The sequence below is a fragment of the Athene noctua genome, chromosome 2 (assembly GCF_965140245.1).
Source record: "Athene noctua chromosome 2, bAthNoc1.hap1.1, whole genome shotgun sequence".
Lineage (NCBI taxonomy): Eukaryota > Metazoa > Chordata > Aves > Strigiformes > Strigidae > Athene > Athene noctua.
In genome coordinates this window covers 122,602,329-122,724,224 of record NC_134038.1, presented here as the reverse complement: position 1 = coordinate 122,724,224, position 121,896 = coordinate 122,602,329, and the positions used below count along the sequence as shown (strand labels likewise).

General features: G+C 43.6%; 3 protein-coding genes and 1 long non-coding RNA gene across 4 annotated transcripts; 2 read left to right on the top strand and 2 right to left on the bottom strand.

Moving 5' to 3' along the window:
• The first annotated feature begins 10,236 nt into the window (after positions 1-10,236).
• Positions 10,237-11,157, top strand: PTF1A (pancreas associated transcription factor 1a). Its single transcript, XM_074897969.1, has 2 exons — positions 10,237-10,864; positions 10,955-11,157. Exons 1-2 carry the CDS (start codon positions 10,237-10,239, stop codon positions 11,155-11,157), a joined length of 831 nt encoding a protein of 276 aa, XP_074754070.1.
• Positions 11,158-36,080: 24,923 nt separating this feature from the next.
• C2H10orf67 (chromosome 2 C10orf67 homolog) lies at positions 36,081-72,765 on the bottom strand. Its single transcript, XM_074897494.1, is given in 10 exon segments — positions 36,081-36,915; positions 51,828-51,892; positions 55,400-55,458; positions 56,590-56,734; positions 66,145-66,167; positions 66,170-66,290; positions 69,369-69,443; positions 70,166-70,327; positions 72,617-72,708; positions 72,711-72,765. Coding segments are annotated over 8 exon segments (687 nt in total). The 3' UTR covers positions 36,081-36,915; positions 51,828-51,892; positions 55,400-55,444.
• Positions 72,766-83,834: 11,069 nt separating this feature from the next.
• On the bottom strand, positions 83,835-86,142 carry LOC141957031 (uncharacterized). Its single transcript, XR_012633046.1, has 3 exons — positions 86,005-86,142; positions 85,378-85,514; positions 83,835-84,587 (listed from the first exon to the last, which is right to left on the bottom strand). It is a non-coding gene; the product is annotated as an uncharacterized LOC141957031 (long non-coding RNA).
• A 241-nt stretch (positions 86,143-86,383) lies between these two features.
• OTUD1 (OTU deubiquitinase 1) lies at positions 86,384-89,175 on the top strand. Its single transcript, XM_074900150.1, has one exon. It carries the CDS (start codon positions 86,618-86,620, stop codon positions 87,956-87,958), a length of 1,341 nt encoding a protein of 446 aa, XP_074756251.1. The 5' UTR covers positions 86,384-86,617; the 3' UTR covers positions 87,959-89,175.
• Positions 89,176-121,896: the final 32,721 nt, after the last annotated feature.

Genomic DNA, 121,896 nt, shown 5'->3' with positions numbered 1-121,896 from the left:
GTTCTGCTTGTCCCAGCAGCTTGACTCATATGGAGAAGAGGGCAGGGAAAGGTGATTTGGATGATAAGGAACAGGGAGTCTAGTCCTGAGCTTGCTTGCTTTGCCCTGGCAAAAGGGGAGCTGGGAAGGAATGTGGCAACTCTATATAAGCCTAAAGGAAAATCCCGTGGAGATTGAGGTCTTTCATGGGATCCCACACTCGCACAAGAGCAAATGGGAGGAAGAAGTCGAGGGAGGACGTTAGAAAACAGAAGTCTCTAGCCCACAGAATGGAGCAATGACTGGAAAACCCTATTTCTATTTAATCTAGAGCTGGATATATTTATGGGAGAGATGATGTAACACAGTTGTTTACTGGAATGAAGTGCCCTGTTATCCACAGGGATAGGACTCTTAGTCGTTGGAAGTTGTTGGGAATGAAAAAATTAGAAGCGAGTCCCAGTGCCTCCTGCCAGCTGGTGCTGGGGAGCCTTATAACCCCTGCCAAAGCTGTACAGCGTGCAGCTAGCGTGTCACCAGCAGTCACCGGCTTCGTTTTGTGTCACCCGACCCTTCTGCAGTTAGGGCGCCGGTCCTGGGTGATTTTTCACACAAGCGATCCTCTGGATCGGAGCAGAGAGTTGTCAGGACCCGGCCTCGAAGATCCATTCCCCCCTCCCCACGAGTGGTGTTGGAAGATACGGGCCTGTCCATCAGACGTGCTTTTTGCATCCTGCTTTCCTCCCGGGGCCGTGCTTACAAATCCCCCACGGCGGGGGAGGGGGCGTGGGCCGCGGCCGGTACCGCGGCGGGCGGACGGCGCTGGGCAGGGCTGCCCCCGCGGGATGATGCCCCCGTAGGGGGCTCTGGGGGAGCCGGTCCCTACTCCCAGGCTGCTGCCCGCCCGTTCCGGAGGCAGCTCCCCGCGGGGGCCGCCCGGGCTTGGTGCCGTTTCATTCCGCCGCGGTGCCCCAGAGGAGGCCCAGCGCCCTCCCGGCCCAGCACGACCAGCACCGGCCCGGCCTCCCCCACGCCACCCCACGCCACGCCGCGCCGCGCCGCGGCCGCCTCTTCCTCCGCGCTGCCCTGGCCGCGGGCCCGCCCCGCTCGCACCTGAAGCGCTCCCGCAGGAGGAGCCGGGCGGCAGCCGCGGCCCCGCCGCAGCCGGCGGAGCCTTGAACTCGGCCATCTCCCTTGATTTAAATTATATTAGCTTTGAGCCCTTCTGTTGTCGGGCCAATTTAGAAGCGGATGAAACAGTAAATTGTTGGTGGAAACGGAGGCAGCTTTGTGCTTTGCCAAGCAGGTGCCTGGCGGTTTTAGTCAAGGATTGGTAAATTTACAAGAGTGCAGTGGACGTGCCCTGCCCGGGCTATTGTGAAATTCAGGGGCGAACAAAGGAGAACGTGAATATTCACACAGCCGCCTTTCAGCGTGTGGCATTGCTCCGCAATGTTTAAAGCGCTGCGCTTTTTTGTTGTTGTTGTTTAGGAAAAAAACCCCACCAACAAAACACCCCCCCAAAAAATCAGAAAGTACCTGTTTGCGTTTTAAAGCACATGGAAATCATCCGTGAGCAACCATATAATTTGATTTGCTAAGCAATCTGCGAGGCGATTGCACATCATTTATAATGTTCATTGAGCATTTTGCTTAATTGTGTCTCTTTTTGTAAAGGAAGCACAGCCCCCTCCCGGCTGCGGCCGGCACAAGTGGCCAGATTCCCATGGACCCGCAGACAACCGCCGGCCTTGCGCGGGGGCTTTCCCAAGCGGAGCCCCCCCCGCCCGTCGGGGGGGGCTAGAAAGGGGCTCAGGTACGAGCTCGCTGTCTGAACCCCCTCCGCTCGCCACCCGCGGCTTCGGCAGGTGCTGGCCGTCGGGGCTGGCGGGTGCCCGGCTCTCCTCTCACCGGGGTGCTGCGTCCCACGGGGGGCAGCCCCGGGCTCCGCAGGTGCGGGACAGGCCCGGCGGCACCGGTGCCGCCACAGGGCTGCGTCCCTCTGCCCGCCGAGCCCGGGAGGGGAGCTCGCGGAGGAGACCTGAACGCGGCACCAGAAGCGGAGCAGCGACCTTTGATGCAGGGCCTCGCTGGAGTCCCTCCACCCCGTGTGTCCGTGCGTGTGTGCGCCCGTGTGTCACGTGTTGTCGTGTGTCGTCGTCGTCCCCGTACACCGCACACCCCCCCCCCCCCCGAAGTGCTTCACGGTAGCTGGTCGCAACCTGCGCGCAGTCCGGCGGCGAGTCCGGGAGGCCGTAGGGGCGACTCGGAGCATGGAGGCACCGGCCGGCGGCTTAGCGGGACCGGGGCGAGCCCCTGGCAGCCTGCGGCCTCCCGCCTGGACACGGCCGGCGCGGTTCCGGCCCCTCCGCCGAGCGGGCTGAACCGGGGGGAGCGGGGCTGGGGCCGGCAGCCGCCCCGCGGGGAGCGCTCCGACGGAGGGAAGCCGCCAGCCCGCCCGCCCGCACCTTTTGCCGGCCGCCCAGCCGCACCATATAATTTGATTTTCCCCTGTGCCCGCAGATCGATTGCAGCTCATTTGTTACATTCAGCGGCTCCCGGGGGCGGCGGGGGGGGGGGGGAGGGCGGGCCGGGGGAGCCGCCGGCACAAGTGTTGGGATTCCCAGGGGCCGCGCCTGCTCTCCAGCTTGCTGCGCTGGCACCCCGGCCCGAGCGCGGCCGGCGGAGGGGGGGTTGTGGACACGGTGACCTCCGCAATCTCGGCTTGAAAGAGCCTGAAAGACGGCTCTTTATGGTGCATTACCGGCCCAGCGCCCAGGTACCGGCGCGGAGGGGAGGGCGCGCAGCCGGGCCGACCCCGGCCCCAGGTGCCTCCCCCCCCTCCGCCGGGCGGGCGAGAGCCCGGGGCCGCCCCGCCGCCTTTGTGGGGCCGCCGCCCCGCCGCGCCGCGCTCGCCCCGGTAGCGGCGCCGAGGGGGGAGCGCTTCTCCCCGCTTTATTTATGGGCTTCACGTGGCGGCGGGGGAAGGGGCGGGCTCGCCGCGGCCGGCCCCGCTCCCTCTGCATCCCCCGGGCCAGGCCCTGCGCGGGGGTCCCGGGTCCCTGCCTCCGGGAGGGCCGGGGGTGCTGATGGGGCACAGCACGGAGGCGGTGAGGGCCGGTGGGCCTTCGCTGGCCCGCGGGAAGCCAAGGAGCTCCCGCAGACGTCTCTGCAAAGCGGTTTTCATCCTCCGGTGTCTGGCAGAGCGCGGAGCTGCCCGGTGTGCGGTAGGGCCCCCTGACGCCCCCAGCGGGGTGTGCGGGTTTCCTCCCCTCGCCTTCAGAGAAGGAAAGTTGTATAAAAGTTTATCACCAGGAGACACAATCCACCAAGTTTGCACTGAGCAAAACTTAGTTTAAATTATGCTTTCAATGGTAAAAAGACCTGAAATGCTGCTGTATTTTACAATTAAATGAAGTACCACTTCAAATCAGGAATTGCTATAGGGTTGCAGGTTTTTTAATCCTCTCCTAGTAAAATATAATTTGCATGGATAAGAAGCATGACCAGCAGGTCGAGGAAGTGATTCTGCTCATCTACTCCACTCTCATGAGACCCCACCTGGAGTTCTGTGTCCAGCTCTGGGGCCCCCAACATAAGAAGGGCATGGGCCTGCTCGAGCGGGCCCAGGGAAGGGCCACGAAGATGATGAGGGGCCTGGAGCACCTCCCCTGTGAGGACAGGCCGCGACAGCTGGGGCTGTTCAGCCTGGAGAAGAGAAGGCTCCGGGGAGACCTTATAGCGGCTTTCCAGTACTTCAAGGGGGCTACAGGAAAGATGGGGAGGGACCCTTTGTCAGGGAGTGTAGGGATAGGACAAGGGATAATGGTTTTAAACTGAAAGAGGGTAGATTTAGATTAGATATAAGGAATAAATTCTTCACTTGTGAAGGCGGTGAGACACTGGCACAGGTTGCCCAGAGCAGCTGTGGCTGCCCCCTCCCTGGCAGCGTTCAAGGCCAGGTTGGACGGGGCTTTGAGCAACCTGGTCCAATGAAGGTGTCCCTGCCCACGGCAGGGGGGTGGGACTGGACGATCTTTAAGGTTCCTGCCAACCCAAACCATTCAACAATTTGCTGGTTCTATGGTATTGGGCCAATTCTGGTTCAGTCTTTCAAAACCCTCCTGCTTCCTTTCTGCATCAACCATCGCATCTCTGAAAGAGTGCAGCACACCAAGGAATCCCAGTAGGTCAGCTGGTGAGTTTTATAAACTTGAGGAAAAAATAGCCATACTCGGTATTTGCCCCACTGCGGCTTTATGGACCCGAGACCTCTTGTTTAACCAAACACTGACAGGATGGAGGTCAGGACTTAGGAAGAATATTGGGTAGTGCCTGCATAGAGGAAGGGGGAACTCTCCCAGCTTGTCTTTCCACGCCTGTGGTTTCATGGCATTGAATCAGCAATAGGAGTCCAGAAAAATATGCAGGTAACGTAAGAGTAAGAGCTGGATTTTAGGCCTGGGTGGGAAACCCAATAGACGTGGGGATCTTAGGGGAGCTGGGGGTTTATCTTAGCTTTAGCTAACATGTTTCATTATTCTGGAGTATCACATGAGTTTGGAGCTACTTCAGAAGACTCTGGACTGCAAGGCAGCGTGCTGGGTGTGGACCTTGACCCATCACCCGTGACTCCTCTCCACCTTGGCCCTCACTGCTCCTCAGTTAACTCCACCTTTTGCCCATTTTCTCTCTCCTGATTGTTCAGGGCAAAGTGTGGCAGAAAGTAGAAGTCGGGGCCTGTATGGATGGGGAGCATTGGAGGTGGTGGCAGGGGAGCTCGGGGGCAGCTGGGGGGCCCCAGTTGCCTCTTCTTGCTAGGGGCCAGTGTGGGGCTGCGCTCCCCACGCAGCATCCCTGGGGGCTCCGCATGTGTGGAGAGGCAATGAGGATGGGTTCTGCAGCTCCTCACTATGGGGCTCATACCCTGGTGGAGGGGCTGGGGACCAGCTCCCAGTCTTGTTCCCATATGGGTGCCCTGAGGGAGCTGCTGGCTGCCCACCCGACCTGAAGACAGCCAGACGCTTGGGTGTGTGGGGAACAAAGGTGTCTGTGGGAACTGGGGCAGATCCCTGGGAGGTGCGAGGCCCACAGGGGCCCGATCCCTCAGGCCTGGCCCGCCGTGCTCAGTGCCGTGGGCACTGGGGCGGTCAGTGAGCCGGGGCCTAGTACCCTCCCACCTTGGGTCAGAGCATTGCCGGGCGTGGTGCGTGCTTTGCAGCCCGTCGGGGCAAGGGATTGCGTCTGGTGCCCGGGCCCGCTTCAGCCCCCAGAGACCCTGAGATGAAACCTGTCATCAGGAAGGAATGGGCGCCAGCATGGCGGGCACGCTTCTCGCCCTAGAGAAGCAAGAGACGCTGTGACTTCCCAGCTGCGCTGTGGCGTGCCTCACCCACAGAGGAGGTCTTTACAGCCTTCCTGAGCCAGGGTCGGCCCTGTCCCTTGGTGAAGGCTCCGTCCCCTCCATCTACAGCACCGAGCAGCCTGGCAGAGGCAGGCCCGGAGGAAAGACCTGGCAACCCCGGCAGCCTGGGTCCCCTTGATGCAAGGTGCATGCCCTCACCTTATTCCCCCAATGCGGGGTCATTGAGTGGGCCCATGGAGGGTCGCGGAGTGGGGGTCCAGACCCTGCAAGCCACCCTGCCCCGTCTCCATGTCCTGCCCCATCTCTGGACCTTCGCCCTCCTCGTGCCCATGAAGGCGGCTGCCAGCTGGACACGTCGCGCGGTGACTGGCTCTGGAGGGAAGGCCATGTGCCCCTTGGGGTCCTCCCCCACTGCTTCCTGCCCTCGCAAAATGTAAATAACAACGTGTCAGGCGCTGGTCACACACTTTCTTTGCTGGGGAGTGGCGTGGGCAGGTGTCATTGCCGCTGTCCCTCCTGGCGGGCGGGAGGGGGCCGGGTGAGACATACGGGCAGGACAAATATTGAAAGAATGGCGTTTGCGACACAGGCGGGGCTGGCCCAGGTGCGTTGCCGTGGCCCGGGCTGCGCTGGTACCGGTTCCCAGTTTTCGCAAGTTGCCTTTTCGTAACGTCTTGGGCAACCCGAGAGGTTCCCTTCGGGGACGGTCCCCGCTCATTGCCCCAAGGCGGATGTACAACCCTGGAATCGCTCGAATTTTAAAGCCGTCCCTGCCGCAGGGCGAGGGCTGAGCTCGGCATAGCGAGGGAACCGCGGTGTTTCCCTGCCTTCCCCCCCACCCCCCGCACACGCAGGGCGCCAGCCGTGCCCGGCGAAGGGGAGAGGGGCCGTGCGAGACCAGCCCCACGCATCGCACAACTTCCCTGGGGCGCCGCTCGCAAACTTTCCAAAGATCTTCTAGGTCTGAACGGTTTCAAGACAGGCTCCAAGGCCCCGACTCTTTGGAATCGGTGGGCTCCCAAAATATCCCTCTGCTTCCCCCAGCAGCGCGCTCCCGTCGTCGGGAGCTGCCAGGCGGCCACAGGGCGCCGCGAAATGCTCGTCGGTCCTGACGGAGCTGCCCCGCAGGGACGGACAGACCGCAGGGGCCGGCCTCCCAGACCACCGCCCGAGCTCTGTGGCCCGCTGGTGTCGTGCCACAGTAGTGTGACATTCCCTGCCCGGCGCTGCAGGGCCCACGCTGGCGTATCCACGCGATACCGCCGTGGGCCAGAGCAGAGCCCCACGGACTCTCGGGCACGCACGGTCCGTACCGCGACAGCAGGGATCCTGCTTCTCCTCCCTCATCGGCCCCTCAAGCTGTCGGGCTTGGCCGCCGGGCAGGTGCTTCGCCGCCGCCTTAACGAGAGGTGCCGTGGGGCCCGTCTTGCTCTCGGGGACAGGGACAGCCCGTGGCCAAAGAGCTGCGCTGGGAGAAGGCTGGTGGCAGAGGCTTTGGGGGGAAGAAGAGCCTGTTTCAGGGGCGCTTGGGCTGTCTTACCTGGGGGAGATGCTGCCGGGCGGGCCGTGGGTCAGCGTAGGAATGTGTGTGACTGCGTGTGTATGTGTCTCGAGTGGGTGCGGCGGTGACAGGGGCGACTCGATGTGGTTTGCGCATCGGCTTTGAACTCCCCGCCTGCAGCCGGAGTGCGGCCCGAGCGAGGACTCGCCACCCCACGGGCGACGGCTCCTTGGGCATGCCGGAAGGGAACAGAGCCAGCTCTGCGGCCAGGAAATCCCCCCGAAATCACCTCAGCGTTGTTAGGATTTAGGGGTTTGCTTTCTTCTTTTTCCCAGCGTTTCGGAGTAGGAATGACATGGATCCGAGAGGACTTCATCTACAGTGTGGGCTAGATTTATACTCGTGCTTCTAGAGCTGACGCCTTCACCCGTAGCGTTCATTCCCCGGCCGCGCTCGCCCCGTGCCAGGCAGGGAGGGAGGGGGACAAGGAGCTGCCGCATTCTCTTTCGCAAAAGGAGATTCTCCCCCGGCAGCCGTGGGGGAGGATGGGGCAGGCGTCCCGGCGTGCCCCAGCGGGGACCGGAGGGGCGGCGGGCAGAGCTCCTGTCCCGCGGGGTCCGCGCAGGCCTGGGGCCGGGCCGCCGGCGGGTGACACGGGACAGGGGCGCGGGGACCGCGCCTCGGCTGCGCCGCTGTGGGACCGCCTGCGGCTGAACTGGAGGCTGCGGGGGGTCATGGCGGGGGGGGGGGCACCCCCCCATCCCCCCCCAGCAGCCTCAGGGGCCGGGCACGGCGGGTCCCTGCTCTCCCACCAGCGCCTCCCGCTCGGCTGGTGTGGGGACGCCACGCATCTACACACACATTCCCCCCTGCCCCCCCCTCGGCGCTGGGGAGGGCAAAGGGGGGCGCAGGGTGTGCTGGCGGTGTAAGAGGGCGGTGCGACCTCCCAGGAAACCCCGGGCCGGGGAAGGGGAGGCACAGCCGTGCCCGTGGGGTGCCGAAGCTACGTTTGCTTTCCCAGGCGCGTCCCTCAGGTGCTGCGGCTGGGGGGCAGCGGGGGGGCTCCCTCCCGCCGCGCTCCGCGCCGCTCGGAGCGCTCCCCAGATTGCGGCGCTGGGGAGGCCGGGGGAGCCGGTGGAGCCCGCCCCGTGCCCTGGCCGCGCAGGGTGCCCGCAGCGTCCCTGGGCTGCATGAGCACCGTCACAGCCCGGGAGGGCGAGGGAAGGGGTTATTCCCGGCACTGGGACAGGCGGTGCGGGAAACACCCCCACGCGTTAAGGGGCGAAGGGCCAACGCGGCGTCGGAGGCTGGAGCGGCTGCCCGGGGCGGGGCGGGGGCTGCGGAAACGTGGCTGGCTCAGCCGAGGGCGCAGGCGGTGGCGGGGGGATCCCGCAGCACCGTGCCAGAGCCTGGGAGGATGGGCGGCCAGGAGCTTGGGTTTTGGCAGCGGTGCGGGGTGCGAGGTTGAGGGACAGTGGACAGGAGTCCGGACGCACGGAGAGCCTTTTCCACCCTGAGAAACGGGAGAGGTTCAAGCGTTATATCCCTAAGGGAACCACCGAGGAGATGGAGCAGCAGCACCGGCGGCCCCGGTTTTCGGGACCAGACCGGGTAAAGCCCTGAGCGACCTGGTCCGGCCTCGCAGCTGCTCCGGCTGCGAGCAGGGGGGAGCGCTGGAGCCCTCCTCGGGTCTCTCCACCCTGGGCTCCCACGCCCACCCCATGGGGAGTGGGCAGCACAGCAGGGCCCGCCGGCCTGCCGGCCCCTGAGGCGGAGGGGAGCCGGCGGGGGCTGCCAGCGCCGCAGAGGGCACTGGCCGGCGATGCCCGCAGCGGAGACCCGCGGCTGGAGGCGCTCCCCGGGCCCGCAGCTCCCGCCTCTCCCCCTCATCCACCTCCCCCTGCCCCCCCAGTTCTGGCTGGACGTGAACGGGGAGCCGCTTCGCCGTCGCATTGCCCCTCGGTGGGGAAGGCACCCCTCAGTTTCCCCGTTCCGGGAGGGCTGCAGCGGCCCCCCCTGTAAGCCAAACCGACGGTAACACCCCGGCCACGCGTGGGCGCGTCCCTGTCTTCGCGCGAAGCTTTCCTCCTTCCCTCCTCGCCTATTCGCGTGGTCCGTCCGCAGACAGGACTTCCCAAGAAGTGGTTCTCGCAAAGCTCTTTGTTCCCTCCCGTGACTCACGCGTTTCCCTGTCCTTATCACGGCGTCGTCCGCCGCTTTGAAGTCGGGGTCATTTATTACCCTCCCGGAGCTGGCCCTGTCTTGCTCTGCTGATAGAGCGGGGTCCGTTTCCACTCGGGGTTTGATCTCTGCCCGGGCTGGGGGCACACTGCAAAGTCACTTTCGATAAAACTCGACAGACTCTGCCGGGCAAACTGTTGCAGCGCTAATGACAGAGATAATCCTCCGCTAATCTGCCGGGTAATCCATTTCACCCCAGTGAGAATCTGTGAGGCTTTCATCAGTGAGAGTCACTCAGGGAATTATTAACCGGGCCTCCGCCAGGCGAGCTCGTCCGGAGAGGACGAGGGGAGCAGGGAAAGGACCGACGCGACGCGGCCGGGCGCAAGAGCTGACGTGATGCCTTTAGATGTCACGGTAGAACCGCCTTCGTTTCAAACGCCGCGAGGAACCCCGCGACACCGAGCCACCCGCTGCCCGCCCCGACAGCGGCTCCGCCGGCGGCGGGGGCTGGCGGCCCCGCTGCGGGAGCCAGAAGAGCGCTGGGGGTGGGGGGAAGCATCCGCGGGGGTGACCCCCTCCCCGGTGCCCCGGGGTGAGCTAAGCCGGTGGCTACCAACGCGCACCTTCGGCCAGCGGCCTGTGGGGAGAGGTGGCCGGGGCGGACCGGGGCTGCTCGCCCGACGGGGCGGGGACCGACGCACGGCCGCGGGCTCCGAGCCCGGCCCTGGGCGGGGGGGCTCGGCGGGGGGGCACCGGCGGGGCCCTCCCGCTCCCCCCTCCCCCCCTCCGCCCCCGGTGCCCGCCGCGGCGCCGCCCCTCGGCCGCCGGGAGCGCCGCGGTGTCCCCCGACGGGGGGGGACCGGCCACCCCCCCCTTCCCGCCCGCCCTCCCGCCCCCCCCGGCGCTCGCTGATTGGCTGGCGGCGGCGGTCAGCGGCACGCGCCCGGGGATGTCGTTATAAGACTCCTCGCGTGCCGCCGGCCGCGCCAACCGGCTCCGGCCTCCTCCCCGGAGAGCGGCGGCAGCGGCCCGGCCGCCCAGGGGCGGGGAGGGCAGGGCAGGGCAGGGCAGGGGCGGGGGCCCGGGCCCCGCCGCCGCCGCTGCCGTCGGGGCGGCTCGGCCAGCGGGCCGGCGGGAGTGGCTGCAGGCGCGTCCCGGCGGCGCTGCCGTCCCGTCCCGCCCCGTCCCCGCCGGGGCCGGGCGCAGCATGGAGACGGTGCTGCTGGAGCACTTCCCCGGGGGGCTGGAGTCCTTCTCCTCGCCCCCCTACTTCGACGAGGAGGACCTGTTCCCCGAGCCGCCCCCCCGGGACGCGCTGGCCGCCGAGGGGCTGCTGGAGCCGGACGTGGACTTCCTCAGCCGGCAGCTGCAGGACTACTACTACCGCGACGGCGGCGACCCCGAGGGCGGCTACCGCTGCCCGGCGCCGGCCGCCACCTTCCCGCCGTCGCCCGGCTCGCCCGGCTTCGCCTACGAGTGCTGCGGGGCGGGGGGCGCGGCGCTGCTGTCCCCCGAGGGGCGGCTGCAGGCGCTGGGCTCGGCCAAGCGGCGGCGGCGGGTGCGCTCCGAGGCGGAGCTGCAGCAGCTCCGCCAGGCCGCCAACGTGCGGGAGCGGCGGCGGATGCAGTCCATCAACGACGCCTTCGAGGGGCTGCGCTCGCACATCCCCACGCTGCCCTACGAGAAGCGGCTCTCCAAGGTGGACACGCTGCGCCTGGCCATCGGCTACATCAACTTCCTCAGCGAGCTGGTGCAGTCCGACCTGCCGCTGCGCAGCGCCAGCAGCGAGAGCCCCAGCCAGCCCAAGAAAATCATCATCTGCCACCGCGGCACACGTAAGTGGCGGCCCGGGACGGCCCGGCCCGGCTCCGCTCTCCGCAGGAATGCCGGCCCCGGCAATAACCCCCCCGCCTTTCTCCCCCCAGGATCTCCCTCCCCGAGCGACCCCGACTACGGACTCCCCCCGCTGGCCGGTCACTCGCTGTCGTGGACCGACGAAAAGCAACTCAAGGAACAAAACATCATCCGGACAGCCAAAGTGTGGACCCCTGAGGACCCGCGGAAGGTGAACAACAAACCCTCCCTCAACGACATCGAGAACGAGCCCCCCTTCGACTTCGTGGCGTGAAGGCGCCGCGCGGGTGGCCCCCGCCCCGCCCTGTACATGCTGTATGTAGAGACCTCTATTGTAAATGTAATTTAAGATTCAGACTCTAAGGGCAATCAACTTTATTTATATATTTATTACGGAGTAGTGATAGAGGTAGAATCGTCTGTTTTGAATACATAATTTATATAATTTATCCTGATTTTTTAAAGATATGCAATAGGTTTATTCCACCAGCACCTTTTTTTGGGGGAAAAAAATATGCCAGAACCTGTGAAAATAATTTATTGCCGCACGTGGACTCTTCCTGTGTTTGTTAATAATAAACCCGGACTGTACCTTGTGGAGCAGTGTACTTGTGGGGGGTGCTGCCGAGACCCCCCGCGCGTCCCGAGGAAGCCCCGCAGTGCAGGCGCGGCCCGGCCCGGTCTGGTCCGCGGGGGGCAGCGGGGAGACCCCCGGGGCCGGGGGGCCGGGAGCGCGCCCCAGCCGGCACCCTCCGCCCAGACGGCGGCCCCACTCCGCCCCACCGCCGGCTCCGGCTGCTCTTATAGAGCCGGGGGGGGACACTTTCCCCTTCTCTCCACCCCTTCTGACGTCCTCTCCTGAAGTGCTTCCAACTGATGTCTTTGTCTATCTCTCGGAGGTCCCTTCCTTTCAGCGCTTCTGCTCCGCTCCTGGTTTCCAGCTGAAACACCCGGGGCCCGCATCGCCAACCTGGCGTGTGTGTGCGTGTCCCCCACCGCTGCCCTGTACCCCCGGCCCCGCCGCCACGGGGATGGGCGCGCTACCCGGAGCCGGACAAAGCTCTTCCCAAAAGTGCCGGGGGGGGGGGGGGGGCAGGCTGGGGGCCGAGCAGGCTGGGCCCCAGGGGGTGCGTGGCCCCCCGGCTTTCCACGGGCCGCGCCCCGGCTCCGCCTGGGAAACAGCCCCCGCAGCCCTCGCCCGGAGGATGCCGGGGGGAGGAGAGGGGGGGCGAGGGGGGGAGGCGAAGCCGTCGTGCAACTGGTGGCAGAGTCGCTCCGGCAGCCCCAGCTCAGCGTGCCCGGCTGCTGGGGGGGCGGCTGGGCTGCACCTGCCCCGGGGGCGAGGGGAGGGGGCGGCAGGGACTGGGCGGGCCGGGGGGGCTGCAAGTGCTACCGGCGGGCCCGGGGGGGGCGGCCCGGGGCTGGGGAGGGGGCTCGGCCCGGCGCCGCAGGTGCGGATTTTCCCGTGGCAGCCGCGGCTCAGCCCCGACGGCTCGGCCCCCGGGAGAGCCCCAGATGCCCGGGCCGGCCCTCGGCCGGGGCAGCGCTGTCCCCGCGCGGTGCCCGGGCGGATGGGAACGGCCCGGGTGAGCCAGGGGATAATTATTACTCATCATAGACCGAACATCTCTGCCCCCCCCCGCCCCCTTTTTTTTTTTTTTTTTCAAAGCTGCCGCAAAGTCGGAACAATATGTTGCATGCATGCTAATTGCATTAACCTAGTTAGACACATTTCGTTCCCTAGCGCGGATGGCATGGATCTCTTCCAATAGCAATTAGGGGAGCTACTTACCCACACAAACACGCCGAGGCTGGACCGGGGCGGGGGCAGGGGGGTGTGTGCTTTGCTTATCTCTTTGCTCATTTTTAGTGCGAGCCCGGACTGCCGGCGGGGCTGACCGGCTGCGAGCCTCGCCCCGTCCGGCGGCGGGCGGGAGGCGGGCAGCACCGGTGTCATTGAACTTAAACGGGGCTCTTTGAGCGAGAAAAAGAGCCGACCTATAATTCGATCTTGTCCTGTATTAGGACCTCATTAAACACAGAAAGTCGCTTTTGCACAAATGCTTCCATCAGGCATGTAATCTCATTACACTCATTAGAAAGTCAAATGTTAGTCGGACTTCAGCTTAATTATAAGTTATGGAAGTGTTGTACCGTTTCCTTCTGTGTATAGCCCCGTCCGTCTCAATTGGCTTTGGTGATGCGGTCCCCCACAATTAAAACACTACAATCATTGTTATGTGGCACCTTTTCTTCGGCGTGCCACTTTTTTTTGTGATTCAATGCTTCAACACATCCTTTAGTATGGTGCAGATGAAGCGGAAGAGCCGGCCTTCGCATGTAAAACACCAGGGTCTCTATCTTGTCACTCTCCCGTCTTGACTTGGCAAGTCCCTTTAAACGCAATCTTCAAAGAGACTGACAGCTCCTTTTGACCGACTCATCATCCATTCACCCCAGCGTCGCGCTCCTGCGACAAAATCCCGCCGCACAGGGCAGGAGGAAAGCGCCTGTGCAGGTCCCCCGGCCCGGCGGGACCCGGCGGGACTCCGCGGGTCCCGCGAGCCCGGCCCGCAGCTTTTTTGGGGGAGGGGGCTGCTGGTGGGGAACACGGCTCGGCGCGGTAAGGACCAGCGTGGGGGCAGGCGTGACTGACAGCCACGCAACGCCCGTTCCCAGCCGCCTCTCCCCGCGGCCGTGAGCGGGGGGGGGGGGGGGGGGGGGGGGGGGCGGTGATGGCTGCACCTTCCAGGGCTGCCCCCCCTCCCCACGGCGAGCCCCGGGCAGGGGCTCCCCGCCTCCCCCGCGCCCCCGTCACGCCCCCGGAGCCCCCACCGCCCCCCTGAAAGCCCGCACCGGTTCCCGCGGGGGCCACCCCTCCCCGGCCGCTCTGCCCCGACGGCGCCCCGGCGGGACGGGGGAGGCCCGCCCGGGTCCCGGGACCAGTCCGTATCCTCCCTTCCCGCCCCCCCCCCCCCCCGCTCTCCGCATCCCCGCGGGGACTGGGGGCTGCAAAGCGGGGCAGGAGAGAACAAAAGTGGGGGAAATGCCCAGCCTCGCTGGGGGTGGGAGGGTGGTGTCGGAGACACTGTCAGCCCGCTGGCTTCCCGCAGGCTGCCAGGAGGGAGGCGCGGGCTCTGGGGGTGCGGGCCGGCGCTGCCCTCCCGGGACCGGCGCCACTCGCGATGCTGCAGGTGAAAAGCCGATGTAATCGTCCGAAACGGACAACCCGGCATTTTTTAATAAAAATGAAATAAACCAAAATACGGCAACAAGACCCCCGCCCCGAGCCCGAAGGGCTGGAGGCGTCGGTCCGCTCGCCCGCAGGGTCGGCGAGGGGCTGGGGAGGCGCGGGGCCTCCCGAGCAGCGCGGTGCGCGGGCAGAGCCGCCCTGGGCACTGTGAACCCGTCCCGCCGCCGTTCCCAGGGCTTCTCGGCTGCTGGCAGTCGGGCGAGCGCCCTGCGAGGGATCCCCAGCCCGGGCTCCCATCCCTCTCCCATTCACGCCTCTCTCGCTGGCACCGAGGACCAGCTGCGAGGCCGAACAAACACCAGTTGAGTGTCCCCTGGTAAACCTCCCGCTTCCCAAAGCATCCCGCAGCCGGTGGGAATGGTCCTAAATAACTCCACGACAAACCGCGCTGCCGGGACCTGGAAGCGTGGTCGGGGGGCGATTCCCACGACGGGGCCGGGGTCTGGCCAACAGGTGCTCGGGTTTGGCGGAGGGCGCCGGGGGAGCCCGGGGAGGCAGAGCCGCCGCTGCCAGAAAGCAGCCTGCTCCGGCGCCTCCGGCTTTACATGGCGTGGAAGCCGCAAACAATCGCAATGATATCTTTATTGCTAGGTTCATGTCCTGGGCTATAACATATCAATCCCTGTCGTGGTTCTCTCGGATGCACCTGGTATTTCAAACTTGTTCTTTTTGTGCTTCTGGGTCCTGGACTGCAGCTGCCTAAAGCGAGCAAAGAGAGAGGCCCTTACAATGTGTCCAAGACGTGTTGGCATGGTTTGCTTGTCTTTAATGTACCATTAACTATTGTCTTTACACAATATGGGAACTGTAAAGCATGACATGTGTTATAATAAAACACATTTTCAACGATACACTTGGACTCGGCGCTGGGATGCAAGCAAACAAACAGGCCCAAATCTTGTTTTGTCTCCCTCGCTAAGCCTACTGGCAATTAAACTTAAGACCACTGCTTTTCCCCTGATCAGCCAATTAAATTTTATGTCTCCTAATTTTTCACATAGAAAAAAAGTCTCGGTGCCGGCCCCTAAAGACATTGATTTTCTTGCTATCACCTGGCGCTCAGACCTTAGTTCCATTTATCAAGAAGGGAAACGTCAGGCGTTACATAAAGTGACTCTGTTACCATAAGGCTCTCACCATCCTGCCCCATTGTTTTCCCTTGTTAATAACTCATTACCAGGATTTAACAAATCAACCATTACATATGTTTTGTGTCTCCATATTTTGATCCGTACGATTAAGCAGATGTTACGATTGAAAATTGAAAAGTCCAAGGCTACTCTCGTCTGAAAGAAAGAGGGCAGCCTCAAACAACGAGCTAACAATGAGATTCAGAAGATCTTCAGAAAAACATTTACGACCAATAAACAGACTCCAACCTGCTCCATTTCAACCATTGTGCGCCTTGGGGGAATAATTACGCTGAATAGGAAGAGGTCCGCGGGGTTTTCAATGCCAAGCCCACAGGTGCGGGGTGGCACGATGAATGATCCGCCTGATTTTTGCCAGGCTCAAGGGCCCTTCTCCTGGCCGGGCGAGCAGATACGAAATATTGTCATTTCTTTTAATTCACGGCGTTACTCTCAGGGCGAACAAAGGGGCGGGGGATGAATGGCTCCGGCTGCCGCCCCGGCGCGCCCGGCCCGCCGCTGGCCTCGCCGGAGACCGCCCGGCGGGGACGAGCGCGCCGCCGCCGCCGCCGCCGCGCCCGGGGGCCGCCCCGGCGGGCACCGAGGGGGGTCCGTCCGCCCGCCCGGTGTCCGTCCGCACCCCCCCCCGCCCGCCCCGCGCCCGCCGCGGCCCCGCGCCGCCCCCGCGCCGCCGCGCGCCTCGCCGCGGGGCCGGACCCCGCGCGGGCGCGCGTGCGCCCCGCCGCTCCCCGCGCCGCCGCCGCGGCCGGGAGGGGGCGGGCGGGGGGGCTCCGCGGCGGGGACGGCTCCCGGCCGCTGCCCCCGCCGCCGCCCCGCCGCCGTCGGGGCCCCGGCGGGCGGCGGCGGGCGGCGGCGGCGGGGCTCTCCCGCCCGCCGGCCCGCGTTGCGCATGGAGGTCTCCAAGAGGGGGCCCGGCTGCCCGGCGCCCCCGGGGACAAGGGCGGCGCCGCCCCTGCGCGGCGGCCGCGCCGGGGGCGGCCCCGGGGGGGGCCCCGCGCGGAGCCGCCGCGCCGCGCCGCCGCGGCCCGTCCGGCGGGCGGCCCCGCCGGGAGGAGCGGGGCTCCCCCCCGGGCGGCTCCTGGGGCGTCGGCGCCGGCTCCGTAGGCAGCGCTCGGCTCTCCGACCGCGGGCGCGGCGCCTGCCCGCCCGCCCGGCGCGGAACCGGCCCCCGTGGGGCCCCGCGGGAGCGCCCGCCCCCCCCGCCCCCTCTGCCCGCCGCGCCCCCGGCCTCCGCCCGCCGACCCGGCCCGGCGCGGCCCCCCGCTTTCCCCGCGCACCTGCTCCGCGCAACCCGCAACGCCGAGCGGCTTGGAGAGGGCGGGGGAGGCCCGGCCCCGCCGCGCCCGCCCCGCTCGGGGAGGCCCCGCGGGGCAGCCCCGGGGCGGCGAGAGGCTCCGGCCGCCCTGCCCGGCTCTGCCCTGCCCGGCCCGGACGGGCCCCGGCTGCGGCGGGCCCCCCCCCGACCCTCGCCGCCCCGGGGATACCCGGTCGGAGCGGCGCGGCCCGGCCCCGTCGCCCCGCCGGGCGGGGGCTGCCCTGTCCCCGGGGAGAGGCGGCGCGGAGGGGTCGCACGGGCGGGCACCTGCCGCCGCCCCCGCCCCGCGCCCCGACGGGCCCCCCAGGCCTCTGCCGCCGCGGAGCGCTGCCAGAGGGCCGGGCCGAGGGCAGCCCTCGGCGGCGGAGCTCCGCGCCCGCCGGGCGGGCGGAGGCGGCTTCCCCTTCCGGGAAATGTCGCCGCCGGACGCCCCGACGGCCGCCCTGCCCCGGGAACGCGCTGGGGGGCCTCGCCCGGTCCGGGGCGGCCGCTCCCTGCCCCCGCCGCCCGCGCTCCGGCCCCGGGGAGAGCGAAGTCGCGGGCGAAAGCCGCCTCCCGGCCCCGGGGCGGAGGGGCTCCTCCGCGGACGGCGGGCGGGGACGCCCCCGGGGCGGGACGGGCGCCCCCGACGGCGCCGGCCCCTACCCGGGCGAGGCCTCGGGGAGCTGCCCCTCGCCGCAGAAGCGAGAGGTGACCCGGGGCGAAGCGGGCCGGGCGGGGAGCGCCCCTGCGGGTCCCGGCGCGGCTCGGGCAGCCCCGCTGGTGCCTGCCCGCCGCCGGTGGCCCCGGGCCGGCGGAGTTTTGGGAAGAGCGGGAAAGCACGGAGCCCTCGGGACGTGTCAGGCCCGGGCGTGCCCGCCGGCGCGGGGAACGGCGGCGGGCGCGCCCCGACGGCGCGGTCGGCGTGGCCGGGGGCTGCGCGGAGCCCTGCGGCCCCCCCTCGGCGCGGCACAGCCCGCGACACTGACCTTCCCGCGGGGGGGACCGGGACGCGCCTTTCACGGAATTAGCCGCACAGGCGTCTCGCTATGACTTTTGTTCCCCTCCGCCGCCCGGAAACACCGCGCCCGCTCCGCCGCCAGTCCGGCCCGGCCCGGCCCCGACGGCTCTCCCAGCGCCCTGCCCCGACAATGCCACGAAATGCATCACTGTCACCGCCCGCGGGTGACAGATGAGGCGAAGGCGCGGAGCCCTCGCCAAGGTCAAGTTGAAGATGCCGGTGGCGGTGTGGCCGCCGCCGGTTGATGCCGAACAAGGCCCGGCCCGGGGCCTTCGGGGGGGCCCGCCCCGACGCTATATTTTTCCCTGCCCACCCCCCTTCCCCTTCTCCGCCTGGGCTTCGCCAGGTGTTTCTGCGGGGGCTTGCGGAGCCCGAGGCGCGTCCCGAAGGGACGGGGCGCTGCGCGGTGCTGCGCGGGGGGGCGCGGAGCCGCGGGCCCCCCGGGGCCAGGCCGGCCCGGGCCGTGCTGGGGCGGGGCGGGGCGCGGAGCTCCGGCCGCGGACACACGCGCGGTCGCCGGCTTGAAATAAACTGTGCAAATCTCTCCGGGGTGGGTTTTACCCCGCGTTCAGCAAAAGTTTTCCAAACGGAGTCTGGTTAAACAAACACTTCGCCCTTCTCCCGCTCCCGCTCTCCCTCGCTCTGTGATGATTGATATTTTTTATTCAGCCAACTTTTATTTACCTTGCAAAAATGTTGGGGACAAATGTGATAAATTACAGATATGCAAATTTCTTTGAATGGTGTTGTAAGTGTGTCTCGCTGGAGCTGAATAAGTCCTTGCAAGTCGGTCTGCGCGCACTCAGGACCCCAGGGAGCTGATCAAAGCACCCTTTCTCTTTCATCCCCAGTATTCTCCTCCAAACTATTTCGATACAATATGTTTCCATGATGCACTTAATGTGCTAGGGACACAGAACTCATTACAACCTAGCTAGTTCTGCCGACCCCTTTGTTCAGAGGCATAAAGTTAAAAAAAAGGAGGGGCGGAGGGGGGGAGCGCTGCTAGTTGCCAGCTTTCTGAAATGTTAAAGCATGCGTCATTTTTCACCAGGTCTCGTCTTGATATCCTCAAAAGACAAACTATGAAACCGGCCTCAGCCCTTTCTGGCATTAATTACGCTGCTGTCCAGCCGATCTGTTTTTCCTATTATATGCATTTCTCAGCAGGGATTTTTTTTTTTTTTTTTTTTTTTGCAAGAGTAATGCAGCTGCAAGCCGAAGTATGAATGCGTTTTATCGGTATAGAAAAAAAAAATAAGTGGAAAGGCTGAAAAAGATGTCAAAGCTGATGTTTTTTCTTGCTTGCCCCACGTCTGAGGCAGCGGCTTTGGAAAAGAGTTTTGGATCGCCCTGTTACGCTAATTGTTTTTGCCTCGAATTGCCGGCTTCTTAGAAGAGAAAAATCTCAGCCGCGGGCTGCTGAAAGCAGGTTACATGTTTACTGAATTGCCGATGCGCCCAACAAACATTTTTTTGCCGGGGAAACACTTCCAAGCATTTGGGGAAATAGCTGGAAATTAGCAGCCCCGAGTTCAGGGCGATCCATTTCAGACCCACTGTGAGGTGGCGGCTGTTTGGGGAAATGACTCCAGCGGGATGACAGTAAGAAATAAACTCTATTTCAGCGGATGGCGCGTTTGTTTACGAGGTTGATTGGTTGACGGAAATGGCTGGCAGCCAGTTCTGGGAAAGATTCCAGACCTGACTCCGATTAACCCTCTCTGGTGAAACTCTGCTGGAAACCAACTCACCAGCAATTGCCATTAATCTACTTACTAATTAAGCCAATTCATTTCTAAAGGAGAAAAATTCCTTTCTTTGGCCAAACTGATGGGAGGAAATTTGAAAGAAGCGCCAAACTGTGTAACTGTAATTCAGCCAAGGACTGCTAAAACAAGGTGTTGATATATAGCTGGAGTTTTAAAACAAGTTTCTAGGGCAACAATCCTTTGGAGACGGTGGTATATAGTGCATAGTAGATGAAGCTCGAATAATGGTGGACTGCAGTGTGCAATTGTACGGACATTGGTTGGAACCGGGACTGCTTTTCCCAATTAAGCCACTCAAGGCTTTTGCTCCTAATAATTTATCTGCCCCGTTTAAACGTTTCAGCCTTGGGCGACAGCTACAAAGAGCATCTCTGCCGGGACACAGGGAGCGCGGTTGTGGAAATAGCGTCAAACTTTTGCCCGGCGTTGGCGACGGCACCTCCGCTCCCCCCGCTCCGGGGTCTCCGGGGTCAGGCTCAGCCCAAGAGGACGCACGGACACCGGGACACCCGCTGCCCTTGCGGCCCCCCGTGCCGGCGAGGACCTGCCTGGGGTCCCGGCGGCGGCAGCGGTGCCGCTCCGGGGGCTCTCGGTGAGGCGGGGACACATTTTATCCAGGTTTCAGCTCTAGGCGAGCAACGCGTAGCTCCCGAACACACGGTCTAGGCCCGGGAGGCAAGTCCCGGGGCCGGGAGACCCGGGCCGAGGCCGCGGGGGGGTGGCCCCGAGGACAGGGTTCTATTTTCAGAGCAAGCCGCCACCCCCGTCGCTGCTGGCAGCAGGGCACCTGCTGGGGGGTGTGGGGTGTAAGGGCGGGGGGGGCGCTTCGCCCTCCGTCCCGTCACCTGCGGGAGGAGGAGCGGCCCCGGGCCGCCCGCCCCGGCCGCCGGCCCCGCCGCCAGCACCCTGCGCGCCCCCGTCCTCGGGGCCTGGCCCCAGCCCAGCCACGGGCGCCCGACACCCCGGGCAGAGCCGGGGCGCCATCACCCCTCGCTTTGGCCTCTCTCACACGTGTGCCCCGCTCTTCCCTCTCCAGCACCCGCCTCCGTCCCGCACCGCTCCCAGCGCGGCCTCGTCGGGGCCGGGGCCGCCCCGCTGCCCCGCGCCTCGTCCCGCCGGTGCCAGCCGTGACCGGCAGCGCCGACGCTCCCAAAGCGGTGCTGAGGGGCCGATGGCCGGCACAGAGCGGGGAAGGGCAGGGGGGGACTGCTCGGTGCCCAGCCACGGGCCGCGGCCCCCGCCGCACCCGCTCAGACCGCGCACCCCGCGCACCCCGCACACTCCGCACACCTCGCTCCCCCAAAGGCCGGGATCGGCAGATTAAAGGTCGCAGGCCCCAGGGTAAATGGCGTGCGAGAGACGACAAATTCTAGTTTAGTACAAGTGTAATCGTTCCCTCGTGTTTCGTTTACTGTGGGTATTTTTTGGGGTGTGTGTGGGAGTTGTGGTGGGTTTTTTGTTTTGGTTTTGGGTTTTTTGGTTGTTGTTTGGGGTTTTTTTGTTGTGTTGTTTTTTGTGTTTTTTTTTTTTTTTTTTTTTTTTTTTTTAAGGTGCACGGCGGCGAAGGACAATTGCAAGAGTAACAAATTAAGCGTTCAGTGACTCCGTCTCCGGACAAGGCGGCAATGGTCAAAGCGCTCGGCGGGAGGTAGGAGGATGCTGAGCCTTGGACACGAACAAACCACCCTCCCGGAAAGCAGCAGCCTCTTGTCATTTCACTAAAATGACAAGATCTCGTGAAATACACGGTACCACCAAGGGCTGACGGCGGAACTGTAAACACAACCTGGAGAGGAGTGGGGAAACCTTTCCTCCAGCAGCTGACGGCAACACTGAGCAGGCGGCTCTAGGTAGCCGGGTGTGCGTTCATATCTCCAGCAAACACTCAACTTCTTCATTTAAGTCTCTCTCTGAGATCATAAAAAATAGGATGCGATATCCTAAAAAGACTAATGACATTTCACAGGTAATGCAATTTAGAAAGAAACACTTCCATGTTTTCTTTTCCAACAATGTGCATTTTTGTAAACTGCTATAAATTGCAATTCAAAAGCCCTGATCTCGCCATCCCCAATCATTTTTTATACTGATCAAATGAATGCAGATACTCCCATTTGGGAGGGGCGACATGACATTTCACTTGGCAGTTCTAAACAGGTCACGGACCTTTCACAGACCCTAAGGCAGTGGGAGGGAGCTCTTTACGAAACCGTGTAACCAAATCAAACCAATGGTTACCCCTTTTCAATACCATTGGAATGGTTTGCACAATGCTATTCACATAGCAGCAGAGAAACTGAAAGGATGGTCATCCAATGGAAATTTCTTTTCTTTTGTTTAAACTTGCAGAGCTAAAAAAAAAAATACTAGAAAACAATTACTTTTTGTATGACAAAAAAGATAAACACTTCTGCGTACAGCCGTCCGTGTACGCCACGGCCCTCGGCGCGCCTAGATGTTTATACACATATAGGCACACATCTGTGTGTGGGGATGTACATTTATTGGAGATGTTGCTTTGTTTGAGACCATAGGCACAAAGACACAACATGGCTGCCCTGGAGATGACCTATTGCTTTCAAGTTGCTTGAACACATCAGAATTTCCATTGTTGAGGTTGATTAATTGAAACTGATAAGTTACCATGAATAAAGATTGTTTTTCTGTTTAATGTGGTGGGCCTGATTTGGTAAATGCTTCATTCATGTAGCCTTGCAGTGCAGCATATGGGCAAGATTCATTCAGTATCGCAAACATATACAATTTATTATGCTTGTATGGTCACGACCAAAAGGCCTTTCTATTTTAATGACAAAGTTTGAATGAAAAATTCCATTTAAAGAGTCACTAACATTAAATGCGGGTTTGTAATTTATTCGTGCTGCCGGCTGCCGGGGAACCGAGCGTCTCGGCGAAGCGGAGGCGCCGCGGGCAGGAGGAGCGGCTGCGCCCGTGGCCCGGCGCCGAGCAGCCGCTCCCCGCGGGACGTGGCCGCCCCACGCGCGGCGGCGACGCTCCGCCGCCCCCGCGTGTCGCACGTCGCCGACACACTTCTCGCCGCCGTGCCCGGGCGCGGCACCGCCGGCGCCGCTCCCGCTTCCCTCGGTCGGCGCTCGACGGGGCGGACGGGGCTGGTGGGGAACACCCGCCCCGGCCTCCGGCGCCTCCTCGCCGGGCAAAACCGCCCACGGGCCCACGGGCGCCTCTGCCTGAGGCGGGAGCGGTCAAAACCGGCGCGTCCGCCCGGGCCCTGCCCAAGCCGCCGGTGGAGTGGCGCCCCGAGCGCCGCGCTGCCCTGCCGGCGCCACGGCACGGGTGAGCGGCCGGAGGGGGCTCCCGGGGCCCTCTCGCAGCCCCACGGAGCGCACCCCGGCCCCGGGGGGCGGGTGTCCGCTCCGGCCCCGGACGCCGCCGCGGCGGCGGGGGCAGGTAGAGGGTGTGCGAGGAACTAAAGGTTCGCCTGGGTGTACAGGCTCGCACGGGGGGTTGTGCTGGTGCTCCCGAGAGAAGTCGAGCGACGCTGCGGCCGAGGGGATTTTGCCTCGACGTTTGAAACCCCAGCCTTTCTCCTTGTAAATCTTGTAAAAGTTTTCAGTATAGGCGACTCTCAGCCTTGACCTCCCTCCTGCTTGAAAAGTCCGCGTAATTTTCTGCACCCTCTTACTCTCAAGCAGCCCAAAACAACAAAGCCTCACCCGACAGGGATAAAAGATCAAAGTTGAAATGGAGATGCGATGAAGACCCGTCAGGAACTACTGTGTGGGGCAAATCACTGCACTTCACTCCGCGTGTAGGGGGCGTGTGATCCTGTTCCTGCCTATTTGAGGGGATTTGTAAAACAACATTTAACAAAATCAGCGTATTTGACAGCCAAAGTAGAGCTTATGCACCATCACAAGTAAGTAGTTAGGTGTAGGGTTGAAATTTATGAAAAATCCCTTGAAAGAGCCCTTTCAAGCATTTTTTTAAGAAAATATGACCTCTTAACCTCTTCTTCCCCGATTGACAGAGTAATTTGAAACAGAAACAATGTAATCTATCAAAATAAGTTGTGTTACTTCTGTAAATCAGATATTTATGTTTGAGCTTTCTCTTACTGACAAGCTGTAAAGGCTCACTGTTATTCCAAGGTTTTATCGCTGAGGTTCTTGTCTTTTCTGCTCATTAAGCGTCTGTCTACAGATTACAAAGTCAATAGATGCAAACACCGGACTGTGAGAAAACTCTCCCTGAGTACATAAAAATCAACAGCAGTGGATGCTATACAATGGGAAGCATAGACGGTTTTAGGTGTTCGGTTTTATCATCTTTGAACAAGGAAGAGGGTAAATATTGTGGCAAAATTTCACCTTCCAGTGTTGCACACTTCCTTTTGCCATTCCTCAAGGTGGATCTCTATGCATCGCCATTTCTTCACGGCAGATTTAAGTTTCAGTGAGACATAGTTTACAAGTGTTTTGAGTTTTCTACCCATAGCCACAGCGCCAACCAGGCGTCGGACCTGGATGGGATGACTCTACAGCTACTTTTATGGATTATCCTGTAAAGGGGTGACTGAACCCAGCGAGGCTCTTTCACTTCATTAAAAGACTGAAGGATCCTGGGCCCTGGACGGGATTCCTTCAGCTGTTGAGAGGTGCCTCTAGGTTCGGATTTTCGGTATTTCCCGCCCTAACGAGTCCAAGTTATTTTATACATTTTTTAAAAAAATGCTGTAATTTATACATTCCCAATATTCCTTTGTGCTCTCACGTTGAAGTGAGACTAAAGTAAAAAAACCCAGACAAAACTCTCAGCTTCAACCCAACCCACATGAGAGGGCACTTCGGTATGAGTAAGCTGAGGTGCACAGCTGGATGGGTGTTGCCAGGCTTTTACCAATCGAATATTAATTCCAATAGCACTCTTAAAAATCCGCAAGCAGTATTTTGGACCTTTTTTAAAATTGTCAGGAACAATTCTTCCCCAAGCGTTCCCGGGGACACCATCAGGTGTGTGGTGGGGAATTACTCGGGGGGGATCCGATGCCGCTGGCGGGAGCCGCGGCGCTGATGGCCGCGGGGACGGGACACTCGCCCACTCGCCTTTAAGGTCAAGCACGGCCGAGAAGCAGCAAGCCAGGCGCAGGCTCAGAAAGAAGAGGTAGCAAATCCCGCCCCGTCCTTACAAAGTAGGGCTGTTTACAGGCGTTTTTAAGAGGAGGAGATGGCCGGGGTCTCGCCCGCGGGAGGGGCGCGGAGGCGGCCGCGGGCGCGGAGCGTGTCTGTGGTGCTGAGCGGCGGGGCGGAGGGGGTGCAGCGGCCACGGGCGGCGGCCTGAGGCGGGGACTGGGCATGGGGGTGGGCGTGGGGTGAAGTCCACAGGTGTCTGGTTCCCTGCGAGGGGTCGGCGCTCGGGAACGCGGCCGGACCCCCCTGGCCGGGGGAAACGCTCGGGTGGCTCCGAACCGCGCCCGCAGCGACTGGCAGAGATACACCCCACCTTCACACCCACTGGCGGTTCCCCGATTGCCCGGTCCGCACGATAAAAGAGCTGTTACGTTTCAAACTAAGTGGAATCGACGCGCTCCCCGTTCGCGCCAGCAGCGGGGTAGACCTGGCATCTCCCCTGACACGCCAGTCGGCTTTGGCGGGGAGAGAGGGGGGTAACTTCGGACAGGGTGTGAAACCGTCTCTGACTGATGCTTTACGGCTGGCACCTCATCTAATTCTCCTGACTTAACTCTCCCTGACGGTACTGCGTGTTCTTGTCACTCACGACCCACTCAGGCATACGGTGCTTTCCCTCGTTCTGCCCGACACCAAACAATCCCTTCCCGGAGACCTGAAGCAGCCTCCGCCGCAGCAGCAGCGAAGATTTACACATGGGGGGGTGTGTGACCAGCGAGGCTGTACCTATGGCTTATATTTGTGACTACTTTACAGAAGTAGCAAAGAATTAAAAAAGTTCTATTTGAAAAAAGAAAAGGATGTAGGTGAGGTGGGGGCAGGTGGATGAGTTGGAGCCTGCTTGGGATAAAGAGGTTTAATATGTCTCTTAAGCGTTTGTAAAATATTTTGTTTTGCAGGACATTGAACTAGAATATGATCTGCTCTTTTACCTTTACCTTTTTAGCTTTAAAAGGGTTTAACATTAGACATAATAAATTTTAAATAAAAATATATTTGTATGGAAATATTCATATTGAAGCTAATAAAGTGACAATTACTTTTACTATAAATTCTATTGTATTATTAAACTTGTATGTGGAGGGAGGCAGACAATCGGCAGAAGTGGTGCAGCACTTGAATCCCAAATTCAGGAACTTCAAGAACAAATAAGGGAAACAGTGCACTTCCTATATTTTACTTGATTACTCGATTCAGATTATCATACATTCCTAAACTCCTGTTTATTTTTTTTAATGTCTTTGCTTAAGTAATTATTTATTTCATTAAATGTCAGCAAACTTATCCACAGAAAAAAACACGCATTAAGGTACTGTGCCATTTTTTGTTTTAATAACAATTTCTAAGATGAAAAAAGCTCCAAACAATGAACTCACCTGAGATTTACAGTAATTAATTCTACCTCAGTATATGCAGTTCATTGGATTTATCCACCTGTGTGTGGATGCAACCAAGAGATGGTTTCATTGGTGCTTTGATGTGGAGCACTGAAACTGTTCTCACTTCCATAATGTTTGCCAGTGTCCTTAAAATTTCACCATTTTAGAAAACAAATTCACATTCATTTCACTAAGTGAAAATTTATGAACTGATGTCAGTAATCTTTCCATAAACTGACAGCTTGCAATAAAATCAATCAATGATATTTTAAATAAGAATCACATACCTGAAGCATTTCTTTATGTTTGCACCAGTTACAAGGGCTTCAGTATCTTGAAAAGAAATTCTAGCTTGTTATTCTTGACATAAAACTGCTAATTTTAAGATCAATTACTTTTGTACCATATAGATATTTATTTCTTGGACTGGGGTAGCAGTGTTCAAAGTATATTTCCTTGGAAAGCTCAAACATACTAGTTTCAGTTTGGAATTTATCAGTTTTTCTCCCTGAACATCTGATCAGATGAAGCAAATCAAGCAAATCTGTTCTATTATTGGAAGAGTAAAACCTTGCCCAGTTTTGGACAGACGATCTACTGTGTTTATTTAATAGTTTAAAAATCTTATTTCAATAACCTCTATTTTCTGACTGGCACTTATTCATTGCTGTTGTTCATTAAGATAGGCTCTCTTTCCATTACTGTAGATATACCAACCCAAGAATTTAAGACTGGGAACATACGGAAGCCCTTTTCTCATCCTCAGCTCACACTTATCACAGGCTCTGGGAAAAAACATTCTGCTTGGGTTTTTTTTGAAAAGTCTTCAGAGGACTGAGAAGGTGATGTAGGGGAGCAGATTGGACCATAGGGTCCTGCATATGCACATGACAGAAATTAATCTGAAGACAAAGAGTCACTGATAACTTTCTTCTTTTGGTGTGTGCTTATACACACATTGACATGGTTTGTGACTTCAAGCAGTGCACCTCTTAAAACTCCATATACCCTGAGGATACTCATGCAGTCAATACTGAATAAGGACTCTGGCACTGCCTTCCCATATGCAGCATCATGTATTAATACTTCACAATAACACATGTGGAAATGAGATGTTCTGCAAAGAAGCCATTTACGCCACTTGAGTTCTATCCATACATACCATGACAGCTGAATGTTCAAAATATTCACAGAAAGCCTGTGGCAATAATCCCATGAGAGAAGAAAGGTAAAGGATTTTGCAAGTGTACCTTGCAACTAAAGTCAGGTAGGTCAATATTCAAAATCAAGAAGAGGTGAGAGAGAGGGGTCTCTTTCTTCTTTAAAAATTGTTAATTTTCTTTTGTGTCTTGTTCATTCCACCAGCAGCTGTATCCATCACAAGAGGGGGTGTAGGGGTACAAAACAGAAAATTCATATGGCCAAATAGACTGGAAGCCTTCTAATAACTCACTCGGGTATGGAAGCACGGATGAAGCGGGTTACTACAGAATATTCAACACAATTGTCAAGAAGAGACTTTGCAGGGCAGAAGAGTCATTGATAAAATATCAAGGATTCCTTCAGATTATCCCATATCCTCTTTGAGGGAAAACTGTAGGGCAGATATCACCCAGCCGGTATGGGTCTATAACTGAAATGACATTATATAGCACTGGTAATTAGAACAATTATTTCTGTATAGCTTCAATTATGCATGCAGACGTTACACTCTACAGTCTAATCAACTATTCATGAGAAAGATATCAAGCTCAGTGCAGAAGTCAAAACATTATTATATGTTGTAGGAGTCTTCTGCTGAGTTGCAGTTTTCAATATACTCTTTTGCATAAATGAAGTGATGCATTTATTCTGTTCTTCAATCACTCTAAGTTTCAGGGTTCAGGTTGCTTTAGAGGAAATTAGTCAAGAACTTTTTTTTCCCTAATAATTTTCTCTAGTTCAGGGAATATTTTCCTTTCAGTAGAATTGATGCTGCAGTGAATATTCTTTTTTGGCTAATACCTTTGTTTGGCTAACTAATACCTTTTTCTTTCAAAAGTGCTGAAAACAAAACACAGTACAACATCAAAGAAAGCCAGTCCTTGGGGTGGCATGTAGAAACTCAAAGTTTCTCAGCCCTCTGAAGCATTTTCTAGTGAAAGAATTCAGGCTACAGGAACATCTTCTGCTAGTACTTAGTGAAAAATAGTTTGCTGCTTTAAACTAAAAAGTCAGAGCAAGGCATACTAACAGCTTATGTTCTAGAGTCCTCTGACACCAGAGATGGGTCCTATGAACAGTGAGATCAATTCATGCCCTACCCCAGTTGGTCACCTTCTGTACTTCAACAAATTCCAAAAGTATCCTGAACTCTTAACTTCGACCCTCGGTACATATGAGGTCTAAAACAGCTTAGAGCAGACATTTATAAATGTAATATAAACACTGAGCATCATCAGAACAGGATGAGCAGACAAGCTGGTCTTGTTAAGACAACAATTACTGAAGTATTTCAGAAATAGGAATATTCTCAATCACATTATTTTCCTTTGTGCTCCATGTTTCACTGCTGAAGATAGCAACAATTCTTTCAAATCACCACAATGATGTTGTCGCTGAAGGTGTAGATTCTTTCTAATTCAACAGTCACAATTCAGTGGATCACCTTTCAGTATATATATATATATATATAAAAATTCTCTTTTTTTTTTTTTTCATTCAGCCAATATTCATTAAGAGTGATAGGTTTGAAGAATTAAAACAACTCCAGTTTACTATTCTGTAAGATGAAACGTGCTTTTGGCTTGCTAAAAGAAAGTGGAGGTTTTCTATGAGTTCTTGATCACACTGAAATGCAATTGCATGCATGTTTTCCTATGCTTTATTTGAAGTCCCATAACTTTCCTCTTCCCCTGAGACTTTGGTAAACAGAAGTCTATGAAGACTGATAAATAACATTTGGCACCTAGATATGGGATGGAGTAATAGATTGCACTTGGAAAAATCACGGAATCATAGGCTTTGTTATGTCTGTTTTTTCTCTGTTCATCATCTGTGAAAAACTCAGGTGGAAATTGCTGTAGTAATGGTGGTAGAAAGAAGTTAACAACCTGTCAAGGAACATTCCAGATCTCTCTCAACAGACTAGCAGTTTGCTGTACATATTAGAGGTTGAAGAAAGGAGAAAAGGAAGGATGACAGTTCAGAAGTCCTTTTGCATAGATGAACTGTCTTTTTTTTTTTTTTTTTTTTTTTTTGAGAGAGAGAGAGAGAGAGAGACTGATACAACATTTGTCTCAAATTCCCAGAAACATTGGCAGTTACCAAGAAATGTTAGAAATAGTGCCTAGTTGGACAAATTCCTGCTTGGTAGGTATCTGCAAGGCTTATGCATATGTTAGATGGTCTTTGTAGGGTAAAGGAAACTAGCGTGAAACCTCCAGTCACTGAAGCAATCAGACTTTTATCTGCATATTGAGAACAGAAACCACCCTATTTGCAATGAGTCATAAACACTCAAACATCCCTACTTACCTAGTCAAAATAAAATGTTCTCTTAGAGGCTGCCTCCAAGCCTTCTGATCCCACAATAACAGAATTGTGTCTCTGAGACAACCATGCCTTAACTTAAAATTTGGAAACAAAGAACTCTTTTCCCTGCTTTGCAAAGACACCATTGCTTGAATTTGGGTCAGATAATATAGTGACCGACAGCATGAATGCCACCAAATGTAATAGATTCAAGTCCTTTTGAATGTAACTGTCTCTGTTTTCTTTAATTTAATTTCTTTCTTGGCCCTCTGCATGGGGAAAAATTTTACAGAGACTGACACTGAAATCATGCTCCAAAACCATACAGAGCTAACTTAGCTCTTTGTTCATAGCCTTAGCAAACAGCTGACTAGAAGAAGGGAAAAGGAGATGGTTAATCAGAAAGGTAAAGTACTGTGACATACAACGTATTATCTTTTTCTTTGTGGCTGCCCTTATCACTATTATTTATCAATCGCAGCACAGCCAATGCTAGCTGAAAACCAGCAAAGATGACTAAGTGTTTCCAGGATCATGTCTGTTGCAGGAACTGAGCCTGTCAGAAGAAAACACCATACCCATGTCCCCTCTACTCATTCCTAAATAAAAGTAGCTTTTACATACAGAATCAGAAAAAGGGCTGGAGAATAGCTATAGAAACAGAACACAAGGAATAAAATAATGCCCAAGGTAAAGGCTTACATTGGTTAAAGTATGTAACAAAGCTAAAGACAAATGTTTAAATTATATGCGTGCTTTTAGAGATAAAATGTAGAAAAGGTAGCAATTCTCTACATTTATAAAGTCAGTGAGAAAAACACGTTCGAAGAATTACATCAAAACATTTAAGAGTGCATACTTGGTTTTAACCATAAGAATAGACACTTAACTAAAAGAGTGCTATCCACATGCTTGATCCTAAGCAGATGCTTTTAAACATCTTGCTGGAGAAGGAATCATGAGACTTGGGTAAAGAAACTGTGATGCTGTTGTCAAATCCCACTCAAACGAGGGAGACAAGTGACTTAGATTTGTAAATCCCCAGTGGAGTGGACAACGATGAGACAAGTCTCAAAAGTCCAGACATTTATTAATTTCCCACAATGTACTAATTGGCTACATGATAATTGACTAAGTATATAACGAATGGCAACTGATATAGTATGCCTTGTGTTACCTGATGATAATAAAGAAGTGAAGTGAAGCAAAGAAGACAGATGCATCCTTGAACCCTCGTTGGTGGGATTGATGCAGGAACCCATTGTCCACTCCGTTGGGGATTTACAAATCTAAGCCACTTGTCTCCCTCGTTTGAGCAGGACGTGACACGCTGTGCATCAACCCCCCCCGCCCCCCCCCCCGCTAACTAGCATTACAAGAGGCGCAATGAACAGTGCTGTGTTTAATGGTCATTACTCTTTTTATTTTTTAATAGTAGAGATATTGAAGAGAGATTAATATTACAGTTTTGATGCATTATTGTTCAAGTATGGTGTTGATACCTACCCCAGAACATACAAAACTAGAGGTTAAAAAAGTTCTCACAGTGTTCTTCAAATACACGTTTTCATGGTGATATTATTAGAATTCATTATTGAAATGGAGTTAAGTTAATCTGTGATTTCTCATGGAAAGAGATGGCATATATCAAACCCTTACAAAATCTTACAAGAAAGAGAGATCTGGAGAAATATGATCATGTTCAACCATATGCTAAGCAGCTAGAAATACTGAAATTACATAGTAGGTTACTATGCATCACAAATTTCGGACTCACCATCTTCAAACACTGTCCATTTTTGTTGCATTTAGAAGTCTAAGAAATTAATCTTTGACTTCCTTCTGCTCTGCTGTAGACTGGGAATATATTGGGGGCTAGAGGAGAAATATTTTCTTATCAAGGTTGATTAGAAGCTGTTCGTTGACTAAATAACTAGAAAGTCAAGTTACAGCTAAATTCATCTGAAATCTAGGAAAAAGAAATAAAATTAAAACTGTTCTTAAAGAAACACTAAAATACTATAAAATACAGAAATGAGACCTATATAAACAATTCCCATGCTTAGCTTAGTAATAAGTGCTTGAAAAAAATGCCCTGAGAGATATTTCAGCTACCAGCATTTGAGCCAAACCTAATATGGCCTTAATTCTTGAGAGACTATTTTAGGGCCTGACTCAATTTTAATTAAAATAAGTATTTCCACTGAGTTTTGAGAACTGGAATTGCTTCTTACCTGTCCTTTCTGCAGGATAGAACATGATGAATTTAACATTTGCATGCATATTTACAGAAATGTATATTTACATATTTACAGAAATGTATATTTATATATTTCAAACTAATAGAGACAAGTCTGTATTTCTGTGTATCTATTTCTGTAAACAAAGCTGATTGGCAATTTATTATGAAATGAATAAGGCACATTTCTATCATCTTGCTTATGAAACTAGTTTTATTCCGTTCAATAATTTAATGAAGGTCATGTAATCATGGATACAGTGAATTTGCTATTAAACACACTAGTGTACTATGTAGACTATGAGTACCCATGACTTTAAGCACTTAAGCATCTGATATTCCTCTAAAATAATTTCACTTTTTAAAAAGAATTGCTAAGATATTTTCATGTTCTTTTCTGAGAGAAGCATCTGAAAGTCAGTTAACCCTTTGCTATTAAATGTTAAAATGGAAAGCTCATTATTTTTGTCATCTTGCTATCTTTCCTGTAATTACATATAACAACCTGAACAATATCTTATTCTTCACTAGCCTTTACTTAAATGTAACTTTTTTCCCACCTGAATATCTTCTGGAACTGTGTTGGCTGATGGATCCCTGTCATTTTCTGTCATAAACAATTGTATCATATAGGCCTTTATGTTCACATTACATTAGATATCAGAATTTCAAAAAATAATCTCAGTTGAGTGACATATAATTCTCATAAAGATTTCACCTGTGCTCACAAACTGGTTATAGAATTCTCTATCCCCTGAAGTAATCTCATAATCTACCCACCGAGGTTGAGGTATTAGGCTTAAAAGCTAACAGGACAAATTAAACTCTTACTGGTTAGGCAACTGGTGGTGTTCATAACTTTAGAAACCCACTCATTTCTCATTTAAGTCATTTTGGTCTTCCCATTTATTTCAGTATTGGATGAATCAGGCTTACACTGGCCTGATAACCCCTAAAACAATGCTACGTCAGTTCATATGCATATGGTTATAATTAGAGCCACCTAAGTGTGTTTTTCAGGTTGGTTGGTTTTTTGTTGTTTTGTTTTGTTTGTTTGGTTGTTGTTTTTTTTTTTTTATTTTATTTTTTATTTGCAGCTGGCTTTAAAACTGAAGCTGGGATGCTTTTCACAAATACTTGTTATTGCATGCATTTGAAAACAAAATATCAGAAAATTTGAATGCGTTAAATATTTAAAAAAACCCCAATAATATAAAATGCATGGCAATAATCATAATTTATATTGTAGAGAAATGGGAAATTCCATATATGTCTGCAGCAAGTCATTGTCTGGCATTAAGAAACACTTCCTTGGAAACAGTCTTCCATTATGCAAATGATAAACGTTGACTCTTGGATATATAAAAGTCTTATCCTATGCTTCACAAAATTGTCAAAAATTTTATCAAGTACAGAACATATTTTAACATTTATGTTAAAAAAAAAGAAGTTACATAGCAAAATCGAAGGCAAATATAACCCAGCTCTGAATCCCTTCATATCTCTTGTATCATTTTCAACAGAAACCGGACAAGCCACCTGTAAGTAACGTGCTGATCACACACTAAACACATTTCAAGAAAGTGTAGCTTAAGGCATATAAGTGGATAAGTGAGAAATCAACATTAATAAAAGAATTTAACAAGGATGTAATATTTGTTGACTCGGAATATGGAATTGACATGACTATAGAATCATTCTTAAATCAAGGGAATATGTTTCAACTGGACTGTACCTGAATTGTACATCTTTTACATTGAGAGTTGAATATATTTGCAATTAAACTTGATATATGACTTTAACCAGGAAAAAAAATAATAGAAAGCACTATTTTAATACAACTCTGTGTTTGAACATTCATTATGTTAGTGATGATGTACTCAAAATGTTTTCAATTTGACAACTTCCATCCTTGTTCATTCTCCCTGAAATTCTTACTATCCTGTCAGAACAGCACAAAAACATTCCTACACACTCTGTATGAAGGAAATAAAAGTAATTCTTCCATTTAAGACCAGCTGCAATGCAATAAATTAATTTTAAACATTTACACCTCCCAATTCTGTTTTGCCAAAATCATTCATATACTGCAGATGGATGTTATGTTTACCTAGTGATGTATGACAGTGGAGGCAGAATCTATGTCCTATTTGTACCCACAAATGATGTACACAAGACTGTACTGCATGCGGCTGAGCATATCCAACTTTGGCAATCTGCCTCTGTTGGACTTACCATTTCATAATTTTCACTATCATACAGCATGAGCTGGCTTTTATGTCCTGTTGTATTAGAAAGGTTTCTTTAGACAGAGATGAAGCATTAAATAAAATAAACCAGTTGCCTTGTCTTTACTTACTGTATCACTGAGAGATGTACATTTAAGTGCTAGCAACTAGTGTTGCAGTTTTTTTCTAAGAAACATCTCAGCCTTAATCGCATGCAGACTGATTCAGATTTTCACACTAAATTAACCTACATTAGTCTGTTGTAATTCTTAATAATTACAATACATAATTAAAAACATACTGAAATTGAAATTCTAAAATAACTATAATGAAGCAGACATTTGATTGATACTCACTTGAGAGTTTTAAGTATGAGACTCTTAAATATAGATGGAGCATATTAGCTCTGGGTGGCTTCAGTCTATCTCATGTGATTGTTAATCTGTTGAATTCAAGTTTACAGCATTTTCATCATCACTGGCTAATCTTAGGGGATGCTTCCATTTAAAATAACATTGAAGGCTGGTCAAAAACCACTGCAGCTGAATTCTTCTTATTTAAAGAAATAAATCAATCTATGGATTATTACCATAATTTTTGTCCAATTAATATTTGCATTCATCCAAATTTTGAAAATGAGAAACTTACCTGATTTCACCAGTAATAAATGTGAAGTTTGGCTTTTTTCTCTCCTGACTAGATTCCCTAATCTTTGTCTCTTCTCTGACATATTTTCTATGAACTCCTGTGTGTTTCCTGTGGATATTATTTCTATAGGGTATCAGGGACTAGAAGTCTTAAATTCAATTCATTCTACAGTGACTCTTTGCAAATTGTTCCTTGAGAGGTTATATTAAGGATGAAATGATAAAATGCTTTTAAGAATGAACATCAAGCACATTTGTGAATACGGCATCTCTTTGACGTATGTACGTATGTAACATTTTTTTACAAAAAATATAGATACAATGTAACAGAGAATTAACAAATATACTCCAGTTTTAATCTTATTCCATACTACTGAAAAGATTGTGATAAACACAAATAAAAATAGCAGAAAACAAAAATAAAAGAGCAGATTAAACCAGAAAAAATATAAATAGATGTGTTGCATTTCTTTAACATATATATAGCTGTGTCATAAATAAATAATTTTGTACAAGTACCATGAATATCATGATACAGAAGGTTAAGATATTGCAACCAATACTCTCCAGCATACCTTTAAAATAGCCACTTATAAAAAAAAAAAAAAAAAAAGAGTACTTTTTTGTATCTTTTTCAGGCCCCAGGGAAAATAATTAAGCAAACACTATTGATCATCAAAATTAGAACAAATAACCAGTAAGCATTCAGCAATCCATGGGACATATATATGTTAAAATGCCATTACTATATTACATCAGGTGTATGAGTAAAGTAACAGACCTTATGCAGTGAGGAATCTGTGAGGAGTAGAATACACACTTTGAATTTAAAGTATCATCCTTTTTCTGTCTCTAAAGTTACTATGACTTTAACCACAGAGTGCTGATATCTTATCTAAACAGTGAAAATTGCTACCTAATTTCTCAAGGTCCGGTTCATGAGGTAATTTGAACAGCTGTAAAATTCTTCCTCTTTCTTTACAAAGAAAGGTATTACACTGCAGAAACAGACCATTTTAATGCAGGGAACTGAAAAACCTCAAAACCCATGGAAATTATTGTATCAGGGGATAAGAATTTTTCTTAAATAAGAATATGTAGTTTGGATGGTTTGGATTATTTTCCCATGAATCTGTGAGGAAAGAATGGTAAGTGGCAGTGAAATACAGTCTCTTCTGCCTCAAAATCACCAGAGTTCAGCTCCAGTTCATCAATAACTAAAAGATAACTTACTCTGATAGTTATGTTTGGTCCTATATGACTCAAACCATTGATATATATGAAGATTTTCAAGTTAAAAACCCTGTGTCATAAAAAAGATCTCCACAAAACCCATTCTACATTAACTAGCACCTTTCATGGCAATTATAGTAGAAGGACAAATTTATTAGAAATCTTGGAGTTCTGTGCCCTGTTTGTATCTGGTTACAAAACTAGAACTTCATGGGCATTTTAGCTACAAACAGTAAATTAAGAAAGATGCAAAGGAACACTTAAATGTATTTAATTGTTATGCAAAATGAAAGAGAACTGACATTAGAAGTACTAACTAAACAAATTTACATTCAGTGTTCTCTAGATATTTTTCAGGCACTTCATTCACCACACCACACCACACCACACCACACAGTCTTTGATGATTTCAAGAGGCACATAGAAGATATTTTGGCCACAAGAGGGCTCACGTATTTTATAGTTTTTTTTTTTTTTTTAAATATGAATATAATAAAATATAACAATATACAGACTAAATTCGAGGTAAATATCTGCCGCCCAGATAGTTACACTGTCATGAAAAAAGAATTTGCCTGTTTCCTTAATAAACTATCAGAAAAGAATGAAGCAAACCCAAGGATGTTTCTATAGTCTATTTATATCTCAGTGTTAACTGGCTTTTCATGAAAATGTATATCTGTTGCTGTTATTTTACAACAATTAGCTGTGAATGAAATGATAAATTAATCTCTTATTTAAGCAAGCAATTTTAATCGTCTCTATTAATAAAGTCCTCTAGTACCTACCTATTCAGGTAACACAGTGTATACTCATTAATGTAGACCTGGTAAGAATAATAGAGCTTTATTTTTATACAGAGACTTGCATTATTACTAAAACCACTGATAACACTGTCATTATATTATCAACATAGCGTATTCTCGACCATTTGCAGATGAGAAGATAACTCAAAGCCTATTTCAATGAATACTGACCATAATGAGAAACATTCCATTGACCTTAGAGATATTGTATCAAACTAAACAAGCATGAAGTACAATACAGAGAGTTTTCTGTGCGATGGATGTACCTTCATTGCAGTTCACCATTTGTAGAACAGGAATTACCGCATTTCCACACCTTTGATTAATGCTGCGGAGATAAAAAAATACAGGAAAAGAACTGTCTGAAATACAGTAGAATGTGCAGTTGGTTGAACATTTAGTTCTTTAAAATTTGATATCAGTCCAGATGAATTTGAAATAAACTTGAAATTCTGGAAAAAAAAATGTTTGAAAGAATGAAATACTATGTTTACATGATTAAATAGATTCCTTCAGGACTCCATAAATTTGAAGTTAAAGTTTGTCTGATTCACCCCTACAACAGTAGCAAAGATTCCACCAAGTCATCTGTCATCTACTACGGGTCTCCTATTCTGCTGTTTTGGGCAACACTCACATGCAAACTACTTCTGGCTGTAAACCCCTACAGCTTTCACATCTTGTCCCAGAGCTTTCAGACCCTAGTTCCCAGGTTCATAGGAGGGACTCTGGAAGCTCTGACAGCCCTCATCAGAATGGAGGCTACTGAGGTTTTCCACCCTGTTTGCACACTGTGGGGTTCAGTCTTAGTAAATCTCACATGTGTCTTCAGACAATAAAGGTACTACGTAAGATATACAGTACTAAAATATCTTGCTGCAGGGAGGAAAATCATAGACCTAAGACATGCCACAAAATTTGTTGTCCACACTGGTCAGTACTAGTGCCATCCAGAGTGGACTGGTTGCATTCATACTGAACATGTGTGGATTTTAGGTATTCTTAGTCTGTAGTTTTCTACCTAAAATAGCACTGGGCTACATCACGGCTTGTGAGAGAGATGTGTTTATAGCATGGTGCAAACACATATGTTGCATGTTCTGAGATGTGGCCTGATGTTATGTGGGTGTGCCATCTCATCTCTACTGCCTGTAGGGAACAAAAGAGCACCAGAACTGCTCTAGGGTTTTGTCTTGAGGAGCTGCTTACTCTATTCCAAAAAAGAATATGAGCAAAGCAATAGAGACACACTGAGGCTGATAGAGAACCAACACCCAACGACAAATGTATCTACTACATTAAAAATTGTCAGTATAGATGTAGTCCTAGCACATCTGGTTGTCCAATTGCTACTTGCCCAAGAAACACCATAAGGCTTTTCCAACAGGCAAGCTTTATACTAGGACCAGCTTTAGACCAAGGGAACTCATAGCTTTACAAGGTTTTCAATCTCAGTCACAGCTTCATGGCAAATCAGAAAGCTGTGTCCCAAGTAGTTATGCTGGAGCTGTGTGACCTGGAAGCACTACAGTTGTCAGCCAGTCTCTATGACTGAGCAGAACTTCACGGGAGCCTCCCTGTTCTTTTGTTAGAACTTCATTACATTTGACAATTAGAGGGAATTTGTGTGTCTTGACAATCAGCATTTTTTAGTCAAAATCTTCAGAATATAGAGAAGGAAGATGAAGATTCCAGAGAGGATGGATAGAGCAGAGGAGGAAACTGGCTGAGTAAAAAAATATACTTAAAGGAGAACTGTCATCACATGAAAACCAGAAGCAAGCACAGTGATTCTGAGACAGAGAAAGTTAGTGACAGAAAATAGTGGGTATGAAACAAGGGAGATGAAAAAGAATTCTGGGAAAGAGCAGCATCAGGAAATAAGACAAAGAGAAACAAATAGGCTAAAAAAAGAGTATTAACAACTTAAAATCTCATTGAAAACTGCTATAAGAAAGCCATTAAAGAAACAGCACTCAAAACAAGTTTCGTTTTTAAGAACTCCGAGTACTATTAACATAATCATACAAAATTACCTGTCTGAAGTGTTTAGCATTGTTACAAGCAGGTTAACAGTATATTATTTAGTCCATTAATATTTAACTACAATCTTTTAAACCTAGCTATTACATCCTCAAATGCTAATGACTAGGTAACTGAATAATGCATATAACTCGCTTAATTTTCACAAATAGAATTTGCAAAAATCTGTAGGTCTCAAGTATTTTATCAACGCAGTCAATGCAATAATACTAAACCTGTTCTGTAGAACCTGAAAATTCTTTTCCCATGTTGTATTACTTCGTTCAGCTTCCTTTCTAAGATATAAAAATAAGATGTATAGAGAAGAAGTTAAATCAACACTGAGGCTTCTTAAATGTTTTCAAAGTGCATCTTAAAAATTTTGGCCACTGCCTTTCTGTGGTTTGCCTTTCCTGATCTTTATGTTTCTTCAGTCGCAGTTTCATCATCCAGGTTTCTTTAAGCAGTTCGCTGCTTAGGTACTACATATGTTATGTGAAAGTAAGTAAAACACAGTTTATTTTCTTTGCCAACTACGCAAAAACAAATACAAAGTTTTGCTCATGCACAGTGCTATTCCTGGGACAATTTTCCTGCTTGGGGCTGTTAGATATTTCCCGTATCCTGTTAAAAATGGAAAGGTTTTGTAACGTAAGCCAGTAGTTTGAAGTTGGCTGATTTTTTCTTTGTTTCTAAGGATTGTGACAGGCAACATTTTGGCCACTATAGTAAAACCAGCACTGTGGATAATTAAATACAATCTTGTCCTATGTATCTATGTCCGAACCTCATCTTACAAACATCAACGGTAAAATTGCCACTGACTTAAATGGATGAGGACTCAAGACCTATCATTACAAATTTCCCACAGAAAAAACAGTAGTTTGTGGAAAGTATAGGGCCAAGTGATTATAACAAAGAATTGAACTCCCGACTCAGACCTAACCCTGATTTTCACGATTATGTCTATATTTGGGGTCCAGGAATGCTTCCTAATCTTTGCTTCTGTGTGGATGCCCTGGCTCAAATAAGTCCCATGTCAAGAGTAAGAGCTAGGAAAACCTGGGTACACAGACTAGAAGGGAGCTATGGCACATTTCCAGCCTGGGTGATTGGATGGAAGTACTTAATGTAGGTGCCCACAGAGGATCCATTCCATACAACTTAGACACAGACTGCGTGACTTTGGATCTTCACTCTCCTTTCTGGGAAACTGATTCCTATTTCTCTCAGAGAAATGTAATGAGAAATTCTATAAGGTCCTGGGGTAAAGCTGCTATATAAATGTCTGCTACTACCCTTACTTTAGCAATTAAAATGTTAAAGATGCAGTAGTTCTGTGAGATCCATGGAATTAAAAAGATATGTATATAGATATACATTGAATATATACCTAAGCATGTTAGCTTGTAATAATTAAAAGATCACCTTGTCAGTAAGTTCTTTCTTCTGTTTTGTAAAATATTTCCATTTCGAAAGATGTTACTTTTCCAATTCTCTTTTCTCCTCAAGCATTATTGTTTCAGTTTCACTTTGCATTGGCAGATTGGTCATTATAACTTCTTATTCTTCTATTTGCAGTGCTGAAAACTGACAATTAAAGTCTAAGGAGCACACAAACCTGTTTTAGTTTCCTGTAATACTTTTATCATTCAGGAAAAGAGAGCACCATTGACCAGGCATGCCATATCAGAAATCTGAAAGAAACTAAGCAACCTCAAATCTTCCATTTTCTCTCAGCAGGGTGTCATATATATTACTTTTCCAACTGTAAATTACATTCTACACAGGACAGAGCAAATCTGAAAAAAACAAAGATGAGATGCTTGTTCAGTCCCCTCCCCAGCCATCTCCTCCTGCTTCTTCACACCTCACACACTTATTCCCTCTCCCAAGAGACATTTCATCCCTGTTACATTTCCACAGGTCTCCACACAGGCACTCTGGACACAAACCTGGTAAATCAAATACATTATCCATGCGTCTGTTTGAACAGAACTTCCAAGCTTTTGGTAGTGTTTTGTATTAAACACGAGCCCTGTCCAGATCAAGTCCTCATTTTGTTTTTTCAGCTGCAGATACATTCCACTTTCTCTCACATACACACACTGGTAGCTATGTGGCTAGATCAGAGGTGTAAACACCAGAGTTAAAGAACAGATAGTATTGCAGATACATTGCAGTATCAGGCCTTTTTAAATACAGTCATTTTATCTACTTACTATGAAAGCTGCAAAAGAAATTCACTGTAAATATTAATTATTACTAAATGACTGCAAAACCAATTGCATGGTCAAATTCTCCTCACACACATGGATTTTATACTTGTGTAACACCCAAGATTTCAGTGGCAATATAGCTGGGTAAATGCAGAGCGTGTAAAAGCAGAATCGGGCCCATTGCATCTATACACAAAATGGGCTAGATCTCAAGCCATAGAATAATGGTGCAAAGCAGCTCTAATGTCATAGGATTTGATTCCCAGCTGCTTGAAATATAAGCATAACAGGACTTCTGTAACGCTTACTGATACCCTCACTGACTGCTGGGTCATGGCAGGGTAGAGAAGACTCTGTCTAAAGATTTTCCACAATCTGAATATCCCCAGCTCTTGGGATGGCCCTGTGAGGAAGCAGTACCACTTCCAAACTCCAGTTCAGTATGCAAGTCAAAAATAAATGAATGACGGCTGTACTTGTGCTTCCTGTAACATTTGCTGTGAAAAGATGGTAAACCCCCCCCCCCCCCCACTTTAAAACTAATGTTAAGGGCAGCTACTTTCTAGGCTTCAACCAGTTCAATTTTAAACATATAAATTCCTTCCATTATAATTTTCCAGCTCACTCCTTTTCCTCACTGCAAACCATTACCATGTTTCTCATTAGATCACTTTAGTCCCTTCTGTGTTTTAATATTCTTTCTATTGTATTTTTATTTACTCCCCTGAAATCTCTGTCATCACATGTATCTCTCAAAACTGTGCTCCTCCTGGCTGAAAAGATGAGCGAATCTCTTTGCAAATGTGGAAAGCAACCATAAACTGGATTAAAATTCAACTTTTGAAGATAAGTGAGACTCCTGCCCCCTTTCAAGAGCATCTCCAGCTGATTGAAGCACATTCTTAATACAGAATGAATCTTGATCAATCTCTTGATCAGAAAAGTCCTTGCTATTTAAACTGCATTTCATATCCTTCAGCTTGAAAACCTCAGGCAGGCCTAATTAAGATTTTATTCATGTATATAAAAAGTGAGAAACACTGATGTAACAAACATTAGTGCATTTAAATTTTTGCTTTTAAAAAATGGATATGTATAATTCTAAGTTTTTATTACTGTCACACATTCAACTCACTGCAGAATGATGAACTAAATTTTATAGCCTCTTTAAGGTGACTGAAGCTAATGAAACAAGTTTCTGCTCCCTGTTGATCTATCCAATGAAACCTGGGTAAAGGGCTAAGAAATTATTGCTTTCTTCCTTCCATCCAATTTCAGTTCCCACGTGACTTTGTTTTTTTAGATTAATGTTGTTCAGAGTAGGACACCAGGACACCCCATAACCCTAAGCCTACTGAATATTCTCCGCTGTGAGCTTCACTGAATATTCTCCGCTGTGAGCTTCAGCTCTCAACAACCACCCTTGGTACATATGCATGGTCTTTGGACTGCTTCAACACATGACCATCTGTCATGATTGCATGGTGCCTCTCCACAAGTGGGTCGGATCCTTGCCTGAGGGCATTAGGTTCCAGACAATGCTGGTTTAGATGAACAGTTTGGTTAACACTACAAGGGCCATCTGTTCTACAGGAAATCCTTTCTCTGTGTCATTAATTAAGTGTTCCCAGCACATAACTATATATTTGTCTACCTATGTCTGTTTTTATGTAATATGAATTATAAGGGCATGTTATTTGCAAATGAATAGTCTGCAAAAGTACTAAATTTCATCACATAAGTTTGTACATCTTAGTATAGATGAAAACTAACCACATATTTGGCAGAGGAAGTAATTGCTTAGCTAGTGTTTAAGCATGGTTACAACCTCAGTACCTCAGGCAATGTAAAAGAACTGAATCTCAATCTAAACCTTGCAAATAAAGTCTATTGTCTGGAAATCAAAATATGAATCCTATTGAACAGTATTCCAAAATTTAACTTTGGTAAGTTGAGCTCTTCAGTAGCCTAAGTTAGGATATTGCATATTAGCATGGTGATTATCAATGATATTTCAGGGAAGACCTTTAATATATTTCCCTTATGTAATCAAATGCATAATTATTTTTTAGCAAATTAAGCATGGCCAGAATTGAATAACTAAAGTTTTTCATGGTTACTAAGCTTTTCATCCACTGTTCAAATAGACTTATCTTTCAGACACTATAACTGTAACTTAATGAGTAGGAAAGACCATTCTGCAACTACTCTTTTGGTAACATCTCCCCCTCCTCCCAATCTTATCTTCATCTTAAAAGGTGAAAGTTTGAAATACAACATCTTAGCTCAGTACAAGAAGCTACTCATAGCTATAGTTACCAAAAAGTATTACCACTGCATTTCAAATTATGGTTAGATTTCAACCTCAACAAGAATCCCAATTGCCTAAAAAGCTCTAAAATGAAATGCTGTTGGCTGAACAGCCACAAAGACCTGGAGATGGATTAGACTTGCTCAGGTGCTAGATAGGTTTTCACCTTATGCCCAATGTAGAAGAGTGTTGTAAATACCAGACCAGTGACCTGACAGAGAATCTTCCATTTTGGGGAATTTTAGGAATACTCTTTTCTCTTTCCTAAGTCCTGAAATTACAATTACTTAAGCCATTTAAGAAAAAAAAAAATAAAATATCTAGAACCTTAAGATTTATATGCTAGCCAAAGGTTACTGTCCTTGTTTTTGGATATAGCTATAGCTTCCACTACTTGCAGTAGAAGTGGCATCAAACTGGTCTGTTAAGATCACACAGAAAATTCACTCCTTTTAGTCTACTTAAGTTCAGAAAGATTTGGTAAACTTTCATGAGCCTCAACAGTATTAATAGGACAGCTTTCAATCCTAATAAATATTTTTTCCCATTAATTATATTATTAAAAAGTTTTAGGACAACAAGGAGTAAACCTTGAAGAATATAAATAATAAAGAATGAAAACCAGACAGAATGAAACCAAGAAATTGAACTACAAATAAGAGACGTGAGGCTATGAAGCAGATTTCTGGGAAACTGTGGCAATTGTATTATATTACCCTGACACTATTTCTGGTCTACTATTATACTCTTCCCATCATGACATTACCTGGATATGAATTATTTGCTCTAAATGAAGAAAAGAATTAAAAACATTCAATAAGAAAAACCTCCCCATTGACAGGACTAGCTAGAATGATCTAATATACTTTTCCATCTCTAGTCTCCTGTTTCTGTAATAAACATTGATTCTTATTGCGTGTATCTCCTATTTTATCAACAGTGCAGTATGCAGTCATCAGCTACCACTGAAAGAGAGTATAAACAGATTTCTTTTCAAAATCTTAATCTATAGCAAAATGGATTTTCCATTGTAAATATAATCCCTATCTAGACACATAAAAATTTTTAGAGGTGAATGCAGGTGTCTCCTGCTCTATCTACAAAACAAAATTACACAACCAAATCTCCTACAGTACAAACACTGAGCAAAATATCAGCTAACACCGTATGTGTACTTAATAGTAATTGAATAGTATTTGAAAAGCAATTGAACTTTATTGAGTGTGCTATTGTGTGTTCCTTCAAGCCCACATTCAAGAATTAGAAAAGTATAGAGCAGAACAGCAGATTGTATCTTGAAACCACTTCAGGCCATGCCAAAGTCTACATGGTTTCTGAGCAGCACCATCTTACCAGGACTGTAGAGCTATGGGTAGGATGACAGGTGGGGCCTGGACAGCCCCACATCCCCCTTGTGATGGCTGGTGAGGAGTGGTCAGGTCTGGGCATTTATCTGCTTGTTTAAGAGATTGAAGGGAATAAACGTGCTTTGCTCCTTTTAGAACGGTGCACGGAGGAGCAGGACTCATGTAGTCTCTTGCAGGTTCAATACAATATTGACCAATATCAATACAAAACCATACAGCTCTGATAAATGAATTTTTAATTCACCAGGTTAAAATCCTATTGTCTCTGATGTGCTTTAAAGCACAATAGCAGTTATGAAGGTGGTAGGCCCTAGAAAGAACAACAGTATGAGCTATGGTTATTATGGATGGGATATTCTTAGAAATTCAGCTAACAGGAAAAAAGGTTGTGAAATAGCAGCAGTAAACTGGTCAAAAATACTATACAGCCAAGGACAATGACAGACAGAACAGGAGAGTCAGGTATTAAAGGAACACAGAAAAACGTTAGCAGTATTTCAAACTCCTCAAAACATTTCAAACAAGTGAAGAACCAGGCCAGGTAATTTTAAAGGTGAAACTATAATCAAATGGTCCTTCAGTTCCTCAGGTATATTCAGACAGGTACAGACTTGGTCCATGGATAGTAGATTTTTGACACATTTATGACAGGAAAACCCACAAAATACTAAAAGATGCAAGAAGAAAAAAGCTTTTGCAACCACAAAAATATCCCTGATACTGTAAAAACTGAAATTCTTATTTTATCAAATTGTACTAGAATAGAAGATGTGATATAAAGAATGATTCACGTACAAATGTTAATTGCTATTATTTTATTTAAGCTGGAATTTGCTTTTAACTTTTCAGTTTCATATCTTTCCTTCCCTGAAACTGGCCACATTACCTTTGGCCTAAAGATCTACTCTTTGAAATAGACCAGCCCAACACTGGGAAAGGTTTGCTGTAAAACAGCCTTCAGTAAGAGTCTAGGCATGCAGTGACACTTAAATGTAGGCTTTTCAAGTATAGAAATGACATAACTATTGCCTACAGCTTGTTATCCCCTACACCCCTCAACAATACAGCCAAGTTTCTGGTAAAGACCTAGTTTTTAACCTCTACATAATCTTTAATCTTGAGCAGGGAGGATGTGGATCTGTGCAACAGGAAAAATTCTGTAGCAAGACAGTTCTCATAGTATCTAAGCATCATTTTGCCTTTGGACAAAAAGCTCCTCCTGTTTGAGGAAGATACTGTCCTTAGAAGGACAGAAAAAGGCTTTGGAGGTAGTGTGGAAGCCCATTTTCTGTCCAAATTTTACATTGTTGCTACTGAGATTGAAATTTTTTGTTACTGCTGCTGAGATTTTACTGCATGATTAAAGCAAGTAGACATCCTGGTAAGTGTCAAAGTAGTACTTAAATAATACTGAATATATTAAACATGAATATAAATTAAATTATTCAATAAAGGATATTGCTGTATGGCTATAACACTTTAAGCCAGAAATCCAAGTAACAAATAACTACCAACAGTATACAATTTTTTAATATAATCAAATACCACCTTCAAACATCACACATATTTCAACTAATCTAAGTGTGCTCCAGTTCAGTTTATCTCAGCATATGGCTTGTTCTCACCACATGCCATAGATTTCCAAATCTAACTATGATTAATAGGATATGTCAAATAACTGTTTGAAGGGAATCCAGCTTCAAAAAGTGAGGCTGATTGATACATTGATTTACATATTAACTTCTAAGCATTGAATTGGGGTTTTTTCCTATTATCTGAAGTTTTACGAAGATCAGGGATATCAACAACCCTTTACTCAAATAAAGACATTCTGAAACATGAATTCAATCTAACTTTAAGGATAATAAAACAATTTAAAAATCCTTTGTTCTTATAATGGTTCACTACATTTATTCTGATATTGTAAAAATATTCTGCAAGTGTTAAAGAATGTTAAAGTGTGTGTATATATATATATTTTTTTTTTTTTTTTTCCCCAGGCAATTACTTTTTAAATGATTAAAATATAATTCATAGCAAAAGAGAAATCCAAACAGTTTAACTGTCCCCACACCTTTGGTAGATGACAGGATGCAGTAGTAAGTACAGATGAGAAATTACTTTTTTGTTTGATTATGGTCATATTCATAGTAGAGTGAGCTTTTAAATAGTTCAAACAACTAATGGAAATTGGTTGTAGATTCCTAAGTGCTAATCATTCTTATGAAGGAAGAAAGAGCAATTTTTAAAGGAAAGACTTCAAACATTATGAAAATATGAAAAGATTTTTCCTTATTACTCTCACATGCTCTTTACTTAAAGGATTCCAAAGTTGGCAAGTATACAGAAGGACTTGCAAGAGTAAATCTTTGGAAAGTGAAGATGACTTATGTAAAGTAGACCACACTTTCTCTCCTTAAAACAGAGAAGTGTTTTGGATCATTCAGCATGAGAAAAGGAAAGCATAAATGGAGAGTTACTCCCTAAACATCAAGAATAACACAAAGATATATAATTTTCTTATAAAAGCAGTTAGGTCACTGCCACTGGAATCCCCTCCCATACCATTTTAAATGAAACTAGAATTTCATTAATTCCTTGAACAAACTGTTTTATGGAATTAGTACATTTTCTTGACCATAGGTATATGGCCTATTCTATAGGCTTTTGAAAAATGTATATGGCCTACACTATAGGCTATATTATATATAGCTTATACTATAGTCTATATAGCCTATACTGTAGGTATATAGCCTATACTACAGGCTTTTGAAAATGACACTAAGCATTAAAGGAGTTTTAAAATTTAGTTCTATGGTCATGTATACTTTATTTACAGTCTTTTCTATATCCCAATAACATTTCTTGTTTTGCAGTAATCTTTACTTTCATGAGAATTCAATGATTTCTTAATATCCTGAGTATAAACAGCTACAATGCAGTAACATAACTTTATATATATTTACCTGTTTGTCAGATTTCCTTCAGCTCTATATATTTATAATGCATATATTATTGTTCTTTGAAGGCTGGGACAAATTAAGAGCATATGTTCGCAGTAATAAGCAATCATAGCTTATATCAGGTATAAAAATGTAGAGGAACTAGAGGACCTCCATGACAGGTATTTTAGTCATTTCTCAAGAGCCTCCTAGCATCACTTAGGACCCACACAGGATTCTCCTGCTAGTTACTAACCCAGCTGCCAGCTTTGCCCAAATGCCCTAGGAGCATTTAAAATTCTGCTTCTACTTCCACAGTCCCTTCAGGATCATATCCTACTTAGTTAATCTTGAAGTAGAGGAAATATTTTTCACATGTGGATAAACATGGTTCTCAGCTGAAGCTTCAGAAATAAAAGTTTATTCAACACCTGGACTACCTTTTCTTAGATTTGCCATGTGAAGACACTGTTGTAGCCTAGTACGCTGCTGGTCTGCTGCAATACTATGGCATGTGTTTAAGGTAGAATTTGTTCTGCTTTTGATCTTGAAATATATAGGTGCTACGTCAAACAGAAAACATCCCAGTTTTCTGTCCCTGTGCTTCATGGTAATGCATTTCTTGGTAGAGCATTGCTGCCTGTGGGCAAAAGTAGGATTCAGGGTCCAGTGTTTGAATGTTTTTCAGTATTTTTAGCTATCTATAAGGTACAATGATAATAAAGCGATTTCTTGCACCAGACTCCTACCTTATCACTTGAACTGATTTCAGCCAGACAGACCCTGAACTATGCTTACCCACTAATTATAGCTGTCAAACATCATGTCCGGTCATCTGCCATGATCATTCTCTCTAGATTAAAGGGCAAGGGACAGTGAGTACATGTTTCAATTCAAAGCGACAGTGAGTAGAAGATAAGGACCTAGTCTAGTAGTGATGTTACTTAATTTAGATTAAATGGAAAAGAAGACTGTTTAATGGAGCATAGTTGTAATGAAAGTAGGCTGTTAGTAGTGCAGTTTAAGGAAAGTATTTAATTACTCAGTTAAAACACAAATGTATGTTTAAGAGAAACCAGTAGAAAAAGAAAAACTAGACTAAGACAAATAACACAAGCAGAGCACTTTGCAATTTTAACTAATAAAATCTGTATTTTACTTAGGAAATAAAGTTAATTGCATACTTTTTTCCGTGCCACACCCAGGACACTTTCCACTTTTGTGTCTTCTCTCTTCTCCTGCTGCTAAAAGGAACCACCAAGAAATATGAACAAAACTATAGAGATGAACTTTTGGAAAGAGTCCAATATTAAGTTATTAACATCCGTTATTAGTTTATTGAAAAATTGTATGAAAATGAGAAACAAAGAAGTAATCTGTAAATACCATATTCAAAAGGCATATGACATTTTGCAGATTTAAAGCTAATTGTATTAGCACTTTGATCCATGACAGTGAAAAACTCTCTTTCATTTCACCATCTGGGGACCTAATACCTAGAGCGAAAAATACTTACACTTTTTCTTTGAAAGTTCTGTTGAATATAAGCTAGGACTGTCAATAGCATTAGAAAGTGACAGCAACTCTTTGGCTTGTACTGAGTTGTAACAAAGCCAGTTGCTTCTGTGTTACTGCTCAGCACTGCTCATAAATTTATACTCCTCAAATGATGGCAAAGCAACAATACGGTTCATAGACAATGAAATGAAACTGAATATTGATACAATCATTAAAGATGGCAAAAGGGGAACATTTAATCAATTGACATTTTCCCCCCTAAGATTTATTCCAGGATTTTACTATTGATTCAATTTTGAGTACTTTGCTACAGATTCTGTTTTGTAGTTGTTTATTTTCATCTAATATTGTTACATTTTTCCAGGATTTAAACCATTAGGAAATGTAATTTTATATCACTAACATTTTTATTTACTGTAATGAATTCAAAATATGCAGAATTGTACAGTAATTACATTTACATTACAAATATATTTATATTTATAATATAAATATAAAATATTATATTTATGTAATAATGTTCATAAAATTGCTTTAGCAACTTGCTAAAATTAAGACATCTTTTGAAATCATAAGTGCTTTATTCCAATCATGTATTTATTTTCTCAGATTCAACCTTACTTACAAATTACTTTTTACGTTCAGCATTGATTCCTCTTTCTCTTGAGAACTATGTACTCTGAGAGTGTTTTTATTCTCTTGTTTGTCCACCTTTCATTTCCACATTTGTATGCACTCAGAGTACCAACAAGAAGTCTCAATGAGCAAAGCATTTAAGTTCTTGCTGAGCCTACTCCTTCGTTGCTGTTTCCCAGAGGATAAGCATTCTACTTTCAATGTTATTTCCCATTCACTGTGCACATTATTGCTCTGACTTACCTGACTTAACCGCATTACTGCTGTATTTCTTTTGTGCTTAATACTGACTTGTTTGATAATATACAATGAAAAGATAAGGTCACAAAGTTGCATGCTAAAAATATTAGGTATTGCAGAATAATCAAGGTGTCCTCATCACATTTCACAATTAGTGGTGATGCATACTCTCTGTGTTTTGGAGCATGTAAAGACCCGAGAACCAGCCTCCCAACCATGTTCTACATATTTGACAACTGTGTGCTTGATTTTAGAATTAGTAGGAGAGGGAAGAGTGAGGCCAAATCTCACTCAAAAGTCTTTGCCAAGATTGGACTCCTATGTACTCATTTGTTTTGAACTTAGACTACTACTACATCTGTACAAATCATCCAAGAAGATCCCCCTAGATGAAGCATTTCTAGGTAAAAATCGTAACTAAATCTAGAATAATAATAATTTTAAAAAGTAAATATATCCAATAATCAATATTTATTTTTTAAAAATAATTTTATTTCAAAAATGTGTTTTTTCCCTGAACTAATAACAAATTCCAAAGGTCTAGATTTTTCAATATACATTAAGGATATATCAAACCTGGCTACTTAAGCTTTGATGTTAAAGGTCCCACTGGGATTTCTAGAACTATCACAACTCAATTTGTGACTTAAAATTATTTTTCTAGGTGCCTCAGCTATGATCCAGAAATCTGAGCTGTTTTCATGTTACAGAACTGTTCAGAAACAGTTTATGAAGCCAAATCAATCCTCAGTTATATCGTTTTACAATAATGCCTTCAAACACTTTTGGTAAATATACAAATCACACTGTAATTTTTAGCATTAGCTGGGATTCTCTGCTGGCACATTCTTATCCAAAAACATTTTCCTTGAAAGAGCAAAACCTGTACCCTGGCCTAAATTTAGACAATCAAATCTAAAAATCTTTTGTTCATAATTTCCTAATTCCAATACAACCTTGCTTACATCTTCAGGTCAAAGAAATTTTCTTAAATTGTGATGAGAATTATAAACCATTTTCATTATATAGGTGCTTATTAAAAATTATTTAATAGGCAACTTATTTTGTAGGGTTTTTTAAACCTTCACAAACTGATTTAAAAGACCTACTGTATAAATTTTTATTTTGTTTTTTCTCCAATTTTCAAAAAATGCAGTCTTACAGTACTTACCCAGACTCACTGAAACTGAAAACTGAGTAAGTACTGCAGGATTGGCCCCCTATTAAAAAAGCCCAAGACACATGGTGCTGAGATTAACAAAACAAAGTAAAGCAGCTATGACTTGGCACAAAGTTTGACAAGCTGCAGAAAAGCAAATGTTTAAATAACTGAAGTGGTACTGATTTTCTATTCACAACCTTTTCTCTTCTAAACAGTATCATATTCTTTTCCAGCACATTTAGATTGCAAGTCAAGCTGTGTTTTATTTTTTATTATAATAAACCCAGTCAGTTTACTGTAACAAAGACATACTAGTGGTGATCAGTGTGAAAGCCAGTACGAAATCAGGCTAGGAAAAAAAAAAAAGTCAAATGGTAAAATAAAGGACCAGCCGTCTGGAAAGTTCCTGGATCATGTAAAAAGAAAATAAAAGGCAGTGTTCTTATGAGACTAATGCAGAATACAAAAATATTTTAAGACAGAACTCTGTACCATTGCCTATGACACTTGTAAACAACAGCAGTAAATCCTTTCAAATAATGTTGCATTTATTAAATATTTTCCAAGTTCTCCTAAAACAAAATAGTAGCATTTAAAAAAAATATTTCTAGTAGCATCATTTACATCTTTTCCTCTCAAAATGTGGTAAGAACAAAACAAAACTGTACAGCATTTTTGTTATCTTTTTTTCACATGTAAAATAACTTCTCTACTTAAAAACCAAGTTTATTCAATATATGGTAGATTAAAATGGTTTTGCATATTATATTAAATTTGCAGTAAATCATGGTTTACAAAAATAATGTATACGTAAGTATCTTACCAGATTTTTAACTATGATCTTTCATTTTCAAGTTCTGCCTTCATTTGTTCTTGAATTTCAATCAACTAAAATATAAATGTGTGGGAATTAATGTTGGATTTCATACTGCAAACAGGCATAATTCTCTAAAAATCCTTTCTAAGTATAGTCTCCCTGGTCAAGACACTACATGTGGACGTACACGTATTTTTGTATTATAACTGGTAACAGATAGACATCTTCACTTACAGATCAATACTTTTATGTGGAGTTTAATAATATCACAGGTGTCACACATATAAAGTTCTTTCGACATAAGTAGAGTGTGATGTCACAGGAGGTAGGAAGATGACAAAAACATTAGAAACAGAGACTTCAATCAATGACTTAAACTCTGAGAAAAGCAGATATTTGTGGAAATCTGTTACAGACTAACAGCAGTGGCAGTTTGGAACTGCAGGGGCAATTCCACTGTTCTGTTGTAAATTTACAGAAAGATCAACAGACGTCTATATCACCTGCAGCAAGTTCTAATATATCCTTGTGAGACAAACATTGTTAGGCAAATTACACACCTAATCTCACCGCGGACTAAGAATTGTGCCTGAAGAGCAATTTAAGCAGAAATCTTTAAGAATTTTTCAGAAGTTCCAGAATCAAACTCCCTTAAACAGTTACATTACATGGTAAATCTTCCTTGGTTCTGCTGGGCTTGAGCTGTCTGGGACTTCTGTCACAGCTACTGTCACTTGGGACTTGTAAATTAAACATCTATATTTCTCAGTGTCACCAGGAGCAGAGTTTGTTACTTACTGAATTTGCATTTCGAACATATTTAAAACCAGACAATGTTGAGTACAACGCTGACCTTCATTTTCTTTCATAAAAATGGAGAAATGCTCCCCTTCAGCATAATAACCTAGAAGCTAGAATGCTCAGCCACAAATCAGGGCAGCCGACATTGTATGCTGCTGGGAGTTTTATGGGGCTTGATTACAATATCCCAAGTCATGGAAAAGAAGCCTAACTACCCCTCTATGATGAGAATAAGCCACCAGTTCTGTTCAAGCTGTGCCATTGGACACAAAGAATATGAAATTCATGAGACTAGATACAGAATACTCATGCACAAGCTTGACGACATACCAAAGCTGTGACTGCATGAGAAAGGGACAACCTCGTGTTTTGACTTGCTAGATCATTTATGCATTTTACATTAGACTATGAATTACAAGAAAACAATATACAAAACACCCCCTCCCTCAAAAAACAAGCAAAAATACTCAGGAAAAATCTGAAGAAAGAAAGAACAAACCTATAGAAAAGTCCCTTCCTTTATGCTGAGTATCCAAACATGTAGCCTAGAGATTATGGCTCTTCTGTGCTTGCTCTCCCTGTGTCCAGCTTTAAAGAGAATATTTTCCCACCAGAAACAGTGCAAACTAGTAGTTAAGTCATTGGTATATGGAGCTATGGGTTCAAAGGTCCTCAAGTTCAATGAATGCCCAGAACCCTGGGTAAGTGCTTCAGTCCTTAGGAAAAACTTATTCTTTGCCATCTCTTACACTGCTTTGAGAGACCTTAGAGAGGCAATCGCCCGCAGCTAGTGCACAGCTTGGCAGCCTGGGCACAGGAGGAAGATCCAGACTCCAAGTCCCATCTACAAGAAATCAGTTGATAACTTCTAGTTAGTCCAGGTAAGAGACAGTACTTCTAATGTGTTTCATCATCATTTATTACTTACTGTGCTTTGAATCTCATTTTAAATTGTTAACTTATGCTTATACAGTGTATATTGGATACTGGTGTCTCTATCAACTTTGTGGACTCCATTTCTGAAGTGAAATGTCCAACTGCCGGGTGCTACAGCAGCATGTGCCTTCATACCCAGCTCCTCTTTTTCAAGATCAAAGCTTTTTAACCAAAGAGGAGTTTATGCACGTTCTGGCTATTGAGAGAACATCTTTCAATGGGATATGCAAAGGAGGGCGGGGTGGGGGGGAGGGAGGTATCAGAAACTTCAATCAATATAGTTAATCTTTTAGAATGGAAATATAATTAGATCATTATCAGAATTATAATGTGAAGAGAAGGGACTGCTCCCAAGATTTCTCACAGCACTTAAGTCCCACAATTTAGCTCACTTGACAGACCGCACAGTGACTGTGAAGGGCTACCTGTATGGGTAGCTGTACTGGAAGCAGTTCGGGGGGACGGCATGTGATTCAAATTCACATGAATGTAGCACTTCCAAATCATGTGAGAGGCATACAGAAAAGAGTTTCTGAACTGCTGCTCATATCCACAGACTGAAGTCATATCTATGGGAAGATACTAGATGTAAGACAACGTCCTCCATTGTATGGAGTTGAAGGGAAGGAAAGGAAAATATAGAGTAAGTTTCAGGAAAAATTTCCTGTGAGTGAAAGGATGAAAAAAATGTACTATTAAAAATATTCTTTGGACTTTGCAAATGAACTAAGGGAAAAACATTCCGTGTAGGAACAGGTGACTGGTCCTTTCCAGCATAGTGAGACTTCAAACCCGAGCGGGACTCCAGAGCACTGTCAGATCTAGATAGAAAAAGAAGACACATCCCTTCTTTGATAGACTAATGCATTAGACAGACCTATTAATATTCCACTTCTGATTTTGGATTTCATGTACAGAATCCTAATGAACTTACCCTTTCAATGCTCCTGTAAAGATAATTAGGGAATATATAATGGAATAATGGGAAACTTGATCATAGAAGAGAGATTCATCTAAGGTCACAAGGAAAGGCAATGAAAGGGGTGATTTTAGAAATCCAGTGCCTCAGACCCCACAAAAAAAAAAAAAAAGAAAAAAAGAATTTGCATGAGAAGTTAGTAATTATGGAATTAGCATATAGAAGTATCACTGCTTCTCTTACATTTCACCACAAAGAATGGGTTATCGACAAAATATTTTGGATACGTTTTACAGAAGAACTAATGAGATAGGAAGTCTACTGGAAAGATACCTACATGCTATACTGGGAAAATACTGAGACCTGCCAACCTTTTGCTGAGATCACTTACTAATTAATAAACACTGGCGGTGGTTTTTTTGAAAAGTTGACTTTTATACCTTGTTCAGCTATTGTTTTGCTCAGACAGCATATAAATGGTAATTCACATGTACTAACAGCTCTGTCCAGGAATAGTGGAATATTTAACATGTCACAGATTAAAAAAAAACCCCAACAATTTTCTTTTTTGAAGTTACTAGCTATTCATCTATACAAAGAAATCTTCTTTCCCTGCCCTCAAAACCTTACTGAATGTGTTACTTTTTTTATTAAAGTATTCAATCATATTACTGTAGTTTACTGAGGTTCAGAATTTTCACTGCATTTTAACAACATCATGAAATATGACAGGATGAGAAAATCAAAATTACAATATTTATTAAAGGAATACCAATTCATCATTACTCTACAGTGACTTATACTACCATAACCCAAAATGTAACATAATTCAAGTTAAAGTCAGCTTTCTAACATTATTTGGACTACACACCACCACTAGTCCAAGCTCATGTGTAGCTTACAAAAGTAAAGATTACAGTACCTTTTGAACAGTTTGCTCCTCAGCTTCCATTTTTGGTCATATTCTTCAAACTTGCTCATCTGAAAACAAGAGGGGAAAGAGAAAAGCCATGAAATTACATTACTACATTGATGCATTCAAAATGTTTGCTTCAGGTCAGTCTCTAAACGCAGCAGAATGCACCAGGGATGAGAGTCCTGGCAGAACTGTGACCTTCACCACCGCCCTTGACATTCACAGCCTTCTTCCTGCTGTTCTGCCGGCTGGTCAGATAGAGATGAAGAAGTAAGTTCAAGAGCCAAGTGTGACTGAGTGCCCACAGCTTTTCATTAATACTAATTCTAGACATCCTTGCTGTTAGTCACAGCCAATACAAAGTGTTTTAGCAGGTGGTTCTTTATTGCTCATACAAAACTACCAAAAGATAAGAAGCACCCATTGAATCAGATGATAAACAGGAATCAGGAATATTGTCTGTGTCAAATTCATCTTGCCACTATTAAAGGTGTTACTGGGTGTAATCTATACAGACATAACAAAGGTAAACAGCCAAATTCGACTCTATTGCCGTAGTTTCTAGTCCTCCATTAAATATTTCGCTCTGGCAATGCATGAGAAGTAACCTGAAGGTAAAGACTGTACGTTGTACTTACCAGCCAAAAAACCTCCTTTTAAGAGCTGTAATAAAACACAGGCATCAAAAGTAGTGATGGCTTATCTGAGAGAAATTTACTCTGTTAGAAATTTCCACAGAAACACAAAACTAATTATACGAATACACATTCAGATATCTTGCAGAAGCTCAAAAACTATTCTAGAGAGAGAGTAGGTTTTAATACAGTTTCCTTAAGATAAAATAGTAGACTGTCATTTAAAGATTTAGCTATCTACATATTTACAGCATGTATCTGTCACAAAATATGAACTCTAGCCACATTGCTAGGCAATAATAAAAGTCTCAAAACCCCCAGCAAATATTCCTTTGTCATAAATTAAAAATATGTAAATATATGCATTAAAATTAGAATAAATATGTATGAATTTCTCTACAAATACATCCAAAATTAGCATTCAATACCAGAAAAAGACAATAGTCCAGAAATAAGTCACCATCCTTCTGAAGCGTGTTAACAATTAATTCCAACTTTAGTGACACTTCTTAAATGCTGCATTTAAAGTAATCTTGATTTAACATCAGTTTAAAGTTTTACCTAAGAAATATTGTTCCTTTTTGGAGCGTTTCAGAGCATTTTGGAGATGAGAAATCTTACTGTGCAGTTTAAAAACCTCTTCTCTGAAATCCTCATTCTCTTTTTCAAGCATTTTTTTTTCATGGTCATCATCTTCAAAGACAACCTGAAAGATTGCGATGCCTTGAATTTATAAGTAAGGAATTGGGGACTTAAATATGCTGCACTGGTGTAATATTATACAACACAGTATCATATAATTTCTGAATTCTATTACAGAGTCATAATATGAATAGAAAAAAGTCGAGCCTCTAAATAGGTCCCCGCTAGAAGAAAGGCTGCAGTACATTATATACAAAGACCATAACACATGGGGACATTTTATTGACAGGAATAATGCATATCATACTGTTTGTGTGCCCTCATCATTCAGGTCAATTTATTATGGAGGCTGTGTCCAGGAAGGCAGCTGGGGCCTATCCACCCACACTTCCCCCCGTGTTTATGAAGTGCTGTCCGTAACTAGGCAGGCAGGAGAGACTGTGGACAGGCAACACCAGGGGGTTGCAAAGTGCATGGCTAAGGAGGGGGGCTTGTTGCCTTTGTGCCATTTCTCAGTGACAGTGCTGCCAGTGTCATGAGGAGCACATCACATGTCAAAGCGGTGAAGTTTTCAGGCTGGGAGCCGCATGGAGTCCATCAGGCCTTCTGATATCAACACAGTTGGTTTTCTACTTGGTGTCGGAGCCACCCAGAGGCAATTCATATTCTGAACATTAACATGGCTTTGCATGCCTGTCACACATAGACCGTGCAGGGGTTTAATGCTATTGAAGACTACGGTTTAAATCTCTATGCAAACAGTGATTACCTTGTAAGAAGGTTCCAGGATAACATGCAACAAAAGACTTTAAAGTTATAGTTTTAGTAAAGCAAACTCATTTACATTTTTATTATGCGTGTCCTTTGTTTAAATCTTGCCACGTCCATTATGGAAAAGACTTCTTATGCAACTGAAGCTTATTGGGACAGCTACTCTTTTTTTCTTGTTGGTTTCAAAGCTATTGAAAACATTTGAATATATTGTCTTATGGCTGTCTAGATTTTACTGCCACATATTTCTTTTAAAATTATAGAAAAGCTTTCAGTGCTGGCACAGATCTTTATCGTAATACCAGAATATTAACTAACTCCTGAAACCATTTAAAATATTAACACAAAAGAGAAGACTCAGACGGCAGTTGCTTTGCTTGGTTCATTCAAAAAAATTACTTCAAAATAAAAATGTTAAAGACTTGAAAATAAAATTTCAAGGATTTCAAATGGCATATAAACTTAAATGATAGTGTAATGATGGGCAAAATTTAGTCCATAACTATTTGTTTTTCCTCAAAAAAGACATTTTTGATCTCCAATTTACCAGAATAAATTATCAATGTACATAAATTTTTGGCCACAGAGTTTTCACTGATTTTATAAGAAATCATGTCAATGAAATGCCAAGTGCTTTGGAAAGTAATTCACACTAGTCTGTGGTTCCCCTTCGTTTACTGAAGAAACAGTAGCAGTTTACATAAAGACCAAGTATGATTAACAAAAATGTTACTTTTAATAATGTAAATTTTTTTTAAATGGTAATGAAATACTCCAACAGTATTTAATTTTAAACAGTTTTTATGCAGTAACAGATTTAGAATCAGTCCTCTGAGGTAATTATTAGAGTGCATGTTTTTATTGAAAACTACCAAATCCTGTAGACAGATGAGCACACTCTAGGGAAAACAGCAGAGTTAAGAAAATGGCACATGCAATATTTAAGTAATTAGCTAACACTCTGCTCTGGCAGCGGTCAACTCTAAACCACTGTAAAACAAACTTAGAATTGCAAAAGATCTTTAAGTAACAGTTACAGCTCTTAATAGGCTTAAGTATTTGTTCCTTTGCTCTGGCTGTATTTGAGCATCAACAGTTGATGCTCAAAGAAGGACTTTTATACAAAATAAACAAAAAGATCTTAATTAATCCTGTGACTAAGTTTTAAATGGTATCTCAAATGTAAATGTAATCATTATCTTTTACCGCTTTAAGGGAAGGATATAAACATTTTCTTCATGAAGTTGTACTTTGCCCATTACTCAGATACCCTTTAGCTCTAGCTCCACCATCTGCTAAAACCAAGAACTGCAAGTAATTAACTATTCAGTCTCCTGCTGCAATGAGGACACTCATTAGCAAAATGAACAAAGGGACAATTTTCTGTAGCTACAGTCATCTGTTACACTTTGAGTGGCAGGTTTTGTAGCAATGTTCTCTCTACCATCTGCCCACAGCGGTAGCGTTTGGCTTGCTTAAACTAGGGAACTTTTAAGTTGTAAGAAAAAAGGGCTAGAGGTTGGAAGGCAATTATAACACGGCTTGTATAGAAGGCTTCACTATTTCTCACCTTTTCTGTTTTACGGCCTTCATTCTAACAGTTTTATTACTTTAGGTAAAAAATATGCATATTTTTGCCTTAATAAATTCTGCTATATATTTGCAAGAGTATGTATTGTTGACTCTTAAAATTGCTTTTCTGATAATACCAGGCAGATATACCTACCCAATTTTGGAATATAATAAACTTCAACTAGATTAATCCACCTATACCCATAGTATTCTAACCAAGTAGGTAAAGGTAAGAGAATATAAGTATTTATTATGCAGTTGAGAAATATACATTTCTGTTTTGTACCCTGCAGTGTTTAATATACACTCGAAATAATCCATAGGATTTTTGAATAACAGCTATGATTTTTTTACTCTTATTGCAAAGAAATATGATACAAATTACTGATGCTCTCCTATGACACGAAAGAAGAAAATACTTCAGGATATTCTAGTTAATATTATAAACTGAAGTTGTTACTGTTGTTGATTTATTGGGAACTTGCCTTGAAAACAAATCCATTCTCGAAAATCTGTCATCCAAATTATTACATACCTTTCCATTTCTCAGCTCTCCTTTAAGTACTTAAATTCTGCATTGTGTACACCACAAGAGGGTGCAATTGCACAAGCTGTCATGAAAAACTCATTTATAAATATGCCAGTTTTCAGTTGCAAAGGAAAAGATAATTTCTGTATTTATTTATTGTTATTATCCCTAATATGTTACATTCGTACATTCATGATTGTAATCCTTTCATAGTTGGTAGCTGTACATTTCAAAGAAATGCAGTTTTAAGGTTGAACATGGGAACCTCTAATGTGGCCACTGGTTGAATACAAACCTTTACTTTTCAGTCACCCTGTTATTACACCTGTATCTTCAATTCAGCTAATGCAGATATTCTGTAAGGGCTTCCAGTCTTGAAGATTTTGGAAGATCAAGATGCCATCATTCCTCTGACAATATCTAATCAGCAATCATTTGCACAGCGGTTTCACCTTGTAGCTGCTGTAATTGATTTTGTCATCTATGGAGGTCTTTTAAATGCAACAAAATGTAGATGCCAGCCAGGAAGGGACTAACAAGTTGCTACTGGCCCAAATAGCTCCATTTACCTTTTCAAGGCATGTCACAGGTGGAAAAAAGATTAAAGACAGCATAGCTTTGGAGGGAAAATAAGCAGTTCATTGCAAACTCTTTGACAGAAGAAAATAGCAAATGTTTCTTGTTTCTGTTTTGGATAAATGCAGAACTCGGGGAGAAGAAGCTGGTGATGACAAACTTTTGCTGTGTGGATCAGCTAAAGATTGTGTAGATATTGAAGTAATCCTTGAAGTGCAGCCTAAGGATAAAGGGTCAGCCAGCCAATTTGACACTAATTGTTTATTCCAACCGGCCTTCTCTACTTTCCCCTTTTTCATCCATTCAGAAACGTGTCTGGGACAAAGCTCAATTACAGAATTTTTATGAGCTGTTGTTAGAATACTTCTAACAACAGAGAGACCACAAAGTTTTCATGTACGGTACCTTTTAAGAGAATGCTGTATAGATCCCAAACCCTAGGCAAATATCCCTAAATCCTCTCCTTGGCAATGTATTCAGATTCCGTAATCAAGTAATCTCAAACTATTTGATAAATAGATTTAAGCTCAGTTTTTCCATTTAGGGCATTTTCTCCAGCTCATCAAAATGTTCTGGCTTTTTCTTGTTTTCTTTCCTAACCGTGTGGACTAGGACTAGTACTCACAAGATTCGAGAGATCAAATATCTCCTTACACTTACCTAACCACTGAAGAAGTATAGCAACCCTTTTAATAACTGTTGGAAACCATGAGTTTGTGTTTAGTTACCAGTGTACTCCACCCCCACCGCCACCCCTTTTTTTTTTTTTTTGGTACACACTGAATTCCTGAAAATGGCTCCCCATCCTGTAGGTATTGGCTGCACTCCTTGCTTTTAGAGGTATAAGCAATCATTTGTTTCAATGGACCCAGTGCATGACAGTGTGCTACAACAGCCATGTGCTGTCATTATTTACCTATCACTCTGTGTTGTCTACAGGTTTAATCAGCTGTGTTTTAATTTAATTCCAGGTCACAAATAATATATTAGGAATATAAAAATAACCTTTATTAATTATTACAGAACTTTACTAAACAAACAAACAAGACCTATACCATGTTGATTCCTCATTTAAAGTATTTTTTGAAACATTTCATTGTTGAACGGGAGCTTTGCACGAAGAAAATGTCTTTATCTGGTTCATAAACTATGTGAAGAGCAGGACCTGGAGAGCATCCCATCTTATTGGACTTAAAAGGATCAATGGTAACAGTAGGTATTTACCCTACAAGCTCCACAGTCTAGGTAAATAATGTAACTTTGACTGCATTTCTTGTACTGAAGCGAAAACTTCACAGTTGTGCCTCCTTGTTTTGCCCTGTAGGCAAAGGGCCTCATTCATGTATGTCTACCTCTACCCAAGGTCTGAAACTACACACTTTTAGGAGATTCCCACCCCTTAATGGAAGATCATAAAACTGAATTTTAAGGCATGATGTATCTTAGTATAGTACATACTCTATTTCAAACAGTGCTACTAAATTAAACACCTTGCAAAAGTCTTATTTTCACAGATACCACTCAACCAAACTGGTATTCTAATGAAATAATGAAATCAGTTTTGTTGGGAAAACATCTATTTGGTATAAAGCCTTTAGTGATGATTAGGAAAATCCATCTTAAGTTTTTGATTATGTTAACATACCTAACACAAACAGGGCAGCAGTCTCTGGGGGACCCCTGGATCTAAGATATCTGGGTTTCCTCACCTAGAAATATGTACTCTCTGTAAGTGTGTAAAATCCCTTCTGGAGGTTAATAAATCAAGAAGTACTTGTTAACCTGCAGTACAAGCACCTTGTTCTGCCTTGTCCTATATATAGCACATGCTTTTTAAAATTGTCCCTTGGATTTTCACATTATTAATTCTACAATTTTAACCTAAGAGTCATATAATTGCAGCCACTTCCTTTGCTCCCAGTATATCAAGATTATTTTGTCCTTAATGGTACCATTAATAGTTCTTTTCTCAATACATTGTTCATTTTATACCCTTCAAAAACTTCTAATTATATTCATTTCTATATTTTCCCCACATTTGTTATATGTTGTTTTAATTTCTATCATTTGCTAATGTCATCTTGCCATGAAACTAAAACAGGACTTTAGTAAAAGCTATTCTTTTCCATGATTATGATACCACGTCTTTTTGGTCACATAATACTTTTTTCTTAGAGATTTCAGCTTTTTTGTTCATATTCTTGTGTTTAGATTTTAAGCCTCAGTCAGTCTCCCTCACCAATGTAAAACAAGCTTTTGAAATACTGCATGTATGTGCATAAAAAAACCACTTGCATACACAAATGTGCTCATATCCTTATGGCACAAATTATTAACTTATCATTCATCTTGGCCTCACCTTGAGTACCGTGTGCAGTTCTGGGCCCCACAATTTAAGAAGTATGTGAAGGTCCTTGAGTGCATTCAGAGGAGGTCAAAGAAGCTGGTGAAAGGGCTGGAAGGAATGAGGAGCGGCTAGGGACTTTGGGCTTGTCTAGTTTGGAGAAAAGGAAGCTCTGACGACCTCATTGCTCTTACAGCTTCCTGAGGAGGCGAAATGGAGAGGGAGGTGCTGATCTCTTCTCCCTGGTATCCTATGACAGGACGCGTGGGAATGGCACAAAACTGCATCAGGGGAGATTTAGACTGGACATTAGGAAGCATTTCTTTACCAAGAGGGTGATCAAACACTGGAACAGTCTTCCTAAAGAGGTAGTTGATGCCCCAGGCCTGTCAGTGTTTAAGAGACATTGGACATTGCCCTTAACAACATGCTTTAACTTTTGATGAGCCCTGAATTGGTCAGGCAGTTGGACTAGATGATCACTGTAGGTCCCTTCCAACTAAAATTATTTCTCTTCTCTTCTCTTCTCTTCTCTTCTCTTCTCTTCTCTTCTCTTCTCTTCTCTTCTCTTCTCTTCTCTTCTCTTCTCTTCTCTTCTCTTCTCTTCTCTTCTCTTCTCTTCTCTTCTCTTCTCTTCTCTTCTCTTCTCTTCTCTTCTCTTCTCTTCTCTTCTCTTCTCTCTTCTCCTCTCCTCTCCTCTCCTCTCCTCTCCTCTCCTCTCCTCTCCTCTCCTCTCCTCTCCTCTCCTCTCCTCTCCTCTCCTCTCCTCTCCTCTCCTCTCCTCTCCTCTCCTCTCCTCTCCTCTCCTCTCCTCTCCTCTCCTCTCCCCTCCCCTCCCCTCCCCTCCCCTCCCCTCCCCTCCCCTCCCCTCCCCTCCCCTCCCCTCCCCTCCCCTCCCCTCCCCTCCCCTCCCCTCCCCTCCCCTCCCCTCCCCTCCCCTCTCCTCTCCTCTCCTCTCCTCTCCTCTCCTCTCCTCTCCTCTCCTCTCCTCTCCTCTCCTCTCCTCTCCTCTCCTCCCCTCCCCTCCCCTCCCCTCTCCTCTCCTCTCCTCTCCTCTCTCCTCTCCTCTTCTCTTCTCTTCTCCTTAGAAAACTATCAGCAATAAATTAGGTTGAAAGAAGCACTTTGTTATGCTAATTTTAAAAATTTTGATAGAAAATTCTCATTTCTTGAATATATTTCAAGATGAAAAAATTTCTAACATACCACCTGTGTCTTCACATGATATGAAAGAGTGTTTCAGGAGTTACTCATCCTCTTCTCCTGTTTGCCAGTTGTATTAGAACTTCACCAGAGAGTTGTGCTAGCACAAGTTCAGGATTACAAGAGTCTCAATGTACAGTTACCGACAATTTAAAAACCGAATTGTTCTTTGATGTTGAATACAACTAATTTTTTTTTAAACTATCTATAAAGCTGTTTTAGTTAAAGATTTCAACTTTATGGGTATGGTTCTACCAGATTTCAATAATGTCCCTTACAACACATTTCTTGATGGGAGTATGACTATGCCCATTTCATCTCCCCCTTGCTTAAATCCTGTAATTAGTATAGAGTCAATTAACATTTTGCTTCTGTCCACATCTTCTGCCATTTCAAACCAACATCATTTCTTTGTAACATAAAAGGCTGGAATACTATTTACATTCTCAGTTCATGTTATTAGTGGGAATCTATGATTTTTTTCTTAAAGGCAGAAGTCAATGGTTTAGATACAGTCTGTGCATATATATCAGTGTACTGTATCTGGCTCCAGAATGACCACCAGCTGACAGCTTGGGTGTCTTTACTGTGGGTTTCACAGACATTACAGTGTATACACATGGTATACACATGCCATTTAGTTAAGAGGCAGAATCCAAAATCTGCATCAAAATCCCTAATGATGCACTGAAGAATTCTGTATTACAGGCACTAAGATCTACAACTACCTGAACTCATACCACTAAAAGCTGCAGGACAGTTTAAGTACTGCTGCCAAACTACTTTGAACCCTAATAGCAATGAAAGGTTTAACATCTAATTTCCAGTAGAAGTTACAAACATTTCTTTACAAGCTGCTTTCTGATCCAGCTAGGTGTTCTAAAAGTACTCCTGCCAACTCAGAACTTTTAAAAGACAGTGAGGAGGTGATTCAGTACCCCTAGAATTCCATAGACCCCTGTGATAATGACAACCCTTGTTCACATCCAGCCTCTTCCTCTTTGGAGAAGAAATCTGAACCAAAACTAATGCAATGACAGCCTCTTAGTATATTCACACAGGAGCCTGGATTGCAGCACCTGTTACAGAGAACATTTAAATATACATATTTTTATAAAGTAAAACGGCCTCACTGGGGCTCACTCAGATGAACCAGAAGAAAAATAAGCCATATCACTGTTGACTGTTGTAGTTAACAGTCTGTTGCAAGAAGGAATTACTATCACTTCCTTCCATACACAGGAATGACTGACTTGGTTTAACAATCCATTTCTAGAACAGGTTGCATAGCTATGAATTCCAGCTGGGGAGAGATACCTGGTTTCCTCAGAAGGTACATCATAGACGCCATATTTCTCCTTTACATGCCATACTGTCTACCTTAGGTGGCTGCCAGCACAGTTAGATTTTCAGATCTCATTAGTACTACGCATCTCAGAGATGCATGGAGAGCCGAAATGGAAAAGCAATCCAGGGTCAGGCTTAGCCAAAACATCTTCAGAGCCTGAGACTGCTTTCTATCAGCCTAAAGCATATGAGAGGTTTTGAAAAAGTGTTATAGATTTCTCACACTTCAATGAACTGCATATGAGTACAGTTAATTTGGGTAGAAGGACGTGTTTATGTTAAAGAAGGGTTACAAAGATTATGTATGGACATATGAGAATGAATTATGTTTCCCATTTGGAGACCACAGACCGAATAAGAAGCACAGTTCTTAACCACTGTAACAAGCCCTTTATGTCTGCATTTGGTTGGGGAAAAAGATTCACAGTTGAAAAGGGCTTCTCATGTCTATTTATGGTTGTACCCAAGTAGCTGTCATATTCCATGAACTGTTGCAGGAGTTAAGAAAAATAAAGCATGAGGGATTTTGTGTTTTAATTTTTTATTTTAAATGAAGGTCTATGTTCAGTGCATACTCAAAATGCCAACTTAAATGATTAACAACACAATTCTGAAGACAAAAAAAAGATAAAAGATTTATTTTAGAAGTTATTTAGAGACAGTAGGAACAAAGAGAAACATGAGAAGATGTAAGTACTTCTGTAAGTAGTGGAACAGAGGTGGACCTTTCTGCAACTGAGATGTTCACATGCATGGAGTAAGAATGGTACTGAGAGCAATATTTTATAAAAGCTGTATATAACTTTTTGAGTTTACTTTTGGGGATTTTTTTGCTAAGTTTTTACAAAATTATTTTAGAAAATATTTTATTTTATTAAAAAAATCAGGAAAGATAGATCAACTACTAACTCTTGGTCAGACTATCACTATATAAATTTGTGTGGCATTAATAGAGTAGTATAAATTAGTCAAAATATTTATAATAGCACAGGTTAATCCCAAAGAGTGTTCTGGCACTTTCTCAACCTAATGTTTCCTATAAAAATAAGGGCACTAGAAATACACTTCGTTGAATATGTTTAAAGATTTCCACATTTGGATAATGAGTTTATGAACTTTTAAAAAAACATACCATTTTAGTCTTTTTATTTTCTATTCCTGAAATCTTCTCCCCAGATCTTCCATTATGGATTCTTCCTCATGTAGCTTGTTAGGCAAAAGTTTCAACAGTTTTCTTGCTGAACATGCTGTGTCTTCTCCGTCTATGTTGTAATACTTCTATTACAAGAAAAGATTCTTCAGTGAGACTCTGGGCATAAACCCCATAACCCTCTTCAAAAGCTACAGCATATTTCTTGTAATTTGAACACATCATAATGCATATTCTACATTTAAGAGTTCTATTCTAGTATCGAAAATAAAATTTTACTGTATCTGACATCCCAAATGCTTAAACAAAAAGTGTGTTATATCTGATACATAATCTATAACACTAGAGAATTCAAATGCACAGCAAAGAAAAAGGAAATTTGAATAAAATTTGCATATTCTATATATTCTTAAACTTTCAAATAATGTATTTAAAACATGTAAGAAATAAAATAAGGACAAAATACAGCATAAGTACAGAATAAACAAAATAATTAAAATGTTAACTTTGCATTACTGGCATTTATTTGTACATCTGGGCTGCACAAGAAAAGTGTTTAAATTGCCTTAAAGGATAAAAAAAGAGCACCCACAATGGATGACTTCCTTCTTATGTAGTAAAAAAATTAAAATAAGACGTTCAAAGAAAACCAACATGTGTAGCCTCCCATTATACAGAAATGTCTCTCCAAAGTGGTGTACTGCCAACAGTTGGCCATGAGGAAGCTCTAAGCTCAGAAGTGTGTTTGAGCTCTTCCTTTGGGAGTACCTAGATACCTAAAGTTATTTTCCAAGGTTAGGTGATTAAAAACTTACTTAAAATATTAATATTACCAGAAATATACTATCTCTTGTGTAATACATTAACATTTGTAGCACTTACTGAGTAAGTGAAAGAAGTAGGGTTCAATTATTTCTTCAGCCACAGTGGAGTCAAACTCAGCTCTCCTTTTCAGAGAACCTCACCTACAAAGCTATACACATGCCTGCGACAGGGCAAACCTCCACCTGGTTGCTGAACCTGGACCAGAAGAATCCGAAAGTAATACAAGATATTCCAAAGAGAAAGCAAAGCAAAGGGAACCTGACCCTGCAATCCCCTGGTGAGAACACTGCTACCATACACTCCATGGAATATGCATTTTTTTTACCATGGGGATGAGTACATGAGCTGGATTTGGGAAAGAAAATTTTTCACACGCAAAATGAAGTTTGCATTATTCTAGATAGTCTCTGCAACAGTACTTGATCGCATATAGACACATTTTAACTAGTCACACTTTTAATAGTCTGTGGAGATTTAGTTCAATGACAGGTGAGTATAGAGGACAACTCAATTCACCCTTAAGAAGGTATCTAAAATTGATCAGATGAACTGTGTCCTAAAAAATGCCTATTCCTCTGCCTTGACTATCAAGAAAGGAAGGTCAGCACAGCTGCATCATAAACATGTCTACATTATTGATGAAGTGTTACAGGAGACAAATGCCACTCTTAGTTTTTCTCAGAAGTGACTATTTCCCAAAAGGAGTGTTTCACTACCTAATTTTAAAAGGGAACATAGTTTTTCTTCAAATAGTCTATAGTCTACAGCGCTCTTGTAAACCAACTCTGCTTAAAATGTTATTAAAATGTTCTATATATTAAAAATTCATTGCTAGAAGATTCCACAATTCTCATGAAAAATATCTATTTTACACTTGGTTTTGACATAGAATTTGTTTCTTCAAGTGATGGTGCTGTATATCATTATTCAGGAATGAAGAACCAAAGTAAAAAATTAACATATTTCCTCTCTGTGAAGTCTTAATAAATTTTGTAGTTTCTTTCTTTACAGAAGCTATCCTTTCCTTGACTGCTAAAGCCTAGGTTTTGCCTTCGAATCACACACTTTAAGCTATGCAACATTCTTGAAATGCAAACCATCTTCTGTCACTTGCTCACTGTTTTCAGCATTCTGATTTCCTTTCACATCTTTTTAAAATTCCTCAGTCTCACAGTTCCTCCTGTATTTTCTGTGAACTTTTCTCCTTTGCTTTACATTTCTCCACCCTGTTGTCTGAAACATCCACATGATTAATGCTAGTTTTAACTCATTCACAAGTGCACCTGTTCTCCTGTCCCTTCACATGTCTAGGAGATCATTCATTCTGTAAAAACACATTCTTTTCCCCTTCCAAGATTCTCTATGATTTTCTATATATTCTGTTACATAGTAGATGCTGTTAATATACTGTACACACTTCTCACTATATATTTCCACTTGACTGTGCTATGTATAAATAAATGTAGAATAATTATAGCTAAATATTTGTACTCACTATGTTTCCCAACTATCCACATAAATGTTTTATTTTTTTTCCTTTTTATTTTTTTATTTTTAAACACTAACTTTGCCTTGTCAAGAAATACAGACTTACATATTCCATTTGCATGTGGGGTAAGAAAGATTAAATTTAAATTCTATACTTTCTAATTTGGATTATTTTTATTGTTCCGATTGCACCCTGAAATCTGTTAAGAAATCTGTGGCACAGTCCCTAGAGGGCAGTAGAAAGCCACCTGGAGTGCCCACGATTGGTCAACATTCTCTATTCGGCAGCCTAGGAGTTCAATTACCAAATATATCAAGACATTTTCATTTTTTATTGAACCAAAAGCATTTTATGTGATTACTATGTTTCTGACTCCTAACAGACCTAATCACGGACTGTCAGTTAAGCAAGTTCCCTTAATTTGCTGTGAATTAAAGCACACTCATCCCCTCATTTGATTTCACGGCCCTCAATAACAAGCAAAATTAAGCACTGACTGTGTATCTGGCTCTAATCCTACCCTGCTTGACTATTTTACGGTCAATTGTTTTTCACTAGTCAAGAAATTAACAACTCTGCAATTTTTGCTTTCTTCCACTGCTTTCTACAAACATACCTCATTCATGTTGTAGTAACTATGATGTTACTCACCTAAAACTATACTCAGAGTAGGCTAAACTGCCTAAGGAGGGGAAAAAAAAAACTTGCAAAAACCAATTCTATTTGTTGTTAATTGTTTCTATTCAATATAGTTTAAATGCTTAGACTTCACAAAAAATTCAAGTACACCCTTCCCCAGGTTTTGAAATGCAAGGCTATTCTCTGTAATTAGTTTATGACATATTAATACTCAGCCCAGCAGTCTGCTACCACATTAGTGATTAAAACCCACCTCAATATTTGCTCTGAGAACAGTCAGTGCATCACATAACTGTTGTCGGCAGCTTTGTTGAATGTGGACCTTTTTCTGCAATTCAATTTGTACAAATTACTGAGAACTCTGACATGCAATAAAAGGACACAAGCAATTACAAAACCAAACCGAACTGCTTTTATATATTTTACTTCTTCATTTAAGAAAACTAAATGCTATACAAGCTCTTGAACCTAAAAAAAATTTCATGTTTCTTCTCTATCACTTCTTTTTTGCTGCATCAATATTTTTAACATTTGTTTTTTAATGTTTGTATCAGAAGCTTGAAACTGAGGCTTTATACATATTTGTCCCTTGTAGTGAGTGTTCACTAGTTGCAACATGATCGCCTAGGGGTGTTAATGCTGGTATGGGCTGTGGTTTACTACCTAAAGATCACTTGACTATATATTTTCAAAGAAATATATGGGAAAAGAATTGTAAATAAATTATACACACGGGAAGTGTGCTACACTTCTTGCTAATTAATTCATTGCTATATTTTACTAGAAATAACCACACTACAATTTAAGAAGTTTTCCTAGATATGGTTACTAATACGCCAAGGTCAATGTAACCCATGTTCTGCTAATTGCAAATTTGCAAAAGACACATTAAACGGTCACTTTTAAATCTATATTAGCACTTTTCTTTATTTCCTTATTTTCAATACTTCCGTGGGTTACTTTTCATTAAGCAAAATATTGTATCAATCTGCACAAAGAGGGTACATGAATGAGAACTGGCATCTAGTGAAGATTAACATGTAAATGAACAAGAATTTTTCTCTCAATCTGTTTATGTAAAAACTCAATGTCTGTCAGTCGATCATTTATGTATTTATAAAGATTTGAAGACTGTTCTTCAGTTTTTTCTTTGTATTGTGCTTGAATGATACTTTTGTAGATGAACAAATCTTGCTGGAGGGAGTGAAGGAGCTAAAAATAAAAATCTTAGTATTATTTGTTTTTATATACAAAGTGAGCTAGTCAGAAGAAAAGTATGACTATTCCATCACTCTGTTCAAGCTGATGGCTAGATTCATGCACCTAAACACAAGTATTTCTATGTCCTATGGTATCCTCTTTCATCTAAACCGGTCACTTGGGCATGGGTGTCTACAGCTGCCAGAGCACACAACTTCACATCCATGCTTTGGACATCTTAGCCTGGCAGCAGGAGTTTCCATCTGCAGAGTAAAACACCTAAATTTAAGTGCCTGTGTAAGAACTACATGAGTAAGTTTCTGTTACAGGCAATGAAGTCAATGGAACTTGACTCAGTTGCTCATGCACACATGGTTTAGTGTCAGAAGAAATGAGGTATGAAAGACATCTTATGCAGGGCTGGCAGACATGACACAGGGCTAAAGGAAACCTGTCCCCTTCTGAAACTGGAGACAGAGGCTAAGTAGCATAGCTTTAGACATCTCCATTGACTACAAAGACAGATCTGCACTGACTATATGGGAAGTTTAGGTGCCCTGCTCAGACAAGAATACCCCCATGACACACCTAAATGTAGATTTCTTAATCTGTGAGCTGATTCTCACCCCAAATAACGAATTGGACAGTTAAATAAAGTCTTGGGGAGCCTTCTATAATGAAAATAAGATATATTGCAGTATAATGTTCTCTGATGAAATTTAAAAGTGAAGAAAACTCGAAGAACTTCTGCAGAACAAAAAATAAATTACAAAAATGTACCAAAATGAACATATATTGCAATGTCAGAAGTGTCAATGACATCTTTGGAATGTTTGTTGTAAGCACCACTCCATTGTATCACTCCGGTGAAAAATTTAAAACTGACATTCAGAAAACTGTAACTCATGAAATTAAGATCTGAATATACAGTATTAAGCATATATTTCAGTAGTCACAGGCAAGTAAAGCATAATGAGAACTGACCTTCAATATAAATTACTTTGTATCCAGATGTACAAAGCGTTCTCTGTTAAACTAAAAACTCCAAACCTTCAGTACTGCATATTTTGAAGATATTTGGATTCAGTATTTGACAGGTAGAGAATATTTCACAGGAAAGACATTTAACTTTCTCAAAAAATAACTAATTTAGGAACACTCAAGTATCTGCCAGATGGTAACTTGTCAGATTCTGCAAAGGAGATCCACATGTATGTATCAATAGAGGTTATCACAATGTAAATCCAAAATGTGGTCAAAACTTGTTTATAAATCCTAATTCAACACTCTGCAAAGTATTTTATGGTAAAAAGAATGAAAATATCTGCATTTTAGCACGAAGTGACAGAGGAAGCGTTAAAGGAAATGCATTCTGCTTGCCACTGGCTCAGATAAGCAAAATACTCTGAAGTCTTTCAGGGATGTGAGGTAGAATGAGATACTGCTTCTAAAAATAATATCAAAAGCATTTAATTTTAGATCTTATCTTTATGTATACATCTAAGAACTAAAAAGAAAAATTTAGGGTTCTTTTTTTTTTTTTTTTTCCCCAGGAAATTAACTGTTCGCGCACATAATCATTTTATATCCTGAAGCACCTCCCTTTGTAATTTCTTACATAGTAAAGAGACCGACAGAAACACCTAACTCTGATGGATCAGATCTCCCCCTGCAGGTCTCTAGAGACACTGGTCTTTCATCACAAATTGTAAGGCACTTACGTTAAGCAGACTGCATGTACCTCCTTATGAGCTGCACCCTCCCTCCCAAGTCTAAGCATTCAATTTCAGACACTGCTTAAGATACACTTGTAATTATGCAAGAGTAGATAACACGATTGGATCTTCTTTCTAATTTGCTTTTGTATGTGATTTGCAGAAGCGTTGCACTATTTTATTTAATCTCCTTAACAAGATGTGTGAGGTCTCTTTAGCCACACCCATAACTGATAACGGGCACATATCTACGGAACTGACAGGCCCACATTTATTACTATTAGATAGGTTTAAACCTTCATAATTTTCACTTAGGTTTACTTTTTTTTTTTTTTTTTGTACAGTAAACAATGTTAATCCCTATGTAATTTTCTCTGATTCAGATAGCCAAGTAATCCACTAATTAATCTATCGATACTTGTATATTACTCTATTTTGAAAACAGAAATTTATAACATTTAGCTGAAATAGGTGAAGACAGAAGAAAAGTCAAAACAGCTCCTTAAGAATTACACAAAACAGAGATGACAGTGACAAAAGCACACATTCTGCAGCATGAAGCTGTTATGATACTTTCCTAATTTACCTTGATTAAAGCTTGCACAGCAATAGCTATCTCATTTAGTTCTGGTGTTCCTTTGATATCTCTGTGTGTAGCATGATCTGTGCTGTAATACCTATTTTTAAGTCATCTGAAATGCAAGGCCTCCAAAACCAGATAGAATTGAAAAACATACTTGTAATATTACAGTACTTGCATTAATCAAGCTAACTGATGTTCTGTTAATAATGGAAATTCAGAGGCAAAATGCCTATTTTTTTTATCATTTCACTTGTCTGACATTTTTAAGATAGAGGGGAATTTAAAAGAGTGTAATGAACACAACATTTTGTTTCTATGTTTGTTTTACAAGGACAAGATTTTTATTCAATTAACAAAAAGTTAAACAACACTAAACATTATGTTAAAGAACATAAAAGAAAATGCTAAAGAAAAAATGTGTTCTATCAGTAAATTGATTATTTTCAGTGTTCTGTAGAAAAATGTATCAGTCCAGAAATCCTGGACTGTAGATACAGCTAGAAGCTGGATTTTCTGTCTCACTGATAAATTTGATACTATTAACATAGCCAAAAAGACACTTAACATTGTTACACTTTTAATAAAGAATTAGAACACTGGATTGTTAAAAACATAGTACTTTGACTCTGTCTTCCTTTCTGTTAGAAATGGATGGTATCAGAAAATTCTTGCCCAGGTCTACCTAATTAACAGGTCATCCTGACTGGACAAATAAGTTTAAAATTTTAATAGCATTCAATCAGAGGTGTTCCAAAGACCTCTTTATTTGGTGAACATTCAGATACATTCCAAGTCCTTGCAGCCCAGAAAGCCAACCACATCCTGGACTGTATCAAGAGAAGCATGACCAGCAGGTCGAGGGAGGTGATTCTCCTCCTCTACTCCACTCTTGTGAGAAACGACCTGGAGTTCTGTGTCCAGCTCTGGGGCCCCCAGCATAAGAAGGACATGGACCTGCTCAAGCAGGTCCAAAGGAGAGCCACAAAGATGATGAACGGACTGGAGCACCTCCCCTGTGAGGACAGGCTGAGAGAGTTGGAGGTGTTTCAGCCTGGAGAAGAGAAGGCTCCGGGGAGACCTCCAGTACCTAGAGGGGGCCTACAGGAAAGATGGGGAGGGACTCTGTCAGGGAGTGTACTGATAGGGGTAATGGTTTTAAACTGAAGGATGGTAAATTTATATTAGATGTAAGGAAAAAATTATTTACTGTGAGGGTGGTGAGACACTGGCACAGGTTGCCCAGAGAAGCTGTGGCTGCCCCCTCCCTGGCAGCGTTCAAGGCCAGGTTGGACGGGTCTTTGAGCAACCTGGTCTAATGAAGGTGTCCCTGCCCATGGCAGGGGGGTGGGACCGGATGAGCTTTAAGGTCCCTGCCAACCCAAACCACTCTACGAGTCTGTGTGACACTCCTCACTGAAGCAGTTATGATCCCCGCTGTAAGACTGCCCTGTAAGATGCGCCATTAGGCTAAAAGGTCTGCATTACGATGGGCTGCGTTAACTTTAGTGCACAAACTGATTACTTTCAAACAGAAATACAAGTAGATTCTTTCAAAACAGAACAGAGGAGTGTGCACAAGATAGTTTTATCTTTGTCAGTCCCTGGAATAGCAGCAAAATACAGGGAACGTTGTTAAACAGGTAAGAAAGGTATTTCGGTGAAAACTCAGCGTATAAGCGCTTCAGAAGCATTACTAAGAGCAAAATTTAGGACGTGTCCGGTTTCATGGTCGAAAGCACCGTGAAACGGAGTCCCGTTAACAACGTCTGGTGTCACTCGAGACCGATAGGAACCGCCCTCGGCCGCTGCAGTTACGACAAGAGGCGGGATCCCCACGGAAAGCGACTGTACCCACACAAGCCAGCACCCGGACAGCAACCCGCCGCGGCCGAGGGCTGCAGGCGGCGTAGCGGGACGACAGGTCAAGCCCCGGGCCCCGCCGCCCGCCGCGCCTCAGCGCCCCGCCACCGCCCCTCACCGCCGCTCGGGCTCCGGCTGCCGCTCGGGCTCCGGCTCGGGCTCGGGCTCCGTCTCCGGCTCCTCCGGGCGGCACGGCAGCACCAGCAGCTCCCGCACCCACGGGGCCAGGGCAGCGGGCCCAGGACGGCGGGCCGACAGCGGCCGCCGGCGGCGGGGCGCTCAGGGCCGGCCGGGCCCGCCCTCCGCCGCGGGACGCCGCTCGCGGAGCCATGGCAACCGGGCCCGGCCGGGGCAGCGAGGCCGCGGCGCTTCCGCCCGCAGCAGGAAGTGACGCCAGACGCCCGGTTCGCGCCGGGGGGCGGGGCCGCTGTGTCCCGGGAGCGCCTTCCGTGGCCGCGCCCGCCGCCAGCTCCGCCGCCAGCCGCCGCCGGACTCCGAGTTGCCGCCGCCGTCAGCAGGTGCTGAGCAGGCCGCCTCGGGAACAGAGCCCCGTGTCTGGGTCGCCCTCGAAAACCTCCCCGGAGGGAGCAGATCCGCCCGTCTCCCGAGAGGCAGAACGCTTTCCAGCTGTCCCTCCTGTTTGCTACCAGGAGACTGCTACTCCACAATAACCCCGCTCCCTTCTAGATGTTTTTCTCATTCAAACACGCATTAAGGTACTTAAGTAACCGCTTCCCCGCCTTCACCCAACCTCCTCACTGGTACGAGCATCTGGCTAACTCAAGGCTTCCTATTTAAGCTGAAAGTGCTGTCAAATTGAAAATTTAAGTAGCTAGATGCTCACCAGAGAGTAATTACCTGAGGAGGGTTCGTGCACTCCGGTATTGGCAGGTCAAGAAACATTTTCCCTACATCGGAGAATACTGCATATAACGTGGCACCCAAAGGCAACGATTCCCACCACACATGGTCATCACAAACTTCATCCACCTCTCCCTCTTCCAGTTTCTTTAAAAACAGAGGTGAGAAGTTTAGATGAGTTTTTTAAGCTACATGAGAATGAGAAGAAAATGTGGAGGAAATACAGAATAGCAGCTACGGTGCTGGAGGTAGAAAAAAAAATGGCAGGCAGTTCAGAAGAAGGTGATATCAAACATCAGTATAAGCCACTATGAGTGGCGTGTTTGCTTCCACTGTAATAACAAGCTTATGCTTTGACATTCTAGTTTTCACATGGTTAGGAGGCAATAGTGTGGTGACTGAAAGCTATGCATCATTTTCTCATAACTGTCCCTTGATAGAAGTCCATCAGGAAAGTATGGGCTAGCTGGAAAAACTATAAAGTTACTAATCAGTGTTTGAATACCCTGTTTAATCTGTAGTGCTCTTTGACCTCAATAGTCAGCATTTACACTAGAAATCACTCCAACTTTGCTTGAACTCAGGTTATACCTAGAGAGATGGCAAACATGTAATGTCAAACATCAACACAGCACGACTCTAAAAATACAGGAGCATAGTAATGACTTACCTAACAGAAACTGTAAGGATTTTTAAACTAGATGATTGCTTCTAATAGAATTGAATTTTGCTAGGATTAACACCTATGTCTGTTCAATGTGATACATAATTTTTATGGACCAGATTACAGGCTCAGTTTCTTTTATCCAAAAGAATAAATCACCATTTGCAGTATGTGGAGTGATTAGCATGGATAAAACCATTTCAACTTCTGTGATTCCACAGAAGTGTCAGGGATTCATATGGCTTATAGAAAAAATGTGCTTTTATTTTCAAGAATGAAAATTTTATTAATTGCACCTTTTCTGCAAGCTCTGGGTGCTATCTCATCTAATCCACAGAAGAAATATGAAAGTGAACAAACTGCCAAGCTAAAACGAAATGCTAGGTTTATTCTCTTCCTTGAGCTCCAGCTGAAAAAGGGATAAAACAGTGATCTCTTTATGTTAGTGAAACTCAACTGGCAAGAAATTTAAGAAGTTAGATATGCTACAGGAGATAAATCATCAATACTTTCATGAATGTTACTTTAATATAAACTGGGAGATTTCATTATTAAATCACATGTGCTGACTAATAGTTTTAAACTGATACTTGTAACTCAGATATTCTTCTCAAACATTTCCTTTCAGTTAGAAAAATGGTAAGGGTAATTGAGTGAAAGGCAGAAATTATTACTTGGCTTAAAAAGACCATTTGTAAAACCTGTCTTTTACTTTTTACTTTTAGGATCATCTTTCAACAACAATAATACAGAGAAGAGTGCATTTTGGTTTGGGAGAAAGTCTAATTTTCCATTGGAAATAGAGAAAAAGTTTATTAACATAGGCTGTAGCATGGCGTGGCAAAAACTGCTAAAAAATTACGTCAAAGTTTTTATGACATGTAGGAATCAGATTACAGATTAAGAAAACTCATTTTCTTAATCCTCTATGTTGTTTCCATACATATGAAAGGAGCAAGTTGTATCCAGTAGAGGGTCTGATCAGAAGATTCACATTTAAATTACTGATCAGATTCATGTATATTTATGAACACTGAAAAAATCAACACTCTGTTTATGATATATTTCATCCTGTGTTGGTTGTTTTCTTATCTTTGATTACAGTCTGGTCTATTCTAACTACTATCTTTATGTTAAGTAGCTAGATGCTTCACACCCTAATTACCTACTGCAGTCATAATAATCTTGTTTATTTAGAAATGTCTTTGCAGTCTAGCCTGGGCAAGGCCAGCTATTGATTCAAGATAATAATCAAAAGTTATTTGTTTATAGTCTTCATTCACCAAATTGCCTGAAATGGATTTTATGATATTTTAACGCAGTTAGGAGCTGCTGCAAATGGATTTGGAATGGTACTGGTGCCAAATCTTAAAGAACAGTATTTATGGCATAATGAACCACTAGTTTTAACTTTGCAAAAATTAGTTTAGTTGTAATCATTGAAAATGAGATCCTACTTGCTTCTGATTTGTGTCCTGTCTCTCCAGGAGCGTTGCTGTTTCACTGGCCAGGGCTTCTGCTCTCTGTGCAGGGAACATTGTGGCCCCACAAGTGAGAGACTGGGCCTCTGCATCAGCACCGCTCTCTCACCATGGCTTCCCACTCAGCTTAGACCTCTAAGGAACTGATGTTTATAGTTGCACATAACATCTTTTTAAAACAAGACACCCTTTTATTGCTTATCTAAACCACGGTATTTAGGGTCCATTATGTTAGCATGGAATAACAAAGCTTCTGTGTATGTTTGTGATGGGTCTGTTTGTCTTTTTGGCCTGGAAATGTTCAGTTTCAGGGACAGGATGGAACTGGCAACGCACAATAAAGCTCCTCTCCCAGCTACCTCAGGTTTTTGCTTCAGATTCTAATTATGATCATTTTGCACATTCGGTCTCCTTTATCTGAAGTCATCAAGAGATAATGTCAGCTCATTAATTTCTGACTGAGTTTCCAAGGTAACCAGGTTCATGTGCTAATGGTTCTTGATATTTTTACTGACAACTCAAAACCTCTTAGTCCTGTATTTCAGAGATACAATTTCCTAAATTAGAGTGGGTCACATACAAGCATGACAATTAAAACCGTACACATTTCCTGTTTTTCCTCATTATCTGAGATATGTTTGATGATGTAAGAGAAATACAGTATATCTATTTCATTCTCACTGGCTTTGTTGGAAAAAGTGAACAGATCATCAGGCATATAGATCCTTCTGCAAGTCTGATAAAGCAGCAGCAAACTTCATATGAGAGAGTTGCTTTTTGTTTAATTACACTTTTTTTTTTTTTTTTGACAATTTGGAAGAAAACAGTGTAACAGCATTTTCAGAAGAGAGCTGTATTTGCAGGAGAAGTGAATGACAGATCATAAACTCCCAGGAAACAGAGATAAATGGAACAAAGTGGGACAAGTTAAGATCAAACTCTTTACCAAGCTATTGCCCTACTGTTATCATTAAACCATAATGGTCCTCACATTCATAGGCCATCCTGATTTTACCATGCGGCTCCTAGTATTTTGTTACCAGGATCCTTTCATAAAATTATTTGCAATTATGTCATATTTGAAAGCCAAGGCCATGAGTCAAGACTAAATTTTTTCATTGCCAGTTCGTATCCATTTCTTTTTGGCCAACACTGTCCTTTAACTTAATGAGTTCTTCTCACTCTCTAGTATTTCATCTGTGATGTATTTATAGAGATCCCTTCTCAACCTTCATTAGACAACACAAGCCAAGAACAGTTAGTCTCCTCTTGTTAGACAGTCACCGGTGCCCTGATCGTTTTAATTCCCCTTTGTTCATGTTCCAGTCAAAATTCTACATCCTTAAGCAATGTTGACCAGAAATGCATATGGTATTCCAGATGCAGTCTCACAAGTCCTACTTATTTTGGATATGTTCTCACCTGCTGTGTTCTAGGATCCTGTTTGTCCTACATCACATCAGAAACTACAGTGATGCTGCAGTTGAATAGCATGTGTGGGTCTTTCTCCTGTCCTGCTGTTTTCCCACAGATGAGATTCCGCTAATAACAGAAATACTGACCTGTGACCAGGTGGATGATCTTTGATTTTGCACTGTTGAATTTCATCTAGTCATATAAACAATTTTGCCTCTAGTCTTCAAAAGATTCACATACCATGCTTCAGAAAAATCTTCATTGTAAACATGCTGCTCAGCTGAGTCATTTGTGAAAGTCAAGAGTACACTAAGTGCCAGTGTAAAGTCAGTCCCAAGACTGCTCTTTGAGGAACTCCACTAGCAAGTTTCTTTCAGTGTAACAATTCCTTTAATTATCTTCAGTTGTCTCTCTCCTAGCCAGGCCCATCACCCCCTTTTATTTGTTGTTCTAATCCCTATCTTCATTGGTTTGCTAATGCCTTGTACTGTGCAGTATCAGAAACTTCATTTAGATACATCAAGATTAGATATACTAAATTTCCTGTAGTAACTTTATATCAAATTCAGATAGACATGCATAAAAACCTCTGTTCAGTTGAAGGGCCCAGGTCTGATATAGTAACCTGATTATATTTGGGAATTTTACTTGGAATTACTAATTGATTAATGCTTAATTTTCATAAAATTGTGCTTGCATATAAATCACACCTTGAAGAATGTTTGTATTTCCATGTATAGGTAACGTAACTCTTACAACTACTGCTTTTTAATAACAATTTTAAGGCTTAAATTACACTTGAATAAGTACTGAAACTCTCAAATTGCTAAAATACTGAAAAATTTCTATAGATACTCAAAGCAGCAGGAACACTACTTTATATTTCAGTCTAACTAGAGTTAAGATTTCATTCTGATTGGAGTTACTGGTATAAATCCATTAAGTGGAGTGCAGCTCTTTCTGATTATTTCCAGTGAAAATTAATTCAGATTTGGGCTCATTGTTACAAATACTCTTTTAAATTATCTCTTGCTAGATTAGAACTTTGAAAATGTCAAATCAGAAGAATAATTCCATGTTGTATATTTAGGTATGATAAACTAGGTTAGGAAAGGTTTATTTACACAGAGTAGGACATCAGTCAGGATGAATTGATGTCATCCCTCCTTTCTAATGGCTCTACGTGCGTGCTTTATTCTCGTTAGACAGCGGAGTTAAATAGCTGTGATCTGACCTTGCTGTAACAGTTAGCTCTGTGCTACATAGATGGAAACAGAGCAGGTTTTTAATTGTGATGAGGTAAGGTCTCTCCCTACATTTCATCAGGGCTGGGACAGGACTTGCTGAGCTGGTTATGTAGCACATAACCACAGCCTTTTCCCACAGGAAGGACTCGGCAGTGGAACAACAAAGCCGGTTAATGTGATTACGTGCTATTCCATGACTCTCAAAACACGAACTATGAAACGTGGTTTTCTGCGACACTCACCTCTCTGTGTGAAGTCATGATTTCTCCTTTTGCTGTTTACTGATGGCAGAAGGGTGGGGCAAGGTGTGCGTTGCAAGGTTGTGGAGGGTAGAGGGGATGATACTTCCCATCCAACCAGTCTGTTTCCAAAGCCTTTTGGTTGTGAGGGCACACATGGAAGTGCTGGCTACTTGCAACCTCACTGGAGAATTTTTTCACTTCAAGAATAGGCAGTTCTTTTCTAGCAGTTATTTTATGCTTACACCTTTAATCAATATTCATCTGTTAAAAATAATTCCTGTACTTGTGAGTGGCTACTTCCTGCTTCTGTTATTTCTGTATTGCTCACTTCCCCTACCTCCTTCTCAGTGTGTCCTTGTCAGAACTCTGTTCTGCTCTCGGTATTAGCCAAAATACCTACTTTCCTCAACCCTAAATTTGCCATTAACCAACAAGAAAGGGAACAAGATGACTCTACTTAATTTCCTATAACTGGAAACAAAATAGACACATTGCAAACACTTTTATATCTTGTATGGTTTATTAAAATAGAGAAGATAACTCTTTCTAAACATCATACACATTATAAAACTTGTCTACATCATATTATTACCACGTTTCTTTACAGAGGAAACAGCATTCTAGATACCCTTTTATCTGGTAGCATCTTGAGGCTCTATGCACAATGACCACCACAAATAGCATCTATACTTCTGAGTAGAAATGAGAGACCTGACCTGCGTCATCGCTCACATTTAGAGACTCAGTTAAGTGGGATACCACCCGAGACCTTGAGATATGAGCACATGTCTATATTTATCACCAACAGCCCTTTTTCCACAAACTCTTGCCACATGATGTCATAGTGTGGGCTACATCTCTAATGTCTAATGCACCCATACAGTGAATAAGATTTTAAGAAGATTTTAACGTGACAGTATAGCAGAAGCTGAAGAACAAATTGTGAGATAAAGCTCTCCAACAGCCGTTGTTTTATGCAGCACATTCACACCTCAGAAGTAAGTGTGGAGACACTTTCCTTTTTATGTTAGTGGCACTTTTAGGATTGAATGAAGTAGGTAGCCTAGTTAATACCACACTTAAGCCATCACAAAGCAGTTGGCATCAGAAGAAAAAAGAGACTGGGAGCAGAGCAGAGTTTGTTCTTTTGGCAGTGCTGTTGGCTCGTGATCTTTACAGGTTCATTAAATGTACCCTGAATAAGTTACCTGTAACTTGGTAATTTTATGAAAGCAGTGGTATGATATGATATGAGATGATATATGACCTATGATCACCTGCAGACAGCAGAAGATAAAACTGATGATTCAGGAAGTTCCTTCTAGTTCCAGATTATATGTATTTCTTCCCTGTAGTGGAAGATCCTTGATATATATTTCTATTTTCTATTACTTTTTAAATTTTGCCCCTGACACACCACTTCAAATTATTAATAAAAATTGAAAATTTCATTTTTGTTATGCACAAAGAGCTATTAATTCATTAAATACTTCAACCAGAAATATTTTTGGCTGAAGGGCTGTTATGTTGGCATAAAAAAAAAAAAAAAAGCAGTGGAAATTCTTATTTGGTGTCACTCAATACATCATTTAAGCTAACTTCTCCCTTCTTCACTAACAAATGTTCCTGGTGATGTAATTAATTTGTTTCTTCTATGTCAATCATATATCTACTACACATTACAGTTAAAAGTAGTTCCACTCAGGCATCCAGCCTTACGTCAGTGAATACCACTGTTGTTCCACAGCTGTTTTTGTGATCGTGGTTTGCCTTCTAAACAATCTAAACAATTCCTGGAATGTGCAGTGTAACCAGTGATAACAGTCACAACAGGAGAAACTTTAACCAAGGAGATGTTTATGCTTTATTACTACAGAGATAGTTTCGAGACCTATTCTGTATTAGCAGAGGACAGTACATTACCCTATAACGAGTGAACCAGAAGCCTGGGAACGTTAATCTAGGGGATGGTGCAAGGCTTCTCTGTACGGTGTTCTCCTCACTTTCCAAACCCCTCTAGTGCCTGGGACACCACAACATGCAGCCAGGTGACAGAAGTGGCAAAAAGCCGGAATACTCCGGAAGCAATCAATCTGTGTGTCGTGTTTTATCCAGGCCACACTAAAGCAAAGTTTAGTTTTTCCCTGGAATCAAGAGCAGCTCTGTATGTAGCTCAGAGGAACAGCAAAACCCTGCCTTCTGGTACCAAAAGGCTTTAAATGCACAATCATGTCCCCCTGGCTTTTATAGATACCCTTGCACTGAAAACATTCAAATTCTTCCTTGAAATTTCTTTTTCACAAGAACTGTATTCATAGCACTTTCCTCTCAGGAGTACATTCCACTCAGGAGCAAAGCATGGTTTAGGAGATTGTTGTTAAAGCCAGATGTCAGACATTAAGAAAACAACCTTTTTGGCAAGTGCTGATTTCTGGTGACTCCTAGTATGAAAGCTGAAAACCAGCCATGAGATGCTTGTGCTGTAGCGGTTCAATGGGATTTCTGTCACTGATCATCCTGAGACCGGATTCCAGTCAGGCCAAGTACCTGTGACTAACTGGGTGCTCAGTTATGGAAATGTTGGTTACATTACATTGTCAGTATTTAATAACAACACAGGTAAATACACCATGGTGAGCTCCTCTTTCCACTTACTTCACATGGGAGGTAATAAGTATGTTAAAGGAGCATACTATTAACAGTAAGACAGTGGTGTAAATGTTTGTTGTGTCTCTGTTACCTAGTAACAGATTTTAATTGTATTTTAACCTTATTAGCAAGCTTACTATGTGCATTTTAACTGAAAATATAGGAAAGACATTATATCTGTTTATGAATGAAAAGATAATAAAAGAGTAATCTACCTGCTACCATTACCAAAACCTGCTGGCATATTTAGCATGTATTTCAGGATACTCCTTGGATTTTTGTTCAGAGATAAACAAGTTTTTCGTCCAGAATATGCTGTAGTAGAGCATCAGGATACTAACATGATGGTAATTTGGGCATACATAATAAATTTGTTTCTTTCCTCAAATGAAGCACCACGAGCATTGTACCTCATTGTAAGTAACGATCAGAATTAGACAGCTGCCCATCCATTAATGTACCACTGCTCCAAATAAGCTATGGTTTTGGAGAGGCAGAACAGTCATTAGCAGGAGTTCCTGTAATATCCTAGAAGAAAGAAAACTGCAGTACTGAGTATTCAAAATGCAGCACTCACTGATGACAGAAGTGCTCTTATTCTGCTGGATCCATTTACTATTCTCTAACAGAAAGACCTGGCTCTCTCTCTCTCCCCCCTCTCTCCTTGTTACCAGACTATTTAAGACTTTAAACCTACCATCCTGTAGTCAGCTCTAGCATTCACTGGCGGACAGAGCAATTCACTAAGCAAAACCACAGAGGTATCTTTTTTAATCTAAAGAAAGCAGGCAGAAGGGCTGGTGAACATGAAGTAATGTACATCTTTATTACAGTAACAATGAACAAACTCACAATGAACAGCTACTGGCACTCTGAAAAGCCCCTAGGAGGGGGCAACTTCCAGTGATTTTACATTGAATCACCGATGAATATGCTAGAACACATTTTAACGTGGAAATATACCTTGTCTACTTTTGACTGAAAAGTAAAACTTAACAGGAATCTTTCCTTTGCTCCAAGCCTTTAAGGACGGAAGATTTCAATTTACCACTATTTGATCAGTATATTTTCCTCTCTAAGCAATTAGTCTAGAAATAGACTCACTGACTGATCTCACAAGCTATATTTAAAATGAAGTTCTGAACATTCTGAAATACAAGAGTCACTCTGTAATTTCAGAGCAGTTGTAGTTTCTTATCCCCCTGTAACAGGCTGCCAGAAATGCTCCTGGGTAATGCCCATCACCATTTGTTCTAAAGGTATCAACTTTCTGGCTGTAGCAGGTAAGTCAGGACATTTGGGCTTTGATTTCTATTTGATACACCACTTACATTTCAACTCTGGAGGCAGCAATTCTGGATATATATTGACTCTGTACATTTTTATTAAGAGGTTCCCAACAATGCATGGAATTAGCTGCCATATTTTATCCAGAATAAACTATCAGGTGGATGTGAAAACTATTCCCATAAAATATCCACAAATTTGAGCATGAAGGATTCCAGCATTTTCTCTTCAACGTTCGAGTTAGCAGAGGAGATCAGAACATGTTTTCTGTGGAAACAGAAAGAAATTCCATATTGTGTTGCTGGTAGCACTAGAATCAGCTGCAGAGATTGAAGATAGGAAATAGATCCCTGGACATGGATCCAAAAACCAACCAAGGCTCCAAAGAAACAATTATTTTCAACATTGCAGTCTGTTGCAAGTGATCCTCTTAGTTATGTTTTTTTTAATTAACATAAATGGAACAAGAAAATTTTTCAGGATATCCAAATAGAGGGTCTTTCTGTTTGCTTTTTTTTTAAAAAAAGTTCTGCAATCTGTTTGGATTACTAAAGCTTTCCCAAAGATATCTGAGACTGTGGGATGGAATTCAGAAAATTTTCTAAGTATGCCTTTGAAATTAATACAATTTTTCCCATCAATTTATCAATACAATTTTTTTTTTTCCATTTTGGTAGGAATAAATGTCTGTGTTAACATTTGATCATAGTGTAAACCAGTATTTCTTGGTCAGCATGCCGGTCAGAACATAATAAAACCCAGTGTGTACAAGTAACGTCATCGTTCATGGTCAAAGGGTTAGATATGACTTTATACCACAGCTAAGGCTAAAAGACATGGTTTAATTTTAAGATGCTACAGGCATTAATAAACCAATTATCAATGATCTTCATGAGACCTATATTTTAAATCTGGTCTCTCCTGTTATTATGTGATGATTTATGTCATACTTTTTATGTATGCATGCACTACATTTTCCAAAGTAGGACTGCAGGTGGACAAATAGCAGCTTGTGCCAGTGACTGTCAAAAAACTAATGAATGAATATTATTCCTACCCCAGCTGCAAATTATGAATCACGACACCGATTACACGTGGGCAGAGGCATCATTCCTTTCAACAATAACATGGATACAACACAGCATGTCAGCGGCAGGTAGAACATCTCCGATAATTTACAGCTGATGGTCAAGCCTGAAAATCAAACCACTTGGCTGACAAATTGTCTCATGAGGAATTGCTTTCGCTACCTCCTGTGGCATTTCCCAGGTCGGCCCCCGAGAACACCCACTGCAGTGTTCCTCCCTTGGAAGCTTCCTCAACACCCCCCTTTATCAAAGGACTTCACAGTTAGCACCCAGCCCAGCGCAGCATAAGCTCGGTGCCGCCAGCGCGGCACGGGAGCGCAGGCATTTCTCGCGAAACACTCCTCGCACCGAGGAGTTTCCATCAGCCTCCCCGCGCCTCCCTCCGGCACCGGCCGGCGCCCGCGACCCCGCCGCAGCCTCGGCTGCGGAGCGCGGCTTTCCCGGCATCGGCTCCCAGGCCGCGGGGCTGAAGCAGACCGGGGAAGCCGCCCCGCACACACGAGAGCTCAGCCGAGCCCACACCGGGCCGGGCCGGGCCCGACAAGGCCAGGCCCACCACACACCGCTCGCCCGGACACCCCGGAGGACAACGGTACCCGACGGCCCCCAGGTCCAGAGCTCCCCGAGGACGCGGTACCGGATCCCCCTCAGGCCCGGGCCCCCCCATCAGGCCGGGACCTCCCACAGCACGCGCTCCCGGGCGCCCCTCGGTCCCTGTGCGGCCGAGGGGCCGGCACAACCGCCCCGCCCCGCCCCGCCCCGTCTCGTCTCGTCTCGTCTCGTCTCGTCTCGTTCCGCCGGGGGCGGGGCGGTGCCGGGTGAGGTCACGCGCTCGGGCCCCGCCCCCCGCGCATTCCAACGTGCCTGGGCCCTGAGGTAAACACGGGCGCGGCCCCGCCCCCGCCCCGGGCCCGGCCTCCAGCAGCTTCCAGAAGGGCCGGAGCGCTGCGGCCGCGCGCGCCCGCGGAGGGGCCGGGCCGGGCCGGGTCGGGCGGCGCTGGTGGCGCAGTCGGAATTGTCGCCGCCGCGGGGCCCAGCCGGCAGCGGGGCGCGCAGGGGCGGGGCGGCGGCGTGAGGGGGGTGATGCCCTTGTTTATTTTTACCCGGGCGGCTCATCCTCTCCGGCAGCCCCAGCGCGGCCCCCGCCGCCGCTCCCCGCCCCGGCCCCGTCGGCGCCGCCTATAAAGCGCCGCCCGCGGGGAGCCGAGGATGCAGCTCTACAGCTCCGTGATCACCCACTACCCGGCGGGCGGGACGGCCGCAGCAGCCGCCGCCGCGGCCTCGCCGAGCGCCGCCGGCGTCTTCAAGGTCTCCCTGTCGCCGGGACCCGCCTCCGCGGAGGCACCGAGCGCCGCCGACGCCGCGGGCCCGAGCCCGGCCGCCGAGAGCCCCGCCAAGGACAGCTTCGTTCCCGCGGGGGGAAGCGGTTGCAGCAGCGCCGCCGCCATGCCCGCCTTCTCCTCCTGCCTGGAGGTGATGCCGAGCGGCCCCGCGGCGGGCCCCGGCAGCCGCCCGGCGGGCGGCCCGCAGTACAGCTCCTGCGCGCAGGTCACCGTCAGCCGCCGGCGGCCGCTGGAGCGGGTCGTGCCCATCCGCATCGTGCAGCGAGGCGAGGCGCCCGGCGAGCTGGTGCCGGCCTCGCCGCGCAGCCGCGCCTGGCTGGAGGGCATCCTGGAGAGCATGCGGCAGGCCGGGGGGGACGGGGAGGCCGCCGCCCTGCCGCCGCCCGCCGAGGAGCCCAGCAACCGCAGCCTGCGCCTCAGCGAGCACTGCCAGGCGCTGCAGGCGGCGGCCGCCGGCGCCCAGCCCGGGCTGGCCCCCAGCTGTCGCCCCGCCGAGAGGAGCGGCAGCCAGGCGCTGCCCGCCGCCGGCCCCTCGCCCGGGGCGGCGGCGGAGGACGGGGGGGAGGAGGAGGGCGGCGGGGCCGGCGTGCGCGGGGGGCCGGGCGGCAGGCCGGAGCGGAGCGAGAAGCTGGCGCTGTACCTGGCCGAGGTGGAGAAGCAGGACAAGTACCTGCGGCAGAAGGGCCGGTTCCGATTCCACATCATCCCCGACGGGAACTGCCTCTACCGCGCCGTCTGCAAGGCGGTGTACGGGGACCAGCGGCTGCACAGCGAGCTCCGCGAGCAGACCGTGCACTACATTGCCGACCACCTGGACCACTTCAACCCCATCATCGAGGGCGACGTGGGAGAGTTCCTCATCGCCGCCGCCCAGGACGGGGCCTGGGCCGGCTACCCGGAGCTGCTGGCCATGGGGCAGATGCTGAATGTCAACATCCACCTCACCACGGGCGGCCGGCCCGAGAGCCCCACCGTTTCCACCATGGTTCACTACCTGGGGCCCGAGGACCCGACGCGGCCCAGTATCTGGCTGAGCTGGCTTAGCAACGGGCACTACGATGCTGTGCTGGAGCGCGTGTGCCCCAACCCGGAGTACGAGGCGTGGTGCAGACAGACTCAGGTACAGCGCAGGCGGGACGAGGAGCTGGCCAAGTCCATGGCAGTGTCCTTGTCCAAGATGTACATTGAGCAGAACGCCTGCTCTTGAGACCACCCGGGCCGCAGGCTGGGAGCTTTGCTGCAGGGACAGGGACGGACAGAAGGTGTGCTGGCTGTGATGGTGATGCCTTAATCCTTAATGAAGCAGCAGCACCCCAGACTGAGAAGGACTGTCGGTTATGAGGAATAAACACAAATGTGTTTGTAATAGTCTGTTGTAAAAACTTTGACTCGGATTATTTGCAAGCAGATTCTCCGTCAATGTTTGTCTCCCCTTCCTGCTGTCTCCCTATTTTCTATGAGAATGTATTTTTTGCACAATATTTTTAAACTGTTACCTCCATCTTCTACATCTTACATTAGTATCTGGCTTTCAGCTGTACAGCCAAAAACGTTTGTAAACAGTTTTTGTAAATAAGGCTTATGATGTAACAGCTATTTTTTGCTGTGTTTTTTACCCATAAACCTTATATTTTTACCAGAAGACGTTGATGTCAAACTGACCCTCCCTAATTGATGAAAGCATTGTGGGTGTTTTCTTGCAAAACTAAAACAATGGTTTTTGTAAAAGTGCAGCAAAGTATGAACAGACTGCTTTTCAGAACATTTGCTTTCTCTGCCTGGAGCACAGAACAGGTCCTTTGAGCCAGTTGGAATGCAGCTACACATGAACAGTACAGGGAGCAATTGACTCTTCTGTATTTAATTACTGTTTTGAGTAAACTGGCCTCTTGATGCCTGGTTGGCTCGCCCTGTGCTCCATTTATATTATTTATCTGTAATAACAGAACATTAACTTGCAATAGAATGTTGTGACTAGATAATAGTCTCCCGCTTTGGCAATAATTGCCTTGGCTGCACCTTGGTGTTTGTGTTCTTGTTTATGGGGTTATGGTGTCTTTTGTATAAGCCCTGCTTCTCTTTTGGCACTGGTGTTGCACCAACAAATCATTCTCTGATCACAACATTTTATTCACTTGATGTTATTTTCTAATCGACAAATCTGGAATGGTATTCTGCATTACAGTTTAAAAGAAAAAAAGTATTTAAATTGAGGTTTGTATGGTTTGCTGGGTCAAACGTTTAAATGTTTCCAAGCTGAATTCTGTCTCTTCTACTTTCTGATTAACTTGTTAGATATATTTATTAAGTAATGCAGTTTGTACTTTTTTATTTTGTAATATATTGTGATTTTGGAATTTATACTGTATTTGTATAATAGGAATATTCACAGCTAAAATGGAATGAATAAAGAATATAATTTTACTTGGGCTCTTTTTTTCCCAACCTTTGCATTCCTGGAGTGCTGAAGAAATGCAAGTGGATTCCCAGAATGCCCTTTAATTTGCTCCTCTGCCTTACTTTCCCCAATTAAGAGGTGGGGAGAAGGGGCAGGGTACTTCACAAACACAAACCATTGATAATTCTGGTGACTGTGAATATGTGCGAGAAATACATTTAAAGACAGTTTAGTATCTAAATCTTTGGTAACAAAGCAATTTTAGCATATATTTGCCAATGAGAAGCATTCTTCTGTATTAATATGCCTTGCAAGAGGAGTTCTCAAGCACAGTATCTGGGCTGGTAATAGTGTTTGTGTTGAACCAGCTCTCTACTAGGCCAAGCACTCCTGGGCTTGGACTTCAGTAACAGGGAATCTCCATTCTGCAGCCAGTCACAAACTTGTTTTAGATTTGCTTTGTGATACCTCAGCAACCCCTTTCTTGTCGCCTGAATAGAGGTAATGTCATAAGGAAATAACAGCTTTTTGCATCCCTTACAAGATAGAAATGCCTTGCAAGTTGTTAAGTGGTACTCTGTGTGTGTGTGTGTGCATGCATGCATTTACAAATCTACCCCCCCCCCCATCTCAAAATACCAGCAGTCCATCCTTAAATGACAGAAGGGTTAAGATTAAAAGTTAACTAACTGCAATGCAGCAATTTTAATTGAGTACACTTGTGATAAAGAGCTGCAGGATTGATTGTATATTTAGTAAGGGTTTATGTGGTGCGAAGAGTAGATATAAATGAATTTATTGTTCTCTCCAGAATATTGGTAAATGCAGACTATGTTTTCCCCCATTTTCTTAACAATTATGCTTTTTCTTTAAACATAAAATAATGGTGGAAAAAACCAGTCTTGCTAGTAGTCCGCTATTGCTTAACTGTCCTGAATCTCTGGAAAGCTGAGTTCTGAGGCGAGAGCAAGGCAAAGATGCAGATATGGATGTGTTCGTAAGGGACAGAGTTAGCTGATGATGAAAATGGCTACTCAGGTGGCTGTAAGCCCAAAAATGTTAATATTGCATCACTAAATATCAGTGATGTGCTTGCCTGATTAAAAACTTTGTATCCAGACTGCTTAGCTTTTGGGTTGGATATGATGAATTCATTCAAGGATATCAATATCCCAAACTTCTTTAAAAAAACATTTCTTTTAGGTCTTTTAAAATTACCATTTGCAGCTATTTCATGAATTGTGATTACACATTTTGTTTGTGTTTTGTGGCACAAACCTTAGAAACATGCATAGACTAACCTAAGTCAAGAAGGATTGATACTGCAGTGTTCACTCTGTGAGATATAGTTTATATTAAAGTATCAACGAAAAAGTGTTAGAAATGAACAGCGCAGAACCCTAGGATAAGTTTCCACCACAGGGTTCCTTAACAGTTTTGATGCTGCTGCGTGAGTCACAGGGACACACAGATAACTTTAAGGAATTTGAAAAAACTAGGTTACTTGTTGAACTAGTTTCCAAAGACATTGAGGATGTATTGCTGAAATGTAACAAGGCACTTGTTTTTGCAGCTTGCATTACAAACTGTGTCTATTCTAAAAAGAAATGACAAAAATGGCATGTCAGATGTTCCAGGCACATGGAAGGTGAAAACTGTTTTTTATCGCTCTAGTGTTTAAAATTCAGCTGAGACATTGAGTTCAGATGCAAGCTGGTGCTGTTTTCCCTGAGCAGTAGGGGTAGTTTTATGGAGTAGTTTTACAGAGGCAATGAGTGATCCTAATGCGGACAAAGCCTTACAAAACTGCTTGTAACATTGTCGCTTGCTGCCAGCAAAAGCGCAAGTAGATGCAAGTTTTCCCTTGCTGTCTCCTGTTCAACAGTTCCAGTAACAATGGAAGGACAGATGTCCTTGCTCATAATTTCAGTACCCGATTATTTTAACCTTGGTTAATCACTTGCATAACCCAGCTAATCCTTAGACTTGTCTGGGGATGTTGGTTAACAGACTATTATTGACAATAAGTGAGAAGGAGAGCTTGATTTTCAGTATTCGGTTATATGGTCCTGTAAGTCAGGTAGTAAATGCTTTAATTCTAAACTGAGCAAATGTGAGCTGGAGTCTGTGGGAGTATAAACTTTGTGATGCCATCTTTGCTTGTATTTTATAATACAGTAGTGAGTTAGATGGCATGTTGAATGCTTATTTTAGGATTTTCTTAGGTCACCAAGACTATGGCATTCTCTCACTTAATGTGCAATGGGTATGGTAGAGCTTTCATGTGTATTGAGCAGACTCTGTTACACAAAGCAAGGGTTGCAAGAACTGAATTGGTTTGTACTATGTACAATTGTACAATAAATGCATCCCAAAATAAGGGCGGGCAAGTAGGAAAGGGGATATTTGTATAAGCATCATTGTTCTTCATCTCAGTCAGTGGTTTTCTTTTTGGAAAGTTCGGTGGATGGCTCTGCGTTTAGTAACTTAGGATGCATAAAAGTTGCCTAATGCCGGCTACTGGGTTTATCTGTCCTGTTGGACATGGCTGATCCATTACACATGTACAAGATAAATCTGTTACATTAATGTCACTTGTAAATAAAAGTGTATTTCAGTACTCCTTGTGCATGTACTAAACCACGTGGATCTAGATATTTCTTCTGTCTGCTTTTGCTTTTATTGTGTCAGAATCAACTGATAGGGTTTTTGAGGATAAAATTCAGTTTTGGTTTAGTGGTTTGTCACTGCACGCATACATGGCTTCTGAATCCAAGTGGAAAATGATGACTGGTATCTCACAACAGGGACAAGTACCTGGCAGTAACGGTTTTTTGCTGATTTTTTGCTTACACTCTTTCATACATATTTAACAGTTTACTGATATACATTGATAAGTGTTCCTAGAATGTTGATAAAAAATGGGGAAAAATGAAAAAACCCTCAGCTTTGTGTTAAAAAGATTGTCCCATTTCTGAATGGCATGATTATATGAAAGTATGCAACATGCAGAAAAGTTGTGAATAGCTGTTTGAAAGGACATCAGCTCTGCCAAATGCAATTCTATAGTTATCAAGGGTTTTTTTTAAAGCAGCAGAAAAAACTCCCTTTGAACTTCTTAGTAATATACAGGCTGATTTATAACATGTACAAGTGCATTTTAATTGAAAAAAAAAAGTGGCTTTCATATTCCCTGTTCAGTTTTAATTTATAATCTCTGTTTTTTTAAAAGCAGGTTTATAGTATTAATGGATAGCAAGATAGAACAATGCAGTAGTATATTGTAGTAATTTTTTTTTCTGGAGTTAGTATTTAAAATCTTTTTTATACAAGAAAACCCATTCATGGTATTCAGACTGGAACTTGATAGAACAGTGGCAAATTCCAGGTTTCCATGAGTGGTGGTTATTCCATCTCCTCATACATTCATCCTAATTACTGATTAAAATCAGGCTTCTCTGGAGAAAATGTGAGCGTGTAATTGTTGTAGTAGCATGATGCACGTACACACATAGAACCAATCTTTCCTGTGTGATCTTAAATTTGGCATTTCCTGCCTTTTTAGTGTGTATTTTTAAGCCATTATGCTTTTAATGGATATTGCATTTCCCGCATTTTTTACTGGAAGTTGTAGGAAATAAACTGTTGTGTCTTTCCTATAAGGCATGTTAATAGCGTTTGAACCTTCAGCACTGTAGCACAGTTAAGCTGTGTAAAAGTGGCATCTGCAGTGAAGAAGACTACTGTAGGAGGGGAGGATAGCTGGGGTGAAAGCTGGAGCCAGGAGATGGTTGTGAAGGAGCCAAGGTCATCTTTTATCCTTTCATCTCCCACGTTCACCTGCATCCCAAGCGTGGGGAGATCCCGACTCACTGTAATGGGCAGTGGGCCTGTACCACCGGTCTGGTGACACAGCGTGCATCAGGCTCACTGCTGTCACTCATTGGTGTTTCACTACATCATTCTTACCCTGCCAAGCTTTTGGGGGCTACAAGTGAAAGAAGGGATGCAACACTCTGTCTCAGAAAAAAATGAACTGAATTTCACAGACAAAGATGCAGTATTTCTCTTGCCTGTGAACTTTTGTTGCTAAATGTCAATGAGTTAAATTGTGGTAGAATATCAAAATGGTTTTCAAGGACCAAGTTTATAAAATCATGTAAAGCACATTATCAGATTTTTGAGATTCCAGTAATGCTTGAAATAACTTTTTTTTTTTTTTTTTTTTTTTAAAAAGTAATCTATAGTTTCATTATCTAGACCATATTATTTTCACAGGTACAAGGATCCAGCATTTCTCCCTCACAAAACTTGTATTTTTGGCTGAGTGTAAAACTTCATTTTTCAGCTATTCAACTAACCATTTCTGAGCAAGAAAAACCATAGTTTCAGATCTCTGAGTGAGATTTGGAATTTAGTGAGCTCTGTCAATTTAACTTAATATGGCTAAGAGCAATACTTCTTCCCATCACTGATGCTGTACTCATGGCTGCTTTTAGAAATAACATGATCTTTGGAACTCCAGCTGGCTTTTTTTGATATTTTTTTAGAGAGAGCCTGTGGTCAAAATATACTCCTTTTATAAATAAATAATACAGCACATTTTATATCTAAATTGCCTGTCTTCCATATGACTTAAAGACTGAGCTTTGACTAAGCAATTAAACAGTTAACTAACATGTTTATATGGCTTGTTTGCTTTCCTACCAAACTTTAGCTTCACTGGATTAGGTTACTCCCAGGGACTGACCTTGCCTTTTGTGGGATGACCAAATTATTGTCTCACTAATTACTGACACAATTCCTATTACTCCTGCAAACCTTATCTGCAATCTTTTAATTTCTGTTCATTTTAATTTTTGTTGACTGTCAATTAATTGCACGCTCAAGTTTAACCTTGGAAACTAGTTATGCTGTAAACCAAAACCTAATTAAGTAAGACATATGAATGAGTTTGGGAGTTGACAGCTGTTTTGCTGCTTATGTGTAATTGAAGGAAAGGTGGTGCCCAAAATGAAGCAGTTGTGAAAGGATTTGTTTTGCTCTGGAAGATGGTTATGCCGGTTTATAGATCAGCATTGTGACTTGCTGATCTAAAAAGCTTTAATGCACTTGTGTTTATTATTTCTTATTAAATAAATAATGTTATCTCACAACATATTATATTTTTGCTAAACTGAGAATGGAGACACAAGAGAGTAATACTGGTAGATTAGAAAAGAAAATAATGTTCTGCTGTTAGGAGCCAGGAAGTAATTGCTTTTTAAATTTATTTCCCACAATGTCTAGTATCCAGTGAAACAAATCTTTGGCTTTAGGTAAGGAGTGCTGAACTGGTAAGGTGAACTGGTAAGGTGAATACATGTAGAATAGGATCTTTTACTTCAGATTCATACCCATAAAAGTGGTGAATAAGAAGTTTCCTTGGTTTAACGACTATCTTTTATGCTGTAGAGCATTTAGCACAACAGAGTTGCAGTCCCACTGTGATGAGAAGCAGCATTACTAACAGCACGCGCTTTGCAGGTATCTGAAAACTTCATCTCCTTTTTTTTTTTTTTTGGCATGCAGCTTATCTTACTTATCAGGAAGTAAATATTTATGGATGTTTTCTCGATTAGGTAGCTGTCCTTTTGTATATACTCACAATAACTGATGTAAAACATTCACGTGAATGTGACTCCTAGTAGATTTCCATCTTTCAGCTAGTATTTTAACAGCAATTGCCCTGAAGAGGCCCTGTAACATGAAATTTCTAGAAATGATACCACACAGTAAAAGAAGCAGCTATCTGATTACGTATCTGATAGTATTTGTGTAGTCAGTTTCCTGTCCTTGTAGAATAATTTTATATAGCTCTGGCCAGAGACAAACATGTTGCAAAATGGACAAATAGGACGAATCTGGACTCTGTTGGGTAAAATAAAGAATCTTTTAATGAGAAATAGTTATTGTGGAAAGCTTCACCAAATACGATATTGCAAAGGTAGCTGTTGGAATACCCTAGTACGTGTTTTTCAGAACACTTCACTGTTACACTGAAATTGTTTCAACAAAAACCCCCAAAAATTGTAATCGTTTACAACAAAATGTTGCCTAAAATGACTGGACAGGATTGCAATAATTCTCTGTATGGCATCACTACAACAAATTTCCTGCTACGTTTGCATTCAGGAGTCCTTCAAATTATCAGTTAAGTGATAATTAACACATAGGATAACATTTTTCTTTAACCTTGGCAGTCTTGGTGTATGGAAGTGAGGGGGCAATATGATCGCTGAACTGACTAGTGCTTGTTTGCCCATACATTAGCCTTCTCTGGCTAACACCACCAACACATTCTGCATAAACCAGTGTCCAAATCTCAGTGACACTTAGGTTTATATACCTATCACAAAAGTCTCTGTAATTTCAATTAACAAACTTGACAGAAATGCATGACTAGACTAGAACACCACCCAAACAATGCAGGTTATACACCACATTGGGTATTAGCTGTATGCTCACACTTGAAGTTGCAGTATGTACCTGAAATACGCTTTGATTGCATGTAAGAATCACCAGGCATTTATCTGGGCATTTATCTGTGCAGCTGTGTGTCCTGGGTGACCTCAGATTTCTTTGGGCTTGTTTGACCCAGGTTTTCTCTGGCCAAGCCACCTGTCTCTGGGAGCAGTCAGGCATGAGCCCTTCCAAGAGCTGGTGTCCCAGCTCAGCATCTGCTGGCTCAGCAGCTGGGATGGGACAGCTCGGAGAATAAGACAGGTCAGGGAGTCCTGAGCTTGGTGGATCAACACCACTCCTTGAATTCCCCTTTGAAACTACTAAAGACTTAGCAGTAGAGTAAATACCGGAGAAAATATGACCTTTTTTTGTTGTTATCTGGAAGCACATATGATGTATTGCACTAAACCCATCTTCAGATCACAAAAGAGAAATTGCTCAGGGTAGGCTGTATTTGAAAGGAACCATGGCATCCATCATCCCAGAGACAAGTTATACAACACCAATCTTGGCAGTGGCCTCAGCCTTAACATCTACAGGAAATCATTCTGCCAGCTAGACTTCTAGCCTGTGAGACCAAGTCGGTAATAGTAGATGCTCTACTTCAGTCAAGGGATTGAGTTAATCTCTGCTAAGACTTTTGGTGCTTCCTCAAGACTTGGAGCTTTATATCAGTGCTCTCTGGATTGAGCTCTAGCCAGCCAGCAGCTATATCAAATCTCTTTCATCACTTGATATTGATAGAGGAGGTAGACAAGAAGCAGGTACTGTCTCTGTGTGTAGGGAGATATGCTCTAGCATATCTCACTGGTTCTCCTAACAGTCTTATATCACTCCTGTCTAGTATGAAGTGTAAGGAAAAAGAAATCATACACACTAGAACACAGAATCAGTTCTCTCTCACTTAAAATCTGTCATAAAAATCTTCAAATCTGCACCAAGACAGATATACTTACTTTTTTTCTATGAACTATAAATATATCCCTAGGAGTTTATAGCTAGCCATCGAGGCATTTTACAGCTCTGAAAATGCTACAGACATTTGGTCACATGGAGATCTTCTGTGGGATGCCATCAGGTTTTCTACCAAATTCAACCCTGGATCCAGATTTATCTGCTGCTCAGATATTTGTTTCAGTCTATTTACTACCACCATTATGTATTTATCTCCCCATAAACTTCAAGTCTTTATTCCCACAGCACAGGCAGGAAATGCTGGGGATTGTTTCCAAAGATAGTGAATCCTATCAAAGCTAGAAAGGAGAGTAGTACCTTAGGTAGAGAATGTTCCATGACTGCTTAAAATCAAGACACCCCCTCCCCAGTCCAAAATTCATTCTTGACATGAACATTTTAACTTTCAGCCATCTTTTTTTTTTTTTTTTTGAGTGAAGCTGTGATATGGGGCCAGATCTTACATATAGATCCCTTTTTTGGTGCAGATATCTGTAGTGATTGTGGATGAAGAAGGAAAAATGCAATAAAATAAATAGAAAAAAATGTCTGTATATGCACAAAAAAACCTTAGGAATGGATTTCTATCCTCTCACTACTAAGACTAACACTTGGAAAGAATCATTACAGACTGAAAGCCTTCTTTAGAGATCCTTATTCTTTCTGAATATTCCTTATATTGAGTGCATGCTTATGCATTTGCTAAATGCTCTGAAGAGAGGATCAGAACTGTGCCAACAAAAATGGAAGTGATGTGTCTGTCTTTGAGAATAAAGTGCAACATGCAAGGAAGCCTTGCTTTTCAATAGCCTGACCTGTGGGTTTTGCATCTCATTTATAACTTTGCTTTCATTTCCTTGGAATAAAAAATGCTTTTCACATTTTTTTGCAAAACATTACCTTTTCCCACCCCGAGATTAAATATGTATATAGATCTTGGCTCTTGGGAGTGAATTCCAAAATATATTTTATAAATTTTACATCTGATAAGATTTGATTTATGTGTTGTTTTCACAAACTTTATTGTGTAATTCAAGCACACAGCTGTGAAAAGGAAGCTTGTAAAGAAGTATTAATTCCACCTTTATAGAGTTTTTAAGTAAGTGCTTACAGCTGTGTCAAGTCTGGTAAATAGTAAGGGAATCCTGAATGGGAAATATTACATGAATAGGATGTTATAAAAATCTGACATTTCTTGTTTGTATGTTCTTTATTGTAAATTTCCAGATTTAATTTCTTAGGGGGAAAAAAAGCATTGAGAGTGGAACTTATCTGGGCTCTTTGCTGCTGTGCTGATGGGCAAGCTCGTTCCAGCAAAACCCTGAACCCAGTCGCTTTCCTGAAAGAACAGCCTTTCCCTCTGGTTATTGCAGATGGGGAATTAAATGTGGAGTCTGTTTACACAGATTCTTGAAAGAAAATCTTTGAAGGGGAGAATATAATAGCCACGGCTCTACGGAAGGTCAGCATCATCACCCGTACAGTATTGAAATGCCGCTTCCTGACTTTTCCTCCTTCTATGTTGCCCAGTGGGATGAAAAAAGAAAATTACTCTGCTAGTCTTTTGCAGTATGTCTGTGCTGCAAATCACAGTGCTGGGAAGAGACAGCCTGTTGAGCTCAGCAGGGGCTGCACCATCGCAATGGCAGCACAGTGCTCGTTAGGTAGAAGGAAAAAGCAGGTCTCTGAAGGAGGTCAGGAGGATCCTGAGCCGCAGGATTGTTTTGCTGTCTCTCCCATTGCACATGGAGGGTTCTGGGCACTCTGGTGAGGTTTGGTGTCAACACTTGGGAGCACAGGTCAGCCTTCAGGGATTTAACTCTGGGGGCTAGTTTTCAAGGTATTCTTATTTTATGTAGAGCTGCCATGCAAGAATCTTGCAGTACCAAGATGCAATAATTTTATGAGGAGTATGTAGCCCCAGGAGAGAGTTGGAGATACTACATTACAGACATATAAAACTTCCATATATAACCAAATTGCCATTTAATAGGAAGCCGTGGTGACTACAAGCAGGAAAATGGTATAGCAGTTATAAATAACATAAACCACTTCTCAGCAATTCTGGTGGGCAGGAGAGGGAATTACATGACAACAGCTCATTTCCAACTCCAAGCTAATATGACTTAGCTGCTTAGCCAATCCTTGGGACTCAAAGGCCTGAATTGCCATCTCCTACCCCTTCTTGGACCACACTTACAATGGGTTACACTACAGAGGCAGAGCTTGGAAGGATGGCTTAGAATAGCAAGATGTTCTACCGTCATATTTCTGAGAAGCATTTAAACTTTGTTCTGTTTTTTCTGAAGGGTTTTGAGGAAGTTGCCTGTTCCTAAATCATGTGCAGTCTTTAAAGGTCAAAATGCAGCTCCTGATACACATTGCAAAAAAAGTTTCTTTGCTCTGCCTACTTGAAGAATATGGCTTTCACTCTCCATTATCCCAGGCAAAGCTGTCACTGTCCCACCAGCTTGTATTCCCATCTCTGTCTCCTGCATTACCTTCAACTTTGCTCTTACCTTCTCAGCCCCTTCTACCTATCCTTCTGCTAACCTATAGCCATTCTCTGATCCTGATGTCTCCTCCCTCTCCCTTGCAGCATGCATAACTCGCAGTGGTGATGGCCGCTTTTCAAGTACCTGTTCAAATAATGTTGAATCTAACCCCCACAACCCACAGAGTGGCAGCTATTTTTCAAGAGGGCATAGCAACACTTCTCATATTAACAGCAAATCTTGTTTTTACTGGCAGTATCCTCTTAGGAACTAGATCCCTTATTACTGATGGGATCTAGCAGCCATTTGGAACAAGGCAGTCTTCCTCCTGTTTTCATGAGCAAGTTAAAGAAATTACAAGTTTGAATGTAATCACAAGCCTTCACAGCACTGCAAATCCCAGAGCTGTTGGGAGAAACGCTGTTGTGGAGGGCAGGGAATGGGGCAGAGTGGAGGAGCCACTGGGGCCAGGGCCAGTCATGCAAAGGCCCTGGCAAAGCTCAGCCCTGTCCTGATCCAGGGACAAGGAGGCTTAGGCAGCAGCGAGAAGGTCTGAAGGCTGTTACTATTTTAAGATCTGCTTTTTCTAAAACACTTCAATTCTAAATAACTTCTGTCATTGCATTGTGACTGGTAACTGCCAAGAGCTGTAAGAAAGGCTATTTTACTGTAACACTCTGCTTCACTTGCATTGCTAGAGAGATCAGAGCTTTAGACACTGCAGACAGATCAGCCCACGTGGAGGGCCACCAGCTATCCTGATGGATCAGAGCCCACAGCTTGGTTTGAAAGTAAGCAAGGGAGGCACCTGAGTAAGCAGAGCAATTGGTTAGCCTGATAGTGTCTTAGCTATTGCTCCCTGGAAACACGAGGTCTGACTCTCCACCTTTTGAAAACATGGTGTTTTGTGAGTTCCGTATTATTTTATCCTTTTGAAAAGCTGTGTTAGACTGCAAATTCTCCTGTATTTGCGTCGCCTTGTACTCTACATGGCACCCTATAGAACTGTCACCCTGACTGAGAAGTCTAAGTTAAAATCCCTGCAATAGCACAGCTTTACCTACGCTTCATCGGTGGCCCTTGGCTGTGACAGTCATGCAGCTGCTCTTGCTCAAGTTCTGCATATCAGAGGTGCAAGGAACAACTTTCCCACAGCATTAGTGTGCCATGAGCTACAACTAACAGACTTGATAAACAGCAGAAAGTACAACAGAGCTGCTGTGAATCATCATAGATTTGATACATGCACTTTATTTTCCCTTATTTTTCTGTGCTTATAAATTGCTAATTCATGATAGATGCACCTGAAATATTTGACATTTCTAGTTTTCCATTCTGTTAAGCTCCTTTTGCTGTTCTCCTTTAAGCTGTAACCCATTTCTAGCAAACTTGCTTTTCATTTGTTTTTGAATAGGTACATGTGCATATGTCTATATACTAAAATGTAACATTTATTCTCAATATTTTAGTAGGAGAAAAATACAACATTAACTCATGCATCTGTAAGTATATGCAGAAAAAATAGATTCAGTTATTAACTGTTCTGTTAAAAACAATCTTTATAAATTATAAGCCAAAAAGAAGTATATCTTAGGTTTAAATAAGTAATAATTAAAATCCCTTAATGAGTATGACATTGTAATGCTACTCTTGCATTTGAAAAGAATGATGTCTCTGACAGTTTTCATTTAAAAAAATATTTCATGTAGTTATCATTAAAAACACATTTGTTTCAGTGAAGTTCACAACTTTAAAAAAGACAGAGACTTGCCATCTGTTTCTTTGTATGTACAGCCCTGGTAGGACCAGTAATGCTGTTTGTACTTTTGCCAAGGCAGAACACAGTGCCAGCTCTTTGATTAATAATAATTTGCAAAATAAGTTACCTCCTCTCAGGCTATTTCATATCACTAATTAGTTTTAATTTGCTCTATGAAAGATTTTATCTCTATCCCAAACATGATTAGGGATAGAAACACATCCACAAATCTTTTTGTCCCTAAAATTATGTGTTGTTTATTGTAGCATCTCTTCAATGCCTTTAAAAAAATGTAAGGAGATAAAAAACCTCAGTATGTTATATTCCACTGAGAGATGAGATTGTGCCTGTTTTATCTTACATAACTGGATAAACAGTTTTGTAGGAAAATAACATTACCATCATATGTTCTCTCAAGCAGTAGGTGCATAAATAATCTTCAACAGAAATGCCTTTAAAAATAGAAAGGGAAAAGTGAGTTGTACTGCATACCTTTGGCTTTCAGGTCTACCAGTACAGATATATATTGAAATACTGTGATGCTGTGCTATTTTAACCCTGCAGTAAAATTAGTCCCCTCTAAATAAGTGTCTATCATTGTAATAATAATTTGTGCTTACTTCTCCAATGTTCAGAACTCTTGTTCCTTACAGTGCTGTGAATAAAAGAATCAGACACCTAAATAATGGGAAGGAGAATAACAGTCGTTTGTGCTGTCTTGTGTTTCATTACTCTTTGCAGTTCCTCACAGGTTTTAGTCAAACAGAAGTCTAGCTCAGCTGTAAAAGCCAATGTGAGCTAAGTGCTTTTGGCTAAACTTCATTACCTTCCTTTTTCACCGCTTTCAGTTAGTATGCCAGAAAAATTCACCAGTCTTAAAAAGAGACACCATCTTTATTTGTTACATATGCCACTACAAACAGATGCTTATGATGGAGGAATTCAGTAGCTTCTTAAAGAGATTAACAGATTACATTACAGTTTGAAGGGAGCATTATTAGAGGATTAGAAACCTCTCTTAATGACTAAGATTAAAAGCACTCACAATCTAAGGTGTTACATTGCTTGATTTGCACAGATATAGGTATGAGGGTGTGCACTTTCTAACCTTAGCAGTAGATGTGGTTTTTGCTGATGGGCAAAGCAGTATCAGTGCCAGAACTCCTAAGCACACCCAGAACACCTATTATAAACACACCAAGAGCAGCTAGTGTTGCTTTTAGAGAGGGGGAGAATCAAAGTTTAGCTTTACAACACTCTGAAAAAAACCTGCTGATGTGGTGAACTATTTTTAAGTACAGTGTTTATTTCAACATAAATTGGAATCTACATGGAAAACATTTTTGAAGTTATTTCCAATTGTATGTTAATTAAAGAATGCGATATACTTTTACTGAAGAGTATGCTTTTAATGTCATATGTATAGTGTGGGTTTTAAAGGTCATGAATTTGTTAAAAGCTATTTGAAAGTGTGCTTCTTGTAATATTTGTAATGTAAAACTTACATTGTAATGTAAAACTTGTAATGTTTTTAAACTTTTATATAGTTAAGAGCAAGCAACAGCAGTCATTGTGGCATCGCAGGCAAAGTAGTTATTGCAACAGTAATCACTTTGAAGAAACCTAACCGGTTCAACAATACACAGCTGGGCCCTTGGACCAAAATTAAGTGGTATCCGAGCTCAACACTTTCAATATTCAGTTCTACAGTGTAAAAAAGTTTTTACCCCGTTACAATGCTCCTCCGAAATGATTGCATTTTTCAGACCTATGGTTTCAATACAAAACTATACCCCTAACAATTGTACACTCTTGGCAGCTTGGAACCTGTTCAGAAAATAATTCAAGGTTTATAACCTCTATCAGAAAAAAATCCTTTCCAGGAATTTTTCCAGTCTTTCCAAGAACTGCCCCTTCAGCTTTGAACAACCTTGTGTCACTTAACTTGCCATTAGGAAAAAGGAAGTATCTGCAGTGAATTAATCCAGACCGTGCCTCAGGGAAAAAAAAAAAAAGAAAAAAAAAAAGACTGTGACAGTTGGGATCCTACATCTGCATTTTGCAGAATAAGAATATGGGAGTATCTGGATTAATTCAGAGTGAGGGGTCAGCAGTACCTGGTATTCTCTGTCCTGTGGTAGCTATAAGCAGACACCTGGAGAGAGGACTAAAACCAACCTAAGCATATGTGATATTTTCCCCTAAAATTTTCCCCACACCTGACTACTTACAGCTAAGGGGATTGTCTGTTGGGGTTGGTCTATTTGGTAACCCCCTCTCTTGCAAGCATGCCCCAAGTAACAGGTGGTCTCCCTTGATTTCCCTTGCACCTTTGGCCATGTATGGCACCTTTTGAAGGTCTTGCATCTCACCCCCCATACTACATGTCCTCAGGGAAACTGTCTGGGTGAAGCTGAGCAACTCCCACACTCAGAATGGGCAGCACTGGCAGGGGCAGGAATCCCGGCTGCCCCTTACCCATATTTGACACCATCAACCAACTGCTACCTTAGACCTCTCAGCCTTGACAAGAAAACCTGTTAAAAAGATGAAGCTGAATCTTCAGAAGATGAACTACAACTGTCAATGTAAATAAAGAAAAAGGCTTTCCTTCAATTTCCACAGGCAATAAATGACCTGTCATTCCCGTTTCCCTGTAGGAGATAAACATCTCACCACCTCACCTTGCTAACACTCTGTCCTGGAGACTCCAGTTACCTTTTCTCTCAGATGATTAGCACACCTAACTAAACTCAGAGGAATTTCTTCAGCTTGTATTTAGCTTTGAGTATCACTGCCCTGTTTGAAGAAAGGCCTGAACGACTGCAAGCTTTTTTCCCCCCTCTGTATCAGCTGGTATATGAAAGACTTTCCTCTTCCCATAAATTCTTCCTTTCTTACGCCCTTGGACATTCATGGTGGTAACAACTACTGCCAAGGAAATGTCTATCAAAGGAATGGTACTATTTGAGTTGCTGCTTGCTCCTTGTTTCATTTTAGGTTGCATTTAGTGTCAGTAACAAAGATTTAAGCTTTAGTAGCACTAAATCCTGAGCATAGCGGAAGTCAAGGCTGTGAGGTTAGGATAACTGGGTAAGTAGGCCAATAAGTAATTATGATAAGAAGGCTAGGATAATTAGTAGCAGCAATAAACGGCCAAAGTTATCCTACCTGAGTTCTCTGTTCTACATTTTGTTAGTGATCATTTTCTTAGGACTAGTTATGAGAAGCAGCAATAACTCGTTAAACACTGTTGCAGTCATAGAAGTTAAAATTAAATTACAGTGATGGGGAGGCATAACTGTTGTTTGAAGTAAAAAAGATAATGTAACTGCTGTTAGTAAAATGGAATATTTTACATTGACTGGTACAGTAGATGGTCATTAATGAGCATGGAGTAATGCAAATGAAAAGAAAGGTTTAACCAGCAACACATTTGAAGTGAAACAGCCTGTAGCTGACATGACTAAAAAGGGATATTAAAGAAAAGCACATGGTTAGCAGTTTTGTGCATCTGTGATTAATATTTGCACACAGACTGTGCTCAGCACTGGAGATATGAAATTCCAGGTGAAATGTAGTTCTCGAGTTTCTTTCAATGTCTTCTGTTATCTTTAGGGTTTATGTCTATTGTGCCTGGGCTTTTGACTCCAGCTCCTCTTAGTATTGAAGTCTGGGTGACTTTGGGTCTAGGCCAGCATATGTGGAACAGACTATCTGCTTCCAAGTAGGATGAAAGTCAGATAGTTCATGGGCTAATAATTCTCCTGGATCTTTTCTGTAGTTTGTCTCAAAGTGAAAAGTGTTCTTCTGTAAGTGTCACTGTTGCCTGGTGGACCATGTAAGTGCAAAGAACCACAGACACATGTGAGTTGAAAGAGAAATGACAATTACACAAAGGATGCAGCTTTGCCATGATGTTGCCCAGTTAAAATGCCGAAGGAAACCTTCCAGTAACACATCATAGCTGTATATTCTGCTTTCTTGCTCTTGCTGATGTTTTCTTTTTCTGTCCACCTTATGCTAGTAATTAAAGTCAGAAGTAAAGGTTATATCCTTGTCCTAGAGATTTCTGTCTGAAAAACTTATAGCTTGAGTAACAGTCTTGTAGCCTGGCGAATGCATGAGCTTTTTTTTCATTTATGTTAGTAGAAGTCACTAGGCAAAGATTATACTGTAACATTTTCTGAAAAATTAGGGAAAACAGTGATCATTGAGTGTGTTACTACATACATATCTTTCTGAATATGCTCTAACAACAGTTCACTTGCAGCTGGGAGGAGAGGACCAGAGGAGAGAATATTACTGTAACATGTTCCTCAGCATCTCCTGAGTTTGCAGAAGTGCACTTTTTTTTTTTTTTTCCCCCAAAACAAAACCATCAGCTTCAGAGACAGGTCTAAATTTAAAGTTTGCACTTTGCCTGCAGCCTGGAGGAGGAACTGAAAAATTCCCCATGCTGAAGGTGAGAGCATTGGTGACAAAATAGTGACATGGTGCTTGCATTCCTCATCCTTCATTGGTTCTGTGTAATACAGTCATTGTCAAGGCTTGGGAAAGTCCACTTTCTTCCTAGCATATTCTTAACCCTGTCCATTTAAAAGGCTTCCTTCTTTCTGTTCCTTATTGCACAAGAATATATCACTTTATAGTCTGCTGAAGCTTTCAGGAACTGAACAACTCCGTTTCTACAGTTCTTTGTGGATCTTCTGATGGGGCAGGGTAACCCCCTGCTCTTACTGCTGCATTACTTGGACTGCAGGGGGCCCCTCTCATTTTTAACTTCCCCTCTCCAAAAATATTCAGTTATGGAAGCCTGCATTTCTACATCTGATCTTGTTAACATCCACTGGGGTTTCCTTGAACCATAAAAGTTGTTGGGCTTCAACATGAAAACCAAAACTGCATATGCTAGTTTGATTTCAGTGAATTTTTTGTTTTGTTTTTATAAAACAGAAGCTGCAGGATCCTTCCAGTTCTCAAAGGGATAATATTTCCATGAAAAATGATTCAAACTACTGGTCTTTCTGAATATCTTTCATTTTGCAAGTGTATCTTTCTCTTTGAGAAGACAAATACAAACTCTGCAGGGATATTAGACCTACCAGAGTAGGTGTAGGCCTGATCTGAATGGTGGATATCTACATGGGAATAGTTTTACATAATTTCAGTTTAGCCATGGTCAAGACTCATCAAGACCTACAGGGAAGTGTAGATGTATGCCTAAACATGACCTCAGATAGATCAGTGGTTTACATGACTTTACATACTATGTACAGTAATGACACATAGAGCTCCTGACAAAGATTGTTTTAAGCACTGTATAAACTGATAATAAAGTCAGTCTGTGCTTCAGAGAGCTTGCACAAATGCAAAATATGTTGTTGCAGACGAATGAAGTAAGCCAGATGATTTTTCTGTGTCCAAGAAGATCAGAAAAATGAAGTGAATAGTTTAGGCAAAGTACCAGCTTGCCACTTGGTGGTACACTTTGGAGTTGATGTTGTGGCATCCATCGTTTTGAAAACAAAGCCTGTAAGTAATATGTATCATAAGACATTTATGCAGGCTAATAATACAAATGTATCCGTGCATAAACACACACACACACACATATATATACACACATGCACACTCAGGTACTTATCATCAAAGTATGTTGCTGACAGTAATTATAGGTTCAGAAACAACATTAAATTTCTTTAACTTAATAGAGCCATAAACAAAATTAAATACAAGATTTATATGATCGTTCCTTTTGCCAGATCTGACATTTTTCTAAAGTTTCATCTTAAAAATTCTTCACATATGCTGCTTTGTCATTAATCAAAAAGTATCCTGCATGACTAGTAAGGAGTGATTCACCTGAATTTTTTATACCCTATGGAGTACAGAGAGTTTGGCAGTAAAACATATTTTACCCAGCTAACTATGGCTTCTGGGTTTCCAACAAGGCTTGTAAGTTTGCAACATGAACATGAATTGGGTTTCCAACAAGGCTTGTAAGTTTGCAACATGAACATGAATTTAGCATCCATAAGGTGTCTTGGGGCTTCCGTCTCCTTTGTGCTGTCCTTGCTTCAAAAGTTGGAGTTGGCACCTTTGGCTTCTGTGCTGAAAGCTTCTCTTATGCTCCCTTTTAGAACTTTTGGAGAAAAAAAAAATTTAAGGGGTGTTGATATAAAAACCTACATTTTGTTAAAGGAAGTTTTTTCTTCCTTCAAAAGAAAAAAGGTAAAGAATACTTAATGAAATTAAGTGTGTTAAATGCTGCCATTCCTTTATGTAAAAAATAAGAAGCATGGTGGTCATCCTGAAGAGGCTAGATGAGGATTCAAAAATTATTTGAGGCTTCTAGGGAGGTAAGGTAATTAATAAACCTAAGTATTGGTGCTATTGCTTGGACAGACTCTGTTTCTTACTAGGTGGCTCTGCATATCACTATGGAAATAAACCATTATAACGGGATTCTTGTTTACTCTTTGGATGACTCTTCTCCCAGTGACTTGTAATCTCTCAGTAGTGGGATACTTCACTCTAACACTGGAGAATCACATGGGGCAAATCAGTCAGTGATGGAAGGCAGACTCATTTAGTTTGTCATACTTTTGTCTTGCAAAAGGCATTTTTAAAAATTGCAACTCCTTGAATGGAGAAATGACACCCAGCAGCTGTAATTCTTCCCTAATGTAATGTCAGCTTCATATTTTCCAAGCTGTCTTCTTTTAAACTTGAGCCTGACCCTGCCAACTCTCCCAGTGCAGTCAAAACTTTGTACCATGTACCCTCTACACATTTTCGGGGTTCAAAGTCATTATTGCGTGTCTTTGAAAAGTTCAGACAATGGCTGTACATATTTTAAGCCGCCCTTCCTTGGCTGATTCTCTCTGCATATGCAGATGAAATTCCTGTTTTTCACTGAAGGAAGAGATATTTGAGTATTTGATGGATAATTGTTAGAAAATTAAATAGCAGGAAACAATGAAGATAAAAATTCCTTAGAGAAAGAGAGTAAAATGGCTTTTATATAAAGCATGAAACCATTTGTCACTTAGAGAAATCCAGAGCAAGTGACAAGTGGAGGCAGTTAAAGATTGACTGGAGAGCAGGGTGCGTATGCATCTGCAGAAGAAGGAGCTGACTCCAGCTGCATGTAGATTGCAAAAGTACAGTTGGGACCATTTGCTGAACAGAAGCAAGACACTGGCATCAAGTACAGGTGGGAATCCATGCAGATGATAAATCTGATTCCATTTTGGGTTTATTTCTTTTGCTTTGGATCTTGGAAATTCCTCTCTAAAACAAGGATCATGGCATTTTGCATTCAGCAGAAGTGAAATGGTACAGCACAGCCATGCCTGTCTTCCACTAACACAGACTAGCAGCAGAGCAGTATTGTCATCTAGCTAACTGCTCTTCTGTTCATCTATTTATTGCTTCTAGAGGGAAGCCCGCCATTGTGCCTATATAACCTCTTTAACTACTCTACTTTCCTTATGGATTCCCCTCAGCCCTGTGCACACTGCCTTGTGCACTCTTGCTGCAGCTCCATTTAAACCTTCCTGGCCTTCTCCACCGCTTTTTGAGCAAGCCTGAGATGCTACCTGCAGGACTTGCTCCAGAACGCACTACTACATGGCTGCTTGTTTTCAATGTGATAGCTGAGAATTCAGAAGCCTATACGGTTGTGTTGTATAAAATATAAATACACCTGATTTTTTTTTTTTTTTTTAACATTTTGGTCAAGACAATGTGTTACAAAAGCTTAGCTGCCCTTACTACATTGGATATATTGTGTAGATCTTGCAGTAGTAACCTAATTAATGCCAGGATCTAAGCCCAGGCTAATAACCAGACTGTTAGTTTGGTTCCTGGTACAATTTTGGCCTGTTCCTACTAGCACTTTCCCCACAAATTCTTGGATCCGGTTCAGAGCTCAGCTGCTGCTGGAGACTATTCCCAAAAGGCAGAATCACTCTCCTTTCCTGGAAGTGTGAGAAAGTTCATCTGCAGAGATGCAAGCTGGACCATGTCTCTTGATCTCAAGAGGATAAGCCTTGACCTCTTATATATACTAGTGTAGTGGGGATCTAATAGTCCTAAAGTGGTTTCCAATGGAAAATGCCAATGTCTCTCTGTCAAAAGAGAATAGTTCAAGATTGCCAGCACAGACTACAGCAATGGGATGAGGGACAGACTGAGCATGTTTTCTATATAGTTACAAAAATTAACCTGTGTAAAGACTTCTCTTCATGCAACTAAAGCTTAATGTGGAATTATGTGAAGAACTAATGACAGAGAAAATGTTCAGCGTAAAGGAAGTCTCATACAAGGGTTGACAGCATAGAGAGAAAAGGGAGAGAAGCATTCCTGAAGGCAAAGTGGTATGCATGGTGGCAGCGGTACCACAGGTTCAGCAGTGCCGTGGTGGCATTGGTACAGTAGATAGAAGGGGAATGTAGGCTGAAACTCAAACGGTAGGAAAAGGTATAGGCAAACCTGTGTCCAGACAAATCTTCTGTGTACAGTACTCTTGTGTTACAAACAGTGCTCTTTTCTGTGAAGGCTTTTTCTTCTCTTACTTATTAATTTGTTGTGTGTTTTTTGTTTGTTTGTTTGTTTGTTTTTTTCTGTGTTCAGGCCTGCCTTTTCTGCTGCATCCCAGCCCAGTGTAGCCCATCCCATTGCTGCCCAGAGTACCTGTGCCCATGGTGAGGCAGCTTGGAGAGTGGTGGCTCTGCCTGCTGCACTGGAGAAGGTGCTCACTGCGTGGCAGCCCCTGGCTGTACCGTAGCTGCTGGCTGCTCGAGGCAGTGGGGCTCCAGAGCTCCACGGGGCACACGGTGACCTGGAAGCAAACCCTGGGGATGGATGAGCTGTCAGGGCCCTTTGGGACCTGCCCTGTGACCACCCCGATGCCCAGCTCTGGGGAGGGGGCTTGTACTGGGGCTGTCAAAAAGTGGCAGCCTGCAAACACTGCAAGTGTGGTGGCCGGAACAACCATGGGTCCAGGTGGGGCAGTGGGAAAGAGAAACAGGATTCTCCAGGTCCAGTGCTCAGTGTAGTCATCCAAATTCTGTTGTACGTTGACCTGGGTGACAGTGGACAGTGCAGAGCAGTTGAGAGGAGCAGCTGGGAATGGTATTCTTCTGCTTGGTGGCCCCTTGTCACAGCAGACGGACAGTCAATCTGAGCTCTACAGCTGAGGTGACCTAGAGAAAAGAAACAAGAGTAGCAGCACAGAGGAAATTATACAGCCTCTTTCCTTTTGCTGGTCTCTTCCGACTCTGTGATTGATGTCACCACTGGGAAATCCGTGACTGAAGCCACATGTTGGACTGAGCAATCAACCACATTGCAGCTGGACACTGTGCAATGGAAGTGTAGTAGTGACTGCTTTGTGAATTAAACCTGCTTCTTAGCAAGTTTTTTCTCAATGTTGTCAGAAGTGATCTAATGAATCATATTTACCACCAAAAAAAAGTTGGACCTAAGCTAACCATAAAAACCCAATAATTTCTTTATTTTCTTTATTGTGCTTAAATGTCAAGGGAGGCTAATCCTGATGAAATAAGTGAGTTTTTGGCATGTCTGTTCAATTTAGAGGACTCTGAATTGAAGCTTGTGCGTATTTGCAGATTGAATGAGGAGAAAATACTACTCTGGTAATAAAGCTTCTAAGATGTACACAGGAGTCATAATAAAGGTCTGATTACAGAAATGAAAGTGTTAAGGTAACATATAATTTAAATTAAAGAAATAGGTCATTGCATTTACTGAATGTTGAACAGGAAACAGAAAATACACAAGGCATACTTGGCATGAATCTTAGTTTGATGGAGAATGGTTTGGGGCTGTTCTCTTCAACGTGGTCAAGAGTATTTCAACATTTGTGGCACTGCTAACTACCAAGGTTATGATTTGGAGTTTAAAGTCAATAAGTATAGGAGGGAATTTAAAAAGCGTATCATAAAAGATCATATCCATGCAAAGTATTTTAATAATCAGCAATATTGTGAGAGGAAAATAATATGTATGACAACTTAATGTGATTTTTGGTAACCCAATTACATTTTCAAAGTTTGCATAATGCAGTGAGAGCTCTGCAATCTGCCTCTGCTCAAAAGGTTGCTCAACTCATTATCATCACCATTTTTTGAGTAATAACAATAAAACATTTGTCTTCTACGTACAAAGTGCTGGTGAAAATTGTTGTTGCTACCAAGTGTACATGGAAATGAGATTCATTTGGTTTTATGTGGTTATGTGCAAATATAAACAAAAATTTTGAACTATAATGTCAGCATTAACCTTTAGTTTGAAGGTCTCTCTCAGCCTGGAGGGAATGTTGGATAAAAGAGAAATATAATTGAAATAGAATAGAAATTCTTCATAAAATGTCATTTTAAATGTAGTAGTATTATAATTTAAGACACTACCAGAACCATACAAATAAATTCGTATTAACGGTAAAGGTCTCTCTAACTAAGCTATTGAAACAAAAGGCCACCGCAGACACACAGCAGTGCTGCATAATGATTTAGTGTTCAAAAAACTAAGGTCAGTTTCTCAGAGTCAGCCAGTCATTTTTCCCTTAAAACAAAAACATGCTACAAGAGCAACGAGAATCAAAATGCATCAGTAAACAGAGAACTCAAATTTAGGAAGATATAAGAGGAAACATTTTTTTTGACAAAGAATTCTATCTGCAAAAGAAGGTAAATTGTTATACTGGTAGCCTTATTAGCCATTTGTCATTGTATTATCATCATGCTTAAGAATCCTGCTCCTAGAATTATTCAGATACCATAGGGGCTTTATTTCTGGACATTCTTGAGCTGAATAGATCATTAAACATTGTATATAAAATCCACAGAATAAAACATTTACTATTTGTGTTATTTTTTTCATGAAGCAACTTAAAAGTTATGAGCTTTTAGGGTAATGTAAAATGCGCTTTAATAAGCTCTAGCACATTGTGACTCCCTGTTTCATCTGTATTACTTAATGGTCTTAGGTCTTGCTACCATTAGGCTAAATTAAACAAATGATTGGAATCTTTGTTAACTGGGAGGAAAGGGAAAAATGTCAATCATTAGTCATTAATAATTTTACTTTTCATATCTGCCTTTACAAAAGCACTAGCAGAGCATACTGGACACTAAGTATGTTTTAATTAGAACAGAAAGATAAAGCCATGACATCACATTGAAAGAAAGGTGTTTTACTTGGACTTTTGTGAACTTAAGAGTAACCGGACATTAACAATTTGCGTTAGGAGGATCATTCTAAGTCTAATATTCTCAAGGGTTTCAGCTGATCAGCAGTTGTCATGTGTGAACTACTTGCACCACATTTAATGTCAGGTTGCTTGAAACACAGCATTAAAAGCAAAAATACTAGTGTTTATCAAACTTATTTGTAGAATCATAGAATCATGGAATGGTTTGGGTTGGAAGGGACCTTAAAGATTACCCAGTTCCACCCCCCCTGCCATGGGCAGGGACACCTTCCACTAGACCAGGTTGCTCAAAGCCCCGTCCAACCTGGCCCTGAACACTGCCAGGGAGGGGGCAGCCACAGCTTCTTCTGGGCAACCTGTGCCAGAGCCTCACCACCCTCACAGTAAAGAATTTCTTCCTTACATCTGATCTAAATCTACCCTCCTTTAGTTTAAACCCTCTACTCTTTGTCCTATCCCTACACTCCCTGACAAAGGGTCCCTCCCCTTCTTTCCTGTAGGCCCCCTTGAAGTACTTGAAGGCTGCCATAAGGTCTCCCCGGAGCCTTCTATTCTCCAGGCTGAACAACCCCAACTCTCTCAGCCCGTTCTCACAGGGGAGGTGCTCCAGACCCCTCATCATTTTTGTGGCCCTTCCCTGGGCCCGCTCGAGCAAGTCCATGCCCTTCTTATGTTGGGGGCCCCAGAGCTGGACACAGAACTCCAGGTGGGGTCTCACAAGAGCAGAGCAGAGGATCAGAATCACCTCCTCGACCTGCTGGCCACACTTCTCTTGCTGCAGCCTAGGATACGGTTGGCTTTCTGGGCTGCGAGTGCACATTGCTGGCTCGTAATCAGTTTTCCATCCACTAATACTGTCAAGTTCTTCTCCACAGGGCTGCTCTCAGTTACTCTGTCTTAATCAGTTAACATCCTTGAAAAAAAAGCAGCTTCACTGTGTTTTCTCAACTTCTGAAATACTTGAGGTTTTCCAGGCTGCTGTGGTGGCTTTAGCTCATTGCAGATGGTATTAAAAATGGAGGTTGTAATGCAGACAGGTTCAGGAAGGTGAGATTTTTTTCAACACAAGTCCTGATACTGCAAGCACTGCTGTGTATAGTGCTGAACACACACCAAGGTATCATCAGGATCTGGTTATAGTGATAAAAATCTCGCCCCCAGTCAATGTCCCATCTTTTATTGCCTCTCCCAGCAGTGGAGCTGTGCTCTGACAACCTATGTCCAGAGAATGGCTGGTGTAGAAAGCAGAGCAAAGTGTTTGGAAGGAAATGAATGATGGAAAATAAATCTCTTCTTGTTCTTAATTTGTTCTCTAGAGTGCCTTGATTTGGCAGCCTGCCTACTACTAGTTGGTATTCCCTGAGAATGCCTCCCCCCCACCCCTCTGCCGGTGTTCTCTACTCTGTGGGATGGGATAGGGCAGGATGGGATGGGATGGTATATGATGGGGTGAGTGGTGGAGTGGACTTTCTCATCCAGAAGTGCTGGATGTTGCTCTCTTTGTCCTGCTCCCTCTGATGGCAGCTCCTTTCTACTGCCTACTGCTGTGAGAAGGCAACTTGTGATGTCCAGCTAGCTGTCCTGTGGTAGGCTGTCACATTACTTGTTAGAGCAGTCATTTATTTTACCTTGTTTCATATTTCAGTAATAAGACAGTACTAGAAAACTTGTACAATAATCACCACCTTTATTTAGGCATCAAGACTGTGGTTTGAACACCTTTCCACTCCAGGAGATGGATCCTCAAATGACAAATGTTAAAATACATGTTTTTATCCATGGCCACTTCCCTGAGAAATGTGCAGTTTGTATTTCTTTCTCAAGCAGTAGTGAGCCTGAGAATCAAGTTTAATGTTGTTTTTAATAGAAAGGTCAACAATGGCTGGCTGTATTTCAGAAATTCCTATGTGAAAGGACTCAGCTTGTCTCTCTACAGAGCTGCAGATGAGCAATGATCAAAGCACAAGAGAGGTCAATTCAGCTGCCCAGGGGGTCAAGGTGGCTCAGATTGTAACAGGGATTTCTGAAAAAATGAGTTGTGGCTTTCTACAGGTCAGTCAGCCAGGCCTGCTGTCTGTAGAGATAAAAGAGCATTATTTGCAGTCTGAGATTTGGCACTAGATTTTCTCTAATGCTCATTATTCTTCAGCTACTCTTGAGCATCAGCCACTGCACTGGTGCTTCATTCACACCTCTATCTTGGTGCAAGCACTGCTTCAGTCCAGGTCTGCTTCACCCATTGGCCACCAACAAACTGAGTGACCTCAGCTGTGATTTGGTTACAATTCACTCTAAATTTGCTGTGGTGCTGTTTATATTCCAAACAAACACCCTCAGCTCAATCCATCTTTCAACTTTTGTTTCACTGGAATCTGGAAATCTCTATGCAGTCATTTTAGACACTGAAGCTCATGGCAATGGTCATAAAGACTGCTGCAGCTCTTTGCAGCAATCCTTGCTGACACTGACTTTTTTTCACCAACTGAAATCAGAATCTCACTTGAGAAATATCTCCTGTGGAGGAGTATTTTTATTCCACGTTTTGATTGCCTCCACTTAATAGAGGTCTTTTCCCAGCATTTACTAGTTTTCATCTGGGGAACAGGCATCATATTGCCTCACCCCAGAAGGTGGGTATCAGATAGGTGGGAATCTCCTCCTGGGAGAAGATCTTTGATATATTCTGTTCAGATTAATTCCACCAACCTCCTACCTTCCCTGCTGCTGCAATATCCTGTTTTGGATTCTAGGCAATAAAGGAACAACATTAGTTTCAAATGTTTTATTCCCAGAAGGGTTTAGATGAACGCAAGGGCATGCAAGGTTATGACCTTGCATATGGTTGTGACAGCAACTGCTAGTTAAAGATGCCAGACTTTCATGGGGGAAGCAAAAACCCAGTGGGTGTTTAGAGAAATATCTTCCCAGGGGAAAATTGGTTCTTGGAGGGTAAGCAAGGGTGAATAAACTCATCTTTTTGTGGATTATTTTCTTTTCTCTCTTCTCATTTCCCCACTTCTAAAGAGATTTTCTTTCTCTGATTCAGTGGTCATGGAAAGCTGTAGGGCAGGGGAAGATAAATATATTGTGCACTGAAAAGTAGCTAATATTGTATGCCAGCCATGGAGATGTTCTATGGCATCGGTTTGTCCTATTTGATTTGACCCAGGGACACTGCAGTCAATCAAGCAGTGCATTATCATTTCAAGCTCAGGGAGAGATACACTATTAATCTAAGTGAGCTGCAGTCAGACTTGACAGGCAGGGGACAAATCCCTAATCAATCTTTTAATCACCCACCTGGGGTGATTTGAATGAAGTCAATTAAGGGATCTTTCATCAGCAGAAAAAGCTGTACTCAGCTAGTTGAAGAAACATGTGTAAGATCTCCTTTGTGAAGATGTCTTTAGAATAAAACTGGGTATTTTTGTCTCGTCTCATTCACTTAATGGGGAGCAAGCTAGATGAGAAAGGAAAGATGAGTGTAGAATAATTATATAAAGTTTCAAATTAATATAATAACAAATGTGTATTTGGAATAAATTTCCTCATTCTACAGAAGTGCTGCAAATATTCCAGAAAATGCCAAACCATAAAGAAACAAAAATACTGAATATTTATTTTCATAGACCAGCTCTTTACAGCATCATGTTCAAATAATCGGATGAGGTGTTAAAGGAGTGCTTTTGCTATTGTAGATAGTGAAGAAATACATTGTATAGAGAATGACTTTTATAATTTCTTTTTTCTCTGTTGGCTTTTCTGACATAATTTGTTACTAATATTTTGTATTCAAAACTCCTGCTGGACCTAGTGAAGCACAGGATGTCCACAGAAGGCAAAATTTGGTTGTAATTTCTAAACAGGGATATTATATTTTAAGTTGTTGGGATACACCTTTAGGTTTTGAGCACAAGCTGATTCTCTTTTACTGAATCTTGAATTGTACGATTCGCTTACTGAGACTTAAAATTTACAGATCTTTGAACATGTGACCTGTTATGCAATTGATTTGGTTCTGGAAAAGGTAGGGCCACAGTGTTGTAATCTGTAGTGTTTGTTATTCCTGTAGTCACATAGATTTGAAATTCAAAAGCAGCTTGCTTAATCTTAATTAAAACCACCTGGCAGTCTACCTGCAGCATGACCATGAAAATGTGATTGAAACTAAAAAGTACCTTCTCAGGGCATCCCTAATGGAGCCTCTATTAATGGGGGAATAAAATTGTTGAGGAAATTTTCCGGATAAACGTATTAAAACAATTAATCTATTGTAGTTGCTAGACTTCTTACTCAGCCTTGTTTTAAGAGTTTTGTTGGGCAATTTGTGCTCTTCATTCTTGTTTGAAATACATCCAGGATTAAACTTCTGTCACTTGTACACTGTGAGAGATCAAACCTCTTCAGTTCTGCAATAGTGCTTTTTTTCTTAACCAATAGAGAAATTTTAGTGCTGCATTAGGGACTTAGTGGTAAAGGTTGGGCTGGCACTTGAATCATGGTCTTATTTTCCTCTCTACTTAGATCATAAGCTGAACAAAATCACCAGCTCCTGGTAATGTTGTCTTTCATTCTTATCTCTGCAGAAGTCTGAAACAAATTTCAAAAGAAACAAACAAAACCTACTTGAGAGGAACGTGAGGGAGGTGCAGGATTGCAGTGAGCTTTTCTGTAATCCGCTTTGGCACACTTCTCATACTGCCTTGTGTGAGCAGCTAAAACCACTTCCTTTTTTGAATTGCAGGTGTTATTGCACGCTGAAGCCCAGAATCACAGGGACGCTTGGGAACCTGACTCGAACACCTGAAAATCAAAGACATCATAGCTAGTGGGAGTCATGCACCCAGTTAATGTGAGCCTCCTTTATGCATCTGGGAAAAAAGAAGCAGACCTCTTCTATACTTGGACCTACATCCTACTTTTGTGGTAGTTGTTCTGGTTGGGATATATTAATTTTTAAATAAGAGGTGGAATTTGCTAGTTGCTCCACGTGGTCAGTGGGGCATTAGCTGCTATTTCAGATTTTGTTTTCCAAAGGAAGGCAGGAGCTGGCATACAGGTTTTGATTCAGCTTCTGTTGAAACTGTGGAAGATGGAGACCGCCATGAAGGACAGGTCACAAAACCCCCACAACCAACAACATATCACAAAGCCTATGGGAGCCATTAGCTGCATGGAGGAAAGGTCAAATAAGGCAAGTCACTTTTCAGTTCTTCTGGCTTATCTGCTTCTGCTTTCACTGATTTCAGATAAATTACTTCATATTTACACCAAAATAAGAAGAAAACCAGGAGTTTGCACAGGGGTTCCTATATGCAGGATGTATGGACCTGGAGGAGCCATGAAGCCAGTGTGTCTCTTCACTCAGGACCACTTTCAACACAAAGGCTCCCTGAGTGTCCTCGAGCTGCTGGCATGACCTCTGTTCTCCCTGCAGGGACAGGATGGTGGATCAGAGAGTTGGGCTCCTTCTGCTGCGCACTGGGTGGGTGATGTTCACAGGCTGTGCTGTAGCAGCATAACATGAAGCAGAACAGCCCCCAACCTACCTTTGACCCTGGGCTCAGGTTAGGTAAGATTAGGAGAGTGTCTTGCAGCACCTGGAACTACCTATGTGCCCCAGCACATCCCAGCGTCCCACTGAACAGAGATTCAAGTGTATACCATCCCTCCGCAGGGTCTGGATTTCCACAAGAAGGAAATGGAGCCCATGGGCCAAAGGGAACCTGGGCTACACCTCACCCCCTTCCCACTACATTCACCTGGGACACCAGAGCATGGGAGCGCAGATACAGCCTCAGCCTCTCACTCCCTCCAGACTCAGGCATGGTGCTTACAGTCAGAATCCCAACTCTACAATTCCTATTCTTCTGTAGGATATTGCTACCCTCTATTTGTACAACAGCTCAGGTGGCAACTGCCTTCATCCAGGTAAGGAAAAGAGTCACGGGAGTGAAAGTGGATTGATTAAGCCTTTCTTCTCCTCCAGCCCACAGTAAGCTTTTGAATCCTGAGGAGATGATAATTAATGCATCTCTTTAAATAGCTATTTGAGAGAAGCAATTCAAGTTGCATGTAATAGACACAACTTTCATAAGTATGTGGAAAACAGATTTATTCTTTAGAAGGAGGTTAGATTTCATTCTTAATTATAAACATCTTTCTTTTATATAACAACTTTAAAATTACAATTCTTCGAAGAACGAAAATTGGGTAACAAGATTGTGCCTAATTTATTCCATTTAGATGCAAATTATTATTCTGGTGTGTAAATACCCAAAATCAAGCAGAAGGTAGGCATACACTGAGGGCACAAAAGAGCAATATGAAAAAAATCTTATTTTTTGATTAGGGTAAAAGTTTACAGGCTTCTGCTCCTCAAAGCCCTTTCTCATGCTAGTCCATTGACTTCACTAGGATCCTCTCATAAGAGCCCATGTTTCTGGGGTCATTCCCATGAGAGGATGGTGTTTCAAATTAATGTAGCTTTTCTATTCTTAAACAACAAATATCTGAGATGATATGTGCAGCTGACTTTTAGGATTTTTGGAAAGTAGAACTGCAATAAATCAGTGAGATAGTACATAGGAAACCAGAAGATTAAACAAACCAGGAAAATGTGTGTTGGCAGCATGGAGACTGCTTAAGAATACTATTTTAGAAGCTTGGAGTAAATATAAACGACCTACCAGAGGACTGAAAGGAAAATAAAATGTTGGCATGGACAAACATCAAGGCAGTGGAAACTACTAAATGACATCAAAGGCATCTTTTAAAAAGTGGAAGTCTTACCTGAACAAGGAAAATAGAAAAGATCATAAACTGTAGCAACTTGAGTGTCACACTGCAATAAAGTAAGCCAGTGAGGAATTAGAGGGGCAACCTAGTAAAGGTTTGAAAGCTGCTATAAAACCTTTATCAGAAAAATCAAAAGAGGATGCTGCCCAGAAAGTCAACTGGGCCAGTACGTGATGAAGGTGTAGAAACACTCTGTGTTTCACACTCTGTGAAGGCAGGACCTTGCAGCAGAGCTAAATGATGTATTTCTATTAGTGCTGATTACAGGAGAGGTCAGTGAGGCTCCCACTGGAGTCATTCTTCACAGGACATGAGTGTGAGAAACTCTGATTGGATTAAACCAGTAAACTGAACCTAACCAGTTTTTGGGACCAGAACAAATTCATGCAGGAGCTTCAGGTGTATTCTGGTGTGAAAGTATGGAACCACAACTGTCCTGTTTGAGATACTGCTTAAAGCACTTAATGAAAAAAAAAAAAAAAAGGAAGGCTGCAAATGGGACATCAGTCTTTAAAAAAGGGATTGAGGAATAATCTGAAAAACTGCTAAGAAGTCTGACATCCATACCAAGGGCATCAGTAGAAGGTATTGAAAAGTTAGTGGGAGATTGAAGGAGCAACTTTCCAACTGGTAAGGAAAGTCTTTCCATGAATTCTTGTCTTCATCAATGGCCAAAGACAACAAAACAAGGACCTGATACCAAAGATATCTCCATGTACAGAGACACAGGGACAGCCAGAGTGAAGTGCTCCCCTCTCTTTCACAGATGTTATGCAGCTGGCCTGGGCCAGCTTTGCCACAGTCTCTTCATGTTGCTGGTAGGAAATTTCATAGGTGTAGTTTTAATATATGTTGATGAGGATTCTGCACCCCAGCTCACCCTGCTGTGTCCTCCCATTTTGCACTACACCCAAGAGAGAGGACGGTTTCACAGCCTACAAGAAGGCATGATGCAAAGGGCATGTACCGTACACACTGTGGAGGAGCATGTAGGGCATAAGGCTTTTAGAGGAGGACTCTGGCAGAGCCTGCTTCATGTTCAGGTGTTTCATGGCTGTTATGCTGGAGAAAACAGGAGATGATTTGTGGGTTATCACCTGGATTTGGGTTTACGACTATTCTATTTAAGACATAAAGGATATTGCAAGGAGAGGTAAATAACAAAATAAATGACAGTAACACAGATGATAAACCAGAATATTTTCTCAGAATAGTCCGATATTGAGTTAGCTGAGCAGATTTGCAGAGGTGACCGATTAGTGAAACGGCACATGAAATTCAGTGTCAATAATTATAAGGTAATGCATACAAGAAAAAAACACAAACCTCTAGGTATAAACAGAGACAGTAAGGGATTTCATTCCTTAGTACCTCTCAGAAAAGAGGCATAAGAGTTAATGTGGATAGTTTTCTGAAGGCATCAGTTCAATGGTTGTTGAGAGTCAAAGGCAGATTGAATCAGACGAACTTTTAGGACAGGAACTCCCAACAAACAAGAGCATATGATTATGCTCCAGTGAAAAACTGTGATGTATCTGCACTTGAGTGTTGCGGATGTGGCCCCAGGACTGGGAGTCCTGGTCTGCAAAACCTGAGGGGGTATAATGATGAACCGGGAGGAGGGTGCCTGGCTGCCTATAGAGAATGACTTGCAGATTTGGTTTTACCTTTAAATCTTTGGGCTCTTGTATCAAATACTGCATATGTTTCTAACATTGTTAGAATTTGTGGAGCTGATATGTCTGAGGCTCAGGAGAAATAGTGTATGCAGAGTCCTATGGCCAGTTTAACTGTAGGTGCTGTTCTAGGAGGGAATACAGAGATAGTCCCCCCTTTTAAATCGCCAGCTGAATTACAGACTCAAACAATAGTCAAGCCCTTTACATGCAAATGCTGCCAAGAACTGAGAAAGTGGCTTTTTGGGGAAACCTCTCCTCAGTATGTGGTCTTCTGACCTCATCATGGGCTAAGACTTTTTCTGACATTTCTTTTGCCTTGGAGAGAGAGAGAGGGAGGACAAAGAGATCTGTCCAGCATGTACCCATTTTCTCCTCCCGTCAAGATTACCATCCTGAGCCATTTGACCTCTGTCAAGAGGGATGAGCTGGGCTACCAAATCCAAGTTAGCAGTGACATTCAAGTGTTTCTCTCACAGGCTTCCTGCAGCAAAAATGTATGTTCATTTTATTCCGCTGCTCAGTGCATACATCCTTCTATATCTCTCTTTATTTAATATCTCTAATGGGCTTTCCAGGGAACATTTCTCTGGTTGCTGTTGCATAGAACACAGACAAATTACAGGAAGTCTGTGCTGTATAAATATAATGTCAGAAAATTTTTATTTTATTTTGGCTAGAATATTTTCCTTAATCTAGATGATTAAATGAGTGTACTTAATTTTTATATTAGTATCAGTGGTAACCTCTTGCAAAGGAATGATAAATAGAGAATTATTAGCTTGCTTATAGTCCAAATAGATTAGCTAGGTGAATGTAATGTAAAATTGCTGCAGTAAGCAAATCTGTGTAGTATCATATGATGTGCTGTTTTACTGTTAGTGATCTGTTGTCTGATGGTGTGATTTGTATAGAAATAGAATGCTAAGCTATGTTTTGCTGGATAAACATGTACATTTAAAAAAATGAAAAATTAAAACTCTATTACAAGTAAAGGTATGGCCTGTTTTCTCTACCAGTAGTGAAACAGGCAGTTTCATCAGGTAGTTTGTCCTCTGTCAGTACTTTAACATTGTTGCTCCTATTATGTTGCAGCAGGTTTGAATTTTGCAAGCCAGGGACTTCTATTGAGGTCAAAAAGTGCCCTTGAGCTGAGCTTTCAGCAAATCTCTGTTGAATCCCAATCCTGGCCACATTTTGAGAGATTAGGAGCTGGTTTTGATGTCCAGGCTGCAGCAAGGGTCTAAGTGTGCTATGCTTGAGTTTGCTGCTGTCTCTCTTAACTGAGGTAGCTGTGTTTTGTGGGCTTTGAATTTTTA

Excerpts from the sequence above, each read along its gene's own strand:
- OTUD1 (XM_074900150.1), top strand. The coding sequence starts at position 86,618 with ATGCAGCTCTACAGCTCCGTGATCACCCACTACCCGGCGGGCGGGACG.
- PTF1A (XM_074897969.1), top strand. The coding sequence starts at position 10,237 with ATGGAGACGGTGCTGCTGGAGCACTTCCCCGGGGGGCTGGAGTCCTTC. Across the intron at positions 10,865-10,954 it reads CATCTGCCACCGCGGCACAC|GATCTCCCTCCCCGAGCGAC; the intron begins GTAAGTGGCGGC and ends TTCTCCCCCCAG.